The sequence below is a fragment of the Peromyscus californicus genome, unplaced genomic scaffold (assembly GCF_007827085.1).
Source record: "Peromyscus californicus insignis strain IS unplaced genomic scaffold, ASM782708v3 Scaffold_4__1_contigs__length_199733344, whole genome shotgun sequence".
In the NCBI taxonomy this organism is placed as follows: domain Eukaryota; kingdom Metazoa; phylum Chordata; class Mammalia; order Rodentia; family Cricetidae; genus Peromyscus; species Peromyscus californicus.
In genome coordinates this window covers 169,997,096-170,137,253 of record NW_026294562.1, presented here as the reverse complement: position 1 = coordinate 170,137,253, position 140,158 = coordinate 169,997,096, and the positions used below count along the sequence as shown (strand labels likewise).

Here is a 140,158-nt window from a genome sequence, read left to right as displayed (position 1 = left end):
ACAGAGCTTGAGAGTTCGTGAGCAGCAGCACAGCGAAGGGGCTTCTGATGAGGGCATAGTGGTGGCCACGATCCCATCGAGGTTGGAGGTCCAAGCCCGTGCCTCCTCATGGCCACCACCACCAGAGAGTCCATGCTTCTCAGCGTGGGCACACTTCCGTCCTGGTATAATGAGGTGCTTTCCTCATGGGGCTCGGTCGGAAGTGGCAGGGAGGATGTCCTTGAGCTCTGTCCTGGGGTACATAGCCTGATTCTTTTTCCGTGGGTTCTGAGAACACAGGAGTGGTAGATAGGTAGTAGGTTAGAAAGCACAGGGCAAGGACGCCAGAGGTGGAGGCTGGCAGAAGCCAGGAAGGGGCTAGAGGTGGGAAAAGAGAAAGGTGCCTAAGGCCCAGGAGAGGAGGGTAGAGGTGGACATGGGGACAGAGACCACGCAAAGAAAGGGCTAGGGGAGGGCCTGGGGGTGTGGTCTAGTGGTAGAGTCCCTGCTTAGAATCCCCCAGTGAGAGCTGGGGGTGTGGCTCAGTGATAGAATACCTGCCTAGAATCCCCCAGTGAGGGACTGGGAGTGTGGCTCAGTGGTAGAGCCCCTGCCTAGAATCCCCCAGTGAGGGGCTGGGGTGTGGCTCAGTGGTAGAGCCCCTGCCTAGAATCCTCCAGTGAAGGGCTGTGGGTGTGGCTCAGTTGTAGAGCCCCTGCCTAGAATACACAAGATTCTAGGTCCCACCTCTAGTCCCTGAACCACCCCCCACCACACACACACACACACACACACACACACACACACACACACACACACGGGAGTGAGAAATGAGGCTAACAAGCACAGAAGGAATGAGTTCCTTCTTTGCCCGCTCAGCTCCGAGCTCAAAGCCCTAAGAGACGGCACAGCTTAAGAGAAAGGGTGGCCTTATACATGGGCAACAGCCGCCCTGGGCACTGGCCACAGGGGCCTCCTTCTTCCTCAGGAGTTTTCCTGGCCCAGCCCCTGCCCCCTCACCAGCTATGTGGCTGCCTCCTGGCCGGGTTCCGGTAGCTGCTGTTGCTGCAGGGCAGTGCCGAGCAGCTCCGTCAGGGCATCCAGCTTTCCTGCCAGCCCGTCGATTCTCTTCTCCAGGGTCCGGTGGGAGGTGCTGAGACCCAGCTGCAGGTCGCACAGGATCATATGCATCTGAGTAGGAAGGGGACACTGGGGTGAGGGGGTAGGAGAGCCCCTGTCCGCTCTACAGAGTGGGACAGCAGAGTACCGGCAAGCCCTCTCCGGCCCTTGAGGACTGGTCCTAACCATCAACGACCTCATCTTCTGGGGACTACTAGTTGCAGGTGCTATTGTTAGGCTTAAGAATCTCTTAAAAAAACACAGGGGGCAGGGGTTGAAGAGCTGGCTCAGTGGTTAAGGGCACTTGCTGCTCTTGCAGAGGACCTGGGTTCGGTTCCCAGCACCCACATGGTAGGTCACAACTGTCTGTAATTCCAGTTTCAGGGGATCTGATGGCATCCAAAGGCACAAGGTATACACATTCATGTACATGCAGGCACAACAATCACACACATAAAATAAAACAAATAAACCTAAGAAAATAAAACTCTAGGGGCGGGCAGGCTTAGGATGTAGCTCAGTTGGTAGAGTTCTTGTCTAGCATGCAGAAAGCTCTGGGTTTGATCCCCAGCACCACCTAAACCCAGCATGGTGATTCACATCTGTAAGCCCAGCATGCAGTAAGCGGGCAAGTAGTGATGGGAAGGTCAGGAGTTCAAGGTCATCCTTGGCTACATGACTTAGTTACATGACTTAGTTTGAGGCCAGCCTGAGAATCTGAAGGCCTGCTTTCAAAACAAACAAACAGAAAACATGCCCCAGGGGCTAGGAACCCTGTTCCAATGGTAACAGCTGAGGGAACAGCATGGAGGCAGCACCAGAAGGCCTGAAATGAAGTATGTGCTCATTCACATTCGTTATTTGTGGAACTGGTGGTGCCTGTCTTGCAGACCCAGACAGCCTCATTCTGGAGAGGATCCTGGGGGTCCGTGAGCCTTTTTGTTTTTTGGCGGGGAGAGGGCAGAGTCTCATGTAGCCCAAGCTGGAATCAAATTTGCTGTGTTCCTGGAGTTAACAGACAGATGAGAACTGCCACGTGGGAGCTAGGAACCCACCCTGGGCCCTCTGCAAGAACAGTGACCGCTGAGCCATCTCTTCATCCCTAATTACCTTGAATTTCTGATCCTCCTGCCTCTGCCTCCCAAATGCTGGGGTTACAGGCATGTACTACCCTGCCTGGTCTATGGACAGCTGGGGACTAGACCCAGGGCGGCATGCATGCCAGGCAGGCACTCATCCCCAACCTTGTGAGCTTGCTGTGGAAACTCTCGAATTCTGTGCCCAGGCTTCATCACTACAGACCCACCCATTCCGGCCACCCGAGCCACCCTGGCCTCTCTCCGACGTGTCATGTAGTTTGGGGACCTGTGTCTGGGGCTGTGTTTACCATGGCCTTAGCGCCAAGGGCGGCTGTTTGAGCAGTGCTGGGCTAATGGCAAAAGGCAAAGACCACTACATAAAGAAGGAGCGGGGTGAGCCAGGCCAAAGGGGTACTGTGACGTCACCGTCACCGGTGGAAGCGGAGGGACCTGAGCATTAGCAGCGCTGGGACCCACTCTGCCCTCGGGCACTCAGTTCACAACAACATCGGGAACTGGCTGGCTCTAAAACAATGTCATCACTTGTCGTCCTGTCCGCTAATTTTTTTTCCCCTAAGCTGGGTTTGTCGTCAGTGTTTGAGCTGCTTTGTAAATTTGCCTGGTTTTATTTGTGTAAGTATTGCACCTGGAAGGAAATTTATATCCGTCCACATGTAAGCAATAAAGATAGTTTGAAACCAAACATTGGCACTCTTTGTGTGCTTTTTTCCTTAAGTCTGAAAGGGGACAGTGTCTTGCATGTGCGTGGGAAGCCTTTTGTCTTCATTCCATAACAGCCCTGGCTGTCCTAGAACTCACGCTGTACACCAGACTGTCTGTGAACTCAGAGGTCCACCTGCCTCTGCCTCCCAGGGCCTCCCGCAGACTTCCCAAGGCCCTGGTACCTTGGAGATATCCACCATGGAATTCACTTGTTCCCGAAGCTTCCGGTGTTTCAGCCGTACCTGGCGGAACCTGTGGGGAGGTGGGCTCAGCTCTAACCCTGGTCCTGGGTTACGTCAGAGTGTAGGGGTGAGGGGAGCAGAGCACAAAGAACCGAATGTGGGAATCCAGGGCCACGCGACTGTGTCGCGGGCCTGGGCATGCACACAGGAGCCATGCGGAGAGGTGTCAGGGACACAGGGAGACCCTCACGTGTGGATGGCGGCCAGCAACTTGCGCTGATGCCTGCGGGCAGCTCGGGGGTCCTTCCTGCGAGTGTGCTTGTAATACATCCACGCCTCCTGCAGGAGCCGCGCAGCCGACTCCTTCATCTGATGGGGGGACACAGTGTCAGGGGAGAGGGGTCCCTGGGAATCTGGAAGATCTGGCTTAGGAGTGGAGGGGGGGTGGAGTTTTTCCTTTAGGGTCTTGCTGTGTAGACCATGTTGACCTCAATTTCCCTGCCATTTTACTGCCTAATCCTCCTGGGGTTACTGGCATGAACCACCCACCACGCCTAGCTTTAAGGGGAACTGGCTTTAAACAAAACAAAACAAAACCAGGTCTCATGTAGCCCAGTTGGCCTTGAACTCACTATGCAGCTGAGGACGACCTTGAACTCCTGATCCTCTTGTGTCCATCCTCTGAATGCTGGGGTTACAGGCCTACACCACCATGCCATTTATATGGTGCTGGGCGTTGAACCCCGGGTCTTATGCACCCTAGGCAAGTGATCTGACAACTGAACTACAGCCCCGGTCTGGGTGCCCAGTACCCAGCCTCACCTCTTTGGCATAATGGATGTCCATCATGAAGTTGTGCACATGTTTCTCCGCCTTGTTAAACTCCAGCTTCCGGGCCACCACAGCCACTAGCAGGGCTGTGCAACAGACCCCCTGTGAGTACACCAAGCAAGGCATGTGAGGCTGTGGGACTCTGAGGGTCAGCCATACGTATGTCACCAGCTCCCTCCTACAGTCTCAGGGCCACAGAGGGCAGGTTCAACCCATGCCACCAGCATCAGACTGGCCTTGAATTCACCACGTAACCAAGGATGACCGTGAACCTCTGACCCTCCTGCCTCCAACTCCAAAGTGCTGGAATTACAGGCACTTACCACTATGCCCAGTTAACACCATACTGAGGACCTAACCCAGGTCTTCGTGCATGCTGGACAAGCCAGATTCCCAGCTCTGTTTGTTTAGGGGGGTGCAGACAGAGTCATTCTATGTAGCCCAGGCTGCCCCCAAACCTGCATCAATCCTCCGGCCTCTGCCTCTCTGGTTCTGGGGTCACAGCACACCCCACTCATCCCCTCCCCACAGCTTGAATGCCTCTTTCCTTAGAAGACTAATTGGAAGAGGAGGAGGAGGAGGAGGAGGAGGAGGAGGAGGACTACCTCTTGAGGAAAGAGACATGTCCTCCCAAGTGTCTGTGTAAATGCCACCAGTTGCCACGGGCAAAGCGTCAGAGCGGAGACTGGCAGAGGACCAGTCTGCTACTGAGCCAAGAGCTGTGACACACACCTGTAGACCCAGACCCAGGGGTGGGGGTGGAGGGGACAGCGCTGAGGCTGGAGGATCAGCCTCTGTTACACGGCAAGTTTGAAGCCATCCTGGGCTACAGGAACCCTTTGTCTCCCCCCCCCCAAAAAAAAACCACAAAAAAAGGGCCGTCGAGATGGCTCAGGGGGCAAAAGGCACTTGCCACTAGGCCTGACATTCTGAATTCGAACCCCAGGACCCTCATGGTGGAAGGAGAGAGCCCACTCCCCAAAAGTTGTCCTTTGACCTCGACTTGAATGCCCTGACAGGCAAGCCCTCCCAAATAAATCATTAAATACCAGTTTAAAATAGTAGCGTCTAGTTATCTCATCTCACACAGTTTCAGTTTTTCTTTCTGTCGGGAGATGCAGCCCTGAGGGTCCCTGACCCTTGGGAATATTTTTCTGGCTTTCCCTTTGACCCAAAGTCTCACTACTGTGTGGGTGTCTCACTTGTCTGCCGTACCCTTGGTCACCCATGGAGTCAAGGTTTAGGGACTCAACATGTCCTGGGGCAGCATCAGGGCTAGGAGCTGGTGGCACAGGTCCCCTGTGGGAAGGCCTAGACCAAGGCACTGGAGCTGGGCCCTGAGGGAAAGAGCTGGGTGAGAGGAACTGGGTAGGGGAGGGTCTGCGGTTGGAGGGAGGGTAACTGTAAGGAGGAAACAGCCTGGGGCTAAGAGCTTCTGCCCTGCCTGGTGGGCTCCGGAGCTAGGGTCGGGGGAGCTAGATGCTCAGGATCCGTTAGAGCAACTGTTCCCCCAACCACTGCTTCCTGGGGTCAGAACAGATGTGGGGATCAGTTACAGCAACCGTCACTACCCACCCCCTCGCGCCCCGCCCGTCAGTCCCCTCCCCCGACTGCGTTTACTAAGTACTTATTTGACATGATGCTCTTCATCATCAACAATCCCACTGGGGAACCCACTTTACAGACAGGGACACTGAGGCCCAGAAACATCATGCAGTGTGCTTGAGCTCCCCAGTTGGCAAGGGACAAAGTGGGGTTTGAATCTATGAAGCCTGGTCCCCCAAACATACTCTGGATGATGACTCTGTGCCCTCGGGGAGGATGGGAGACTGGATCCCTTGGTCAGGAAGAAAATAGGGCCGGGAAGTTGGGGCTTGGGTCTGAGGAAATGAAACCTAGGTTCTAGGAAGGACTAAAGGGGCAGCAGGTCTCAAGAGAAAAAAATGGGTCCTTTGTAGAATCCAGCATGCCCAAGGCTGAAGCAGGAGGACTGAAGGTTTGAGGACAGCCTGGAGCACACAGGGAGGTTGAGGCTAGCCTGGGATACTTAGCAGAACCCTAACTTAAAGGAGGAGGAGGATGAAGAGGACAAAATGGGGCTGGATATCTGGGTGTTGAGTAAAGACTGAGGCTGTGTGTGGCGGGGTGGGGGCGGGTAGTCCAGACATCCACACCCCTCAGGGATGTCAGGGAGGGCCCATGTTGGCCCACGGTTTCCGAAGCCATGAGAATAAGCAAGCAGTGACTCACCATGACTCCAGTGCACAGGCAGACGATTTTGCCCCACATGGTGCCAGGTACCACGTCCCCATAGCCGATGGTCAGGAATGTGATAGGGATCAACCACAGTGTGTCTGTGAGGTGTCCCGTGGCATTGACAGCCTGCCTATGGGCAAAGGGAACTTAGTTCTGAGACCCCAGCCTGGGGGTGCTGGTGTGGTTTAGCCCCCCAACACTCCTCCTCTTCCCTCTTAATCCCACTCTTTTTTTTTTGGTTTTTTCGAGACAGGGTTTCTCTGTGTAGCTTTGCGCCTTTCCTGGAACTCGCTTTGGAGACCAGGCTGGCCTCAAACTCACAGAGATCCGCCTGCCTCTGCCTCCCGAGTGCTGGGATTAAAGGCGTGCGCCACCACCGCCCGGCTTAATCCCACTCTTAATCCAAAGAGGCACCTGGACAGAACGCCAAAAATGCTAGCCTTTTCTCTGCTGTGTGACCTGGCTCAGACGCTCAACCACCCTGGGTTGCAGAGTAGAAATCCAGGTCTGACTAGCTCTTGAGTTAGCAGTCACGACCCCTCGGGAGGGTTGAACTGCCCTTTCCCAGGGGTCACTTATTGGACATCCTGTACATCAGATGTTTACATGAAGGCACAGAACAGTAGCAAAATTACAGTTATGAAATAGCAATAAAAATAATTTTCTGGGCCGGGCGGTGGTGGCGCACGCCTTTAATCCCAGCACTCAGGAGGCAGAGGCAGGCGGATCTCTGTGAGTTCGAGGCCAGCCTGGGCTACCAAGTGAGTTCCAGGAAAGGCGCAAAGCTACACAGAGAAACCCTGTCTCGAAAAACCAAAAAAAAAAAAAAAATAATAATAATAATTTTCTGGTTGGGGGTCACCACAACATGAGGAACTGTATTAGAGGGTCACAGAGTTAGAAAAGCTGAGGACCGCTGATCTAGAGCCTGTTTGAGTTCAACTAGGCAACCAGGGCTGTTGACTTAGTGTGTGTGGATGAGGGCTAAGCCTGAAGACCCAGCCTGGAGTTCACTAGCCAGGCTCTATCCAGAGGAAGCCATGCCTTTAACATCCACAAAGGAGGCTACATGGTCTTCAAGTGACAGAGCAGGAGCAAACGATTGACCTCTCTATTGTTGTTTGTTTTTTTTGAGACAGGGTTTCTCTGTGTAGCCCTGGCTGTCCTAGGACTTGTTTTGTCGACCAGGCTGGGCTTGAACTCAGAGATCCACTTGCCTCTGCCTCCTGAGTGCCACCACACACAGTTTCTGACTGACTTCTCTTAAAAGAAAAAAAGAAAAGAAAAAGGCTTATCAGGAGCATGGCACAGAGGCACACACCTCTAACTCCAGCATTTAGGAAGCTGAGGTACAACTGGGGCTAGCCTGGGCTCCAAAGGTTTGGCTTTGTTAGGTTGGAAAACCTGCCTTTGCCACAGGCCCTGTTACCAGTTCTCACCCGGTAGGCTGGATTTCTCTGTAAGGGAGACATGGAGGATCTGTGGGGATCCAGTCGCAGCCCCTGTCTGTTTACAGTTGCTAAGCAACAGCTAGGGACTGCAGGGATTCCTCTGCAAAGTGGTTCCAAATGTGTGCTTTCCAGTCACAGCCGGCACTTACTGTACCTGCTAATTTGGAAAAGCTGTTCCCTTTCAACAAGGTGGTTACTTGGGATTGGCCCTGTTACCAGAGTCTTAATCTGGACTCAGTATGGGAGCCAGGGGGTGGGGTCGCCTAGGGGTGTGTGTGTGTGTGTGTGTGTGTGTGTGTGTGTGTGTGTGTGTGTGTGTGTGTGTGTGTGTTGTAGGTGGCCCAGAGGATTGGTTGGGAACAACCTATTACGGGCGTAGGATTTCCCAGCCAAGAAGGATGGAAATTGTGAGTCTGCCCTGCTGATGATGTTGGCTGGCCCGCAGTCTTGCAGCCGGCACCACCATACCCAGCAGGCCCTGATGTCCCCTCCCTGTGTTCCAGGCCTCTCACCTCTCAGCCACAGAGAGCACCCAAGCTGTGGTGAGCCAGAGGCCGAGCGTGAGGCCCAGCAGCAGGCGACCCGGGTGTGTGTTCATGTAGAGCTTGGCCACAAACCAGTGGCGGAAGCGGACTTGGTTGAGCGCCCCGATGCTGCGGTAGGACGCGTTGAGCAGGACACCGCTGCGCAAGAGCACTGCGCGAGGCACCAGGTAGAGACGCAGCAGCATGGCCAGGGACAGCAGCGCCTCGCCCTCGCCCAGGAAGCTCGGCCAGGGCTGCGAGTCGGTGACCTCTCCGGCCAGGGCACAGTGCGGGCTCCGCAGGGGCACCGGGTGCACTCCGCACACCAGCAGCTCCAGCAGGATCTGCGCCACCTGCCGCCGGGTCAGCGCCACCCGCCAGTCCCGGAGCCCGTTGTCGGTCATGAACAACTGCCGGGAAAGGGGCAGACAGGAGGAGAGAGGGTCAGGTGCAGGGCAGGCGGCGGCACACCCGGCCTGCACCCCGAGATAAGATGTGGGGGACGCCCTGGGCCAGGAAAGTATAGAGATAGCTGCACGGGGCGTGGGGCTGGGGCGAGGGGGTGGGGGGTGTGGGGGAAGGGCAGGCGGGAATCCAGCAAGCCACCTCTCTACCTTCTCCATTCTCTCAAACTCTCCTGGCTAGTTCCTGCTGACTTCTGGAAGGTATAGTCCTTCTACACGAACTGAGTGTCTGCTGTGCGCACTGACAAGTTCTATACACTATGAATTTGTAGCGAATGAGACAGGAACCGTCTACCCTCCAGGGCTTGTTTGTACCCTTGGGGGCTCTCCCACTTACGGCCCTGGAGCAATGTCACTGGGAGGAATAATAGGGCTAGTGGGATGGCTCAGTGAGTAAAGGCACTTGCCACCAAGCCTGACCCTATGAGTTCCGTCCCTAGGACCCACTGCTGTAGAAGGAGAGAAGAGACCCCATAGAGTTGTGCTCTAACTTCTGCATGGACACTGTGGCACACACGCATCCACACGTAACACACACACACACACACACACACACACACACACACACACACACACACACAACGTAATTTATAGCCAAGACTGGGTTCAAATTCGTGATCCTCCTGCCTCTGGCTCCCACGTGCTGGGACTACAGGACAGTGCTGCGTAGCATTTTGGATGCCCGAGGACAGCTCTGTCCCCTGTGCATGTGACTCAATAAATGCTCATACAGGGTGAGATTCATGGACTAGCACTCTCAATTTACAAATCTGGAAATTGAGGCCCGGGTCTCACCACGGGGCAATGGAACAGTGGGCCCAGAGAATAGATGACTCTGACTTTATTTTTTTCTCAATGCTGGAGATAAAACTCTTTAGCGTGCTTGACCAGCACTCTACCACGGAGTCACGCCCCCAGCCCCTCACTGGGGGATTCTAGGCAGGGGCTCTACCACTGAGCCACACCCCAGCCTCTCACTGGGGGATTCTAGGCAGGGGCTCTATCACTGAGCCACACCCCCAGCCCCTCACTAGGGGATTCTAGGTAGGGGCTCTACCACTGAGCCACACCCCAGCCCCTCACTGGGGGATTCTAGGCAGGGGCTCTACCACTGAGCCACACCCCCAGCCCCTCACTGGGGGACTCTAGGCAGGGGCTCTACCACTGAGCCATACCCCCGGCCCCTCACTGGGGGACTCTAGGCAGGACCTCTACCACTGAGCCACACCTCCAGATCTCTGCCCCATATTATTGTGTCCTTACCTATTGCAATCCCAAGTCACCTAACACAACATCCCATATAGTACCAGCCCCTCAAGTCTCCACTTCTGTGCGATTTTTTTCCTCTCCAGACTCAGCAACTCTTTCTAGCCATCCTTGAGCTCTGGTCTCACTGAGATGTAATCCCATCCCCATTTCCATTTCCCCAGGTCCTGGTGCCCAACTCCCATATAAAATAGTGCCTCTCAGCCATGTACAATAACACCCTGGGAGGTGCTTGGCACCTAAGAGGCACTCGGCTAAAAGTACACATTCTTTGGGCCTGGGTGATGGCTCAGTGAGCCAAGGCCTTTACCTTGAAACCCTATGACCTGAGTTTGAGTCCCAAAACCCACATGGTAGAAAGAGAAAACTGATTCGCATAAGTTATTGTCTGACTTCCACATGTGTGCCCCCATAAAAAATATAAGTTAAAAATTGTAAGTACACACTAGTATTCTCATTAATAACAGTTGTAGAGAAGTTAGAGATATAACTTAGTGGTAAAGCCCCTGCCTAGAATCCCCCAGTGAGGGGCTGGGAGGTGTGGCTCAGTGGTAGATCCCCTGCCTAGAATCCCCCAGTGAGGGGCTGGGGGTTTGAATTATTTGCCAACATGTGCAAGATCCTGACTTCAACCCCCAGCATTAATAATTATTATTATTATAATATAATTATTATAATTATAAAGCAAGGGACCTGGAGCTGGAAGGGCAGTCACTGTCACCATCCCTAAGTGGGCAAGAAGCCATGGGGGCTACAGATAGGGGCATGGATCAGACACCCCAGCAGAATCTGCCTGTCTGTCTGTCTGTGCTTCATTCCATCCCAGTGGGCAAGGGCATAGACACATGCATCTCAGGACAGGAGAAGGAGGTGGATACATGGGAAATGAAGCTGAGGGGTAGGACCCCACTCACCTGGACCTCCTTGGCATGGAAGACCACAATAAGGCAAAGGAGGAAGACAGTGGACAGGGTGATCAGACTCTTAACCAAGAGCAGGTACAGCGCCCACTGTGGGGAGGACAAGGGACAGTGAGCCCGTGCCTCCAGCCCTTCTATCCCCACTCCCGGCTTCCAGAAAGACCACCTTTCCCTGTTCCTAATGTTCCGGCCCCCAAATCAGTCCCTCCTCACAGGACATCTCAAAACCATTCTTACGTCCAGTGTGATGGTCAGGCTTTATCATCCTAGCCCTCGGGAGGCTGAGACTAGAGGGTCTCTAGTTTCGGATCTACCTGGGCTTATAGAGCAAAACCCTGCCTCAAGGCAAAGAGCTATCGTCCGCTCCCCAACCAGACAGCCATGTCTCAGATCAGCCCCTCTAACCTCCACTCCCCCCGCCCCACGGGATGTTTGAAACTTGCATTCTTTCTCTTTCCCAATGAAAAGCAGTTCCTCATTTGTGCATACATGTGATGTCTAGAATAAGACATCCACCCCCCCCCCCCCAGAGAATGCTCCTTCCCTCCCCAGCAAGCAGGGCTTACTCCCAAACCCCAATTCCAGAAAAGGCTAGGGACCGCCACTCAGCCTCCCAGAGCAGAGTGACACCCTTCCCTGCTCTCATCTGGGGAATGAATCCCAGAGACCCCCCAGCCCCAGCTCCCGGAGGGGCCCCCAATCCTGCTCCTTGAGTCCCCTCTTCCTCTCTACCACACTCCCCTGGCTGTAAGCCCAGGGCAAGCACACGGGCGGGCGGCGGGCGGAAGTTCAGGGCCTACATAAACCAGAAGTTTTTTTCTTCCTCTCTTTGTGTGGCAAATGCCTTGGAGGGATCTAAATCCAGGGAGGAAGGGTTAGAGAGCTGGGGAGGAGAACAGCTGAGGTCCCTAGGATGGGAGATGCCCGCGGGAGAGACCTCCCTAGCGCAGGGCTTGCCTGGTTCCCTCCTTGACCCTGCACCTGTTTCTCCCCAGCCCTCTACCACCTTCCCTGGCTGGGCCTGGGCCAGCACCCCGCCTCTGAGCAGGGGAAGAGGGCCAGTTTCCTGCCCCTGGGGGCCTCCCCCCACCTCTGCCTGAACAATGGTACTGTTGTCCCCAGCCCTCCCCTCCCCCTTCACCCTTCCCAGGCTCCCCGTTCAGTTTTTCAGTCTGTCTGCACCCCTGTCCCATCAGACACCAGCCACGTCCCCACCTGGGTCAAGGTCTCTTACTTCCCCCTCTCTGAGTATTCAACGTTTTGTCTTGTTTTGTGGCAGGGTCTCACGGAGCCCTGCTGGTTGGTGTTGCACTCACTGTCTAGCTTAGGGTGACTTCAAACTCCTGGTCCTTCTGCCTCTACACCTCCCAAGTGCAGAACCCTGCCTCAAGGCAAACATATCATCTACTCCCCAACCAGACACCTGCGTCTCAGATCAATTCCCCTCCCCTCCCCTCTCCCCCCCCCCCCCCCCCCCCGCCTGGGGAGGGGAGTGTCTTGAAACTCATATTCTTTCCCTTTCCCTATGAAAAGTAGTTCCTCCTTTGTGTATACATGTGATGTCTAGAAAAAGATCTGGCCCCCAGGCAACGCATTGTCCCACCCAATTTGCCCAGGGATGGGGATCAAACCCAGGGCTTTGTGCATGCTAAGCAAGTAATCTACCCACTGGGCTACAGCCCAGCCCTGCTGGTGGCGGTGGTGGGGGGTTTCTCTCCGTTTGTAGGGCATTCCTCTCTCTCTCTCTCTCTCTCTCTCTCTCTCTCTCTCTCCCTCTCCCCCTCCCCTCTCTCTCTCCAGACAGGGTCTCACTATGTAGCTCTGACTGTCTTGGAACTCACTGTGGAGACCAGGCTGGCCTCGAACTCATCCAAAGAGCTGTCTCTTCCTCCCCTAAGTCTCGGCACCTGGCCCTCCTCCTGAGGAGCAGGTGTCTTCATTCTGTCAAAATAAGTTTGTTAGCTTGAGATGGAATTGGGAAGGGAGGGGACATGAATGTCACCAAGGCAGCCATTGGAAGGGATCATAGGGTGAGGATGTGGTGCATCTGGTAGAGGGCTTGCCTAGCATGGGCAAAGCCTTGGGTTCAACCCTCATCTGTGTGTGAACCGAGTGTGGTGGCACATGCCTGTGATCCCTGCACTTGGGGAAGTGGAGGCAGGAGGCTCAGCAGTACAGGGCCATCCTCAGCTACGTAGCCGGTTCAAGGCCAGCCTGAGCTACCAGAGGCCTTATCTCAACCAAGCAAAGGTTAGAAGAACTGGGAGGACGCCAACGGCTATGTATTTAAACAGATGGGGAAACTGAGGCTCAGAGAGCTGCACCAATTCCCTCGAAGTATCACGGTTGGTGGAAAGGGCCTGGGCAGGTGGTAAAGTGAAAGAAGAGAGAGAGATGTGAAGGGTGTGGGCAGGTCTCGGGGAAGGAAGGACCCCCAGTTTCTTCCCATCTTGCTGGGACTCCCAGATCCCCACCTTCCCTGCTGGGCGCGGTGCTGGAGCGTGGGAGCGCCGGGCAGGCCCCAGCCATGTTTCCTGTTGGCATGGCTCTCAGTGGCCCCACCCCCTCGAAGTGGCTGCCCTCTCCTTGGCCACTTGGCTGAAGGAAGCTGGCCTGCCCTGACCCTCCATGTGGCTGCCAGTCACTTCACAGCCGCTGCTACCCCCCCCCACGCCCCAATCCTCAAATACAGGCGAGCACCGAGACGGGAGGATCTCTCGATGAACTTCCCATCTGCTTTCCCACCAGCAGACCACATCCACAGCCCCAACTTTCCTATTGAACAAGTGTGTTTCCCCCTCAAGCCACAGACCCGACCCTTGCCCTCCATCTCTCATGCTGCAAGCCTAACCAAAGCCAGAATATCCCAAGGGCTTGCTGAGACCTGTTCCAGCCCCGCCTGTACTCCCTGGTCCTCCAAAGATTGATTGATAGCTCTCTCCAAAGTGTTCTCCTCATCCCCCGTGTTGTTTAAGTTCTCTGGGTGTTTTGGTTTTAATTTTTGACTTTTTTTTTTGAGATAAGGTCTCATGTAGTCCAGGCTGGCCTCCAACTCAGTACGTAGCCCAGGCTAGCTTTAACCTTCTGGTCCTCTTGCCTTCACGTCCCCAGTGCTCGGATCACAGGTGTGCCACCCCCATGCCTGGCGAGACTCTCCCAGCCTCCTGCCTCCTCTTGAGTCTGAACCCCCAGCCTCCTCTTCCCCAGAGACTAGGAGTTCAAGCCGCTGGAAACCACTGTCTGGCAACTGAATGACAGGTGCATTCTGGGGGAAATCGAGCTTCTGTGTAGTGGGGGTGTGGGGGTTCCACTTTCCACCTTCTTTGTCGGCTACTGCCTGGTGGCACTGGGTGTTAAAGGCTAGATAAGGAGCAAGGAGCCACCACCTAATGACGGCTTCTTCTTCTTCCCTCCCTCCCTTCCCCAGAGCTAGGCTATCAGGGGTTAGCCTTGCATGGACCTCAACAAGGCCTGGACCGCCCGCCCCCCTCAAAGATTGACAGTGGGAGCCATCTCCCCTCCTGCAGGGTGGGCTGGGGAAAGCAATAGGATGGATCGCACTAGCTCAGGTCTCAGGGGTCCAGATCCTCTTCCTCCCTCAGACCCAGGACTGCAAGACCCCAGCCCTCCTCCTCCCTCAGACCCAGGACTGCAAGACCCCAGCCCTCCTCCTCCCTCAGACCCAGGACTGCAAGACCCCAGCCCTCCTCCCTCAGACCCGGGACTGCAAGACCCCAGCCCTCCTCCTCCCTCAGACCCAGGACTGCAAGACCCCAGCCCTCCTCCCTCAGACCCAGGACTGCAAGACCCCAGCCCTCCTCCCTCAGACCCACGACTGCAAGACCCCAGCCCTCCTCCCTCAGATCAAGGGGTCCAAACCCTAGCTTCCTCCTCTCTCTGAACCAGGGGGTCCAGACCCCTCCTCTCTCAGACCTTAAGAAGTATAAGACTTGAGACCCACCCACCCCACCTCCTTTAGATCCAGGACTGTAAGACCAGCCCTCTTTTCTCACACCCAGAGGTATAAGACCCTAGCTTTCCTCCCTCACACTCAGGGGTCCCTGCCTGCTTCCCTGCCCTGCGGAAGGGCTTCACTCACCTTGCAACCCAGGAACCACAACATCTCAGCGTGGAGCACCATGAGTCCGATGCCAGTTCCCGCCAGCACCAGTGCCCAGCCGGCCACCCTCTTCTCCTGCTCCAGCAGGCGTTTTCTCCGTCGCAGGGCCCCCAGGCCAGTCACCAGCTCCCCGCCCATGGCCCCTGAGGTCTTGGGGCTCAGCCAGCTTCCTGCCCAGGGTCCCCCACCTCTCAGTACGCAAATGGCAGCCAGCTTGGCTTCCAGGCCGGAGGTCCGCTCGGCTCACTCTGGGACTTTCGCTGGAAGGCACAGCCTAGCCCTGTGCCCTCTGGGGAGTGGTAACTGCAACAGGGCAGGGCGGGGAGGGGCGGGGAGGTCCGTGGGTAAGGGGAGGCTGCCCATCCCATCCCCTTCTGAGACTAAGGAGGAGCTGGGGTGTGTCTTGTGGCCCCAGGCAAGGAAGAAGAGTCCATCCACGTGGGCAAAGACACACTCTGACACACAATAGGTTGTGACTCTGCAACCGTTTGCACTCTGTGGTACACACCTACAAACCACCACACCCAGACACCACAGAGCACCCCATGACAGACCGGAGATGGAGCCCAACACACCAGGACGCACCACACAACCTCCACAGAAGTGACTCACAACTCCCGAAAGTTCAGAAACCCACAGCCACGCCCAGACACCACACACACATGGTGTGACACACGCCGGCACTTAGCGGGGCAGCAGCACCCCCGTGGCACACAGGGCCACCCAAAGGCTGTAGGCACATAGTCACACACACACACCCACTCAAAATGGGGTTGGGGGAGGGGCTGGAAAGACGACGCAGCAGTTAAGGGTGCGCGCAATTCTAAAGAGACTAACTTCTGTTCCCGGTACCTACCTGGCAGCTTGTGACCATTTGTAACTTCAACTCCAGGGGATCTGACACCCCTTTTCTGGCTTCTGTGGGCACCCACACACATGTGGCATTCATTCACATAAATATGCATGCACGCGTATAAATAAAAAAAAAATACCTTAAATTAACATTTTAAAATGGAACCCCGGATGCATGCCGCCAGCAGAGAGCTCACCTAACATGTAGAAGTTCTGAGTTTCAGTCCCCAGCATGGCGCAAAGCGGGTTGGTGCGCGCCTGCACCTTGGCATTAGGGAGCTGGAAGCAAGGGGGATCAGCAGTTCTAGGTTCTCCTCAGCCATAAGTTCAAGATCAGCCTGAGCTACATGAGACCCTGTCTCCAAACCAAATAAAACCCCACAGTATCTTATGATACAAAGCATTGATGGCCACACAAAATATGTACCAAGAGCTACACACCACACAGTGGGTACGGACACAGCAATTCGTAAAAGGCACCAGGCACAACATACAATGTCAACAGATACCTGTGGGATGCAGATGTGACACACACACAGGGTGTGTGCAAACACCAAGGGTGGCAGACGCTGTCACCCAGTGCCTAGAGAACTGGAAACACACAGCGACACACGTCCTTGTGTGTGGGACTCAAACACACACTCCTGACTGTGACTCCCAACACGGATGCTCCTGACACTCAGCATGCCCCAGCACCCCACATGATTCACACCTACAGTCAGAGAACAGTCCAAATGGAAGTGTGCAAGCAGCTTCTACCCAAAGATGGACATTCTAGAACATTCTAGCCACACAAGACATAGCCTAGGATGATAGTCTTTGGAGCAGGTGGGCCCGGATTTGGACCCACATGAATGCCAACATCCAGATTAACATGTCATTGACCCAAAGTCACACATGATACCTGTACACATTATACTCCAACATGTGTGGCAACATACACACACACACTCACACACACACACACACGCACGCACACAACACACACAGGCAAGAGAGAGACCCTTAGCATGGGCATGCATCCTGATATGAGACACAAGGTCATTTCACGGAGTAAGACACAACGTTACAATGCACGTTTACACACACAACACCCATAGACGGGACTGAGGAGATGGCCAGTTGGTAAAGTGTTTGTGCACAGTGTGAGGATCTGAGTTCGAATCCCCAGCACATTTGTGAAAAGTCTGGTGCAGGGGTTGGAGAGATGCCTTAGCGGGTAAGAGCCCAGGCTGCTCCTGCAGAGGACCCTGGTTCAGTTTCCAGCATCTGCATTCATTGGCTCACAATAGCCTGTAACTCCAGTGAATCTAGCGCCCTCTTTTGACCTCCACTGGCACCTGCACACACATGATAGAGATAACACACACACACACACACACACACACACACACACACACACACACACCCACAGTAAACAAACAGAAGGTGCACAACAATTGAGGAAGACACCTGGCATCAACCTCTGATCCCCACACACACCTACACATGACACTCATTCACACACACACACTTATACTCACATACTCATTCACACACAGACACCCTGCACATGCCACTCCACAACACATTCACACACACTCATTCACACACACTCACACTCATTCACACACACAGACACACAGACATGCACACCCAGCATACTCCACTACAACACAGAACACACATACTCACACACTCACACACTCTCACGCACATACAGACGCACACACACACACCCTACACACTCCACTCCAACACAGAATACACACACACATCCTCACACACTCTCACTCACACACAGACATGCACACACTGCACACTCTGTTCCAACACAGAACACACACACACACACACACACACACACACACACACACACACACACCCCTTGTAAGAGACAAAGCAAAGGCACACGGTGAATGTGACACTGGGAATGGGGTGTTGTGTTGGACACAGAGACCCAAATAGGGGCACACAGTGAAGAACACACACACCATGTCCCGGGACCTTAAATGCTCCCACGCATGGCAACACAGAGAACACACAGGGACACCAAGACAGGGCACAAAAGGGTCTTGTGACACGGTGCCTCACCTCACGGTCCCTACTCTGAGATAAATGTTCAGACACAACTCCTTGCCTCCCCGTGTCCTGTGGCATTCAGGACTATGGACCCGCCAGCCACAGGGAAATGAGATACCCACGGATAGACATGTCTGGCACCACACCAGTGCAGCCCACACAGACACACCCAGAGACTCCCAACCACACACACACACACACACACACACACACACACACACACACACACTCAGATACGCCCAGTGACAAAAACACACCCCATGGGGGTGCTCCACCCCACGGCACACATGATGATCCCACTCAGTGACACATGGCTGGAGAAGGATGGAGACGCACCCAGGCACACCCGGATACCACACGTGTGTCTACTCAGAGAAGATGCTGCAGCCGGGCACTCCTCATGCCTCAACCCAGACATCCCTGTCTGCTTGCTGCCTGGAGCCTGGAGCCTGGAGCCATCTCTCCACTTCCTCCTCTCCAGGAACATCTCTGGGCCCTGCATACATCTCCCTTCTCAGTGTCTCCCTCACTCTAAGCCTTCACGTTTTTCTTTTATTTTTTAGTGTTGGGAATGGAATTCAGGATATTATGTGTGCTAGGCAGGTGCTCACCCCTGGGCCATATTGGGGCCCCTCACTGGGGATTCTAGGCAGGGGCTCTACCACTGAGCTACACCCCAGCCCCTCACTGGGAGATTCTAGGCAGGGGCTCTACCACTGAGCCACACCCCCAGCCCCTCACTGGGGGATTCTAGACAGGGGCTCTACCACTGAGCCACACCCCCAGCCCCTCACTGGGGGACTCTAGGCAGGGGCTCTACCACTGAGCCACACCCCAGTCCCTCACTGGGGGATTCTAGGCAGGGGCTCTACCACTGAGCCACACCCCCAGCCCCTCACTGGGGGATTCTAGGCAGGGGCTCCACCGCTGAGACACACCCCCAGCTCCTCACTAGGGGGTTCTAGGCAGGGGCTCTACCACTGAGCCACACCCTCAGTTCCTCACTAGTGGGTTCTAGGCAGGGGCTCCAACACTGAGCCACATCCCCAGCCCCTCACTGGGGGATTCTAGGAAGGGAATCTACCACTGAGCCACACTCCCAGGCCCTCACTAGGGGGTTCTAGGCAGGGGCTCTACCACTGAGCCGTCCCCAGCCCCTCACTGGGGGATTCTAGACAGGGGCTCTACCACTGAGCCACACCCCAGCCCCTCACTGGGGGATTGTAGGCAGGGGCTCCACCACTGAGACACACCCCCAGCTCCTCACTAGGGGGTTCTAGGCAGGGGCTCTACCACTGAGCCACACCCCAGCCCCTCACTGGGGGATTCTAGGCAGGGGCTCTACCACTGAGCCACACCCTCAGTCCCTCACTAGTGGGTTCTAGGCAGGGGCTCCAACACTGAGCCACATCCCCAGCCCCTCACTGGGGAATTCTAGGAAGGGAATCTACCACTGAGCCACACCCCCAGGCCCTCACTAGGGGGTTCTAGGCAGGGGCTCTACCACTGAGTTACACCCCCAGGCCCTCACTAGGGGGTTCTAGGCAGGGGCTCCACCACTGAGCCGTCCCCAGCCTGCCTTTATACCCTCCTCTTTCTAGTCTCTGTGTTCCTGTCCCATGGCTCCCCTGTCAGCCCTGCTTTGCTGCTTCCTTCTCTCCATCCTCTGGCAGTCACCATCTTCGTTGCCTTGGCTCTCTTCAGCCTCATTCTCTGTCTCTGAGCGCCATGCTCCATCTTTCTGTCTCCTTCTCTCCCTGTCTCTGCAGCTCTTTCCTGTCCCCCCACCCCTCTCAGTCCACATCACCAGCATAACTGTGGACAGCAGGTCACTTCCGTTTCCATCTCAGCCCCACGGAGGAGCTGATAGTCATGGACAGGGACTGGGGCCACCAAGGAGTCAAAAGCCAAGAGCAGCTCAAGCTGCCCCAACTGCACAGCTTCTGGGCCCCAGTTCAGGGACTTCTGAGAAATGTACACAGAGAGACAGACATGGAGGGAGGAAGGGAGGAAGACAGACAGAAGGACAGAGGTTGAGGAATCACAGAGGATCCAGGAGTCAGGTGTGCTATCAAACATCTATAATTTCAGAAATCTTGGCACCTGAGGCACGGTGATGAAGAGGTTGAACCTAATCTGGCATGTATGGTGACATCCTGTCTCAAAAAAAAATAAACAACAACAACAAAAAAAGACAAAACGCAAAAAAGAAACTAAACCACAACAAAGGTTTTGGAGGCAAACAGGGCTGGGGGTGTGGCTCAGTGGTAGAGCCCCTGCCTAGAATCCCCCAGTGAGGGGCTGGGGGTGTGGCTCAGTGGTAGAGCCCCTGCCTAGAATCCCCCAGCAAGGGGCTGGGGGTGTGGTTCTGTAGGAGAGCTCCTGTCTAGAATCCCCCAGTGAGGGACTGGGGTGTGGTTCTGTAGGAGAGCACTATCATAAGGCCCTGGATCCTATCTTTAGCACAACAAAAAACAAAACACAAGAAAATTAAAGAGATAGAGAAGACCCACAGAAGTGAAGAAAAAAGCCAAATCTGAAATCCAGACATGGACATTAGACAGAAATTTTGTCTCCAAATATACTGAAAATAAAGAGATACCTGGGAAGGCTGGATGTGGGAGATGCCCCAGTGGGCAGCATTGACTGCCGGTCATAGAGACGGACACCAAACTCTATCCTGAAGCTATGAGCAGTTGAAACAGCCTTCATTTTCTGGCTCTCTCTAGCCCTGGGAGGGGCTGAGCTGAGAGGTGGGAGTGACTCAGGGCCCGAGGCTTCCTGTGACTCAGCCTTGGGCTCAATCTGAGACACCGAAGGGGACGTAGCAGGAGACGGGGGTCTTTGGGGAAAGAATGAGACAGGATTGCGGTATGTAAGAGAAGGGTGCAGCGCACTGGCCCTAGACCCTAAATCCAAGAGAAGAGGCTGGGGTCTGAACCTCTGGGTCTAAGCGGGGGAGGCCTGGGGCCTGGTTCCCTGGGGGGGTGGGCTCTGGGTTCAAGGCGGGAAGGGGGCTGGACCCCACAGTGCTCTCCAGGAAGACTGGAAGAGCTGATTCAAAGTTTCCAGGACATTTCCCTGGCCTTTCCCCAGATGCTCCCCCTTTGTCCCAGCCTCCTCTTGGGGCCTGGAAGAGAACCAGGAGCCTCAGGGCCCAGCCGGAAGGGGCCAAGGACAAAGGGTTGTTTAACTGGCTGGTGCTGGAGGGAAGTAGAGAAGAGGGTGTCTCAGGCGGAAAGGTCACTTGATGCCCGGGGCATGTGCTGGGACTGGCAAGCTGAGCCCCAGAGAAGACATCCTGAAAGTCCGCGGCCAGTGGCAGCGCATCGCACAAAGCCGGCTCTGAGACTCGGCTTACGGAGGCTTCAGGGTTTGGAAGACTCCCACCTGGTGGTGATTTTAGGAACTGCAGGCGCTCTGCCGCTTTGTAGCAAAACTTTCTTGTCAAAGTCTATTGAGCACCTACTGAATGCCTGACATTGTTCTAAGAGCAAGGGGTACTGCATCAAACAAAACAGACAGTCCCGCCCTGGAGGCACTTTCAGGCCGTGCGAGAGAGCGCTCAGGATTCCATCCATCTCGATGTCTGATGTTTTTACCAGTCCCAAGTTTCCCTTTCTCTTTGGACTTCTGTCTCCCTCTTATTCCCGAGAGAGCACGCGTTTGGCATTCCTACATTGCAGCTTTCAACTCGGTCCCTTCCTTTTTTCCCTTTCCTGTCCGCCTTCCCCCACTAGTTTCCTAAAAGTCCGTAGGTTTTCTTTATTTTCAACATATGTTGATTGATTGACTGACTGGGGTGGGTGTGTGCACAGGCATGCACACATTCCACATCACTCGTGTGGAGGTCAGAGGACAGCTCTCCTGAGTGATCAGGAATCGGATCTCTCCTTCTACTGTGTGGGTCAAACTCAGCAAGTGCCTTTACCCTTGGAGCAATCTCACCAACTTTCTGTGTTAGGATTTAAAAACTATCTATCTATCTATCTATTATTTTTTCTTTTGGAGACAAGGTCTCTACATATCCTAGGCTGTCCTCAAACTCACTGTGTAGACCAGGCTGGCCTTGAACTCACAGAGATCCGTCTGCCTCTACCTCCTGAGTGCTGGGATTAAAAGGGTGCACCACCCGGCTCAGTAAATACTCTTAACCAATGATTCATCTCTTCAGTCCCTTCTAATGTTTTGGAAATAAGTTCTCATGTAGCACAGGGTGGCCTTGAACTCATGTAGCCAAGGATAGTCCTGAACTCCTGATCCTCCTGCCTCCAAAGATCACATAGATTACAGGCATGCGTTATCATATCCCACTCTTCTTTCATGCGTGTTTGAGCCACGGCTTTCCTATGCGTTTCTTTTTTTCTTTTTTTTTTCTTTTTTTTTTTTTTGGTTTTTCAAGACAGGGTTTCTCTGTGTAGCTTTGCGCCTTTTCCTGGAACTCACTTGGTAGCCCAGGCTGGCCTTGAACTCACAGAGATCCGCCTGGCTCTGCCTCCCGAGTGCTGGGATTAAAGGCATGCGCCACCACCGCCCGGCTTCCTATGCGTTTCTTAAAGTTATTTTATAATCCTTCTGTCTCTGGCTTACATTTGCTGCAATATCTGGTGTGCACTGCCACATCTGTCTCCTCTACAGACATGTGCCATCACATCTGACTACACACACACACACACACACACACACAGAGAGAGAGAGAGAGAGAGAGAGAGAGAGAGAGAGAGAGAGAGAGAGAGAGACAGAGACAGAGAGACAGAGACAGAGAGAGAGAGAGAGAGACAGAGAGAGAGAGAGAGAGAGAGAGAGAGAGAGAGAGAGAGTCACTATGCAGACCTGACTGTCTCAAACTCACAGAGATATGCTTGCCTCCATCTCCCAAATGCTGGGGTTAAAGGCATGCACCACTGTGCCAAGCCCCTGGCTCTGATCTTGGTGTACCATCAGCTTTACCTCTGCAAGGAATTTTCCACACAAGCAGCATGGTTCGGAGGCAACTCTGAGTACAGCATAGCCGCCATCCCTCACGGAACGCCCCGAGGAGCCCTGTGGAGTGGTCTGGCCCTTATGTCACAGGGTGGCTGGAACAGAAGAAGAAGTCGGATATCTGGAGCCCCCAGCCCAGTATCAGTGTCCACGGTCGGGGCTTCCCTGGTCTCCCTGGCTGTACCAGCGTGCAGCCAAGATATGACATGGTTCTCCTCTTCGTATTTGACTTGCTTTAATGGACAGAATGTGGTGTGAGTAGCCTGGAGCATGCAAAGAGCACAGGGAACTTCTGTTTCTGTCCTCCTAGATCTCAAAGCCATCATGCTGCCAGGAAGTTTAAGCTCACCCCACGGAGAGGGACGTTGGAGGAGAGTCCAGATATTGTAAGCAAAAGATTCAGAATGGCAGAATACAACTGCCTATGTGACCCCAGGGGAGAGCAGCAGAGGGGTCCAGACCACAGCCAGAACCACAGGAGCCGTTTGTTCTCAGAGGCTACATTTTGGAGTGGTTTACTACCCAATAGGGTTGGTGCGTGAAATGTGCAGGCTTCGGTGTTTGAGCACATGGTCCCCAACTGGCAGTGCTATTCTGGGTGGCTGCAGGCAACCTTTGGGACTGTGAACTAGCTGGCTGGAGTGGGTCACTGGTGGGCTTTGAAGGCAATATCTGATATCCACTTCTGGTGTCAGGAGGAGCACTCTGCTTTCTGATCCATCAAGGCACATCAAGCAGCCTTCATGCCCTCCCCACCATGATGGGACTGTTCTCACCAACACTGTAAGCCAAAATAAGTCCCTCCTCCCTAATGTTGCTTCTGCCAGGAAACAGCCCAGAGATAAGACACATAATAATAGCAATAAGCAGTTATGCTTTTCTGTTCATCTACATACATTTGAAGCCTTCTACCACCAAAATAATTTTTATATATGAAACTATAATGGACACTTTACCCTATAAATTGTAGCTAGTTAAAAAAAAACTTTGCACAGATGCCAGGCAGTGGTGGCACAAGCCTTTAATCCCAGTACTTGGGAGGCAGAAGCAGGTGGATCTCTGTGAGTTTGAGGCCAGCCTGGTCTACAGAGTGAGTTCCAGAACAACCAAGGATACTCAGAGAAACCCTGTCTTGAAAAACAAAAACAAACAGAAAATAAATAAAAGATCTTCAAAAACTGAGTGTATATGTGTATGTTTGTGTGGGAGTATGTGCACATGGTGTAGGCACCAGCAGAGGCCAGAAGAGGGCACCAGGTCACCTGGAACTGGAGTTATAGGCAGTTGGAAGTTACTGCATGTAGGTGCAGGGAATCAAACTCTGGTCCTCCGCAAGAACAGTATGAGCTCTTAGCCATTTCTCCAGCCCCAGCCAACACAATTTTGCCTTAGTCTTCCTTGATCAGCTTCTGCTTTCTTTTACACCTTCCTGTCCTCTCCTATCTCTGTCTCTGTGTGTTGACTCCTGTCAAAATTCCTCTCCCCACTGACAGTCCTTGGCTTCTCTTTGCTGGTCTACAAACACCACCAAAGGCCTCACGTTTTTGACATTTGTCTGTCCTCTTGAACTGGACCAGTCTCCCCCAATCTCATCTAGGATGTTGCGCAAGCTAGGCAAAGAGTCTACCACTAAGCTACACACAGTAAGCTACCTAACTTGGTAAGATCTCAACACCTCTTCAAACATAGCCTCAAGGCCAACTTGCAGACACCAGGTCTGTCCTCCCACCTCGTGAGCCCTTGGGATCATACTCAGGTCTTCTTGGAGCATTCGCCTTTACCTTCTGACCGGCCCATGGTGGCCCATTTCCATGGTAACCTTTGGATGCATCTGTGAGGATGTTTCTAGAGAGGACACACTGAAAAGGGTACAGACCCACCCTGAGTGTGGGGCAGTGCTGTCTCCTGCTCTGGGATCCTGAAATGAACAAGTTGAGGGAATGGGGAGCCAGTAGAGTGCCAGCATTTACCCCTCTCTCTCTGCTGTTGACCTGCTAAGAAGGGAACAAGCAGCTTCCATGCCCCTACCATGCTTTCCTCCTCCATGACAGCCTGTGCCATTACAATCTGTGTCTTCCCTCCCCCTAAGGTGCCTTCTGTCAAGGGTTCCATCACAAGGAAACAGGACATGGTACTAATGCAGCACCCACTCTGGTCATCTGCCTCTCAGACTAGTGCCTTATCATTGCCAGGGTGCCAATGCTATATAGTAAAAGGATCTTACCTCCCTTTTTATTATCTATTTTTATTTTATGTGTATGGGTGTTTTGCCTACATGTGTATCTGTATGCCATGAATGTGCCTGGTGTCCATGGAGGTCAGAGGAGGGCAGCAGATCCCCATGGAACTGGAGTTATAGATGGTCGTAAGCTGTTATGTGGGTGATGGAAATTGAACTCAGGTCCTCTGGAAGAACAGCCGGTGCCATTAACCACTGAACCATCTCTCCAGCCTCCATGAACTTCTTTTCTTATTTGTCTAATTGTTTTGAATACAAGTCTTGCTATCCAAATGGTACAAAATAATGTCTGGTACTCTGGAAAAATGCTCAATATATATATATATATACATATATATATATATATATATGTATATATATATATATATTGAAATAGTGTTTCATGTGTCCCAGGCTGGCTTTGAACTCACTATGTAGCCAAGAATGACCTTGAACTTTTGATCCTTTGCCTCCACATTCTGAGTGCTAAGATTGCAGACATGCACCATCACACCCACTGTATGTGCTGCTGGGCATGGGAGTCCATCTTTACCAACTGAGCCAATGCCTCAGCCCTCCACGGATGCTCGGCAAAGGAATGTTCTTTCTCTGTAATACCGACCGGCTCTCCTCATGCTCTAGCTGGCTCCACACCATCCTGCGGGGACGGGGGAGGAGAATGCCATTTTTCCTTTTCCCTGGTGTTTGCCCCGACCCCTCAATCAGATCAGTTGCTGTCTGTGGTCCTGATGTGGTTGGCTCTGTCCTTGGTGCTGACTCTGGGACTTAATTTCTGTGACACCAGGGAGGGTGGGAACATCTTGGGGGAGGGGCAAGATCCTGTGTTAGATACAAATATTGAATCACTTGTGTCTCTGAGCGAAGACAGACATATGAGTGTGAAGGAGAGGGCTTCACAGGCCCCTGTGATCACCAGAGGGTCCACTGTGTATGTTACTTGTCTACGTATACAAGCAATCGTGTGTGTGTGGGGGGGGTGTGGTGTGGGGGGGTGTGGTGTGTGTGTGTGTGTGTGTGTGTGTGTGTGTGTGCGTGTGTGTGTGTGTGTGCCTGTGTGCATGTGTGTGTGTGTGCCTGTGTGCATGTGCATGTGCGTGTGCGTGTGTGTGTGTGTGTGTGTGTGTGTGTGGTGTCTGTGTGTGTGTGGTGTGTGTGTGGTGTGTATGTGTGTGTGTGTGTGTGTGTGTGTGTGTGTGGTGTGTATGTGTGTGTGTATGTGTGTGTGTGTGTGTGTGTGTGTGTGTGGTGTGTGTGTGTATCTACCCTGTTCCTCCTCGGCATCCAGAAGGGCTTTGTGCCACCCTGCCCCAGGACATGGAGACCCATGAGTTCTCATGGTTCTTATATAACATGTCAGTGTTAACATTTAACCTATGAGCACTGTTCCTACTCTTCATCCTTCTCATTCATCGGTCCGTCCAATTTTTTTTTATAGATATGCACATGTGTTAGCCTGCGTGCAGGAATGTGATTGTGTAGAGGCTAAAGATCACACTTGTGTGTCATTCCTTAGGGACCATCTATTTTAGTTTTCTTTAGTGTGTGTGTGTCTTTACATGTACAGGTCAGAGGACACCTTGCAGGAGATGGTTCTTTCTTGTAGGACCTAAGACTTGTTGGCAGTCACCTTTACCCATGAGTCATCTCACCAATGCAACTTTTATTTTTTGAGACTTGTGCTGCTCATGGACGCACCAAGTAGGCTAGTCTGCCTGGCCATTGAGCACCCAGGGACTGCCTGTCTCTACCTCCACGGTGCTGGGATTACAAATGTGTGCCGTCATGCTGACCACCACCTTCTTCTCCTTCTCCTTCTCCTTCTCCTTCTCCTTCTCCTTCTTCTTCTCCTTCTACTTCCATAAGTACTTCAGGTCCTTGTGGAGGCAAAGAAAACACTTTCCCAACTGAGCAATTGCTCTGGCCCTAATTAATTCCTTTTAAAGATATGTAGCCTGGAGTGGGTGAGATGTTTCTGCAGGTAAAGGCACTTGCCACCAAGTCTGGTGAGCTGCGTTCAACCCCTGGGACTCACATACTGGAATGAGGCAGCCAACTAACCACACATTGTCCTCACCTCCACCTTCGACCACGGCATGCATGTGCGCCTCTGCCCTATGGAATAAATAGATGAATGTAAGTAAAATTTAAAAGAAAATAGGTAGGTTGCAGGGTTGTTTTTTTAAAACTCTTTGGGGGCCCACCGCCCAGCTCCCAAATAAATGTACAGAAACTTATTCTTACTTATGAATGCCCAGCCTTAGCTTGGCTTGTTTCTAGTCAGCTTTTCTAACTTAACTTACCCCGTTTCTCTTTAACTGTATTTTGCCTCTCCTCTCGGTTTTTAATCTTTCTTTATTCTATATATCTTTCTTTCCTTCTTATTCTGTGGCTGGCTGGGTGGCAGGGTGGCAGGGTGCCTGGCCTCTGGCATCCTCCTCTCCTTCTCCTTTTCCCATTCCTCCCCGCTTCACTCTCAAGCCTAGATTTCTCCTCTTATTTATTCTCTCTGCCTGCCAGCCCCACCTGTCCTTTCTCCTGCCTTGCTATTGGCCATTCAGTTCTTTATTAGACCAATCAGGTGTTTTAGATGGGCAAAGTAACACAGCTTTATAGAGTTAAACAAACGCAACATAAAAGAATACAACACATCTTTGCATCATTAAACAAATGTTCCACAGCATAAATGAACGCAACACATCTTGAACTAATATTCCATAACAGTAGGTCGCTTAGGCTAGCCTCAAACTCATGATACTCCCTTTCTGAGACATCGTCTTGTCGTGTAGCCTAGGCTTGCTTTAAGCTCATGGGTGACCTTGCCTCAGCCTTTGAGGTTACAGGTGTCCACCACCACAGTAGGCTCTGACATCATTAACGTAGCTATTATTTAAGATTTATTTTTTTAATGTGTCCTTGTGATTGCAGTACCTATAGCAGCCATAAGAGGGCCTCAGATCCCCTGGAGGTGGAGTTACACGCTGTTGCAAGCTGATGTGGGTGCTGGGAACCAAACTTAGGTCCTATGAGACAGCAGCAAGCACTCTCAATTGCCGAGCCATCTCTCCAGGCCCTATTAGTATTTTGACAATATTATTATTATTTAACCCAGGGCCTTGCACTTGCTAGGCAAGTGCTCTACCACTGAGCTAAATCCCCAACCCCGACAATGTCATTTTTAATGACTCGTGTCGCATGTGCAGAAAACACACAACGTGTAGAGATTCACACTCAGGAGCTAGAGGCAAGAGGGTTAGGAGTTCAAGGCCATCCTTAGCTACATATTGAGTTTGAGGTCAGCCTGGGCTGCATGAGACCTCGTCTCAAAAGAGATACAAAGCTCAATGGCGTGGCTATCTAAATAAAACCTGAACACTTTCAACAGCGGATGGAACAGACCTCCTAACATGGGTGGGGGAATCTCCTAAGTTCCCCTGCTACTGGAGACTAACAGCTGCTCAGGAAAGGAGACTTGACTTTCCCAGGGACGGCCCCCCCTGACTGGTTACTCAATACCAAGTGGTCAACCCTGGAAGCATGAACACAGCAACGCTGAAGGGACTTGGAAGGTTGTAGTTATACATTTATTCATGTATATGTATAGGCAACCACGATGTTGAAAGAAGAGGAGGCCCTGTGATTTTGGGAAAGACATGGGAGGGGTAGAAGGGACTAGAGGGAGGGGGGAAATGATGTTAAGTATTTTTTAATTAAATGTACACTATAATAAAAAAATTTTTTTTTCAAGACAGGATTTCTCTGCACAGCCCTGGCTGTCCTGGAACTAACTGTAAACCAGGCTGGCCTCGAACTCACAGAGATCCACCTGCCTCTGCCTCCCGAGTGCTGGGATGAAAGGTGTGTGCCACCACTGGTTTTAAAAAGACACAAAGGGCCACTTTGGAATAAGAATAGCCAGTGGACCCCCAGCCTTCGCCACTCCGAGAGGGTACAGTCTTTCTGCAGGATCCCATGCAGGGTTGTTAGCATCACACCCGCCCTCCCCCCCCTCCACAGGAGAACCCTGTGTTCAAGCAAAGAGCAGTTGGCTCCCACCCCCTAGCTCTCACACCCGCACCTCCTCCCCAGCCTTTCCTTCTCCCCTGGCCTTCAACATTAAGCAGTCCCTGGCCTTGGAGACTTGGAAGAGAGCCGCCCTTACTGGCCTCCGCCCTCTGTCCCTGCCTCTGGCCTGGTTGTATATCTTGGCTTTCACCATGCTCCTCTCTGCCTCTAGAAACATGGCTTCCACCGGCTGTAGGAGGAAACAGAGAAGGCTCGTTGACATACGATATTTCTAGGCCCTTCAGGGCCAACCCACCCTTTCCTTACTCATCTTCCTCATCTTCGTATAATAATGCATCCCAACTCTTTAAATTCATTTTCTAAATTTTATTTATTTTTTTCTGTGTAGGTGGGTGCATGTGTGTAGGTGACACGGCGCGTGTGTGGAGGTCAGAGGACAACTTTGGGGAGTCTGTTCTCTCCTTCCACCTTGTCAGATCCAGCGATCGAACTCAGGTCGTTAGAATTTTGTGGCAAGCATCTTTATTCACTGAGCCATCTTCCTGGCCCTATCCTGGCTCTACGCAAGTGGTCCTAAAACCCCCTCTCTCACTGCTTTGCCTCATAGGCTTCTTCTCCAACATCCATGCCCATCAAAACTGTCCCCTCAGGTTCCTGTCTGGACTTGCCTTACTGGATCATACTCCTTTCGTTTGTTTGTTTTGTTTTGAGACAAGGTCTTACGTAGCTCAGGCTAGACATTGTGGATCAGAGGATGTAGCTCACACTAGACATTGTGGGTCAGAGGATGTAGCTCAGGCTAGACATTATGTATCAGAGGTAGACAGTGAATTCCTGATTCCCTTCCTCCACCTCTAGAGAGCTGGGATAAGGGTTGTGCCCCCTCCCACATCTGACTCACACCCCAGTTTCTCCAACCGTGAGCCTGCAGGTTTGTGACTGTATCTTTCCAGATCAGGAGGGCAGGATGGGCCTGACTAATTGCTGGGGCCAGGAACACACCAGCCCAGAAGAACAGGTTCCAGATGGCTGCCGGATGCCTCTTCCTGCCCCTCAGTTCCTTATTGCCACCCTGCCCTGTGTTCTTGCCATCCAATGAGTGCTTCGTGAGTCTTTAGCATAGGCTGGAATGCTCCTTCCACCGCGCCCTACTGGCGAACTCCTACTCATCCCTCAGGACCTGGTCCCCTCCAAGGCTGTGACTGTCGACCTGACAGGAGCTAGAATCACCTAGGAGACAAACTTCTGGGCACATCTGTGAGGGAGGTTCCATGTTGAGTTAATTGAGAGGAGAAGGGCGGCCTTAACTGTAGGCGACACAGTCCACACAGAGCAGAAGGGGGAGTGAGCCGAGCATCAGCATCCACTGCTCCGGTTCCTGACTATGGACACCAAGTGACCGGCCACCACCCGCTCTTGCCACCGTGACTTCTCCATTCCTGGGGCTGATGAGTGGTGGCCGTAAGATGAAATAAACCCTTTTCTCCCCAGGTCACTCTTTTTTTTTTTTTCCCCGGTTTTCAAGAAAAGGTTTCTCCATATAGCCCTGACTGTCCTGGAACTCCCTCTGTAGACCAGGCTGACCTCAAACCCACAGAGATCCGCCTGTCCCTGCCTCCCCAGTGCTGGGATTAAAGGAGCTCACGCCATCGCCCCCGGCTAATTTTTAGATTTTTAGACAGAATCCCACTAAGTTTTCATGCTGACCTTGAACTCAAGATCCCCTTATGTCGGCTTCCCAGTGGGTGGGGCTATAGGTTCACGCACCTCATCTGGCTCAGTCTTTGCTGTTTAATGTGCTGCCTCAAATTCCAAAGCTGGAGTGAGAAGGCAGAACTCGAACTCTCCCCTCTGCTCAGTTTAAACAGATAATATTAAGAAAGGGGTGGGCTTGGTCGTTCCCCCACATCCCCCTCATCTGCCCCTTTCCCATCAAGGAAGTTTGCATATTTTTAAAACCTTTTATTGCAAATAATATACATGTGGAAAGATGAGAAAGGGCAGGTATGATGGCTTGAATCTGTCATCCCAGCATCTGACAGGTCGAGGTAGGAGGACCAGGAATTCAGGGTCATCCTAGGCTATGCAATGAGTTGGAGGCCAGCCTGGGCTACTTGAGACCTTTTTCCAAAACAACAGGAAGTTTAGTGAAAAGTGCAAAAAATGCGTCAGTGAGTTCTTAGATCCCATAACTCAATGTCTAGACCTCCAAACACCTCATATTCCCTCTTCTGGTCACTTGTCCCCAAAGATAATCACTCTTCTGACTGCTAATGGCACACACTGGTTTTTAAACAACATTTATACTTTATTTTGAATGGAATCATATAACCTGCTCTACGGTGTGTTTTCACTGTTTTGCTCAACACTACTTTTGCGAGATTCTTCCAAGGCCACGGCAGGTAACCATCAGCTGCCATTTTTCATTGCTGTGTAGTACTCCATTGTGTGACTGGATCATAACCTCCTCATGTCATTCGGCTGTTCATATTTATTTGTGTTGTTTTCAGTTTGTGGCTACTGTGAACTGTCCTACTAGTCTACATAGTTTGGGGGAGCATATGAACCAATTTCTGTTGAGGTGGTACACCCAAGAGTGGCACTGCTGGGGTGTAGTATGGATGCCAGTTCTGCTTTAGAGACACTGAAAAGCAGGGGTTTTGCGCTCTCTCTCTCTCTCTCTCTCTCTCTCTCTCTCTCTCTCTCTCTCTCTCTCTCTCTCTCTCTCTCTCTCCTCTTCCTTTCTTTTGAAATAGGGTCTCACTATGTAGTCTTGGCTGTCCCGGAACTCACTATGTAGACCAGGTTGAGCTCAAACTCAAAGATCCACCTGCATCTGCCTCTGGAGTGCTGAGATTAAAGGTGTGCGCCACCACCGCCTGACAGGGTCTCACAGTGTAGCTCAAGGCTGGACCTAGACTTGCAGTGTAGTCCAGCTTGGCCTGGAAGTAGTGATCCTCCTGCCTCAGCCCCTTGGGTGCTGGGATTGCCACCACCGTTGTGAGAAATGAGTTTGTAAGGTGAGTGGCGTGATTTGGCTGTGAGGTATCACAGAAGGCTCGCGTGTTGAAGGCCTGATGGGCAGGGGTGGATTTTAAGGGGCCTCGCTCAATGCGTTGATTAGTTCCCAGATAAATGCGCCTTCAGGAGGTGGGGCCAGTGGGGCCAGGAAGGATGGGTAGAGGGATGAAGGTTGGGGCTGGAGGGACAGGAGTGAGGCTCTTATTTTGACGCCATTTTTAAAAAGGGAGGCCCACACTAGGGGCTGGAGTGATGAGAAGCGAGGCGATGCTGGAGGCGCTGTCTATGCGGTGAGCCCAAGGAACCCCCCCAGAGCGATGGCCAGCAGTGGAGCAACAAGCAGCAGGGTCAGGATTCGGGGAGCCCGGGGAGGGGCCGGGGACGGGACGCCGGGGAGGGTCTGTGTCACCGAGTCCCTGTTGCAGAGGTGGCCCTCGCAGCAGTAGCCCTGAAGGTCGATGGACGTCCAGGGGCTGGTGGTGCCCATGGTGGTGCAGGAGGGCCGGTGGCAGGTCCGGATGTACACGGGCACCGAGAAGTTGCCTGGGTGGACAGGGAGGAGGGGTCAGGCCGCGGGAGGGGCCTCCCTGGAGCTCTGCCTTTGCAGGCAGGGGCAGGCCTGCATCCTCTGACACATCTGGGGTCTCTCAGAGTGCAGACGTGCCTCCTCCCCGAGACCAGAGCCCCACCCCCTCCTTCACGATACAGCAGGCCTCCTCTCTCAGTCTACAACAGGCCTTTCCCCTTAGATCAGAGCCATGCCTCCTTTAAATCACCGCCACGTCTTCTTCCATGAACTACACCCGAGCCTCCTGCCTCAGACCAAGGCCGCAGAGAACATGCCTCTCCGGTGCCTCTGCCCTCAGGCCTTCAGCGCCTCCACATTTCTATCCCGGGCCATCCCACTGCTCCAGCCCCTCACCAATGTTCATCTGGCCATTGCCCTGGAAACAGACGCTCTGGTCCTGGTGGCACTGGACTCGACGGGACCTCTCAGGGGAGCAGTCTTCGGGGCGGGTCCCCAAGCAGGCATAGCACTCGGTGCCACTGAGCGTCGGCGGGTCCGGTGCTTGGAGAAAACAGTAGATAGATTAGACCGTTGCTCCGGGCTAGCAGTGCCGGCTGCGCACTGCCACTGCTCACGCAGAAGAGGAGTCTGGCAACCTTCCGCCTGAGTAGCGCCCGGCGGAGGCCCCGCCCCAGACCTCTCCAGTCCCGCCCTCACCTCTAGCCCCGCCCCTGCCCCTCCAGCCCCGCCCCTGTCCTCTGCAGCCACGCCCCCATCTCGCAAGCCCCGCCCCTGGTCTCTCAAGCCCTGCCCCGTCTTTCCAGTCCCGCCCCCATCCCTCCAGTCCCGCCCCTCACCTCCAGCCCCGCCCCACCCCTCAAGTCCCTCCCCCTGTCCCTCCAGTCCCGCCCCTAACCTCTCCAGCCCTGCCCCCCTCCCTCCCCCGTCTCTCCAGGCCCGCCCCCATCCCTCCAGCCCCGCCCTCTCCCTCAGCCCCGCCCCGCTCTCTCAAGCCCCTCCCCGTCTTTCCAGTTCCCCCTCACCTCCAGCCCCGCCCCACCCCTCAAGTCCCTCCCCCCGTCCCTCCAGTCCCGCCCCTAACCTCTCCAGCCCCTGTCCCCCGCCCTCCCCCGTCTCTCCAGGCCCGCCCCCATCCCTCCAGCCCCGCCCCCATCCCTCCAGCCCCGCCCCGCTCTCTCCAGCCCCGCCCCGTCTCCCCAGCCCCGCCCCCCCGGCCCACCTTGGCTCAGGTTGGGGAGGCTATCGTGGTTCTTGAGTTGGGTGTTGCAGAAGTCTGTTGCGCAGCCGCGGACCACCGCGTAGTCCGGAGGCAGCGCGTCCTGGTTGGACTGCATGGGGCCGGTGGTGGGGCCGGTCCAGCATCCCTTCCGGACAATTGTCACCAGGGAGCGGTACCCTGGGGAGAGCACCAGGCCTGGAATGAACTCACCCTCCCGCCTCCTGCTTGTCTCCTCTCACTCAGTTTCTTACTCACTTTTGCCTCCTCCCTCCTTCCGTTCTGCCTTAATTTCAGTTTGTATGTAGCACACATGCAGTGCTCACAGAGGCCAGAAGAGGGCGTTAGATCGCCTGGAACTGGAGTTACAGCGGGTTGCAAGCCGCGATCTAAGTGCTGGAAACCAAACCTGGGCCCCCTAGAAGAGCGGCCAGTGCTCTTCACCACTGAGTCATCTCACCAGCCCTGTTTTGTTTGTTTTTCTGAGACAGGGTTTCGTACAAGCCCTGGGCTGGCCTAAAGCTTGCTCTGCAGCCAAGGATGACCTTGAACTTGTGATCCTTCTGCCTCCGCCTTCCAAGGATTGGAAATGCTTGGATTAGAGACTTGTGCCATCATGCCTGTTTCTCTCTTTCCCTCCGACCAGGTCTTGCCATGTAGCCCAGGCTGGCTGCAAACATGCAGTGCTCCTGAATCTACCTCCAGAGTGCCAGGATCTCAGGCGTGAACCGCCATGCTCAGCCGTCGCTTCCTCTTCCCCCATCTCCACCCACTCTTCTCTTTTCTCTTCTCCTCTCTCTTCTCCCTCCCTCCACTCTCTGTCTCCTCTTTATTTCAAGGGCTGCCCATGCCTTTGCAGCCCTCAGGTCCTCACCAGTATCCAGCAACAGCATCGCCTCAGAGCACCCCTGAGGACAGGAGACACTGGGAAGTGTCACAGCGCTGAGGTCGAAGGGCCCGAAGTAGGTGTGTTGGAAGCTGTAGCACTGTAGGGCTTGGGAGCCTAGGAGAGGGGTGGGGTGTGTTAGCAGGTCAGGGGGAACCTGGGGCTCCACACAGTATGGGACAGACACACACCAGGCTGCTGTGTCTCATGTCACCATGAGACAGCCGTGTCATCACCCAGTGCCACCGTGGTCCTCAAAGACCTCAGTCCCTCGCATAAGGGGCTGAAGTGATTTCCATGCTCTGCCCGTCCCCCAAACGGTCTATACCCCACAGTCGGAAACCTCCTAGGAAATGCATGCAGAGCAGCCTGGATGCAGCCTCATGTTCCCCAAGACCCCACAAGGACAGACGTGTCAACAAAGCCACTTAGAGGGGGGGGACCACCTCCCTCACAAGCTCTGGTGTCTGGATTTTGCATGGGTCACAACAATGACAGAGGGCCAAGGGACACAGAAGCTGAGGGAGGGCCAGCAAGTTGGCTCAGCCAGCAAAGTGCTTGCCGCCAAAACTGACCATCTGAGTTCGAGCCCCAGGAGCCACATGATGGAAGGAGAGCATCAACTCCTGCAAGTTGTCCTCTGACCTCCACATGGGAGCTGTGGCATGTGCCAGCACACGTAGACACACACACACACACACACACACACACACACACACACAGAGAGAGAGAGAGAGAGAGAGGGGGAGAGAGAGAGAGAGAGAGAGAGAGAGAGAGAGAGAGAGAGAGAGAGAGAGAGAGAGAGAGAGAAGACATAAATTTTTATTTTTATTTTTTTATTTTTTTGGTTTTTCGAGACAGGGTTTCTCTGTGTAGCTTTGCGCCTCTCCTGGAACTCACTTGGTAGTCCAGGCTGGCCTCGAACTCACAGAGATCCGCCTGGCTCTGCCTCCTGAGTGCTGGGATTAAAGGCGTGAGCCACCACCCGCCCGGCCCTTTTTTTTTTTTTAAAGAAGCTGAAAGTTGTGGGAGAGAAAAATCACATGCACCAAAAGAGAACACAATTATGCAGTTAGAAATGACACCATCTGCTGGGTGGTGGTGGCACACGCCTTTAGTTCCAGCCCTCGGGAGGCAGAGGCAGGAGCGTCTCTGTGAGTTTGAGGCCAGCCTGGTCTACAGAGTGAGTTCCAGGACAGCCAGGGCTACACAGGGAAACCCTGTCTTGAAAAACAAAACAAACAAACAAAAAAGAAAGAAATCGGGCTGGAGAGATGGCTCAGTGGTTAAGAACACTGCCTGTTCTTCCAGAGGTTCTGAATTCAATTCCCAGCAACCACATGGTGGCTCACAGCCATCTCTAGTGGGATCTGATGCCCACTTCTGGCATGAAGTTGTACATGCAGATAAAACACTCATATACATAAATAAATAATAAAAATCTTTGAAAAAAAAAAGAAAGAAATGGCATCATAGACTGGGAAGCTGGCTGGGGGTGGTGATAAAGCTTGTCCTCTAGTGTGAGGGCTAGGGTTCGACCCCAGGCGTGGCAGCCCACCTGTCACCCTAGTGTGAGGGAGGCAGAGAGAGTCGATCCCAGAACAATCGAGCCAGCTGGACTAGATCAACAATGGGGACTAGGTTCAAATGAGACTCTTCCTGGACTTGGCGGAGAGTGATGGAGGAAGATGCTGGTGTCAACCTCAGACCGCCACACACATGTGCATACACACTGCACACATACACACAGCAAAACGAATGAGGAAAATAAATGATCCCATCAAAGTAGTTTAAAATCACACAATGGGTACATTATATAGACATGTAATCCACAGAGGTACCACAGCGACAGTGGACATGTGTGTGCAAAATTACACACACATCTTTTTTTCTTTTCAAAGAAAGTGAAGGAGAGAAACTAACCTTCAAAGAAATATTTTTTTGTTGTTGTTGTTCTTTTGTTTTTTTGTTTTTTGAGACAGTCTCATGTAGCTTAGCCTGGCCTAGAACTCACAATTCAGCTGAGGCTGGCCAGGTGTTAGGATTACAGTCCAGCACCACCATACAAAAACTTTAAAAATTTGACATTGTTGTCGGTCACGGTGGCGCACGCCTTTAATCCCAGCACTCAGGAGGCAGAGACAGGTGGATCTCTATGACTTTGAGGCCAGCCTGGTCTACATTGAAAGCTTCAGGCCAGCCAGGGTTACACAGTGAGACCCTGTCTCAAAATTTTTTCTGTTACATTTTATTTATAGTGCTGTGGAGGGGGAGCATGAGTGTGCCCCACCCAATGCACATGCGGAGGTCAGAGGACCAGTTTCAGGAGTCAGTTCTCTTTTCTCATGGCGTAGGTCCCAGGGATCAAACTTGGATTGCCAGGCTTTGGTGGCAAGCACCTTGGAGCCATCTTGCCAGCCCCAAAGTGCAAGTGCCTGTACACACACACACACACACACACACACACACACACACACACACACACATGCACACAGATATTGACATCTGGTACAGAGAAGCACACGAGGTTGCTAACACAGGCACACGTACAGACACCAAACTGTGTCCCGTGGTGAGCAGAGGCTCACAAATTAAGCGTCATGCGGGAAGGGTTTGCTTAATATCTTCCTAACTCTCCCCTCAGGACCCATTCATGCTCAAGTGAGTAAGTCCTGCATGACAGAGGGTCCAAAGATGGAGCTAAGGTCCTTGCCGGCTCCAGGGAGAGCCCCGATTGCTCCCCAGAAATCCCTTCAATGAGGGGCTGGGAGAGAGAGGAAGGAAGACCCAGTGTCAGAGGAGATGACAATTTTGGGGTGCAGAGGGGATGAGAAGGGAAGCACACATGCTCTCCACCATCCCAAGATTCAAGAGGACAAGCCTGTAGCCCTCCTCCCTCTGACCCAGGGATCCAGACCCAGCCCTCCTCCCTCAGACCCAGGGATCCAGACCCCAGCCCTCCTCCCTCTGACCCAGGGATCCAGACCCAGCCCTCCTCCCTCAGACCCAGAGATCCAGACCCAGCCCCCTTCCCTCAGACCCAGGGATCCAGACCCCAGACCTCCTCCCTCAGACCCAGGGGTCCAGACCCAGCCCTCCTCCCTCAGACTCAGGGGTCCAGGCCCATCCCTCCTCCCTCAGACCCAGGGATCCAGATCCCAGCCCTCCTCCCTCAGACCCAGAGGTCCAGGCCCAGCCCTCCTCCCTCAGACCCAGGGGTTCAGGCCCAGCAGCCCTCCTCCCTCAGACACAGGGGTCCAGGCTCAGCCCTCCTCCCTCAGACACAGACAGGGGTCCAGGCCCATCCCTCCTCCCTCAGACCCAGGGATCCAGATCCCAGCCCTCCTCCCTCAGACCCAGGGATCCAGACCCCAGCCCTCCTCCCTCAGACCCAGGGATCCAGACCCCAGCCCTCCTCCCTCAGACCCAGGGATCCAGACCCCAGCCCTCCTCCCTCAGACCCAGGGATCCAGACCCCAGCCCTCCTTCCTCAGACCCAGGGGTTCAGGCCCAGCAGCCCTCCTCCCTCAGACACAGGGGTCCAGACCCAGCCCTCCTCCCTCAGACCGAGGGGTCCAGACCCAGCCCTCCTCCCTCAGACTCAGGGGTCCAGACCCAGCCCTCCTCCCTCAGACCCAGGGGTCCAGACCCAGCCCTCCTCCCTCAGACCCAGGGGTCCAGGCTCAGCCCTCCTCCCTCAGACCCAGGAGTCCAGGTCAGCCCTCCTCCCTCAGACCCAGGGGTCCAGGCCAGCCCTCCTCCCTCAGACCCAGGGGTCCAGGCCAGCCCTCCTCCCTCAGACCCAGGGGTCCAGGCCAGCCCTCCTCCCTCAGACACAGGGGTCCAGGCTCAGCCCTCCTCCTCAGACCCAGGGGTCCAGACCCAGCCCTCCTCCCTCAGACCCAGGGGTCCAGGCTCAGCCCTCCTCCCTCAGACCCAGGGTCCAGGCCCAGCCCTCCTCCCTCAGACCCAGGGGTCCAGGCTCAGCCCTCCTCCCTCAGACCCAGGGTCCAGGCCCAGCCCTCCTCCCTCAGACCCAGGGGTCCAGGCTCAGCCCTCCTCCCTCAGACCCAGGGTCCAGGCCCAGCCCTCCTCCTTCAGACTCAGGGGTCCAGGCCCAGCCCTCCTCCCTCAGACCCAGGGATCCAGACCCCAGCCTTCCTCCCTCAGACCCAGGGGTCCAGGCCCAGCCCTCCTCCCTCAGACCCAGGGATCCAGACCCCAGCCCTCCTCCCTCAGACCCAGGGGTCCAGGCCCAGCTCTCCTCCCTCAGACCCAGGAGTCCAGGCCCAGCCCTCCTCCCTCAGACCCAGGGGTCCAGACCCCAGCCCTCCTCCCTCAGACCCAGGGGTCCAGGCCCAGCCCTCCTCCCTCAGACCCAGGGATCCAGACCCCAGCCCTCCTCCCTCAGACCCAGGGGTCCAGGCCCAGCCCTCCTCCCTCAGACCCAGGGGTCCAGGCCCAGCCCTCCTCCCTCAGACCCAGGGGTCCAGGCCCAGCCCTCCTCCCTCAGACCCAGGGGTCCAGACCAGCCCTCCTCCCTCAGACCCAGGGGTCCAGGCCCAGCCCTCCTCCCTCAGACCCAGGGGTCCAGACCAGCCCTCCTCCCTCAGACCCAGGGGTCCAGACCAGCCCTCCTCCCTCAGACCCAGGGGTCCAGACCCAGCCCTCCTCCCTCAGACCCAGGAGTCCAGACCAGCCCTCCTCCCTCAGACCCAGGGGTCCAGACCCAGCCCTCCTCCCTCAGACCCAGGGATCCAGGCCCAGCCCTCCTCCCTCAGACCCAGGGGTCCAGACCCAGCAGCCCTCCTCCCTCAGACCCGGGGGTCCAGGCCCAGCCCTCCTCCCTCAGACCCAGGGGTCCAGACCAGCCCTCCTCCCTCAGACCCAGGGGTCCAGACCAGCCCTCCTCCCTCAGACCCAGGGGTCCAGGCCCAGCCCTCCTCCCTCAGACCCAGGGGTCCAGACCAGCCCTCCTCCCTCAGACCCAAGGGTCCAGACCAGCCCTCCTCCCTCAGACCCAGGGGTCCAGACCCAGCCCTCCTCCCTCAGACCCAGGGATCCAGACCCAGCCCTCCTCCCTCAGACCAGGGGTCCAGACCCAGCCCTCCTCCCTCAGACCCAGGGATCCAGACCCAGCCCTCCTCCCTCAGACCAGGGGTCCAGACCCAGCCCTCCTCCCTCAGACCCAGGGATCCAGGCCCAGCCCTCCTCCCTCAGACCCAGGAATCCAGGCTCAGTTCCCTCTTCCCACTGGACTCGGCTCAGGTGGGTACCTGTCAGGCAGAGCCCGATGCCAAGGAGGCCGAGCAGGAAGGTCTTGGAGATGCCCATGGCAGCCTGCGGAGCTGAGATGTGACACCGAGGACAACTCCTTCCACTCTGACTTGCCGTCAGGCGGGTTTTCCCTGTTGATCCCCAGGCATCCTGGCCGCCCAGCCCGGCCAGGATTCCAGATTCCTCCACCCCGCCCTTCCGCCCTCCTTCACGTGGGCTGCCTCCTTCTAGGTAATCATGGTGGGGCCACTGGAATAAGGGGGTGGGGGGACTCAGGCTCTCGGCCCCGAGGAAGGCATTAGGGGCCTGGAACCTGTATTTGGGGGTGGGTGATTCGTACTTCGCTGGTCTGTATCCTCCGCTCTACATTCTGTGCTGGTCTGCAGTTGGTACCCCCCCGGTTCCTGATTTCCCCCACTCCTTCACTCCAGCACCCACACAGACACAGGCTTGGAATCCGAGGATCGAATCTCCAGGCTAGAGAGACACCCAGCCATCCTCTTCTCCTGACTCTACCGCCTCTCCTCAGTCTCCAGCATCTTCCTGCTGCGCTCCCTCCTGACTCTTCTGATCACACAGGACAATGGGCTGCTGTTTCTCTCTCACCTTGGACTGGGGACACCTCTGCAGCAGGGATGTTTGTGACAATGAACGGATGACTGGATGGATGGATGACTGGGTGGATGGATGGATGGATGGATGAATGGGTGGATGGATGGATGGATGAATGGGTGGATGGATGGGTGGATGGGTGGATGGATGGGTGGATGAATGGGTGGATGGATGAATGGGTGGATGGATGGATGAATGGATGGGTGGATGGATGGATGGGTGGATGGATGGGTGGATGGATGGATGGATGGATGGGTGGATGGATGGATGGATGGATGAATGGGTGGATGGATGGATGGATGGATGGATGGGTGGATGGATGGATGAATGAGTGGATGGGTGGGTGGATGGATGGATGGATGGATGGATGAGTGGGTTGATGGGTGGATGGATGAGTGGGTGGATGGGTGGATGGGTGGGTGGATGGATGGATGAATTGGTAGATGAGCGGGTGAGTATCAAGAGAGGGAGAGAAATAAAAACGGTCACACATGAGCAGCAGAATGACAGGTCAGGGCTGTGGCTCAGCTGGTAGAGTACTTGCCGGGCATTCAAGAAGTCCCACGTTCGGGCCCCAGCACTGTATAAAACTGGACATGATGTCACCAAGGCCAGGCTGGGATACGGGAGATACTGTCTTAAAGAAATAATAAATAAATAATAAATAGATACAGAAGCCTTGTCAAGATGGCTCAGCGGGTCAAGGTGCTTGCCGCCAAGGCTGATGACCCACATGGTGGAAGGAGAGAGGCGACGCCCACCAGTTGTCCTCTGACAAGGCACACACCCTCCCACACCACACACACACACCGTCGAGATGAATTAGTAATTTTAAGTTAAAAAGAGATACAGGAAGACACAATCTGGTGTGGACAGATGTCAGTGTGGACACACAGATAAGCTCAGAGGTGAAGAGAGACACCCTAGTAGACAGGATGTACCCACAGAAGGTGCTGGTAAATGTTAATTAAGTAAATGGAGTCCCGCCTGCTTCCACAATACCTGTACTTAAACTGACGGAGATCTGATAGAGAGCCCAAGGTTTGTTTGGGAAAGTTCCTGACTTAGTGACCGAGGCAGGGTGGGGGCGGGGCTGACAAATCAGACAGTTCCGACACCTTCATCTCTTCCAGGGATGGTGAAGGCGGAGCTGTCCCAAGGGGAGGGGCGGGGTGGAGTGGCGCAGCCCATCATTCTAAGGCTCAGGTGGAGGCAGGAGAATTTAAGGTCATGCTGGCTACCCAGGGAGTTCAAAGCCAGCCTGTACCACAGAGCACTCTGTCTCAAACAAAAACGAAAAGCATGGGGCTGGGGAGACAGGCTGGTCTATGAAGCGCCCGCCGCCGTGCAGGTATGAACTCGAGCATCTACGCACTTGCTTTAAAAAGACACAGCAGCTTGGTTCTGCGACCCAGCGCCGGACAGCCAGAGGCAGGGGGATCCCTGATGCTCGCAGAGCGGCCAACCTAGCTGACTGAGTGAGGTCCAGGTTCAGTGAGAGACCTGACTCAAGATATAAGATGAAAGGAGGTGCCCCCACCTCTTCCAGATGCCTTTTTCCACAAGCACACACACACACACACACACACACACACACACACACACACATACATACATACATGTGTGCCCACATGCACACATACATATATCACACATGCCATACCCTCTACCCTCCACTCCCTCCATATACATATACATACGAGGCTTTGTGTAGTTTTTTGTTTCATTTGTTCATTCAGTCATTCATTCACTTAATGTAGGTGAGTGTTTACTTGCACTGTGTGCATTCAGTGTCTGGAGACAAGAAGAGGGTGTCAAGTCTCCTGGAACTGGAATTACAGACAGTTGTGAGCTGCCATGGGGATGCTGGGAATCGAACCAGGGTCCTCTGGAAGAGTAGGCAGTGTTCTTAACCACTGAGCCATCTCTCCAGGCCTGACCTTGTGTTTTTTTTAAGATTTATTTTAATTTGTTTGGGTGAGCCTAAGCCACATGTGTGTAGATACCAAAGGAGGTCAAGAGAGGGCGCCAGATCCCCTGGAGCTGGAGTTACAGGCAGTTGTGGGAGCTGGGAACTGAACTTGGGTCCTCTGCAAGAGCAGTATGAGTTCTTTGTTTGTTTGTTTTTTGAGATAAACAAACAGTTTCTCTGTGTAGCCCTGGCTGTCCTGGAACTCACTCTGTAGACCAGGCTGGCCTCGAACTCAGATTCATCTGCCTCTGCCTCCCAAGTGCTGGAATTAAAGGCGTGCGCCGCCACCATCACGCCCAGCCACAGTGTGAGCTCTTAACCATTGAGTCATCTCTCCAGCCCCACGAAAGCTTGTGATTTCAATTTCTGTCCCGGCCCCTTTGAAGGGAAGGTGAATCTTCCATTGGCCTCTGACTAAGAATGTTTCTCTGTCTTTGAAATGCAGTCACCAGGGGAGATAGTGCCCTTATCTGCCAGTGTCTGCACGGGGTGGGATGCTGGCACCGATAAGCCACAGTGAGCAGGCGTAGTCTGGCCTAATCAGAGAGAGGACTTTCTGCAGTCTCAGGACAAACTCCGTGGACTCAGCAGGTCTCCTGGAGCAAGCTCCGGTTGGCATCTTCCAGCAACTTCTGCTGCTAAAAACCTCTCACTTTTCATTTCTCAGGAGCTGAGTTTAATCCTAATTTGGGGCAAGAATACTGAAAAAGATTCCCTTTAAAAAAACAAAAACAAAAACAAAAAAACAGGGACTCACTATGTAGTCCAGGTTGGCCTGGAAACTCCATGTGTATGTAGACCAGGCTGGCCTCGAACTCACAGAGATCCACTGCTTCCAGAGCGCTGGGATTAAAGGTGTGCGCAACCATACTGGATAGACATTTTTATGACGTCTATTTACTCGTGTGTGTGTGTGTGTGTGTGTGTGTGTGTGTGTGTGTGTGTGTGCATTTGTGCGCATGAGCTCAGAGGAAGTGCACATACACACATATGCTCATGTATGTGGAAACCAGGGTGTTGTCCCCCTTATTTCTTCTAGAATCCACCAGTTAATCTAGGCTGGCTGGCCAGGGAGTCTCAGGTATCCACCTGTTTCTTCCTTCCCAGTGCTGGGCTCACAGGCCGGCACACACCACACCCAGCTCCCTTTTTACATGGATTCTGAACTGAACTCACGTCTCCACGCTTGTGTGGCGAGCACTTTACCTACAGGCTATCTCCCCAGCCCCGTGTTAGGGTCGGCTCATGCCGTCCAAAACTCCTCAAACTCCCGTTGGAGCCAAGGATGACTTTGAACTCCCGCCTCCACATCCCATGTGCTGGGGTTATAGGCCCGCGCCCACCAGGCCCACAGCAGGTGCATTTTTCATTTTTTTATGTTTATTTGTTTATTTACGGAGGCAGCGAGCCCTTGTGGGCAGTCACAGACAAGGGCTCCCCTGATCCTCTCTTCATCAGGCCTCACTTCCCAGAACCTGTTTGGCATCCATGTTGTTCATCCTGCTTCTCTGGTTCCCAGAGCACAGGCTCTCTGCTGGGGGAAGGTCCCCACTGGGTAGGGTGGAGCTCGGGCCCTCGAAGGAGTGGAATCTAGCTAGGAAGGGCACTGGGTTTTTGTGGAAGGGGGCGGAATTGAGGGATGGAGGTTTAAAGAGTAGGCTGACAACTGGTGTGAGTGTGTGTGTGCGCGTGCGTGCGTGTGCGTGTGCGTGTGCATGTGTGCATGTGTCTGTGTGCGAATGTGTGTGCGTGTGTACGCGTGCACGTGCGTGCGTGCGTGTGTGTGTGTGTGTGTGTGTGTGTGTGTGATCTCGGCTGATAACCTCCACGTACTTGTGAAGACGTTAAGGTGTCACATGGGGAGTTCCCCACTAAGGCAACAATGACAGAAGGCAGTGATTCTGATTCTAAGGTTCCCAGGGAGTTCACCACCTTCCCTGCAGCCCTCTGAAGATGTGAGAGCCCCACCCACATCCCTGGCATTAAATGAAATGTTTAGGAAGCTGCCAGTCAAACCAAAATAAACCTAATGACCAGGGCTGGTGTCACAAGACAAAAAATTACGACTAGTTCAGTTGACTCTGATCATTGGAGTCCACGTGGCAGAAGGAGAAAATCAACTCCCACAAATAGTCTCTGGCCTCCTGACCCTAACACTGTGGCATGTGCACCCGGCCACGTAAATAAAGGAATGAATAACTGTGAGAAGCGTTAAAGCGATGTAGAGCAGCTTGAGGAAGACACCAGGGTTGACTCTGACCCCAACACGCACCCACAACCGGTCAGTGTGCAGAGAGTGAGACCCTAGGGTGCTCAGACCTGAATAGGCATCTCTGTCACATCTCTTCCCCCAAAGGCTCGGGGGTCAGCAGTAGAGGACGGAAGATGGGCCGAGCCAGAGATAGTGGCTGACACCAGGAAGCAAGCAGGGCACTCACAGAGGTGTGACAGCAAATGCAAGCCAGGGGGTTGGGGATTTAGCTCAGTGGCAGAGCACGTGCCTAGCAAGCGCAAGGCCTTGGGTTCGGTCCTCAGCCCTGAAAAACAAAAACAAAACAAAACAAACAAACAAAAACCAAAAAAAAACCCAGCAAACTCAAGCCAGAAAAACAACTGGAAAGGGAGAGGTGGGCACAAAGTCCCAACCCCTAGCCGAGGAACGACCAGCTTTTGATGGCTTCTGGGAGAGTTTTCTTTTTCTTTTCTTTTTTTTTTAAATTTTATAATTAATTTAATTTTACATATCAGCCACGGATTGCCGTCCTCCCTCCTCCCACCCCCCCCAGCCTTCCTCCCCCACCCCCCCACCCCCCCACCCCCCCACGCCCCCCCACCCCCCGCCTTCCCACCCAATCCACCCCCCATTCCCGCCTCCTCCAAGGCAAGGTCTCCCCTGGGGACTCAGCTCAGCCTGGTAGATTCAGTTGAGGCAGGTCCAGTCCCCTCCTCCCTGCACCAAGGCTGAGCGAAGTGTCTCAGCATAGGCCCTAGATTCCAAAAAGCAGGCTCATGCACCAAGGACAGGTCCTGGTCCCACTGCCTGGGGGCCTCCTAAACAGTTCAAGCTAATCAGCTGTCTCACTTATCCAGAGGACCTGGTCCAGTTCCATGGGGGCTCCTCAGCTATTGGCTCACAATTCATTGTGTTGCCACTAGTTTGGCTATTTGTCCTGTGCTTTTTTCCAATCATGGTCTCAATATCTCTTGCTCATATAATCCCTCCTCTCTCTCGCCGATTGGACTCCTGGAGCTCCACCTGGGGTTCAGAGAAATGGATGAGATCTACATGAGCAAACCGGGGGGGGGGGTGGGTAATGGAGGGCAAGGGTCGGGGCAAAGAGAGCTTAGGGGAGCGGGAGGTCCCAGCTGGATCAGGAACAGAGTGGGAGAACAAGGAAAGAGATACCATAATAAATGAAGACCCCATGGGAATAGGAAGAAGCAGAGTGCTAGAGAGGTCCCCAGAAATCCACAAAGATACCTCCACTATAGACTACTGGATAGGGTCGAGAGAGTGCCTGAGCTGACCTACTCTGGTGATCAGACGGCCAAACACCCTAACTGTCATGATAGAACCCTCATCCAGTGACAGATGGAAGCGGATGCAGAGATCCACGGCAGTTTTCTTTAATGACATCATCCCTGGGAAGTCAATCACACTCCGTGCATATTTTCAAATATCTGTTCTCCAGACTAACCTCTCTCCGATTTAATTTTTTGTAAGCAGTTTACCCAATATCTGTAATTGCTGCCATCTGCTTCCAGCTTTGCCGTTCACTGGCCAGAATCCCCCACGGTGTTGATGCATAGAAATAGGCACATCGTGGAAATCCAGCAATGGTGTTTAAAAAATCTGTGTGTGTGTGTGTGTGTATTGTGTGTGTGTGGTTGTATGTATATGTGTATGTGTGTGTGTGTGGTTGTATGTATATGTGTATGTGTGTGTGTGTGGTTGTATGTATATGTGTATGTGTGTGTATATTGTGTGGGTGTGGTTGTATGTATATGTGTGTGTGTGTGTGTTGTGTGGGTGTGGTTGTGTGTATATGTGTATGTGTGTTTGTGTGTGTGTGTGAGAGTGTGCCACAGGGCACACACACATGGAGGTCAGAGGGCAATCTTGGCTATCCCTCCTTGTCTTCTATTTTTTTTTTTTTTTTGAGACACAGTCTTTCTTCTCTTGCTCAGTGTTGGGCATGCCAGGTGAGGCGGCCTTTAAATTTCCAGGGGTCCTTTGTGCCTCCACCTCCCATCTCACCACAGGAGTGCTCGATTCCAGATGCATGCTCCAGACCTAGCTTTTCACGGGTCTGGGGATTTGGACTCAGGTCTCCAGGCTTCCATGGCAAGCGCTTTACCCATGGAACCTTCTTGCTACACCCAGCAATGATTTTATTTTATTTTTGGAGACAGAGTCTCCTACCTTACCCTCCCCAGTACTGGGGTCAAATGCACCATTGCACCTAATGAACAATGATTTTAGTCTATTTGTTTTGCTTATTAAACATTTAATGTGTGTGTGTGTGTGTGTGTGTGTGTGTGTGTGTGTGTGTGTGTGTGGTGTGTTTGCCAAGTATGTGTGTGGAAACCAGAGGATATAGTGAGGGAGCAGATTCTTCCATTCCAACATATGTGTCCTGGGATCGAACTCAGGTCATCAGATTTGGCTGCAAGCACCTTTACCCACTGAACCATCTCATCAACCCCCAAGCCTTTTTTTTTTTTTTTTTTTTTTTATGAGATAGGGTCTCACTAGGTAGTCCTGGCTGTCCTGGAACTCACTATGTAGATCAGGCTGGCCTCAAACTCAGAGACCCACATGCCTCTGCCTCCTGAGTGCTGGGATTAAAGGCCTGCGCACCACCCCAGCTCCAAGCAAGGACTGGAGACTTGTTAATTGAAAGTCTCTGTGACCCAATAATTGAAAAATATTTAGTATTCCTTATTTCAAATGACTCCATTAATTTAGCGTGTGGAAGTTGTAATGAGTTTTCAAAAGTTAGCCCCTACGTCATGTGTTGTTTCTCTAGCCAGTCTTTGTTCCCACGTTATCTGCAGTGAGACTGTTTTTGAGGACTCAGCTCAACGCCTTGTCAGAAACCGAATCCGGTATATTGTGCGCCAATATTTTCTCTTGTTATTTTCACACACTCAGCTTGGTGCGTCAATATTTCTTCCTCGGAGCAGATTTTTAACTTGTAAAATTAGCGCAGTGGTGTACGTATGTTCACGGTGTTGAGCAACCAATGTCTAGAAGGTTCCATCTTGCAAAGGGGGAATCCCAGGCCCATTAGACAAGTCTCCCTCCTCTCTCCCCACCCTCCCCCCAAGCCCATGGTGCTCTTGTTCATTTTCTGTCACAATAACTAACACACCACAGGCTGGTAGTTTACAAAGCACAGCAGTTGGTTTAGCCAGTGGTTCTGGAGCCTGGGAAATTTAGGAACAAGGCTTGGCGGGATCCTTCGTCTTAACATGGTGAAAGACACCCATGGCAAAACAGGTAAGGTGTCTCTCTCCCTTTATTTAATTTTTTTATAATTTATTTATTTATTTACATTGGCATTTTGCCTGTGTCTATGTCTGTGTGAGGGTGTTGGATCCCCTGGAACAGGAGTTACAGACAGTTGTGAGCCGCCATGTGGGTGCTGGGAATTGAACTCAGATCCTCTGGAAGAGCAGCCAGTGCTCTTAACCGCTGAGCCATCTCTCCAGCCTCCTGCTTTTATTTGTATTTGTAACACTTGTAGGTAATCTATGTATATGGTGCTGTGGAGCCATATACATAGATTACCTACGGGTGTTAGCATGCAAGTATGTATGTGCACCACGCATGTGCATCCGTGGTGCCCCTGAGGCCAGAAGACCACTTTGGGTCCCCTGGAACCGGAGGTACAGAGGGTTGTGAGCCGCCATGTGGGTGCTGGGCACAGAACCTGGGTCCTCTGTAAGAGCGGTGGGTGCTCTAAATCACTGAGCCATCTCTCTGGCTCCTGTTTTTATTTTTCATTTTTTTTTTGAGATAGGGCCTCCTACAGCCCAGCTGGCCTCAAACTTCCCATATAGCTAAGGCTGACCTTGAACTTCTGATATCCCTGTCTCCACCTCAGGAGTGCTGGGATCTCTGGTGTGTGACACCACAGCTGCTGTATGCAGTGATGAGGGTGGAACCCAGGGCTTGACACATGGCAGGCCAGCGCTCTACCAACTAAGTGACATCCGTGGCCCCCATTTTTCGTTCTCCTTTAGAAAATCATTGGCGGCATCATGGGCACCCACCCTGGTGACCCCATCTTGACTGTGTGACTCCCAAAGTCCTCACTGCCAGCATCATCCACAAAGGAACTTGAGGGTGAGCTTCCCACGCTTGAAGTTTAGGAGAAGACAGGGAACCCGTGGTACCTGGCAGTTGGCATCCTACTTAATTTCTGTGGCCCTGACTCCACTGCAAACCCCGCCCTAGGTGGGACTGTGGAGTCCTTGTCCTTTTGTGACTAGCTCGCTTCAGTCAGCCTAGGACGCTCAAGGTTCATCCATGTTTTAACCTCTGTAGAATTTCCTTGTTTTTGTCTCTCAAAGTTTTGTTTTTGAGACAGGATTTCTCTGTGTAGCCCTGGCTGTCCTGGAACTCATACATTTTGGTTTTTGATACAGTATCTCAGAACTGATGGTCCTCTTGCCTCAGCCTCCCAAGGGCTGTGATTCCAGCCACACTTGGCTTTCTTATTTTTTGAGACCGAGTAATATTCCGTTGTATGGATATACCACATTATCTTTGCCCATCCGTCCATCAGTGGACGGCTCTACTGAGTAAAGCTCTTATGAATGAACAAGGGCGCACAGATGTCTACTAGGGACCCGCCTTTGAATTACCTTGGATAGATAGCAAAAGGTCTTCATTTGGGATGTGGCACACTCTTACAGGTACAAACTCCACCTCCTCCTCTTCAAACAACGTGGGGTCAGTGCTGTTTGTCTGCTATAGGCTGGGTGTGGTTGGTTGCCCCCAGGAGGCTCGCTCCAGGGGCCTTGGTGCTGGATGGTGCAAATCTCAAGAGGTGGGGCAGATGCAAATGATTTACATCATGGGTGATCCCACCCTGATGAATGGACTCACCCTGTCACTCAAAGTAGGCCAAGTCCAGTATCACGGCACTAGTTAGCTCTTACGGGAGTATGACAGCATAAGGCAAGGTTACCTCACATGCTCTGCATCACCCTGTGTCACAGGATGGCAGTGAGAGGGAACTTGTCAGGACTCTGGTGCCGTCCTGGGTCTACCAGCATCTGGGGACAAAGAAACCTCTCTTCTACGTAAGATGCTCAACCTCAAGCCCTTCGTTACAGCAGCACATGAAGACTCCATCTATGGTCTGCAAGGCAGATGCTCCTGGGGGTAGACTCTGAGGCAGCAACGACCTGGGACCAACAGCTTCAGGAGGGAAAGAAGAAAACTGGATTGGCTGAGGGTGGTCCAAGTGTGATGTCGTTTCAATACCAGGTTCAGTGTACCCCAGGGGGGTCACCTGAGAAGCATGTAGACTCTCATTGGATAGAGCTACATCCAAGGGCTCCAACAGCAGTAGTTAAGTCTTTCTTTCTGAAAAGTGTGTGTGTGTGTGTGTGTGTGTGTATACATTCATGTGCATGCTGGTGTACATGCCATGTGTATATGTCTGCATAGAAACCAGAGATTAACCACCCGTGTCTTTCCTTCTCAGGCAGCATGCATCCTGTTTTGTTTGATTGTTGAGATAGGTTTCCATTATGGAGACAAGGCTGGCCTAGAACTCATTCCGTAGACCAGATTGGCCTCTGCTGCCACAGTTGGCTCAAGCACCTTGTGTTTCAATCCAGGCTCTCTCAGGCTGCTGAGATGGCTCAGCGGGTAAAACCTGCCACCGAACCCGATGACCCGACTCCCTTCCACAGACATGACGTGATAGAAGGAGAGAATTGGCTCCCTCCCTCACGCAGGTCCACACACAAATAAATGTCAAAAAACAAAAAACAAAGGGCAGGCTCTTTCACTGAATCTGGAGCTCATAAGTAGGCCAGCTGGTTACTGAGCCTTAGGGACTGGCTGGTCTCCATCTCCAAGCTGAAGGGATTACAACATTCCCTTTTGCTGGTGACAGTGTCCACAGTCAGGTCGCCATGCTCACAGGGCTAACGATCCTGACTTGAGCTATCTCCCCAGCCCTGGCTGGCCTGAAGTTTGCCCAAGTTGGCTGCCCCCACTATACTTAGATCACCTGGAAAGATCTCGGTGTCAAATCTCTGTGCCCACCATCCTCTACTCACTTTTTATCTTTCAGGTTTTTTTTTTTTTTTAATTATGGGCTGGAGAGATGGTTCAGAGGCTAACAGTACTGGTTATTGTTCCAGAGGACATGGGTTCAATTCCCAGCACCTACACAGCAGCTCAAAACCATGTGTTATTCCAGTTAAAGGGAATCTGACTCCCTCTTCTGGCCTCTGTGGGGCACTGCACACACATGATGCACAGACAAAATACTCATACACAAAAAATAATAATAACAATAATAATAAAACTCTGGTGTGGTGGCACACGTCTTTAATCCCAGCACTTGGGAGGCAGAGGCAGGCTGATTTCAGTGAGTTCAAGGCTAACCTGCTCTACAGAGTCTTCCAGGCCAGTCAGGGCTACACTAAAAAACAAAATAAATAAAGTAGACCCATTCCAAGTGTAACCTGAGTTCACACCCCTTGGCCAACAGAACACCATGAGGTCCTTTGGAAGCTCTCAGTGTGGACTGCAGGGTTGGAGTATGTCTCAGTCCATATCACTCAGTGTGATGGCTGGATCTTAAGTGTCCCCCAAAGTCACATGCTATTGGGAGGTGGTATTGGCAGCTAGAGCAGCAGATTTGGGGCAGAGAGACGGCTCAGTGGGTAGAGGTGCTTGCTGCCAAGCCTGATGACCTGAGTTCAATCCCTGGACCCATGTGATGGTAAAGAACTGAGTTTTGTTTTATTTTTCAGGACAGAGTTTCTCTGTGTAGCTCTGGCTGTCCTGGAACTCCCTTTGTAGACCAGGCTGGCCTCAAACTTACAGAGATCCTCCAATGTGGGATTAAGCCACCACCATCAGGTTTGAAAAACGACTCTTGAAAGCTGATCACACACACACACACACACACACACACACACACACACACACACACACACATATACTGTGGGAGACCAGCTGGGAGATGGGCTCCCACATTTTCCCCCAGGGTACTCTTGAGGACTGAGGGATAAGAGATTTAGATAGAAGGATAGAGGGGCGAGAAACAGATAGAAACATAGGATAGCCTTGGGAGGGCCTGAATCTTTATCCACCGGCCCCTTCTGTCTCTTCTAAAAAGCTATTTATAGCAATGCCAAGGGGTGGAGCCAAAGACCTTCCGCCAGCACAGCCAAGTGCAGACCCTTTCCAATCACCTGGTAACCACACATGTGGTCAAGCAATTCTCTAATGCAGCTGTGCTGGGTAAAGCACGCTCAGATCTCACTAGGAACCTTTGTGGGCCTCTACAACACACACACATACACACACACACACACACACACACACACACACACACACACACACACACGAGCCTCCCAGACAAATGATTAAACACAACAAAATGAGACAGTGTGGGAGGCTCTTTTCTTTGCCACAATAATTTCCCGTTTTCTCATCTTGATAACTTTCTGGGTTTTTTTTTTTGTGGAGGGAATTGAGGTGGTGGTTTTGGGGACAGGATCTAATGTAAGCCCAGGCTGGCCCCATTCTCCCTATGTAGCTGAGGTTGGTCTTGAACTCTTGACTCCCTACAGTCACTCCCTCTAGAGTATTGAGATCATGAGATCACTAACCTGTGCCATAACTCCTGACCTAGTGACATCTCAACAGATGTTAAGTAGAGTTGATATTCTATCTCAGAATTTTAACAACTTAAATACCCAGGTAACGGGTCACGGGGTTGTAGCAATAATTTATTTTTATGTTGAGGAAATGTCCAAAGCAATAACAACAACTGCCACCACAACACAGCTGACTGGCAGGTACACTATACCCTGCAATTTCCGCCCACTCACATTCTTGGTGATACTTAATGGTAATTGCATGTTCATTAACATACGGTGATTCGAGCCAAGGAAAAAAGACTTGTGGATTTGAATTTGGAATTCAACAAATCCGGTCTGGCACAGTAAACAATTAGCTAAGTGCTGGGTGTGGTGGTGCATGTCTATGATCTCAGCACTATGGAGGTGGAGGCAGGAGGATCAGGAGTTCCCTGGGGTACATGAGACCAAGTCCCATAAGAAACCCTGTGGGGCTAGAAAGCACCCAGCATGTTAGGCATTGGAAACGTGGGTCAGATTGGCTGTGAATGCTGTCTCCATTCTACTGGAGTTTAAAGCCTATTGAACAGGCTTGTGCTTCTAGTTAATTCCAGGTCAAGTTCATCTTTCCTGGGAATCTTGTCTGCATGGATGGATCTGATAAGGGTCAAGGTTCTGGATGAAATGACAAAAGGTCTATTCTGACTAGTTCCTCTCATGTCTGGTCTCCCAAATACTGTGACAGTCCACTGTAGCTCTAGCTAATATACGTTCCCAATTATGAGATAACTTTCCTGTGCCCTTTGACAGCTCAGATCAGAGAGTTCAGCGTCCTCTTGAAATATGAAAATGTAAGCTTGTAGAGCTTATTTCCTGTATGAATCCTCAGATGAAGAAAGGCCCTTACCACATTCATCTTCAGCATGGGCTCGCTGGTGAATCAGGAGACTTGAACTCCAGCTGAACCCTTTCCCACAAACCCCACACTTGAAAGGTTTCTCTCCAGTGTGAACCCTCTGGTGGGCTTGAAGGTATGAGCTCCAACTGAAGACTTTCCCACACTCCTCACACTTGTATGGTTTCTCTCCAGTGTGGACCCTCTGGTGGGCTTGGAGGTAGGACCTCTGCCGGAAGCGTTTTCCACACACGTCACATGGGAATGGTTTTTCTCCTGTGTGGACTCCACGGTGAGCTAGAAAATTGGATGCCCGACAGAAACCTTTTCCACACTCCTCACATTGATAGGGTCTTTCTCCAGTGTGGGACCTCTGGTGGGCTTGAAGCTGTGACCCTACACTGAAGGCCTTCCCACACTCTGCACACTGATACGGTTTCTCTCCTGTGTGGACTCTCTGATGCACTTGGAGACTTGAAAACTGACTGAAGGATTTCCCACACTTCTCACATTTATAGGGTTTCTCTCCTGTATGGATTCTACAATGAACGTTCAGATCTGAACTCCGTCGGAAGCTCTTCCCACATGTGTTACATCTATAGGGTTTCTCGCCAGTGTGGCCTCTCTGATGGGCCAGAAGGTTTGAGGCCTGGCTGAAGCCCTTCCCACACTCCTCACATACGTAGGGTTTCTCTCCCGTGTGGACTCTAATATGAATGTTAAAATCAGAACTCCGACTGAAGCCCTTCCCACAAGCACTGCATTGGTAAGGCTTCTCTCCAGTGTGGCCTCGCTGATGGTCCAGAAGATTAGAGGCCCGACAGAAGCCCTTCCCACACTCCTCACATTTGTATGGTTTCTCTCTGGTGTGGCTTATCTGATGAGCTTGGAGGTGTGAGCCTACACTGAAGCCCTTCCCACGCTCCTCACACCTACAGGGCTTTTCTCCTGAGTGCATTCTACAATGAATGTTAAGGTGTGAGCTGTAACTAAAGCCCTTGCCAGAGGCACCACATCTGTATGGTTTCTCTCCAGTGTGGATTCGATGATGGGCGTGTAGCCGTGAAAACCAGCTGAAGCCCTTCCCACACTCCTCACACTTATAAGCCTTCTTTGCAGCGTGGACTCTCTGATGGACTTGAAGATACGAGCTTTGATTGAAGGTTGCCCCACACTCCTCACATTTATAGGCCTCATCTCCTGCGTGGACTAACAGGGGTGTCTGACCATGTGAGTCTTTCCCAAGAGTCCCACACTCCTCATATTCGTTTGAGTTTTCTTCAGTGGGGACGCTCTGATGAGACTGAAATAGTGGCCTTTGACTGAGATTTTTAAACAGTGCATCAGACTGGGTCGATCTGTGTCTCTTGTGGGCTCTCTGATGGGGCTGAAGACTGGAGACCCGACGGAAGGTGTTGTCACAGTTTCCACACTTGGAGGGCTTCTCTCCTGGAACAGCACGAAGATGACGGCAGCAATCAGCATCTCTCTCACATGCCTCTTCTTCGTGGCGTTCTCCATGGTGAACTTGAAGAAATGAATTCCGACTGGAAAGTTTACTGAACTCCGCTTCTTCGCTCTGTCCAGCATCCTGTTTCCCCAACGCAGAGCCAGTTCCTCCATCGTTCCCCCTGCAGTCCCGACCCTGGGTTAACTCCCTTGTGACTTGTTGCCAGATTCGTGAGCAGAAAAGCTCCTCCTGTGGCAGGTGCCTCCATCCTGCCTCCTGAAGTGACTCCACCTCATTTAGATTCCTGGCTCCTAAAAGCATAAAGGGAATTCAGAGAGAGGTAGGGCTTGTGAATGCTCTGTTCGCTGCTGTCAGGGTTATGTAGTTAAGTCCACAGTCTATAGACTACAGCATTCCAAAGGATAGCTCTGTTAACCCTGCTGCCTCTAGGTAGGCCCCATATCTTAAAAGTTCTTCAGCCTCCCAAGAGTGGCACTAGCTGGACCCAAGCATTCAAAATGTGAACCTACAGAGTATATTTTGGATTTAAACTACAAATGCCATAGACTCCCCATACATACTTGGTCCTATTCAGAGTCAGATTAATTCAGGTTAATTAATAATGTTGGGTAATATTATTTTAAGCTGTGTTACTTTTGTTTACGTTGCATTTGTTTAACTCTGTGAAGCCGTGTTGCTTTGTCTGTCTATAACATTTGATGGTGTAATAAGGAACCGAATGGCCAATAGCCAAGCAAGAGAAAGGATAGGTAGAGGTGCCAGGAAGAGAGAATTGATAGAAAATCTGAGAAGAAAAAGAGGAAGTACCCAGAGAAGGAGGAGGGCCCAGGGGCCAGCCACCCAGCTAACAGCAAGCCACGGAGTAAGAGTAAGATTTACAGAATAAGAGAACAGGAAAAGCCCAGAGGCAAAAGATAGACAGGATAATTTAAGACAAATAAATCTGGCTAGCAACAAGCCAAGCTGAGGCCAGAATTTATAATTAAGAATAAGCCTCTGAGTGTGATTTATTTGGGAGCTGGGTGGCCGGCCCCCAAAAGAGCAAAAGCAACCAACAACATTTTGGCATTCCAACGTGGGCCTGAATTTCCACATTGGGCTTAAGAAAGCTGAGAAGGCCGGGCGGTGGTGGCACACGCCTTTAATCCCAGCACTCGGGAGGCAGAGCCAGGCGGATCTCTGTGAGTTCGAGGCCAGCCTGGGCTACCAAGTGAGTCCCAGGAAAGGCGCAAAGCTACACAGAGAAACCCTGTCTCGAAAAACCAAAAAAAAAAAAAAAAAAAAAAAAAAAGAAAGCTGAGAAGAAAAAAAATTGGCTCTTTTAAGAGTTTTTGCCTGCTAGTGAGACCTTGAGCAGCTAGTATGTTAAGTAGAAACAAAGAACTAAGTAAAAAAAAGTCTGCCACTGCACAAGCGCTGGCATTCTAGAACTCTAGGAAGGTTGAAGGCAATTCTCAGTCACCTACCTCCACCTGGGCTGTGTGTTTAGGCTTGGCTTTCACAACCTGAGAAGTAGCCAGAGCCAGTCGCCAAAGCCAGGGGCAGAGGTCCATGATGCTTCTTAAGTTAAAGTTTGTTCATGTGGTCAAAAAGGCTAAAGGATACACAGTAAAAGAGGTCCAAATGGAAACAACCTCTAAATAGGTTCTAGTGTATTTTACAATATGTGTAGGCTTAAGAAAAGAAAAAAGGTATATTCATAGAAAAAAAAATGAATAGTTTAAATAAATAGTTTTTTTTTTTTTTTTTTTTCGAGACAAGGTTTCTCTGTGTAGTTTTGGTGCCTGTCCTGGATCTCGCTCTGTAGCCCAGGCTGGCCTCAAACTCACAGAGATCCGCCTGCCTCTGCCTCCTGAGTGCTGGGATTAAAGGCGTGTGCCATCGCTGCCCGGCAAAAAATAAAGTCTTTAAAGACAGAAGTAAAGTAATATAAAAAAGAATAAGCCATGTGGAGATGGGAAATATACAGGGAGTCTGAATCCTGTATGTTATTGTGTCGATTTTGAATTTTTTGATTGTTGAGAAGCAAAAGACAGCTGCATGGTGGGCACCAAACAAACTCCTCATGGAGTTTGCTTTCAGCGTGGCAGGGCTAGCCATTTGAGCAAGAAGCTGCTCATGCCTGGACGGCTTGATAGTATGTCGTATAAACTAGACATGCAGGACCCACAGGGAAGTGACTACTGGACTTTGCCAAAACAAGGTGGGATGGTCCTTCAGGGTTCCTACTTCACAGAAGAAACTGTCAGAGATTCTACAGGACAGAGAGGAAAGTGACTGACCAACTTTGCCAATACAGGCAGGACAGTCTTTCAAATCTCTTGCTTCATTGAAAAGTCTGCCAGGTACTGTGGGTCTGACGGCTGAAGATGGATGTCCCAATGTTGCAGAGGAATGTTGGGTGACTGTTCAGGCAGCCAAATGTCTCTATTGTTAGATAATATTACATCCTTCTGGGTCTTGGGTAGAGTTGAAGACTAGATAGTTACAGTTGCAGTTTTCCTTAGATATGAAAGTAAATTAGGTATAAAAATTTGGATTTACTAAGATAGGATAGATTATGGAGTATTTTCTTTAAATTTACCAGACACAAATGAATTAGAATTCAGTACATTGTGAATGTGATCTTTACCTGATAATTGTTTTTATTGTATACAGTTTTACTATGTTAAAGTTAAAACCTTTTATTTTTGTTTAGAAAAAAGGGGAGAAATGTTGGATAATATTATTTAAAGTTTTACTTTTATTTATGTTGCATTTGTTTAACTCCTTGAAGCTGTGTTGCTTTGCCTGTCTAAAACACCTGATGGTCTAATAAAGAGTTGAACAGCCAATAGCAAGGCAGGAGAAAGGATAGGCAGGGCTGCCGGGCAAAAAGAATTGACAGAAAGAGAAATCTGAGAAGAAAAAGAGGAAGCAGCCAGAGAAGGAGGAGGACCCAGAGGCCAGCCATGCCAGCTACACAGCAAGCTATGGAATGAGAGTAAGATTTACAAAATAAGAGAACGAGAAAAGCCAAGAGGCAAAACATAAGTAAATCTGGATAGCAACAAGCCAAGCTAAGACCAGACATTTATAATAAAAAAAAAGAGTGCAGCTCAAGGCTTCACTGAACCAGAGAACGGTCCCCCTTCCCTTGAACATCCTGTGTCCTGTCATCTCACTAACACACCCTAGAAGCCAAGAATCCCATATTTATGAATGAGACCCATACAATGAGTGACATTGCAGTATGTGTGCTCACCACACACATAAATAAACATAATTTTTAAAAATATAAAGGAAATCGACTGAGGAAAACAATATTGATCTGTGGCCTCCTAGCACGTGTGTGTGTATAAATATGATACACATGTGCGCACATCCACAAGGAGCCATCCAGATGGAGAGGAAGAGCATCATGTGACTAAGTCCGAGGGAGTCGGTACAAGTGGAAACTCATGCTGAGAGCAGAATGGATTCACGAGAGCGGCAAAAGCCCTGGCTGATACCAGCCCCAAAGTTGTGCACAGGCTGAGAAGCAGGGTAGCTGAGTCACTCTGTTCTCACCTGTAGACTCACAGTTCCAACTGACCATCGTCAACACCCAAAGCATGTCTTCTCTCTTGAGTTGGAGTGAAACCTCTGGAGTCATGATCTGATGCCCTGTGAGGAATACATTTGAAATCAACACAGCAGAGTCCCAAGTCCTAAAAACAAGCATTCCACTGCATCTGCTTCAGGACATCAAACCCATTCTTCCCCAACCTATAATACAAGTCAGTGGAAGACATACATTGTTTGAAAAGCCCCAAAACATACAGACACAGACTTTAGTATACATTACTTGAAAAATGTCTATTTTCATTATCTCCTCTCCCTAGTCTCTCGAACTGTTCTTGGCCATGTCCTAGATAGACTGCCAGGGTGTTTTATGTTTCATTATATTTTTATTTAATATGTGTGTTTGTGCACATCACTGGTGGTCAGAGAAACAGGTGGGACTTGGTTCTCTCCCTCTACCATGTAGGCCCCAGGGATTGAAATGGGGTCATTACCCTTGGGACCAGGTGCTGTTACCTGATGACCAAGTTATGGCTTCAACTCTACTTTAATTTTTAAAATACTTCTTTGGATTTGTATTGATGTATATGTTAGTGTGTGTGCATGTGTGTATAGTACATGTGCCCATGGAGATCAGTAGAGGCCAGCAGATACTCTGGAGCTGGAGTTACAGTTGTTTGTGAGCCACCTGATGTGGGTACTGGGAACCAAACTCTGGTCTTCTAAAAGAGCAGACAGCATTAACTGATGAGCTCTCTCTCCAGCTGCCTCAACTTACTTCAGTGAAAATAGTGTTTGTAGGCGTGACTCAGAGTGTGCCATAATTGAGATTATGATTTGAGAAAGATGAAAACATACTACCATGATTTCAATTTTTGCTTCATTTGTAAAACTAGGAAGATTCCAACTCTGTATCACATGATGACTAGAAAACTAGAAACTACTTCAAAGGCTCGTGTAGCAGGTAGCCCTTCCAGCTTTGACCTGGAAGTACCACCCCGTGTGAGGCTTCAGTAACTGTCACGCCTACAAGATAGAGCCGAGAGAGGACCCTGAAGACCCGAGATCCAGATGGGCAAGCTCTCTTGGTTCCTGGATCCTGGACTCTGGAGGTAGACCGAGCAGAGTTCTCCAGAGAACACCGCTGGACTGTGCTACAACTTTCCCAGACTCTAAACTATCCCTTCACTTGTAAGTATTTATTACCCCACAAAATAAACCTCCCTTTTAACTACGTGGAGTTGCCTTAATATTTAAACCAATATTCTCGGATCACATCTAGGGCCAAACTGCATGGACGTGTTGTTCAGCACCAGTGTCTGCCCTCACCCAGGGACACCACATTCCTGAAGTTCTCCAGCATCACGTCACAGTACAGATTCTTCTGGGCAGCGTCCAGCAGCTCCAGCTCCTCCTCACTGAAGACCACAGCCACATCCTTGAATGTCACCATCTCCTCTGACACCAAACCCTCAACTTCAACCTTGGTCTTCTGCAAGAAGGACAGCTCTGAGAAGTGTGGAAAGATGAGTGGAGAGCAAGTCCTGAGCTAAGAACCCAGGGGCCACATTTCCATACCACTCACCCGCTTTTTGTTACTGCTCCTTTTTGGTTTTGGAGACAAGGTCTTGTTTTGTAGCCTTGGTTGATCAGAAACTTGCTATGTAGACCAAGCTGGCTACTGATCTTCCCACCTCTGCCCCTGCCTCCCAAATGCTGGAATTTCAGGTGTGAACCACCATGCCAGGCATTCATCTGCTCAATCACATAATTGTTAAAAGTTTTGATACTGGAAGATGAAAGGTCGAATCCAGGGCCTCATGCATGTTAGGCAAGAGCTCTACCACTGAGCTACATCCCCAACCCTGTCTTCCCCACATAGCTGTGCACCAACTGGAACACTCCTGGCATTATGTGCCAGATACTTCTCGGCTGAGGGGGTTCCCTGGTGCACTGTGGGATGCTCACCATCATCTTGAACCTCTATCCACTTGTTGCCTGGGGGTGAAATCAGCTTTAGAACCATCATGGCCAACGAGGCTGCTTTAACTTTCCATCTGGAAACTGGCCCTGAACATTCAGGATCCCCAGATGAACCACAGTCATCCCAGATGAGGATCCACTCCAGAGTGAGCCAGGAAAGGGGATCCTCGTCTGCCGCGTCTTGCACCCACCAGGAGACGGTCCTGCATCCTCAGTCACAGGATCCCTTGGAGTCTGAGGGGTGTTGGTCCCTGTGCAGACATCAGCGTCTGAGCTTCGCCCTCCTGACTGTTGAATGCACTGAAGGCAGCGCTGCCTCACAAGGCTGCTCCGAGGAACTAGACTTTTCCATCTGAGTACATTATTCTGCCAATACAGCACATTCACATAGTGAAGGAAACATGAAAAGCAGTTAGTAAACACACCCAGGGTGTGACTCAGCTATGGGAAAGGAAATCCTATCTTTCTCATGTGAGAAAAACTGAACATCTTCTATGATTAATTAGAACGTGTTGAACAATATACTTTCCATAAAGAGCAGCCAAAGTATTACATATTAAAAGTATGTTTTAGGGGCTGGAAATATAGTGGCTCAGTGGTTAAGACAACTGGCTGCTCTTTCAGAGGATCCAGGTTCAATTCCCAGAACACACATGGCAGCTCACAAGTAATTGTAACTCCAGTTCCAGGAGATCCAACACCCTTTTTGGCCTCTGTGGGTATCAGGCACACACATGGAGCACAGACTTATATGCAGGCAGAACACTCATACAAATAAAATATTTTTAATGTGTTTTAATTTAGTATTTCTAAACAACAGGAACAGTAGTAAAATTTCCTTGCATTTCTTCTGGAGGAAAAGGTTAATTTATACAAATATTACTATAACATTTCTTAAGACATCAAAACTGCTAAACTATTTAAATATCTGTGGATAGACAAAAGACATCTGTCACATATACCTCTTTTATGACTGATCATGTGGATTTCTGGAATCATGATGTCAATAAAACCATGAATAAAAGCGGTTATGACAGTACATGCCTGAAATCTCAGCACTGAAGGTCAAGCAGGAGTATTGAGACTTTGAGACCAGACTTAGCTACACAGTAAGACTCGGGCTGTTAAATTAAAAAAGAAAAAAGGGACTTGGGATGTGGCTCAGTGGTAGAGCCTTTGCCTAGCACAGAGAAGCCTTAGATTTAATTTCCAGCACTGGGAAAAGGAATTAAGGTGTACATCACTTGAAAATGTATAATTTAAAACTTTAATCTAGACTACTATTACAAATAAAACATTGTGCCATGAAAAAAAGAAGAAAGGAAATTGGGTGTTTTACAAACAAAATGACAGAAAAGGTGAATTTATTCAACAATACTCACTTCCCCATACTGTGCTCAATTGTAATTTCAAGGTGAGGGTTAGATTCACTTTTTTTTTAAAGATTTATTTATTTATTATGTATACAGCAAGTGTTCAGCCTGCAGGCCAGAAGAGGGCACCAGATCTCATTGTAGATGGTTGTAAGCCACCATGTGGTTGCTGGGAATTGAACTCAGGACCTCTGGAAGAACAGCCAAGTGCTCTTAAACTCTGAGCCATCTCTCCAGCCCCTAGATTCACTTTTATGTGTGTGTTTTGCTTGCATGTATGGTTCTGCACCACATGCGTACTTGGTGTCCATGGAGGGCAGAAGAGAATGTCAGATCCCCCGGAACTGCAGCTGTGGAGAGTTGTATGTCACCACGTGGCTGCTGGGAACCAAACTGGGTCTTTTACAAGAACAGAAACACTGCTGAGCCATCTCTCCAGTCCCCTGAGGTAATTTTTATAAACAAACAGAAATCAATCTATATTAAAATAAAGGTTAATAAGCATTCAGCCACAGGTCCCTGTTTAACAAACAAGTTAATTTATGTGCGTCAGTGTTTCACCTGCAGTATATCTATGCACCGTGTGCAGTGGCCAGAAGAGGGCAGCAGATCCCAGGACCTGGAGTTAAGCATGGTTGTGGGTCCTGGGAATTGAACCCAGATCCTCTGCAGGAGCAGCCAGTGCGCTCTCTTTCTCTCTCCCTCCCTCCCTCCCCTCCTCCCTCCCTTCCTAGCCTCTCTCCCATGACCACACATGCACTGGCAAAACACTTAGTGATTCTGGGGCCTTATGTCCTATGTAATCCGTGTGCTGTGTGATCACGTAATTTTCGAGAAGCATGATCATGTAATCTATGTGCATTCATGGTTTAGCTACGTAAGCCCATATGCGCAAGTGTGGGGAAATCCATAAAAAACGAATCACATACTTCTCTCCTCTCTCCCTGCACAATCTTCAATAGAACTAAACACATCCCCTCCATTCTCCTTCCCCTAATAAACTCTTTTAGTGGATTTTGTTGTGCGTCGTGTCTTTTCTCACATGGTAAACAGTGCTGCTTAATGAATAACACAGCGCTGCATAATAACTAACCCTTCCTTCCTTCCTTCCTTCCTTCCTTCCTTCCTTTCTTCTTCTTCTTCTTTTTTTTTTTTTTTCTGAGACAGGGTTTCTCTGTGTAGCCCTGGCTGTCCTGGAACTTGCTCTGTAGACCAGGCTGGCCTCAAATTCACACAGATCTGTCTGCCTCGGCTTCCCAGTTTCTGGGATTAAAGGCGTGCACCACCAACACCTAGTTCCAAGCCTTGTCTCCCTGATACTCTGGACGACAAAAACGGACAAATGCAAGCATGGTCTCACACATACAGGATGAACTCAGATCCCGGGATAAGGGAGGGTGGTTTAGAAGGTGAAAGAACTCTGAGGGAGCAGGAAGTGTGCCACTGGGGGAGGGCCTTGAGGTTTCAAAGGCCATCAGCCATTGCCACCTAGCTCTCTGCTTCTGTGGCTCTCTCAGCAGCTGCTCAGCGCCATCCCTGCCTGCCTGCCGGTTCTTGTCCAAGATCAGAACTGTACATCAACTTTTGAATACTCTACTGTTGATGGATTCTACAGCTCACCAAAAGTAAATAAGCCAAGCAAAGGGATTCTGGCCATCTCTAGCAAGGCGAGGACGGCTCTGGCAGGCCTTGCCCTTCTCCCCATTCCCTCTGCCTTGCTAAAAAACACCCAGTAGATTATATTCCTAAAGCTAGCCACCAAGGTCTATTCCCTAATTTTGCCTGAGGCTGACTACCAAAGTCCAGCTATCAAAGCCCCCTTTGATTCACCTAATTAACATGCCCAATTAAAGTTAAACACCTCATCCTAACACGGGGTTTCCCACTTTCGCTTTATAAACCGTCCTTTGCCTGTGCGCTGTGTCTGCCTCCTCTATCCAGAGGCAGTTCTCTGTCTCCCCATTCGGGACAAACACCTCTGCTCATCGTGTGCCCCTCCCCTTTTCCCTCATCAATAATCTCCTCTACCACTGCATCCTAGCCCATTCTAGCACAGACTTCCCCTTTTCCTCCTCTTAAAATTACACCTGCAAAGATTTGCTGCTGTTTTTCTGCCTGAGTCAGAAAGCAGCCACTTTAACTTTTCTTTCCTGCTTAATAAAGGATCTCACTGTGAAAACAGGTGTTTGGTGTGGTTTGTGCCTAATCTGGGGTCTGTGGGCGAGTCCCCTTCACGAAGGAACAATTTTGTCCCTGTTTTGCGGTCTGTTCCCAAACCTTAGCATCACCCTGTTGTCTGCCCTTTGGACAGCCACATGAATCACAGGTACTCACCGGATAACTGCTCCCCCTGCTGGCCACTCTGAGAAGGACACGGTGGGGTCCCTGTACCCACTAGGGGAGAGAACACAAAAACTAAGTAATGCTAAGAAAGAAGAGCCACACGTTAGGGACAGGGGCAATCCCAGAGGAGCAAAGGCAGCCAAGCACTTTCTCCCTTTGCACTTTTTTGTTTGGTTTGAGTCAGGGTCTCACTGCATAGGGTCGCCTGGACTAGAGAGTTTGAGGCCATGTTGGGCCACACAAGACTCAGTTGCACACACAAGGATTGCTAAACTGTCCACTCTGTGGTGCTTTTGAAAGGCAGCCCTAAGAAATGAATAGAAAAGCTCCTCTCTTGGTCTTCGTATATAGACACAATGAATTTGAAGTCCTACTGAGTAAACATTGGGAACAGGAGGCTCCCTGCAGCTCACCGACCAGCTTGTCTTATGGGATGGACAAGTACCAGGTTCAGTGAGCCTGTCTCAGAAGATACAGTAGAGAGTGGCCTCCACACACACCTACCACCCCTACAGACACACACACACACACACACACACACACACACACACACACACACACACACATACACGGCAAAACAAAACGTGTTGGGAGAGGAGGAAATGCAGGAAGACTTTCAAAAACGAGACAGCGTGACAGAGTGACTGTCACCGGAGTTCATTTTACTCTATTTGACTGTTGGGAAATTTCCATAGTGAAAACACAAGCAGAAAAAGAAAACACTGTGAATTCTGTGACGACAATTTCCCGGACTCCACCTGTGAACACCACACTCGTTCTTTTCCAAACAGGTCCGGGGCTGCGGAGTTGGCTTATCAGGGAACAACACTTGCTGTCCTGTCGGGACCCAGGTTGGGTTCCCAGCACCCACATGGATGCTCACACTCATCCCTAACTCCAGTTTCAGGGGATCCTATCTTCCTCTGAGCACTGTGCAAGACACACCTGCAAGTGAAACACTCCCACACATAAAGCTGAAAATGAAAAAACAAAATGGGTTGGGGGAAGGGGGGGATGGTTCAGCACTTAGGAGCACATGTTGTTCTTGCAGAGGGTGTGAGTTTGGTTCCCAGCACACACACTGGGTGGCTCACAACCACCTGTAACTCCAGCTTTGTAGGCTCCAAAACCTGTGGCCTCCATGGACCCCTGGTATACACTGACAGGCGTGTGCGTGTACGTGTGCATGTGCGTGTGCGTGTGCGTGTGCGTGTGCGTGTGTGTGTGTGTGTGTGTGTGTGTGTGTGTGTGTGTGGTCTGTGCAGGGGTGGCTGTGGATATATGCACATACTCATAATTAAAAAATAAAAGTCGGGGTTGGGGATTTGGCTCAGTGGTAGAGCGCTTGCCTAGCAAGGGCAAGGTCCTGGGTTCGATCCTCAGCTCCAGTTTAAATAAATCAAAAAAAAATTAAATAAAATAAAAGTCTTTGACAATTAAAAAGTCCCTAAATAGACGAAATGGTGGGAAAAAGCAAGGTGTGGTGGCACACACCCTAATTCCAGTTCTGAGGTGGCGACTGAAGGAAGAGCCTAGTGGGTTCTAGAGCATCCAGGCTACAGATTGAGAGCCTATCTCTAATAAATAAATACATAAATGAAAACTGCCACAACATTCTCTGACACAAGAAGCTGCACCCACATATTGGGTGACAGACATCCGTGGTCATGTGAACACTGCCCGTACCAAGAACTATACAAACACACAGTATGTGTGGCCCCAGAGATGCCAAAATACCACATACAACACCCATATGTCAACAGTACCCTGAGTACATATATGCGTGTGTGTGCACGCGCGTGCATTTTTTGTACTTATAATTGATCCTAAAACCAAATGTGTATTATAGATCCTTCTAACATTCCCTTTTGCACGAGGGGAAACTAAGGCACAGAAAGATTCTTACTCAGTGACAGGGTGTGAGAAAGGTGAGGGAGGGGAAGCCAGACATCCCCAAGCAGGGGAGTTCCCGCAAAAGCTGCCAAGTCCAGCTCTTCCTTGGGGCTGAACCCCAAGTACTGCTAAACTTTCCCCCAAATCAGAAGTCAGCGGCAGCTCGTGTCCCTCAACATCAGCAACAATGTCTCATTTCGGTGACCCGGAACAGGTCCTCGCCCATCCCATTACCAGGTTGTGGAAGTCAAAAGAGGTAAGAGGGTCCTCAAGTCAAGGCCGACCCACTCACCTTCCTTGTTGGAATGCACTCACAAGATCTCCAACCTCTGCAGGGGAAATGCCCCGGCAACGCCAAGCTCCGGAACTACAACTCCCAGGATTCCTTGGGCAGAAGCCCGGGACAGTGTTTGTGCAGGCGCCCTATGCCTGAGTCCTAGAGTCCTCAGATGAATTGGCTTTGCTTTCTAGCCCTCAAGCAGCCGAAATCTCACCAAACATGCGGATTATACTTTGCTTTCTCCCATAGAACATTGCCAAAGTCAAGCGTTCCCATAGAAGTGCTCTGACCACAGAAAGCGTCTGGACTACATGTCCCAGAATTCTCTGTAAGGCTCTTTCCCCACCAGCTTAAGATTTTCCTTTCGCTAAACAGGTGAACACTGGGCTTTGTGGGCACATCTGTCATTTCAGTACTCCGGAGGATGAGGCAAGAGTTCTGCGTGGGTTACTGCCTTAGTTACTCTTCTAGTTCTGTGAAGAGACACCACGACCATTATAAAATAAAGTATTAAGTAGAGGCTTGCTTACTGTTTTGGAGGAATTAATCTATGATCCTTATGTGGAGAGGTATGGTTCTGGAGCAGTAGCTAAGAGCTTTACACCTGATCCACAGGCAACGGGCAGAGAGAAATACTGGGCCCAACATGGGCTTTTGAAGCTTCAAAACCCACCCTCAGTGACACACTTCCCCCAACAAGGTCACACCTTCCAATCCTTCTGATTCTCAAAGAGTTCCACTCCTTGGTGACCAAGCATTCAAATATATGAGCCTTTAGGGGCCACTGTCATTCAAACCACCAAAAGGAGAGCATGCCCCAAAAACACAAGAAAAAATTTATATGGTTGTGTCTGAATCAATTTTTCTTTTCTAGTTTTTTTTTCTGTTTAACACACTGATTTACACAGTGATGGCTATTCTTGGTTTCCAACTTGGCTACATCTGGAAGTAATGAAAACCCAAGTGACTAGGTACACCTCTGAACGATTTCTTTTCTATTTTTAAAGATTTATTTATTTCTTATGTGCATTGGGGTTTTGCCTGCATGTATGTCTGTGTGAAGATGTCAGATCCCCTGGAAGTGGAATAACAGACGGTTGTGAGCTGACATGTGGGTGCTGGAAATTGAACCTGGGTCCTTTGAAAGAGCAGCCAGTGCTCTTAACTGCTGAGCTATCTTTCCAGCCCGGGGATTTTTTTCTTAATTAAGTCATTTAAAGTGGAAGACCCACTTTTAATCCAGATCTTTTGAGGTGGGAAGATCCACCTTTAATCTGGACCACACCTTCTGTTGGCAGCCTGTATAAAGGACACGGGAGAAGGAAGCTTGCTCTAGCTTTCACTAGCAAGTCCATTCCCTCATGGCCATTAGAACCAACTTCCTTGGGATTCTGGTGTTTACTAAGGACCAGCTGAGACTTCCAGCCTTGTGGACTGAACGTTACTGGATTCTTGGACTTTACATTGGTAGACATCCATCGTTGAACTGGCTGGATCACAGCCTGTAAGACATTCTAATAAATCCCCTTTCTATATACATATAGATTCATTCTATACATTCTGTTCCTCTAGAGAACCCTAATACACAAGGTGTGGCGCTTTAAACACAAATGGGCCCCCATAGGCTCTTAGAGAGTGGCACTATTAGGAGGTGACTTGTTGGAGTAGGTATGACCTTGTTGGAGGAAGTGTGTCACTGTGGTTAGGCTTTGAGGTCTCAGATGTTCAAGCTAGGCCCAATGTGGCTCACCTTGCTCTTCCTGCTGCCTGCAGATCCAGATGTAAAACTCTCAGCTCCTCCTCCAGTACCATGTTTGCCTGCATACCACCATGCTTCCTGCCATGAAGATAATGGAGTAACCTCTGAACTGTAAGCCAGCCCCAAGGAAATATGTTTCTTTATAAGAGTTGCCATGGCCATGGTATCTCTTCACAGCAATAAAACTCTAAGAATCAAGGTATTGGGATAAGAGAAGAAACGATGTATAAAGTATTTTGGAGCCTGAGGGATGGCTCAGCGGATAAAAACTCTTGCACCTTTGGAGTTCAGTTCCCACTACCCAAGGTGGCATCTCACAAATGCCTTCAACTCCAGGGCTAGGAGATCTGCCGCCCTCTTCTGGCCTCAGTGGGCACTGCATAAGCACCGAAACAAACAGGTAAAGAGAAATCCATCTTTTTAAAGAAATGCTTGATGTAAACTAAGAAACAAATTAATGATAACAATAAATGAGATATTTGAGCTGGACTGAGTGAAAAAAATATTATACAAGCCTGCATTTACCCTTGCCCAAGAAGCAGACCGTGACTTGACTGCTCTCTATTTATGGTGCCTGGCTCCTCCAGGCTCTTCATCACATACACTACGCTGCACTAAATGTAAACCTCCTGTCACCTCTGAAAGGTTTTAGAAGTCAGGTATTTCCTTTGTTCTGGAGATTTGGTTTATATAGATTCCTTGTGGGAGGTTAGCTTGTACAGGTACGCTGAAGAGGCTCCTCTGCCCCCCGAAACCGTTCCTTCTATGGTCTAGCTTCTCCCCCTCTTTTATTAGAATGGCTTATAGGCTGTGGTCAGGTTAGTCCAATAATGGCTGTCTACCAATGGAAAGCCCAAGAATCCAGCAGTTGTTCAGGATGTCTCAGCTGGTCAGTCAGGATACACTGGAACCCCAAGGAAGGTGGCTCCAATGTTGGGGAATATGATTTTAAGTTGTATTACTTTTGTTTATGTTGCATTATGTTTACCTCTGTAAAGTTATGTTACTTTGCCTGTCTAAAACACCTGATGTTCTCATAAGGAGTTCAGTGGCCCATAGTGAGTGAGGCTGGAGAAATGATAGGCTGGGATGGCAGGCAGAGAGAATGAATAGAAGGAGAAATCTGGGAGAGGAGAGGTCTAGGAGGGAGAGAAGGAGGAAGATATCAGGGTCCAGTCACCCAGCTACACAACCAGCAACAGAGTAAGAAAGAAAGGTATACAGAAATAGAGGAAGGTAAATGTCCAGAGGCAAAAGACAAATGGGTTAATTTAAATTAAGAAAAGCTGTCGAGAAACAAGCCAAGCTAGGCCAGGAATTCATAATTAGGAATAAGCATCTGTATGTGATTTATTTGGGAGCTGGGTGGCATCCCCCCCAAAAGAGTAAATAGTAAAAAGCAATCAACAACATCTTACTGTACCAATATGGGGCTCGAATTTCCATAGTGCCTGAGGAAGCTTGAAAAGAAAAAAGAAAGAGGATAGGTAGGCTAGGGGCTGTCAGGCAGAGATAATAAGTAGGAGGAGGAATCTAGGCTGGGGAGAAAGAGAAAGAGGGAGAAAGAAATGGACACCCCCGGGGCCAGCCAGCCAGGCAGCCATCAGCCAGACAGACACAGAGGAAGCAGGAAAGTAGGACAAACAGAATGAAAGAAAGGTAAAAGGCTCTGAGCCAAAACGTAGATGAAGAGAAACAGGTTGAATTAAGTTATAAGAGCTACTGTGACAAGCCTAGGCTAAGACCAAGCATTCATAACTAATAATAAGTCTCTGTGTCTTCATTTGGGAACTGGTGATTCAAGACAGCTTGTATTATCTTAACAAGAGAGCAATTACCCCACTTCACTCCGACCCTCACCCTGGTGCACACACGGACACACACACACACACACACACACACACACACACACACACACACACACGCACCTGCACACATACATGATGTAGTTTGGAATGTGATGTCTCTTCCCACAGCTACAGCTCAGATCCCATTTTGACCAGGAGGAAGCAGATTTGCCTTAACGACCTCATCAAAACCCAGGTACCTATACCTTTTTATATTTAAGTCTTAAGGGACCACAGGGATGGCTCTATTTTTAGTGTTACCAGGGAAACGGGGCATCTTCAACATCTTCCTCGCTGGCTAATGTCGATTACTACCAGTTTCCCCAGTGTCCATGTTCTCCTCTGTCTGTGGAAAGCCTTGCCCGAGTCTTCATGTGTACAGAGTTTATTGCTATCAGTTCTCTCGAGTTGATCCAAGTGTGAAGCTCATGCAAAGTTCTTTCCACGTCCCTCACACTGATGAGGTTTCCCAGCACTGGGAACTCTCTGAGGAGCAAGCACTAGCTTGACCGTCACGACCAAAAGCCTCCCCATGGCCTTTGCCTTCAGAGAGCTTCTCACTCGTGTGGGCTCTCTCGTGTATAACAAGGCTTGAACCACACCTCACGGACTTCCCACACTTCTCACATGTGAAGGCTTTCTCACGAGTATGAACCTGTTTTCTGAGATTGAGTAGGATGACCAGTAAGGCTAAAGCCTTTCTCACATTCTTTACACTCCTACCATTTCTCACCAGTGAGTTCTTCCACATTGAGCAAAACATGATCTATAATCAAAGGCCTTCCCACGTTCCTTACATATATAGGGTTTCTCACCAGTATGAAGTAGCTGGTGTCACATAAGGCTAGGGTCACTACCAAAGCCCCCCCATCCCACTCCACCCATAGTCATTTTTTTTTCTAGAGCTGAGGACCGAACCCAGGGCCTTGGGCTTACTAGGCAAGTGCTCTACCGCTGAGCTAAATCCCCAGCCCTGGTCTTTGTATTCATAGAGTTTCTCACTAATGTGGACTTTCTGGTGGTCAACATGTCTTGAACCACAGCTAAGGGCTTTCTCCATTCCTCACATTCATAGTGTTTCTTACCAGTATGGATTTTTTTCATACTGCACAAACTTGACCTGCAATCAAGGCCTCTGAGAATTTCTTATATTCATTCATAGGTTTTCTTGCCAGTGTGAACTGTATGATGTCAGGCGGGTTGATGACTTCATCAATGTAAGGAACACATGTAAGGCCTAGGGTGAACAACCCTGGTCAGGAGTGATAAGCAATAGAATGATGTAAGTAAACCACAAATGGAGTAGTGATAAGCTATAAGCTATGTGTTGAAGTAGGGATAAGACTAGAAACCTAGCCAGGAAAGAATATAAAAGATGAAGCCTCAGACCCGAGCAACAGAGCTCGTCAGGCCCTCACGCGAGATGACTCTCCTCTGCCAGAGATGTGAAATCCTGTCCCCAATGCAGACGTGGCTGACCTGAGGAAGGCTGACCCAAGATCCAGAGGAACAGAGGTGGCGAGTCCTGACCTGTACACCCGGAGAGGTACTCCTGCTTCCATTTGGAAGACAGGATGAATATTGCTTGTAATCTTACTGTTTGAATAAATGAGTGTTATACCAAGTCTGAATCAAGAGTGATTATTCCTCCCTCGTAACCGGGGTATGTGCTTGCTACAATCAAGAAGCCTTTCCACATAGTTTTACATCCATAAGGTTTCTCATCAGTATGGGTTTTTCCAATGCTGGGTTAGTTGACCGCCGTATTGGAAGCCTCTCCACATTCTTTACATTGGTGAGGTCTCTCACCTGTATGGAGTATTTCATGTTTACTTATCAAGGTTTGAGGCCCCCAAAATGCCTTCCCACATTCCTTCCATTCCAAAGGTTTTTTGAATCACTATGAATTTTCTGATAGTAAGCTGACAGATCCGACCAAAGGCCTTTCCACAGTCGACATTCCTAAGGCTTCTCACCAGTATGAAGTCTCACGAACAGTTGTAAGGGCTTCTCACGGTCCTTACATTCAAGGCATGATTTAGCTATGAGTCCCCCAGGATGCACACATTGGTGTCACAGCCTTACAAGCCTTCCTTCACTCCATAGACACAGAGGACTTCTCCCCATTAAGGATTCTTTTCTGTGGGGTAAACGCATTCATCTTCTGAATTTGCCTTTGATCTTCCTGTTATTTCTGAAAGTGGATGTCTCACAGCCAAAGGTTTTTTTTTTTCCCCTTTGAATTTAGTTCAAAATTGTTCCTTTTGGAAACTACACCATTTGTCTCATATCTTGACTCCAAATCTGAAATAAAGGGGACGGGAATAATTTCCTTCCCAAGGAAAAAAATCCGGTGGGAACAGTAAGAACAGGAGACAGAGTGAAAGAAGAGATTGATTATTCCCACGCACTCTCCAATGACTAGGAGACCTACTGAACCCACTCCTGATAGCAAGGCTCCGCCCTGCTCGGCAAAGCCAGAGCTGGGCATGGGGGTTCATGCCTGCGTGAGCTGAGTTTCCCACAAAAAGCCATACCTCAGTTAGGCATTCAAGGGTAATTAAAACTTTAATGATAGCAGGAGTTGGAATGTTGCAAGAGGAATAAGAAAGCCGGGAGCCCAGTTATCATGAGCAATCTTAGCCTCCTAAACAGCCATTTATGGCTTACCTCTGTGTGTGACTTAACATCCTTGTAACTGTTTGGTGAGTGCCTTAGGAATGCACAAACAGACGCTAGCTTCCACCAACCTAAAGGTGGGCAACCTAACGTCCCACGAGAGCCTCTGAGACCTACGGCAGAGATTTTCCAGGTTTGCTGACACCCTCCCCCCTCGTATTTCCACCATTTGAAGTGTCCTGATTTATGATTTTTTTTATTCTGTTACTCTAATAACTCCATGAAACTGTTATTCTGGTCATGGTGTGTGAAGGCCCAAATTACTCAGGGTCCGAGAATCTGAGCTTGCTTTACCCAGCAGGGCTGCATAAGGGGATGATTTGACCACAGGCATGGTTACCTGGTGTTTGGAAGTGTCTACACTTGGCTGTGCGGTGTGCTTTGATCTAGCAAGGGGGAGGTCTTTTGCCCCGCCCCTTGTCAAAGTTATAAAATGTTTGAATAAGCAGAAAAGGCCACTGGGTATTGACCCAGGTCCTCCCAAAGCTATCCTGTGTTTCTGTCTTTCTCCTCTTCGCTATCTTTTTATCTAATATTTTCTTATCCCTTTCTCTTCCTCATAGGAACCCTGGGGAAAGGCGGGAGCTGGCTCCCACAGATGGCGCCAGAGCTTGGGACGTGGATGCAGAGGACATAAGGGAGAGTAGGGAGCACAGTGGAAGCAGCCGGACACGCCTGGTTATGAATTATGAAAAGGTTAGGCTGTAGATGAAATTCTAAATGGTCTTATTAAATAAGAAACACAGAGCCAAATGAAGAGTTAAAAGCCCAGAGATCGAGCAGTAGCCAAGAGCTAAGACCACCTTATCTTACCACTTGCTGCTGCCCTTCCCCTGAGAGAGAGAGACCTTCTTCCTGTGTCCTGTCTTTTCATTGCCTTTCTGTTCTGCCTTCTCATTGGTTCTAACCCAAACCACATGACTTCCTCATCACTGCCTGTCTATACAGACCTCCAGGTCTCTATGGTGGGTACTGAGATTAAAGGTTCAGGTCACAGCTTAGCTGTGTCCTTGAACACACAGAGACGCTGCCTAACATGTGATCCGATTAAGGGCGTGTGCCACCACTACCAGACTTCTGCTTAATGGCTTGCTCTTAGCTCTGATCCCCAGGCAACTTTATTAACATACAAATAAAATCACATTTCGGCACAAATAAAATATCACCATATTAGGCGGTGGCATTTTATTCTTTGGGAGCAACAATTGTACATAGATAAAGCAGAGCGGCTAAAAGTTAAGCTGAAGCAAGTAATAAAAGTTAAGCTGCAGCAAGTATTTCTCTGTCTCTGTCTCTGTTTCTCTGTCTCTCTCTCTCTCTCTAAAGTTGTAAAAAAAAAGTTTGGTGAAGTTTAGTTTGAGAAGTGTAGGCTTAGGTGTATTAGGGTAGAATAAGCTCTAGGTCTAGGAATATGGTGAAGGTTTAATATAAAATAATGTAGGGTAGAGTAGGCCCCCCACCCCACCCCCACAGCCCAGACGGGACCTTGGACACACAAAGCAGCGTCCAGGACCTAGCAGCCCTTGCGAGATTAGCAGTCCCAGCGGCTTCAGAAGCTTCAGAAAGCAGCAGCAGCAGCAGCAGCAGCAGCAGCAGCAGCAGCAGCAGCAGCAGCAGCAGCAGCAGCAGGCGGCAGAGTTTGGGCGGCTGCCCCATCCAGGGATCAGCGGCCGAGACCCATGGGCCGTCATAGCTTCCCAGGCAGCTGACACCAAGAGACAGCGTGAGCAGCGAGGGTCTGCAAGCTTTCTGCCAAGAAGCAGCAGTGGCGAGGAGCCAAGCAGAGATGCCACACCATGAGAGAGGTGAACGGCAGGCAGCAGTGGCAGCGACTTGGAGTGGAGCACCGAGAGCCAGAGCCCCTGGAGAGGCAGAGAGCCGAGTGGGCAGCTGGAGAGTGAGAGTACAAGGTGCTGTGTGAGAGACAAAGCCTCCAGAGAAAGATGCCTGCAGGGCAAACACAAGGAGGGCCAAAGAACAGGTGCCTTTGAGTCTGCCAGTGTGTTGGGGACGCAGAGGTAGGCCCGTAAGCAGCAGTGAGCTGGGGAAGCCCTGCAGAGGCCGGGGAGCATCCTAGGGGCGGAACCATGGCAGAGGCGGTGCAGGAACCAGGGAGGAAACTGTTGGCTGATGAACCAGGGTGGGATGAACGCTGGTGTGGAGAGATCAGTGCAGGTTTTGAAATCTTCCCTGCAATGAAATGTACAGGGTCTGAGTCCCTAGCAGCAGTACGCCACAGCAGTGCTCCAGTCTGAATGGTTGAGATGCGCTGAAACTCAGGCCAGTCTGAGGTCCCAGCAGCAGAGTAAGGTGGAGCTGCCCCGAGGCAGAACAGAGGCTTCCTAGACTCTGAGTGCTTCATGCAAAGACCACCAGCAGAGCAGATAACAGAGCCAGGAGTGCAGCAACGTGACTATAGCTTGAGGTGATTGAGAGCCTCAGGGACTCAGGACACAGGGGTCCTGGCTGGTTACGGGAGGCACAGATAGACCAGGACTGTGAAAGCCAGCAGCTAAAGGTGCAGTTTCTGTTTGCTGGCTGTCAGAAGGTCTCTTTTGAAGAGGATTCTGCACCAGCTAGCTATTGTGGTGCTAATTGTGGAATTAATAGCTTTTGCCCTGGAGCAAAATTGCCTTAAGGGAAGGCTACGGATTGCAAAGCACAGCTGAGAGCTGAGAACAAAAGTTTCAGAGACTAAACTGAATTGTTGCATTCAGGGGAATTGCAAAAAGTTTTTGGTTGTGGGTTTCTTTATATTTTGGACTTTAAGACTGGTATCAGAAAGCTTTCAGTGGACTGTAAGGCTGATATCAGAAAGCTTTCACTGAAATGTTAAGACTGGTACCAGAACGGACTTTTTGAAGCTTTCAGACTTATGAAATGTGATGACCAGGAGTGGTTCAATTGCAATGGGACAATTTTGACTTTACCTATGCATATAGACTCTACCAACTGTGACTTATGAATTGTTTTGTGTATGCATATATGCTTTATTAACTGTGGTGACTCAGGAACTGTTTGTGTAAAAATGGAACTGTTTGGTGTAGGTATAGAGAAATTTGTTTTTTTTCTACCCAGGCCCAAGATGAAGTTTAAAAAATTATAAAGAAAAAGGGGAGTTAATATTCCTCAGTCTCTTTAATTAAAAAAATTATTTTCTTGTCACGAGTGGATTAATGTTAACATGTTAAATGTTAATGTATCCTATGTTTTGTTAGCAAGAAATGCAAAAAGTTCTATTAAGAAATTGCTTCTGGATGTTTGCTAAAGTTTGTAAAGTGTAAATAGTCCTATTGAGAGTTTGCTTTTGGATGTAAGTTTGTAAGAATTGTAAATATGTATAGTAATATTCATGCTAGAATTACATTAATCTGTTGATATTGATGAACCATGGTTTGGTGAAGCTAAGGGGATCTTTAGGTTTGATGCAGTTTCAGGATTTTACTGATTTATTTGACACAGTTGCATCGGGAGTTTATTGATTAAAAAAGGGCATAGTGCACCTGAGGCTGCTATAGACATCTTAGACCCATTTAAAAAGGACATTCCATCTTTATCATCCTCTACTCCTTTTACTAGAAGGCATAGTAGCCAAAGGAAGCAGGAGTAGTGCTGTGGTAATTCCAGCTACTTGCAAGCTCTTAGTGGAAAAGCTGATTCAGAGCTGCATAGAGTTAAGATCTGTACCCCCATTTGAGATTTATATTATTATTAAGAATTTGTGGAAGCCCAAATTACTCAGGGTCAGAGAAGCTGAGTTTGCTTTACCCAGAAGGGCTGCATAATGGATGATTTGACCAAGGCATGGTCATCAGGTATTTGGAAGGGTCTGGGAAAAGGTGAGAGCTGGCCTCCCACAATGGTGTCTAGCATAAAACTGAATCTATGTCCTTGAGCCATGTCCCTCATCTTTGACATCAGAATAAACTCTCTCTCAATTCCCTTTGAGAGGAGAGCTTAGTTTTTTGGGTCAAATTCCAACATTTGAGGGAGGCAGAGGAGAAGGACTGTGAGTTTGAGGCTAGCCTGTTCTACATAGTGAGTTCCAGGCCAGCATGGGCTACATAGTGAGACCTTGTTTCAAAAAAGTTGGGGGTGTAGGGTCCAGGGATACAGAAATATAAAATTGTAAACCCAAATAAATAAAAAAATAAAAGCTGACAGTCATCAGCTCTAAAGGTTAATTTCTAACAATGGCTCTCTGCTTTACAGCCAGCTCCTCTGTCAACAGCCAGGGGTTAACTGTTAAGCCCCCTTATCCCTTACAGCCAACAACTGCCTGGACCAAAGTTAACTTTTAATAGATGTTTCTACGTGACTCCTAGCATGCACTGCATCCCTGATGCTTTCCCCTTCACTATAAAAAGGGGGCCAGAACCCGCCTCCATTGCCACAGCCTCAAAATACAACTCTGGCGGTGGTCTCAGCTAGCTGATAAGCTTTTGTGTCCCACGGTGATATTTTCTTGTCTTTTTTTTCCTGGTATAAAGTTTGCTTCTGGTTTAATAGACTTTGGTGGTCTGTCCCCCATTATTGCGTGACCCCACACCCAACAGGGGGTGGGGAGGGGGCACCACCAATATTGGTGTTTAACTCGTGTCTTTTCTGTTGTTATTTTTCGTTATGTTTTGTTGTTTTTTGTTTGGTTGGATTTTTTTTAAGATTTATTTATTTATTATGCATACAGTATTCTGCCTATATGTATGCCTGCAGGCCAGAAGAGGGCACCAGATCTCATTATGGATGGTTGTGAGCCACCATGTGGGTGCTGGGAATTGAACTCAGAACCTCTGGAAGAGCGTCCAATGCTCTTAACCACTGAGCCATCTCTCCAGCCCTTGTTTTGTTTTGTTTTTTTGTTTTTTTGAGACAGGGTTTCTATGTGTAGCCCTGGCTGTCCTGAAACTCACTCTGTAGACCAGGCTGGCCTCAAACTCACAGGAGACCTGCCTGCCTTTGCCTCCCAAGTGCTGGGATCAAAGGCAATCGCAACCACGCCCCGCTCTTCTTTTGATCATCTTTATTCTCAGAGATAAAAGCCGCCAGGTCCCACATACCCCGTAGCTGCTGCAAGAGGCTGCCAGGCTCAAGGTGCAGAATCTCCCGTGATGGTGGAGGGTGGGGGAGCGGGGTGGGAGCGGCCAGCAGCGGCTGGCAGGTCACTGGCATAAAGCCATGGCTTCTAGGTTCAGGAAGCTGACTTGCATCTTGACCTCGAAGTCGATGCCCTGCCAGGTCTTGACGAAGTCCTCGAAGGTGATGCCCTGGTACTGCTGGCCCTCCTCCAGCGGCTGGTCGGATGCCCTGGCTGCCTCTTTCAAGGCGCGGTGCGCGATGGAGTTGGCGATGGAGCGCACCCACGCGCTCTCCACCTGCGGGTTCGCCGACAGCAGGTCCTCCACCACCCTGCGGTACTCCTGCAGCGTGATGAGCCCGTCGCAGTCCTCGTCGTACAAGTGGAAGAGGAAGCGCATCTTCTCCCGGCGGTACGTCTCCGCCTCGTCCTTGCTCAAGTGCCTTGAGCGCAGCGGTTTGAAGTAGGCGATGATGGTCAGGAAGTCCTCGAAGCTAATCTCCTCGGCCAGACCGCTGGTCCCCTTGCCCAGGTTCCGGTTGTCGAAGAAGGCGCGGACGATCCTGGAGCGGATCGGGTTGAACTCCAGGTCCAGGACGTTGTCGAAGTTCTCGGGCCGGATGGTGGGCTGGTCTCCGCTCAGCAGCCGGAACCTCTGGTGCAGCTGCTTGATCTGGTCCCAGTTGAAGTCGCTCTGGTTCCGGAACCCCTCCTGCATCTGCCCCCACCAGAAGTCAGTCCTGCTCTCACGCTTCCACTCCTCCTCGGAGGACTGCGAGAGTCCCATGGTGCCCCGTGGGCTCCAGACAATCTCAGCTGCCCGGGGGAGGGGGCCTGGGGTCCCTGGAGGCTCTCACCTTACCGCCATTCTGATTTATTAGGTCATCAAGGCAACCTCTGTTAGGGCAGGTCCGTCACAATCCCCGAGGCCTCTTTCCTTCCCAAATCCAGTAAAACGAAGCGGATTATAATCGTCGTATACATTCTACCTTTGGTTTTCCTAGGGCCTCGCTGGGAAAGCACAAAGACGTGTGTGTCTTTCCTTTCAGAACTAAAGACGCTAGAATGGCCGCGATCCCAGAGCTCTGAAGGCAGGGGCAGGAGGACCTCCCTGAGTTTGAGGCCGGCTTGGTCTACACAGTTGAGTTGCAAGTCATTCAAGGGAAGAAGGGGAGAAAGGAAGGGAGGGGAGGAGGGAGGGAGGGAGAGAGAAATAAAGATGGAGAGAAAGTAGAGGAAAGAGAAAGAAAAATGAAGGAAGGAATACATGAAAGACGAGAGAAAATAAAGGAGAGGGTGAAGGGGGAACACACCAGAAATAACTAGACTAGTTAATATGGACAAGAATTAAGTAAGCCCCAAACAATTGTGACAATGTGCATATTTACATAACCCATGACCCCCCCCCCCAAAAAAAAAACCACCACAACCCAACAGAAGTATGGCTTTTCTAGGGTAGTTACATGTAAGTAACGTGTTAATAAACCATACATGTCTCGATAACTATACACTTGACCAGTAGAATTGGGTACTTACCTTCATAGGTAAAAGGCATATGCTGCTTGGAAGTGGAGCTTAGGATTTTGTGCCCGGGCACTGTCTTGGTTACTTTTCTATTGCTGGTAGAAAACATCAAGACCAAAAGCAACTTGGGGAGGGAAGGGTTTATTTCAACTACACTTCCACATCGTGTCCATCAGCTGTTTCTCACACTAGGACCCAAACTAATAATGGCAGCACGTGACTCCCATTTGGAACTCCGCCTTCGGGGTAGGATGTGGCCGACGATGTCTTGGAATCAGAGAAGCTGTGCTGACCCAGAGGAGACCCTCACAAGACACTTCTATTTCTGTATTACTGTTACCTAGTCAGGATAGGAGGCTCATTAGATGCCTGAGATCCCAGCAATCCCAATCCTCCTACCCACCCACACCAGCAGCTAAAGCAGGCAGGAGCTAAGGGGTCGACTGGAGAGAGGACTCCAGGAATACATTGCTTGAGAGTCGTCATCCATGCTCCTGTAAGTGACCGCTCAACCATGTTCCTGTAACTTCAACAAACTCAAGCTGGACTTGAGGGGGATTCTTTGGTCTCTTGTGGGCTCCATCTGGGGCTAATAGAAACAGACTCGCTAGAAAATCACTCTGTGCTCCCTCGGTCCTGGCCTGTCTCTAGAGACTCTGTTCAGTTTAGTTCTCTGCCTAGGAAGTGAGGTGGTAGGGCTTCAGAATGTAGTAGCATTTGTCATCCTTGCCTACACAGCAGGGTTACCAGCCCCGTGTTCAAACAACAACAGAGAAGCTGGGCTGTGATGACGCACACCTTTAATCCCAGCACTTGAGAGGCAGAAGCAGGTGAATCTGTGTGAGTTCGAGGCCAGCCTGGTCTACAGCACGAGTTCCAGGACAACCAAGAATACACAGAGAAACCCTGTGTAGAAAGGCTTCTTGATGAAATCATCAACCCGCCTGACATCATACAGTTCACACTGGCAAGAAAACCTATGAATGAATATAAGAAATTCTCAGAGGTCTTGATTGCAGGTCAAGTTTGTGCAGTATGAAAAAATCCATACTGGTAAGAAACACTATGAATGTGAGGAATGGAGAAAGCCCTTAGCTATGGTTCAAGACATGTTGACCACCAGAAAGTCCACATTAGTGAGAAACTCTATGAATACAAAGACCCGGGTTGGCTCAGTGGTAGAGCACTTGCCTAGTAAGCCCAAGGCCCTGGGTTCGGTCCTCAGCTCTAGGAAAAAAAAAAGACTGTGGGTGGGGTGGGATGGGGGGTGCTTTGGTAGTGACCCTAGCCTTATGTGACACCAGCTACTTCATACTGGTGAGAAACCCTAAAAATGTAAGGAAGGCCTTTGATTATAGACCATGTTTTGCTCAATGTGGAAGAACTCACTGGTGAGAAATGGTAGGCGTGTAAAGAATGTGAGAAAGGCTTTAGCCTTACTGGTCATCCTACTCGACCTCAGAAAACAGGTTCATACTCATGAGAAAGCCCTCACATGTGAGAAGTGTGGGAAGTCCGTGAGGTGTGGTTCAAGCCTTGTTATACACGAGAGAGCCCACACGAGTGAGAAGCTCTCTGAAGGCAAAGACCATGGGGAGGCTTTTGGTCGTGACGGTCAAGCTAGTGCTTTTTCCTCAGAGAGTTCCCAGTGCTGGGAAACCTCATCAGTGTGAGGGACGTGGAAAGAACTTTGCACGAGCTTCACACTTGGATCAACTCGAGAGAACTGATAGCAATAAACTCTGTGCACATGAAGACTCGGGCAAGGCTTTCCACAGACAGAGGAGAACATGGACACTGGGGAAACTGGTAGTAATCGACATTAGCCAGCGAGGAAGATGTTGAAGACGCCCCGTTTCCCTGGTAAATAGAGCCATCCCTCTGGTCCCTTAAGACTTAAATATAAAAAGGTATAGGTATCTGGGTTGTGATGAGGCCATTAAGGCAAATCTGCTTCTTCCTGGTCAAAATGGGATCTGAGCTGTAGCTGTGGGAAGAGACATCACATTCCAAACTACATCATGTGTGTGTGCAGGTGTGTGTGTGCACCTGCCTGTGTGTGCATGTGCCCATGTGTGCACCAGGGTGAGGGTCGGGGTGAAGTGGGGTAATTGCTCTCTTGTTAAGATAATCCAAGCCGTCTTGAATCACCAGTTCCCAAATTAAGACACAGAGACTTATTATTAGTTATGAATGCTTGGTCTTAGCTTAGGCTTGTCACAGTAGCTCTTATAACTTAATTTAACCTGTTTCTCTTCATCTACGTTTTGCCTCAGAGCCTTTTACCTTTCTTTCATGCTGTTTGTCCTACTTTCCTGCTTCCTCTGTGTCCGGCTGGCTGATGGCTGCCTGGCTGGCCGGCCCCGGGGGTGTCCATTTCTTTCTCCCTCTTTCTCTTTCTCCCCAGCCTGGATTCCTCCTCCTACTTATTCTCCTTTCCCACCAGCCCTGTCTAGCTATTGGTCGTTCAGCTTTTTATTAGACCAATCAGGTGCCTTAGGCAGGCAAGGCATAACAAATGCTGTGGGAGCCCACAACTGACTCAGTTTCCCAGTTTGAATCTGAAGTCTATTCTGAGTCAATAGAGTTCAGGCTTGTTTGCTCCAAGGCTGTGAGAAAGTCCTGATTAGCCCATGGAGTCTCCTTGAAGGGCTGTGAGAAAGTCCTGATTAGCCCACAGGAAGGAACACACTATCTAGCTAGACGCAGGCTGCTGATGCCAGCCAGAGGTACATTGAGATAGAAAATGAAACTGCCTGCTCCTTGACGCAAGGCAGGATAGATAGTGGTTGAATGTCCGCACTGTGCATTGTTCTACCTCTGTCCTTCCAGACTGTATACAAGCTGGCTGTGAAATAAACTCGGGGCTCTCCGGCACTGACTGGCAGACCTCTCGACTCTTTTCTGTCTCCTTCATTGTCTCTACAATCCGCACGCCTCTACCCAGCTACCCAGCTGACCGTCGGCAGGCTCCAACAAAATGCAACACATCTGTACATAGTTAAAGAAATGCAGCCTAAACAAATGCAACACATCTTTACACAGTTAAAGTAATATTCCACAACATATTTTTCCTTCCTGGAAGCCTCTCCCTTCAGTATTCCTGCTTGCAACAGTTTTCAAAGAACACTGTGGCCCTGCCTGGTTCTGACTCTAAAAACTGAGACTTGGCAGGTGGATCTCAGTGAGTTCGATCCAGCTTGGTCTACAGAGCGTGTTCCAGGACAGAATGAAGAAGCTTTTGCTCCTTCCTTGCTTGGAGTCCATTCCTTCAGTGGCATTAGAGCCACCCTCCTTGGGGTTCCAGTGTATCCTGACTGACCAGCTGAGACATCCTGAACAACTGCTGGATTCTTGGGCTTTCCATTGGTAGACAGCCATTATTGGACTAACCTGACCACAGCCTATAAGCCATTCTAATAAAAGAGGGGGAGAAGCTAGACCATAGGAGGAACGGTTTCGGGGGCAGAGGAGCCTCTTCAGAGTTCCTGTATAAGCCAACCTCCCCCAAGGAATCTATATAAACCAAATCTCCAGAACAAAGGAAATACCTGACTTCTACAACCTTTCAGAGGTGGCAGGAAGGTTTACGTCATGGGATTTAGTGCAGCACAGTGTATGTGATGAAGAGCCTGGAGGAGCACCATAAATAGAGAGCAGTCAAGTCACGGTCTGCTTCTTGGGCAAGGGTAAATGCAGGCTTGTATAATATTTTTTTTACTCAGTCCAGCTCAAATATCTCATTTATTGTTATCATTAATTTGTTTCTTAGTTTACATCAAGCATTTCTTTAAAAAGATGGATTTCTCTTTACCTGTTTGTTTCGGTGCTTATGCAGTGCCCATAGAGGCCAGAAGAGGGCGGCAGATCTCCTAGCACTGGAATTAAAGGTGAGATGCCATCTTGGGTAGAGGGAACCAAACTCCAAAGGTGCAAGAGTTTTTATCCGCTGAGCCACCCCTCAGGCTCCAAATTACTTTATACATCGTTTCTTCTCTTTTCCCAATACCTTGATTCTTAGAGTTTTATTGCTGTGAAGAGATACCATGACCACCGCAACTCTTATAAAGGAACATATTTCCTTGGGGCTGGCTTACAGTTCAGAGGTTACTCCATTATCTTCATGGCAGGAAGCATGGTGGTACACAGGCAGACATGGTGCTGGAGGAGGAGCTGAGAGTTTTACATCTGGATCTGCAGGCAGCAGGAAGAGCAAGTGAGCCACATTGGGCCTAGCTTGAACATTTGAGACCTCAAAGCCTAACCACAGTGACACACTTCCTGCAACAAGGCCACACCTACTCCAACAAGACACCTCCTAATAGTGCCACTCTCTAAGAGCCTATGGGGGCCATTTGTGTTTAAAGCACCACACCTTGTGTATTAGGGTTCTCTAGAGGAACAGAATGTATAGAGTGAATCTACATGTATATAGAAAGGGGATTTATTAGAATGGCTTACAGGCTGTGATCCAGCCAGTTCAACGATGGCTGTCTACCAATGTAAAGTCCAAGAATCCAGTAGTGTTCAGTCCACAAGGCTGGAAGTCTCAGCTGGTCCTTAGTATGCAGGGAATCCTGAGGAAGTCAGTTCTAATGGCAGTGAGGGAATGGACTTGCTAGTGAAAGCTAGAGCAAGCTTCCTTCTCCCGTGTCCTTTATACAGGCTGCCAACAGAAGTGTGGCCCAGATTAAAGGTGGATCTTCCCACCTCAAAAGATCTGGATTAAAAGTGGGTCTTCCACTTTAAATGACTTAATTAAGAAAAAAATCCCAGGGCTTGAGAGGTGGCCCAGCAGTTAAGAGCACTGGCTGCTCTTTCAAAGGACCCAGGTTCAATTTCCAGCACCCACATGTCAGCTCACAACCGTCTGTTATTCCACTTCCAGGGGATCTGACATCTTCACACAGACATACATGCAAGCAAAACCCCAGTGTACATAAGAAATAAATAAATCTTTAAAAATAAAAAAGTAAAAGAAAAGAAATCGTTCAGAGGTGTACCTAGTCACTTGGGTTTTCATTAATTCCAGATGTAGCCAAGTTGGAAACCAAGAATAGCCATCACTGTGTAAATTAGCGTGTTAAACAGAAAAATGAGAAAAGAAAAATTGAAGCTGAGCGCTATGATTATTGATTCAGACACAACCTGGCAAAATGTTTTGCTTGTGTTTTTGAGGCATGCTCTCTTTATGTAACTATGGTGGTTTGAATGACAATGGCTCCCATAGGCTCATATTTTTGAATACTTGGTCACCAAGGAGTGGAACTCTTTGAGAATCAGAAGGATTGGAAGGTGTGACCTTGTTGGGGCAAGTGTGTCACTGAGGGTGGGTTTTGAAGTTTCAAAAGCCCATGTTGGGCCCAGTATTTCTCTCTGCCTGTTGCCTGTGGATCAGGTGTAAAGCTCTTAGCTACTGCTCCAGAATCATACCTCTCCACATAAGGATCATAGATTAATTCCTCTAAAACAGTAAGCAAGCCTCTGCTTCAGCTCTTTCTTTCATAATGGTTACCTTGGTCGTGGTGTCTCTTCACAGCAACAGAACAGTAACTAAGACAGTAACCCATGCAGGACTCTTGCCTCATCTTCTGTGTTTAGGTGGAAGCCCTGTCAGAGTCCACAGAGTCTGGGATGATTAGGTGGAAGCCCTACCTATCTCTCTCTCCCAGACCTGGCCCCAAAGAAAGCCCACCAATCTGGGTCACTTCCCCTCAGAAAGCCCACCACAGGTCAGCTCCTCTCCAGGGCTGCTCAAGACCCCGGCTACAGGCTACTTAAGACTTGGTCACCGTTGAGAAGCCCAGGCTCTTACCCAGACCTCTGCCTTGGCTATCCTGCAGCCATGAAAGCCTGCACACAAGACCCAGCAGGATGGAGGCCCTTGACTCAGCAAGATGTAGCCCCCAAACTAGCAGGATGTGCTCTTGAGCCCCTGACCATGAGTCCGGCCCTATTTACTAAAAAAACAAACAAACAAAAAACCCACCAGATGTCCCCATATGGTAAAGGACCAATTAAAAGTTAAACTAGCAGCTCTGGACAGGCTTTCATGATAAAGATGGAATGCAGTAACCACAGCAACCACCGCAAGAGATAGCAACTTTCCTGCAGCTGTAACTAACCAATTAGCCAGGGACAGACACCTCCAGCTTGGAGGCACACCAATCCTGAGAGTCTGTTCCTATGCAGTCTGTAGACCCCTAGGCACCCCGCCCCCTGCTTTACCCTCTATAAATACTCCGCCCTTCTGCTACTCAAGGTCTCTTCTGCTCCACCACTGTGTAGAACAGACGAGAGACCCAGGTTTGAACTCCCAATTAAAGGACTCTTCACTATTGCGTCGGTCTGGTTTCTTGGTGGATTTTGGGGGTCTGGACTCTGGGCACAACAGGAATATCTGCCCCATGCTCTCTCCCCTGCTTTCCTAAAAGCCACCAGGAATTGCTCTGCTCTACTCAAATTAAACCTGGATTTATTAATTGGCTTGATTGGCTTATTACATTGGAACTTTTCACTCCTGAGTACTGAAAGACAGTGAGAGGATGCCAGGGTTGCAGTCATCTTAAAGAAGGGTCAGACAGGGGGCAGCAGGCCCTGGGACAAACTGTTCCAGAAAACAAAACAAAACAAAAAAAACCACCAGAGGATGTGCTGCCACTCTGCCCCTAGACCCAGACAATTAGGAGCTGTGCAAAAACAAGTTCCAGACATTTCCTGCCATAACGTAAAGGATATGCTATAACATGACTAGCATACTAAACAAAGCACCAGGTATGTCCTGTGGGATGTTTTCTGCTGTTATAGATTGCATACCATAGCTGTCAGAGGGAACGAGTTTCCTGCAGATAAAAGTGGCATGTCTAACTGTCAGAGGAAATGGGTCTGCTGGTGATACAGATTCGATGACATAAACTGCTGAAGGATATAGGAGCTGCAACTCTCCAATCAGTTCAAACCAAGCGTCTCTAACCTGAAGTAAGCCCCAATCCTGAGCTTGTAACCGTATAGAGTTGGAATTCCCCTAGACCCCCATCCCCCCAACCTAACCACTATAAACATCCTATCCTGTTACTGCCTGGGGTCCCTCTCACTCCACTGCTGCGACAGAGGTGGGGGCTCGCGATTTAAAGGTTCTTTGCTTTGCATTCGGATCGGGATCTTGGTGGTCTTTCGGACATCGGACTTTGGGTAGGTACAACAACAAATGCGTCCACAAAGCCCAGTTTCCACCTGCTTAGTGAAAGAAAATTGTAAGCTGGTGGGGAAAGAGCTTTACAGAGAATTCTGGGACATATAGTCCAGATGCTTTCTGTGGTCAGAGCACTTCTACGGGAACGCTTGACTTTGGCAATGTTCTGTGGGAGAAACTAAAGTATAATCCGCGTGTTTGGTGAGATTTCGGCTGCAATTCATCTGAGGACTCTAGGAAATGCCACTCAGGAATAGGGCGCCTGCGCAAACTCAGTCCCTGGGCTCCGACCCCTAGGAATCCTGGGATTTGTAGTTCGAGGTTGCCGATCCTGTGAGTGCGTTCATGCAAGGAAGCTGAGTGGGTCGGGCTGGACCTTTGAGGACCTCCCGACCTCTTTTGACTTCCACGACCTGGTAACAGGATAAGTGAGGACCTCTTCCGGGTCACCGAAATGAGACATTGTTGCTGATGTTGCGGGACACCAGCTACCGCTGACTTCTGGTTTGGGGGAAAGTTTAGCAGTACTCCGAGTTCGGTTCCAAGGAAGAGCTGGACTTGGCAGCTTTTGGGGGAACTCCTCGGCTCTGGAATGTCGAGCTCACCCTCCCTCACCTTTCTCACACCCTGTCACTGAGTAAGAATCTTTCTGTGCCTTAGTTTCCCCTCGTGCAAAAGGGAATGTTAGGAGGATCTATAATACACATTTGGTTTTAGGATCAATTATAGAGTACAAAAAACGAAGCGCGTGCACACAAACACACACATGTATTTAGGGTGCTGTTGACATATGTGTGTTGTATGTGGTATTTTGGTATCTCTGGGGCCACACACAGTGTGTGTTTGTATAGTTCTTGGTACGTGCAGTGTTCACGTGACCACGGATGTCTGTCACCCAATATGTGGGTGCAGCTTCTTGTGTCAGAGAATGTTGTGGCAGTTTTCATTTATGTATTTATTTATTAGAGATAGGCTCTCAATCTGTAGCCTGGATGCTCTAGAACCCACTAGGCTCTTCCTTCATCGCCACCTCAGAACTGGAATTAGGGTGTGTGCCACCACACCTTGCTTTTTCCCACCATTCCGTCTGTTTAGGGACTTTTTAATTGTCAAAGACTTATTTTTTAATTATGAGTATGTGCATATATCCACAGCCACCCCTGCACAGACCATACACACACACACACACACACACACACACACACACACGCACATGCACATGCACACGTACACGCACACGCCTGTCAGTGTATACCAGGGGTCCATGGAGGCCACAGGTTTTGGAGCCTACAAAGCTGGAGTTACAGGTGGCTGTGAGCCACCCAGTGTGTGTGCTGGGAACCAAACTCACACACCCTCTGCAAGAACAACATGTGCTCCTAAGTGCTGAACCACCCCCCCTCCCCCCAACCCATTTTGTTTTTTCGTTTTCAGCTTTATGTGTGGGAGTATTTCACTTGCAGGTGTGTCTTGCACGGTGCTCAGAGGAAGATAGGATCCCCTGAAACTGGAGTTAGGGATGAGTGTGAGCATCCATGTGGGTGCTGGGAACCCAACCTGGGTCCCGACAGGACAGCAAGTGTTGTTCCCTGATAAGCCAACTCCGCAGCCCCGGACCTGTTTGGAAAAGAACGAGTGTGGTGTTCACAGGTGGAGTCCGGGAAATCGTCGTCACAGAATTCACAGTGTTTTCTTTTTCTGCTTGTGTTTTCACTATGGAAGTTTCCCAACAGTCAAATAGAGTAAAATGAACTCCGGTGACAGTCACTCTGTCATGCTGTCTCGTTTTTGAAAGTCTTCCTGCTTTTCCTCCTCTCCCAACACGTTTTGTTTTGCCCTGTGTGTGTGTGTGCTTGTGTGTGCGTGTGTGTGTGTGTGTGTGTGTGTGTGTGTGTGTGTGTGTGTGTGTGTAGGGGTGGTAGGTGTGTGTGGAGGCCACTCTCTACTGTGTCTTCTGAGACAGGCTCACTGAACCTGGTGCGTGTCCATCCCATAAGACAAGCTGGTCGGTGAGCTGCAGGGAGCCTCCTGTTCCCAATGTTTACTCAGTAGGACTTCAAATTCATTGTGTCTATATACGAAGACCAAGAGAGGAGCTTTTCTATTCATTTCTTAGGGCTGCCTTTCAAAAGCACCACAGAGTGGACAGTTTAGCAATCCTTGTGTGTGCAACTGAGTCTTGTGTGGCCCAACATGGCCTCAAACTCTCTCTAGTCCAGGCGACCCTATGCAGTGAGACCCTGACAAAAACCAAATAAAAGTGCAAAGGGAGAAAGTGCTTGGCTGCCTTTGCTCCTCTGGGATCGCCCCTGTCCCTAACGTGTGGCTCTTCTTTCTTAGCATTACTTAGTTTTGGTGTTCTCTCCCCTAGTGGGTACAGGGACCGCACCGTGTCCTTCTCAGAGTGGCCAGCAGGGGGAGCAGTTATCCGGTGAGTACCTGTGATTCACGTGGCTGTCCAACGGGCAGACAACAGGGTGATGCTAAGGTTTGGGAACAGACCGCAAAACAGGGACAAAATTGTTCCTTCGTGAAGGGGACTCCCCCACAGACCCCAGATTAGGCACAAACCACACCCAAACACCTGTTTTCACAGTGAGATCCTTTATTAAGCAGGAAAGAAAAGTTAAAGTGGCCGCTTTCTGACTCAGGCAGAAAAACAGCAGCAAATCTTTGCAGGCGTAATTTTTGTTTGTTTTTTGTTTCTTCGAGACATGGTTTCTCTGTGTAGTTTTAGTGCCTGGATCTTGCTCTGTAGACCATGCTGGCGTCGAACTCACAGAGATCTGCCGAGCTCTTCCTCCTGAGTGCTGCGATTAAAGGCGTGAGCCTCCTCTGCTGCCGCCACCACCTACCTGGCTGCAGGTGTAATTTTTAAGAGGAGGAAAAGGGGAGGTCTGTGTTAGAATGGGCTAGGATGCAGTGGTAGAGGAGAAAATTGAAGAGGGAAAAGGGGAGGGGCACAAGGTAACGCGGGGGGCCATATTTGTCCCGAATGGGGAGACAGAGAACTGCCTCTGGATAGAGGAGGCAGACACAGCACACAGGCAAAGGACGGTTTATAAAGTGAAAGTAGGAAACCCCGTGTTAGGATGAGGTGTTTAACTTTAATTGGGCATGTTAATTAGGTGAATCAAAGGGTCTTTTGATAGCTGGACTTTGGTAGTCAGCCTCAGGCAAAATTAGGGAATAGAGCTTGGTGGCTAGTTTTAGGAATATAATCTACTGGGTGTTTTTCAGCAAGGCAGAGGGAATGGAGCCGTCCTCACCTTGCTAGAGATGGCCAGAATCCCTTTGCTTGGCTTATTTATTTTTGGTGAGCTGTAGAATCCATCAATAGTAGAGTATTCAAAAGTTGATGTACAGTTCTGATCTTGGACAAGAACCGGCAGGCAGGCAGGGATGGCGCTGAGCAGCTGCTGAGAGAGCCACAGAAGCAGAGAGCTAGGTGGCAATGGCTGATGGCCTTTGAAACCTCAAGGCCCTCCCCCAGTGGCACACTTCCTGCTCCCTCAGAGTTCTTTCACCTTCTAAACCACCCTCCCTTATCCCGGGATCTGAGTTCATCCTGTAAGTGTGAGACCATGCTTGAGTTTGTCTGTTTTTGTCGTCCAGAGTATCAGGGAGACAAGGCTTGGAGTTGGTGGCGCACGCCTTTAATCCCAGCACTTGGAAGGCAGAGGCAGGTGGATCTCAGAGTTCCAGACCAGCGTGGTCTACAGAGCAAGTTCCAGGACAGCCAGGGCTACACAGAGAAACCCTGTCTCAGAAAAAAAAAAAAAGAAGAAAGGAAGGAAGGAAGGAAGGAAGGGTTAGTTATTATGCAGCGCTGTGTTATTCATTAAGCAGCACTGTTTACCATGTGAGAAAAGACATGAGGCACAACAAAATCCACTAAAAGAGTTTATTAGGGGAAGGAGAATGGAGGGGATGTGTTTAGTTCTATTGAAGATCGTGCAGGGAGAGAGGAGAGAAATATGTGATTCGTTTTTTATGGATTTCCCCACACTTGCGCATATGGGCTTACGTAGCTAAACCATGAATGCACATAGATTACATGATCATGTTTCTCGAAAATTACGTGATCACACAGCACACGGATTACATAGGACATAAGGCCCCAGAATCACTAAGTGTTTTGCCAGTGCATGTGTGGTCATGGGAGAGAGGCTAGGAAGGGAGGGAGGAGGGGAGGGAGGGAGGGAGAGAGAAAGAGAGCGCACTGGCTGCTCCTGCACAGGATCTGGGTTCAATTCCCAGGACCCACAACCATGCTTAACTCCAGGTCCCTGGGATCTGCTGCCCTCTTCTGGCCTCTGCACACGGTGCATAGACATACTGCAGGTGAAACACTGACGCACATAAATTAACTTGTTTGTTAAACAGGGACCTGTGGCTGAATGCTTATTAACCTTTATTTTAATATAGATTGATTTCTTTTTGTTTATAAAAATTACCTCAGGGGACTGGAGAGATGGCTCAGCAGTGTTTCTGTTCTTGTAAAAGACCCAGTTTGGTTCCCAGCAGCCACGTGGTGACATACAACTTTCCACAGCTGCAGTTCCGGGGGATCTGACATTCTCTTCTGCCCTCCATGGACACCAAGTACGCATGTGGTGCAGAACCATACATGCAAGCAAATCATACACATAAAAGTGAATCTAACACTCACCTTGAAATTAGAATTGAGCACAGTATGGGAAAGTGAGTATTGTTGAATAAATTCACCTTTTCTGTCATTTTGTTTGTAAAACACCCAATTTCCTTTCTTCTTTTTTTCATGGCACAATGTTTTATTTGTAATAGCAGTCTAGATTAAAGTTTTAAATTATACATTTTCAAGTGATGTACACCTTAATTCATTTTCCCATACTGGAAATTAAATCTAAGGCTTCTCTGTGCTAGGCAAAGGTTCTACCACTGAGCCACATCCCAAGTCCCCTTTTTTTTTTTTTTTTTTTTTTTTTTTTTTTTTTTTTTTTTTTTTTGGTTTTTCGAGACAGGGTTTCTCTGTGTAGCTTTGCGCCTTTCCTGGGACTCAACTCTGTAGACCAGGCTGGCCTCGAACTCACAGAGATCCGCCTGGCTCTGCCTCCCGAGTGCTGGGATTAAAGGCGTGCGCCACCACCGCCCGGCCTTCTTTTTTAATTTAACAGACCGAGTCTTACTGTGTAGCTAAGTCTGGTCTCAAAGTCTCAATACTCCTGCTTGACCTTCAGTGCTGAGATTTCAGGCATGTACTGTCATAACCGCTTTTATCCATGGTTTTATTGACATCATGATTCCAGAAATCTTCATGATCAGTCATAAAAGAGGCACATGTGACAGATGTCTTTTGTCTACCCACAGATATTTAAATAGTTTAGCAGTTTTGATGTCTTAAGAAATGTTATTGTAATATTTGTATAAATTAACCTTTTCCTCCAGAAGAAATGCAAGGAAATTTTACTACCGTTCCTGTTGTTTAGAAATACTTGATTAGGGCTGGAGAGATGGCTCAGAGGTTAAGAGCACCGGCTGCTCTTCCAGAGGTCCTGAGTTCAATTCCCAGCAACCACATGGTGGCTCACAACCATCTGTAATGAGATCTGGTGCCCTCTTCTGGCCTGCAGAGATACATGCAGACAGAACACTGTATACATAATAAATAAATAAATCTTTAAAAAAAAAAAAAAGAAATACTTAATTAAAACACATTAAAATATTTCATTTGTATGAGTGTTCTGCCTGCATATAAGTCTGTGCTCCATATGGAGCCAAAAAGGTGTTGGATCTCCTGGAACTGGAGTTACAATTACTTGTGAGCTGCCATGTGTGTGCTGGGAATTGAACCTGGATCCTCTGGAAGAGCAGCCAGTTGTCTTAACCACTGAGCCACTATATTTCCAGCCCCTAAAACATACTTTTAATATGTAATACTTTGGCTGCTCTTTATGGAAAGTATATTGTTCAATGTGTTCTAATTAATCATAGAAGATGTTCATTTTTTTTCAAATGAGAAAGATAGGATTTCCTTTCTCATAGCTGAGTCACACCCAGGTGTGTTTACTAACTGCTTTTCCTGTTTCCTTCACTATGTGAATGTGCTGTATTGGCAGAATAATGTACTCAGATGGAAAAGTCTAGTTCCTCGGAGCAGCCTTGTGAGGCAGCGCTGCCTTCAGTGCGTTCAACAGTCAGGAGGGCGAAGCTCAGACGCTGACGTCTGCACAGGGACCAACACCCCTCAGACTCCAAGGGATCCTGTGACTGAGGATGCAGGACCTTCTCCTGGTGGGTGCAAGACGCGGCAGACGAGGATCCCCTTTCCTGGCTCACTCTGGAGTGGATCCTCATCTGGGATGACTGTGGTTCATCTGGGGATCCTGAATGTTCAGGGCCAGTTTCCAGATGGAAAGTTAAAGCAGCCTCATTGGCCATGATGGTTCTAAAGCTGATTTCACCCCCAGGCAACAAGTGGATAGAGGCTCAAGATGATGGTGAGCATCCCACAGTGCACCAGGGAGCCCCCTCAGCTGAGAAGTATCTGGCACATAATGCCAGGAGTGTTCCAGTTGGGACACTACTGTGCACAGCTGTGTGGGGAGGACAGCGCTGGGGATGTAGCTCACTGGTAGAGCTCTTGCCTAACATCCATGAGGCCCTGGATTCGACCTTTCATCTTCCAGTATCAAAACTTTTAACAATTATGTGATTGAGCAGATGAATGCCTGGCATGGTGGTTCACACCTGAAATTCCAGCATTTGGGAGGCAGGGGCAGAGGTGGGAAGATCAGTACAAGTTCAGGCCAGCTTGGTCTACACAGCAATTTCTGATCAACCAAGGCTACAAAACAAGACCTTGTCTCCAAAACAAAAAGGAGCAGTAACAAAAAGCGGGTGAGTGGTATGGAAACATGGCCTCTGGGTTCTTAGCTCAGGACTTGCTCTCCACTCATCTTTCCACACTTCTCAGAGCTTTCCTTCTTGCAGAAGACCAAGGTTGAAGTTGAGGGTTTGGTGTCACAGGAGATGGTGACATGCAAGGATGTGGCTGTGGTCTTCAGTGAGGAGGAGCTGGAGCTGCTGGACGCTGCCCAGAAGAAGCTGTACTGTGACGTGATGCTAGAGAACTTCAGGAATGTGGTGTCCCTGGGTGAGGGCAGACACTGGTGCTGAACAACAGGTCCACGCAGTTTGGCCCTAGATGTGATCCGAGCTCTTGAAGTACATTCTAGTTTTCTAGTCATCATGTGATACAGAGTTGGAATCTCCCTAGTTTTACAAATGAAGCAAAAATTGAAAGCATGGTAGTATGTTTTCATCTTTCTCAAATTATAATCTCAATTAGTAGATTGTGGCACACTCTGAGTCACACCTACCAACACTATTTTCACTGAACTAAGTTGAGGCAGCTGGAGAGAGAGCTCATCAGTTAATGCTGTCTGCTCTTTTAGAAGACCAGAGTTTGGCTCCTAGCACCCACATCAGGTGGCTCACAAATACCTGTAACTCCAGCTCCAGAGGATCTGCTGCCCTCTACTGGTTTCCATTGTCACCTGCACTCATACACACACACACACACACACACACACACACACACACACACACACACACACAGAAACATATACACATCAATATAAATCAGGAGAAATATTTTAAAAATTAAATAAAATAGAGTTGGTCATCAGTCAATGGCACCTGGTCCCAAGGGTAATGACCCCATTTCAATCCCCGGGGCCTACGTGACGGAGGGAGAGAACCAAGTCCCACTTGTCTCTGACCACCAGTGGTGTGCACAAACATACATACCAAATAAAATGTAAGAAAACACCCTGGCATGCCGCGGACTGGGTCTCAGTAGGAACACCAGACCGAGGGAGAACAGGTCGAAGGTACTCAGGATAAGTGAGATTCGGCGAATGACAGACAGACACAGACACGAGAGTATGCTGTGAAACTGCTGCAATTTTACTCAGATCAAGCAGTGTTTTTTATACAATCATTTGAAGAAAACAAGGCAATCGGCCAGTGGGGCGATAGACATAGAATTAACAATGTGGTCACACAATTTTCTCAGAATGATTAATAGATCTCATGAGTACAGGTGTTATTTCCTCTTTTGTGGTCCCTCATCCAGACAGAGAACATTACGGCCCTAGCTGAAGTTTTTCCTTCTACGTAATTATTAGACCTTCGTTTTGTATCAAAATTAAACCCTTCCCACCATCGTTCTAACCATGGTTTCATTTGTGTGAAAATATTTAACCTTTGCCTGCAGGTGAGAAGGCACCAGGGGGGTTGGGACCTAGCTATTCTTTCCATGAACTGTAACTTATGCCATTCTGTTTTCATGCTTTTATGATTCACCCATTGGTTCCCATGTTTATCATAAGCTCCCGTAAAGGGCAATGGCTCCAAATAATTATTATATCTAGGATTAAATTTAGGGGGTTGCCACCACCGACCCTTGATGAGAAACTCTATTTGTCCCTTGATAATTCTTGTAGGACTGGCTAGTTCCTGTAACTGCTTCCTTGCAGCTGCTGTTGGCTGCGCGTGTGGATTGCTTATGAGTTCCTGGACTTTTACTTTCATCTCTCCTCACTAGAATCCTTGTCCCTCTGAGTCATAAGTTCTTTTTGCTCTAAATCATTCATAAATTCCCCCAAACTTCTAGGACTCTCTTTAACTGTTTGCCTAAAAGCTTGAATTATAGGTGGGGGTATTGAGGCCACTTTTGAGGAATCATTATTCTCTTTATGGGGCACATCAGGAACATTGAGAGCTAACTCCCTGAAATTGATACACAAGGAAACAGCAATAGTCACAGCTGCAAAGAGAAAAAAGGCAGAATGCCAACCAGCCTCTGCAAGCAGATTTTGCATGGTTCCGTGTAGCCTGGCACCATGATTCAGGCAGATTGATAAGGGGTCGCCGGGGGCATAGACCCGAGGGCCGCGAGCCCCCCTTTCCCACGTAACCACCTCATCCAAGGCATTTGTCACGCGGGCGACACCATCGTGGGCGTGGCACTGGCAGTCTATCTAGCACATGACCAAGGACAGTTTGAGAGACTAGGGAGAGGGGATAATGAAAATAGACATTTGTCAAGTAATGTATACTAAAGTCTGTGTCTGTATGTTTTGGGGCTTTTCAAACAATGTATGTCTTCCACTGACTTGTATTATAGGTTGGGGAAGAACGGGTTTGATGTCCTGAAGCAGATGCAGTGGAATGCTTGTTTTTAGGACTTGGGACTCTGCTGTGTTGATTTCAAATGTATTCCTCACAGGGCATCAGATCATGACTCCAGAGGTTTCACTCCAACTCAAGAGAGAAGACTTGCTTTGGGTGTTGACGATGGTCAGTTGGAACTGTGAGTCTACAGGTGAGAACAGAGTGACTCAGCTACCCTGCTTCTCAGCCTGTGCACAACTTTGGGGCTGGTGTCAGCCAGGGCTTTTGCCGCTCTCGTGAATCCATCCCGCTCTCAGCATCAGTTTCCACTTGTACCGACTCCCTCGGACTTAGTCACATGATGCTCTTCCTCTCAGTCTTCAGCCCCATCAGAGAGTCCACAAGAGACACAGATCGACCCAGTCTGATGCACTGTTTAAAAATCTCAGTCAAAGGCCACTATTTCAGTCTCATCAGAGCGTCCCCACTGAAGAAAACTCAAACGAATATGAGGAGTGTGGGACTCTTGGGAAAGACTCACATGGTCAGACACCCCTGTTAGTCCACGCAGGAGATGAGGCCTATAAATGTGAGGAGTGTGGGGCAAGCTTCAATCAAAGCTCCTATCTTCAAGTCCATCAGAGAGTCCACGCTGCAAAGAAGGCTTATAAGTGTGAGGAGTGTGGGAAGGGCTTCAGCTGGTTTTCACGGCTACACGCCCATCATCGAATCCACACTGGAGAGAAACCATACAGATGTGGTGCCTCTGGCAAGGGCTTTAGTTACAGCTCACACCTTAACATTCATTGTAGAATGCACTCAGGAGAAAAGCCCTGTAGGTGTGAGGAGCGTGGGAAGGGCTTCAGTGTAGGCTCACACCTCCAAGCTCATCAGATAAGCCACACCGGAGAGAAACCATACAAATGTGAGGAGTGTGGGAAGGAATTCTGTCGGGCCTCTAATCTTCTGGACCATCAGCGAGGCCACACTGGAGAGAAGCCTTACCTATGTGATGCTTGTGGGAAGGGCTTCAGTCGGAGTTCTGATTTTAACATTCATATTAGAGTCCACACGGGAGAGAAACCCTACGTATGTGAGGAGTGTGGGAAGGGCTTCAGCCAGGCCTCAAACCTTCTGGCCCATCAGAGAGGCCACACTGGCGAGAAACCCTACAGATGTAACACATGTGGGAAGAGCTTCCGTCGGAATTCAGATCTGAACGTTCATTGTAGAATCCATACAGGAGAGAAACCCTATAAATGTGAGAAGTGTGGGAAATCCTTCAGTCAGTTTTCAAGTCTCCAAGTGCGTCAGAGAGTCCACACGGGAGAGAAACCATATCAGTGTGCAGAGCGTGGGAAAAGGCTTCAGTCAGTTCTCAAGTCTTCAGATGCATTGGAGAGTCCACACTGAAGAAAAACCCTACAATATAGCAAGTGTGGGAAGAGCTTCCGACGGAGTTCAGATTTTAATGTTCATTGTAGAATCCATACAGGAGAGAAACCCTATAAATGTGAGAAAGCCTTCAGTCAGTCCTCAAGTCTTCAGGTGCATCAGAGAGTCCACACGGGAGAAACCGTATCAGTGTGTGGTATGTGGGAAGGGCTTCAGTGCAGGGTCACAACTTCAAGCCCACCAGAGGTCCCACACTGGAGAAAGACCCTATCAATGTGAGGAGTGTGGAAAAGGTTTCTGTCGGGCATCCAATTTTCTCGCTCACCGTGGAGTCCACACAGGAGAAAAACCATTCCCATGTGACCTGTGTGGAAAACGCTTCCGGCAGAGGTCCTACCTCCAAGCCCACCAGAGGGTCCACACTGGAGAGAAACCGTACAAGTGTGACGAGTGTGGGAAAGTCTTTAGCTGGAGCTCATACCTTCAAGCCCACCAGAGGGTTCACACTGGAGAGAAACCTTTCAAGTGTGAGGCTTATGGGAAAGGGTTCAGCTGGAGCTCCGGTCTCCTGGTTCACCAGCGAGCCCATGCTAAGGATGAATGTGGTAAGGGCCTTTCTTCATCTGAGGATTCATACAGGAAATAAGCTCTACAAACTTCATATTTCAAGAGGATGCTGAACTCTCTGATCTGAGCTGTCAAAGGGCACAGAAAAGTTATCTCATAATTGGGAATGTATGTTACCTGGAGCTATAGTAGACTGCCATGGTTTTTGGGAGACCAGACATGAACTAGTCAGAATGGACTTTTGGTCATTTCATCCAGAACCTTGACCCTTATCAGATCCATGCAGACAAGATGCCCTGGAAAGATGAACTTGGCCTGGAATTAACTAGAAGCACAAGCCTGTTCAATAGGATTTAAACTCCAAAGAGGAGAGACATCATACACAGCCAAATCTGACCCACCTTTCCAGTGCCTAACACATTGTGTGCTTTCAGTAATTGTTAAGCATCAAGAAAGCCGGGTTGGGGATTTAGCTCAGTGGTAGAGCGCTTGCCTAGCAAGTGCAAGGCCCTGTGTTCGGTCCTCAGCTCCAGAAAAAAAAAAGACAGAAAAAAATAATAAAGCCACACATAATGGCTCACAGTTGTAATTCCAACTCTCAGGAGGCCAAGGGGAGAGTTTTTCTATAGGATTATCCTGAGCTACAGTTTGAAACTCCATTTCAACACACCAAAATATTAATAATCAGCAAGAGGAGCAATTGTTTGATAGGGGTTTTTTGGTTGTTGTTGTTGTTATCTGTCAAAGGGTTTTTTTTGTTGTTGTTGTTTGTTTTGTTTTTTAAGACAGTGTTTCTCCATATAACAACAGCCTTGGCTGTCCTGGAACTTGCTTTGTAGACCAGGCTGGACTCAAACTCACAGAGATCCGCCTACCTCAGCCTCCTGAATGCTGGGATTAAAGGCATATGCCACCACTACCTGGTACCTTTAAGTCTTTTTTTTTTTTTTGAGATTTATTTATTTATTATATATACATTCTTCTGCCTGCATGTATGCCTGCATGCCAGAAGAGGGCATCATATCTTCATTGTAGATAGTTGTGACCTACCATGTGGTTGCTGGGACTTGAACTCAGGTCCTCTTGAAGAGCAGCCTGAGCCATCTCTCCAGCCCCTCTCATGAAAGCATCCTCAGAAGTGTTCTAGAAGGCTTGCAGGGCCTTCTAGATGCCTATTCTCCTTTACCCAACCTACATGGAATAGCTATCAAATTGAAGTTCCTGTGTGCAGATGCTGTGTTGTGGACAGCACTTGTGTATGCTAACAGTGCTTCAGTGCCAATGTGCACAAATCTCATTTATGCTTTCCTGAGTTCTGAGAAGTGTAGACACATGTAATCCTCTCCAACACCAACGTCTGTAACATTCCTGCTGAACAGGTGCTTTATGCCCATTTCCAGTCAGTCCCATCCTCAGTGCCAACCAGCATGGTTCTCACACTGCACATCACTTAGGTTTGTTCTTGAGCTCGTGTGGATTAAATATGGACTATTGATTCTTATCTCAGTAGATGCAGAAAAAAATGTAACAAAAGTTTCTATCCATTTTTGATAATATAAGTTCTCAGTGAGATAAACTAGGTATGAAGTCCTAGCCAAATATGGTGGCATACACCTGTAATCTCAGTACTTGGGAGGTAGGATCAGGAGTTCAAGACCAATTTTAACTTCATAGTGAATTTGAGGCTAGCCTGGGCTTTGTCTTAAAAAAAAAAAATTAAACAGGAAACCGGGCATGGTGGCTTAATCCCAGCACTCGGGAGGCAGAGGCAGGTGGATCTCTTTGAGTTCAAGGCCAGCCTGGTCTACAGAGTGAGTTCCAGGACAGCTAGAGCTGACAGACAAAGAAACTGTCCCTGTCTTGAAAAACAAACAAACAAAACTCAAACAGGACCAGTGGGGTTGGCTTGGTGGGTAAAGGTACTTGCTGCTAAATGTGATGACCTCAGTTCAACCCCAGAATTCACATGGTGGAGAGAACGGACCCCCTACGTTGTCCTCTGACCTCCACATGTGCAGTCTGGCACACATACACCTCACCCCTAACATAAAAAGGTAATTAAAAACTGGGAGGGAACCTAGATCGCACTGTATTTCTGGCTGGCTTGGAACTCAAGAGAAATTTGTCTGCCTCCCAAATACTGAGATTAAAGGAGTGCACCACTACACCCAGTCACAAACCAAGAGAACTAGCATTTAAAATAACTTTAGGTGGATATTTTTACAGTAAAATCGACTTTTGTATATCATTCTGAGCTTTGAAAAATGTCACGAAACCACCACAGTCAAAATATCTAATGGCTCCAGCATCCCCTGCCCTGAACTTCTCTTCTCTGCAGTCCCCGTTGTTACCTGTAGCAACCAGTGATCTGTTTTCTAATAGTTTACTTCTTCCAAAATGTCGTAAGTGGGATCCTATAGTTTGTAGCCTGTTGAGTCTAAGGTTTCCAGTTGGTGTAACTCTTTAATTCACCCATATTGTTTATGTATCTTTGCGGGTTTAGCTAGTGATTGGACCCAGGTGTCACATATTAAACAAATGTTCTACCACTAGCTTCATCCCTAGGCCTATCATTCCTTTTTCATTGCTGAATAGTATTCTTTTATGTGGATATACCATGTTTGTTTATTCTTTTGCCACTTGAACAATGTTTGGATTTCCAGATTTCGTGGTTATGAAGAAAGCAGCTATAAGCATTTCATACCGTTTTATAAATAATCTAACATTTCTTTTGGATTCATAAGTATCTAAGATTATTGATGGATTACAGAGTAGGACTATGCTTAACTTTCCCAGACTCTTCAAAAAATTTAAGTTATGTATCTATGTATCTGCCTCGGTGGGTGTGTGTGCACACTGTGTGTGTGGGCGCTCGGCGGCCAGAGTCCTTGTCATCAACACCTAGTGCATTTCAGCTAACTTTGCATAAGTGTGAGGTCATGTGGACATCTGGAGTCTGTCACACTTGTGTGGATAATCCATGTGCCTGTCTTTCCCTGGCCTCTCGGTCCCCCATGCCTGTATGATGTTTTCCCAGATATTGTGTAATAAGAGCTGTTACCGAAAAAAAAAAAGAAGAAGAGTAGCTTGTTTTGATTCACTGCAGTCAGTGTGAGTCTTCCAACTCCAATCTTTCTCAAAATTAATTTGACTCCTCCTCCTCTTCTTTTTTGGATAACAAAAAAATATTTTACTAGAACGTGAGTTTGGCAGAAGTCTCCAGACAAGCCGTACAAAGTGGTCACAAGCTTTCTTCTCTGGGGGGGAGCGGAGTCTACACTTGACAGCAGAGTGACAGCGTCATTAGTGAGGGCTGTGATGTTTATTTAACGTTCCCATTTCGGTTCAGACAATCAAGCTTGTCCATCTACAGCATCTAAAGTTAGACTTGGCTAGAGAGTATATTCTAAAAAACTGGCTAGTTGCATTTAACCACTACAATTAGATCCCGTAAGATAGGGGAGGAGAAGGAGATCATAGAACTAAAACCACTCTCCCCACTAAAGTGTAAAATAAAAACACCCATACCCCTGGCAGCTAACCCTGAGAACTACCTTCATCCACAGCGCTTTGTACTTAAACCCTGACGGGGAAACGAAGCCAAGCAGAGAGCCATGGCTTTTAAACATTTCACAACAACTCGGATGATACTAACAGCCTCTGCCCATGCTTTACAACAGTGAATCAGGACAAGACACAGATTTGCTAATGAGCATGTAATCACCTAAGATGAAGGTGTCTGAGCTTTTATTCTGCAATGTTTCTAGGACTGTGTCCAATGCATGCAAACAAAAAAGGGTGGAAGTCTTGGCAGAACAGGAGAAGTGATGGACACCTGATGGTCTAATCGACTTCAACATTATTCCTGGTACATAGCCTAGTCCATGCTCTCACTGCTTCTATGGCTTGGAATTTGTTGGTCTTCCACTGCTCGGCTACATCTATAGCAGGCTTTCTTGGACTTCCAGCCCCCAAATCATGACATGGAGACTTATTATTAATTATGAATACTCAGCCTTAGCTTAGGCTTATTTCTAGATAGCCTTTTTTGTTTTGTTTTGTTTTGTTTTTTGTTTTTTCGAGACAGGGTTTCTCTGTGTAGCTTTGCCCCTTTCCTGGATCTCGCTTTGTAGACCAGGCTGGCCTCGAACTCACAAAGATCTGCCTGGCTCTGCTTCCCGAGTGCTGGGATTAAAGGCATGTGCTACCACTGCCCGGCCAAGATGTATTTTTATTTTACATGCATGGGTGTTTTGTTTTATTTTGTTTTTGCCTGCATGTATGTCTGTGTGAGGGTGCCATATCCCCTGGAACTGTAGTTACAGACAGATGTGAGCTGCCATGTGGGTGCTGGGAATTGAACCTGGGTCCTCTGGAAGAACAGCCAGTGCTCTTAACCTCTGAGCCATGGCTCCAGCCTGCTTTTTTCTTTAATTAACCAATTTCTATTAATCTATGTGTTTCCCTGAGGCTTGTTTACCTCATCTATGTACTGCCATCCTGCTTTCCTGTTTCTTCTATGTCTGTCTGTCTGTTTATCCCCCTTTGTCTCTGCCCACCAGCCCTGCCTATCCCTCCTCTGCCTAGCTACTGGCCATTCAGGTTTTTGTTAGGCCAATCAGGTGCCTTAGGCAGGCAAGATGAAACAGCAACACATCTTTACATAGTTAAAACAAATGCAGCATAAACAAATGCAACACATCTTTACATAGTTAAACAATTATTTTGAAACACAAAGAAATGTGACAAATCTTCACATAGTTAAACATATCTATTCTACAACATTTCCCACTTTTTGTCTAAATAAAAAAGGAAAGGCTTTTACTTTAACATAGTAAAACTATAAACAATAAGAACAATTATCAAGTAAGAATTACATTTACAATATCTAGTCCATTTGTATTTGGCAAATTCAGAGAAAATACCCCATTATTTATCCTATCTTGGTGAATCCAAAGTTTTGTACCAAATTTATTTTCTATCATAATGAAGGAAAACTGTAATATAACTATCTATTCAACTTCATCAAAGACCCCAGAAGGATATAATATTACTTGAGCAAACAGGAAGTGCAATGCAAGCCACTTCCAAAACTATAAAATGACAGTGACATCTGTCTGGCTGCCTGGACAGTCACCCAACGTTCTTTTGCAATGTTGGGGCATCCATCTTCAGCCTACAAGCCTAGAGTACCTGACAGACTTTTCTGTGAAGCAGGAATATTGAAGGACTGTCCCACCTTGTCTTGGTAAAGTTCAGCAGTCACTTCCCTGTGTGTCCTGAAGAATATCTGGCAGACTTTTCCGTGAAGCAGGATTTTTGAAGGACTGTCCTGCCTTGTCTTGGAAAAGTTCAGTGCTCACTTTCTTTTGTGTCCTGCATGTCCAGTTGGGATAGTATACTGTCAGCAGTCAAGGCAAGGGCAGTTTCTTGCCCAAATGGCTAGCTTTGCCACATTGAAAGCAAACTCTATATAGAGATTCTTCAGTGCCTGTCATCCTTTTATGAAGTAGATCAGTGCTGCCAGGAGCAGACATGTCTCACTGCCATGAAAAGCCTTAGGTTATCAAAACATCTTAAATGCCTTATTCTGTAGGTCTCTGAAGTTTCTGAAGATCACCTATCTATCTAAAATTTATCTAACTATAAAAAACATACCTAATATAAGCACAATACCCCAAATGAGTTGAAACAACACAGTATAACAAAAATAACTTTAAATTTGTATCAATATAACAAAATCCATACCAATGTAAAATATTTGAGGTTAATACTTGTCTTTTTATTCTATATTCCTATATCCCTCCTAAACAATGACAGACATCCATAACCCACTGAATGACCAAAAACCACCCACCTCACCTCTTGGAATGTGGGCATTCTGTTCTCCAGACTGCTTCCTGTTGTCTGAGGGTGACAGCATCTCCAGGGGACCCTGAGAAAATTGAGATGATGGTCAAGTCCTGGGAAAACTAGTTGTAACATTTGTTGTCCAGTCTCAGAACTGTTCCCATGCAGAAGGATCAGTATATATGTCACCTGTCTTGTAGTTTTTCTTGGTTTATTTCTGTATGTCTGTAGCCAAGATTTTCAGGAGGTCTCCCCTGGTCAAACCCGATCTCTATTAACCTTGAATGAAACCACAGCCTTTCATTTCCTGTGGAAACAAAAGCATAACCTCTCTCCCAATGGAATATATTTTCTGAATTCCATTTTAAAGTTAAGATATCCCTAAAGTATCTAGGCTGGTTTAATTCAGCAGTCCCTCTTACAGTCCAGTGTCTCTCAGCAGCTGTCGGTTGCTCATCAGCATTTTAAAAAATTCAAAGTCAACACAACACTCTAGAGGATCCATATTACAGACTTAATTATTTTTAAACTATTTCTTTTTTTCCCTATGACTGTTTATACCCATTTTCTTTTCTTTCTTAAGCACCTACACACATTTTTAAACACACTGTAACCTGTTTAGAGTCCCCCCCAGTCCAGTTTGGATCTGCTTTACTGTATCTGTAGCCTTTTCTGACTGTGTGAGGGAAACCTTAAACTGCTAAGTGTGGAAAATGTTGCAGCATGGGTGTGTGGGTTCACGTGGATCCATGGAAGGAAGACTCAGAAGCACCTTAAGGATGAATTTAGGGGCTGGAGAGATGGCTCAGTGGTTAAGAGCACTGTCTGCTCTTCCAGAGGTCCTGAGTTAGATTCCTAGCACCCACATGGTGGCTCACAACCATCTATAACAGGATCTGATGCCCTCTTCTGGAGAGCAAGTATACACATAGAGCACTCAAGACATAAAATATTAAAAAAAAAAAGAATGAATTTAACCTTTTATGACTGCAGGATGTTCCAGTCTCTCCAGACTGAAGCACTTTCCCTTTGGCCAGGGCATTTTTATTTTCTCAATATTTACACTTTAGCAAGTGGATTTCCATATGCTCAAAACATCCTGAAAGGAGCTCCCAAAAATACAAGGTCAAGTGCATATTCCTCAATTTCTCAGGTACCACAGTTTTCCAGTGCTGTGGGATATTCTGTATGCTGTGAATATGTGTTGCTCTGATTGGTTGATAAATAAAAAGTTGATTGGCCAGTAGCCAGGCAGGAAGTATAGGCAGGATAAACAGACAAGGAGAATTCTGGGACGTGGAAGGCTGAGTCAGGAGACACCAGCCCACTGTCCAGGGCTGTAATTGCACACAGGTAAGGCCACAGAACATGTGGCAACATATAGATTAACAGAAATGGGCTGAATTTAAGTGTAAGAGCTAGTCAGTGGTAGGCCTGAGCTAATGACCAAGCAGTTTTAATTAATATAAGCCGCTGTGTATTTTCTTCTGAGTGGCTGCAGACCAGGTGGGACACAGAAAAACTTCAGTTACATTCCAAGTTCCCTGAACCAAGTTTTGCATAGGCCTTTGTATCCTTGGGAGACTCTCAGACAAGATTCACTTAGGGCGATAAGAGAAACAAAAGATATGGGTTGAACAAAGGATGGACTAGGGCTAGGTGCTCCTCTCTGGAGCAGGAATGCAGCCACATAAGCGGCTTAGTGCTGGCAGCTGGCTCTGCCCCACTTGGGTCTGTGAGAGCCAAATGTTACACCTCCTGGGCCTGGCTGAGAGCTGCTTTTAAGCAGGAGCTGCCTTTAATCGCCCTAGTTCTAGGAAGTTGGTGCCCGCAATGTGGCAGGCATTTTAACTTAGCTTGTGGTTTCCATGTAATGTGCCAGCTGTACGGTGCTCGTACATCAAGTGCTCGCTGTAGGGCAGAGGTGCCCCTCCATATGCTACGAGCACCAGGCCACTAGGAAGCCATGTTGGGTTGTTTGTTTGTTTTTTCTTTTTTCCCCAGCTTTCTCAGGCCCTATGTAGAAATACATGCCCCACATTGGGCCCCAAATGTAGCAGGCTGTGTTGGCCTGCCGGCCCCCAAATCATGACATAGAGACTTATTATTAGTTATGAATGCTTGGCTTTAGTTTAGGCTTGTCCCACTAGTTCTTATAACTTGTATTAACCTATTTCTCTTCAATTATGTTTTGCCTGGGACTTTTCAACCTTTCTTTCATTCTGTATGTCCTACTTTCCTGCATCCTCCATGTCTGTCTGGCTGGCCTTGGGTGTCTCCCCTCTCTTTCTCCCTCATTCTCTTGTGAGCCTAGATTCTTCCTCTTATTCATTCTCTCTGCCTGCCAGCCCTGCCTATCCCTCTACCGCCCAGCTATTGTCCATTCAGCTTTTTATTAGACCAATCAGGTGCCTTAGACAGGCAAGGTGAAACAGCAACACGTTTACATAGTTAAACAATTGTTCTTCAACAAAATACATGTAACACATCTTTACCTATTTAAACAAATATTCTATTCCCCAACATACATCATTTGCTAATGGGTCATCTGGATTCAGAGCATTAAACAAAGCCTGGATCAATAGCAGAACTGTACGGATCTGCAGTGCGGGGGACCACTTACCTTTCAAAATATCTTGTGGTGGTTTTGTGTTCCCCAAAATACTGTGCACACTAATAAACTTATCTGGGGTCAGAGAACAGGGCAGCCACAATATTAAACATAGAGGGTAGGTAGTGGTAGCACACGCCTTTAATCCTAGCATTCCAGAGGCAGAAATCCCTCTGGATCTCTGTGAGATTGGCCACATTGGAAACAGCCAGGCATGGTGACTCACACCTTTAATTGTTGTTAGAGTTTTCCTGCCTGGCCCACAGTCAGGACAAATCTCTCTCACCCGCCAGTCCCAAGCCGCTCAAACCCGATCAAGTAAACACAGAGACTTATATTGGTTACAAACTGTATGGCCGTGGCAGGCTTCTTGCTAACTGTTTTTACAGCTTAAATTAATCCATTTCTATTAATCTATACCTTGCCACGTGGCTTGTGGCTTACCGGTACTTTACATCTTCCTTATCCTGATGGCGGCTGGCAGAGTCTCCCTTTTTCAGCTTCCTGTTCTCTCTCAATTTTCCTCTGTTAGTCCCGCCTATACTTCCTGCCTGGCCACTGCCAATCAGTGATTTATTCATTGACCAATCAGCAACACATTTGACATACAGACCATCCCACAGCACTTCCCCTTTTCTTTTCTTAAAAAGGAAGGTTTTAACCTTTACACATCTCCAAAGTCAGCTTGGTATATTTGGGAATTTGGGCGTAGCTTCTCTTACTACTTCCTGCTGGAGGGGGGCGCTGTATCTTCTGGGGAAACAAAGAAAATTTTAGGATCATGGAGTAGTCCGTGAGGCTGTATCATCTGAGCCAGTTGTCTTGAAACGGTTCTGGATGTTGGATTATCTGGGCCATGGTGTCATCGGAGACCTTTCAGGGGGTCTTGGCTGGTCAAACCTGATGTATCTTACTCTGGAACAAATCCATAGCCTCTTGATTTCTGTGGAAACAAAAGAGACTCTTTTCCAAAGCAACATATACTTACATCTAAATTTTGAAGTCAAAGTATCTTTAAAATATACGTACTGGTTTAACTCAGCTTCCTTTACAATCAAACATCTCTCTGTAGTTAAGAATCCCAAAGACAACACAATCCAGACTCTCTGTGTAATAGTCATCTCTACGTGGCTTATTTTTTATATTAATTTTACTGTCTCTTTAAAGATTTTATATTTTAAAACCATGTATTTGTTTCTATACTGTATATATCACCTTTTTTTGTCTCTTTCAAGCCTACGTATATTTTACACACATTTTAAACTATTACATCTGAATCTGTCTTATTGTGAATCTATTGCTTTAAGCTGCAGCAGCTGTGGCTGCTGGCTCCGCCCACCGCAGCTTCCCAACACGGCATGGTACTTTACCACCAGCTCTGGGAGCTATCGTGGGTCTATGCTTTTAGCCAAGCAGCGTGTAGCCCAGAAACCTCTTTTTTTGTTTTGTACTAGCAAAGGCTAAATCCATAATGTAGCTTAATGTGCCATTTGCAGAGGCCTCATTCCCGCCATACTGCAGGTCGAGCGCGCACGCCAGCAACCCGCCAGTAGCTCAAACCGGCAGCTGCCGCTCATTTGAGAGAGACAATTAGGAAGCTGTTTTTAGCTCTGTTTTAGAATCTTTTTTCTCAGGTTTTAGGTGGAAACTCTTGCCCCACGTTGGGCGCCATTTGTTGTTAGAGTTTTCCTGCCTGGCCCACAGTCAGGACAAATCTCTCTCACCCGCCAGTCCCAAGCCGCTCAAACCCGATCAATGAAACACAGAGACTTATATTGGTTACAAACTGTATGGCCGTGGCAGGCTTCTTGCTAACTGTTTTTACAGCTTAAATTAATCCATTTCTATTAATCTATACCTTGCCACGTGGCTTGTGGCTTACCGGTACTTTACGTCTTCCTTATCCTGATGGCGGCTGGCAGAGTCTCCCTTTTTCAGCTTCCTGTTCTCTCTCAATTTTCCTCTGTTAGTCCCGCCTATACTTCCTGCCTGGCCACTGCCAATCAGTGATTTATTCATTGACCAATCAGCAACACATTTGACATACAGACCATCCCACAGCATTTAATCCCAGAAAGTGAGCCTTTAATCCCAGGGAGTGATGGCAGAAAGCAGAAAGGTATATAAGGCATGAAGACCAGAAACTAGAAGCATTTGGCTGGTTAAGCTTTCAGGCTTTCGAGCAGCACAGTTTAGCTGAGATTCATTCTGGATGAGGACTCAGAGGCATCCAGTCTGAGGAAACAGGATCAGCTGAGGAACTTGTGAGATGAGGTAGCTGTGGCTTGTTCTGCTTTTCTGATCTTCCAGCATTCACCCCAATACCTGGCTCCAGGTTTGATTTTATTAATAAGACCTTCTAAGATTCATGCTATAATATCTAAACATATTCTTCCTAATTCGGCTATCTTAGGATGACAAATATTGGTCATGAAACATTCTTTAGGTGCTGACAGTTCAAGTTTAAACATCCCTCCCCCAGAGGGGAATCCTGGGTCCAGTAATGACAACATGAAAAGAATGGACTTGCTTTCATCTGGTTCTGCTTTAATGCCTGGTACTGGTTCTGCCAACACATACTGGGTTTCCTTCATGATGCATGGGGGCAACCCAGCCATCTTCTCAGATCTGCAGTTTGGCCTCTGCTTTTGTCTCTGGCTCCGCTGTTTTCTTTCATTAGTTTGATTTTCAGGAACTTTTAGAATCAGCTTTGTGGTTTTTTTTTTTTTTTTTAACCAGTAAACTCTGGTTTTGTTTGGGACCAGAACATTGCCATCTTAGCAACATGGACTGTTGCAGCAATCGATATGGCTGCCCAGGACTCTGGGTTTCCTGCAACAGAGATGTGCAGTTCTCAGCATAGAGATTTGGCACATATTTTATTCAGTTTTTGGACAAGTATCCCACATTATTTTTGTGCTAAATTAAGTATTATTTTTCTAACATCAGATTCCAGTTGTTCACTGCTCATATGTCAAACTCCAGTGGCCTGTTTTATATTAGGCTTGTATGCTGCAGTCTTGGCTGCCTTGATGGTTGAAGCAGCTCTTTATGGGTTTCTTGGGCTTTTCCCTGTGGACAATCCTATCGTGTGAAAACGATTCTTTTTCTGGCTGCTTTGTGTGCCTGTTACAGCATCCCCACTGTGCCACACATATACTCCGAGATTTGGTTTGGATGAAAAAACTTTTGACGGTGGTCCTTTGGGATAATTTAAAAAAAAAAAAGTTTCATCCTGTGAATTGAAATTACAAGATTCAGGAGACAGTGGGGAGAGAAAGGGGAGTGTAGCTAGAGTTTTCCTGCCTGGCCCACAGTCAGGACAAATCTCTCTCACCTGCCAGTCCCACAGCCACTCAGACCCGACCAAGTAAACACAGAGACTTACATTGGTTACAACTGTATGGCCGTGGCAGGCTTCTTGCTAACTGTTCTTACAGCTTAAATTAATCCATTTCCATTAATCTATACCTTGCCACATGGCTCGTGGCTTACCGGCATCTTCGCATGCTGTTTCTCATCATGGCGGCTGGCAGTGTCTCTCTGACTCAGCCTTCCACTTCCCAGCTCTATTCTCCTCCTTGTCCCGCCTATACTTCCTGCCTGGCCACGGGCCAATCAGTGATTTATTTATTGACCAATCAGCAACACATTTGACATACAGACCATCCCACAGCAGGGGAGGGGGAGGGAGACTGAGAATATGAATCATCAGTGTGCTTGTGTTTTGGAAAGGGCAGCCCATCAGGAGGGTTAAGAGGAGGCTGGGCCACATGCTGCTGTGATGTGGTGGGCAGATCTGTCTGGATGTGAAGGAGGTACAGTGCAGGTTTTGGTCAAATACTTTCACGTCACCTCTGGTTCTGGCTTAACACAATTTCAGGTTTCCTATAAATAAGAACATTTCTGATATTTGAGGAAGACCATGCTTACAAAATTGGCTGGATAGAACAAGTGACTTTAAAATAAGGTTGTCTTTTCTTTTAGAGACAGGGTCTCACTATGTAGCCTGGGCTGGCCTGGAACTCAATATATAGCCCAGGCTGGCCTCAAATTCAAGAGATATGCCTGGCATCTTTTTTTTTTTCAATCTAAAAGAATTTTTGCCACCAAAAGCCACATGAGACAAGTAAGTGTTGGACTTTCACTGCCTGACTGGTCACAGAACATGTGTCCCACTCCCCCTTTAGAGACAGGGCCTCACTCTACAGAAAAGACTAGCTTCTAGCTTCTAATTCCAGTGACCAGCCTGGAATTTCTAACTAGAATTAAAGGCCTATGCTACCATGCTTGGCCTGGTGTGTGTGTGTGTGTGTGTGTGTGTGTGTGTGTGTGTGTGTGTGTGTGTGTGTGTGGTGTCTAAGAAGGTTTTTAAAAAAATAACATTTCACGCCTTTAATCCCAGCACTCGGGAGGCAGAGCCAGGAGGATCTCTGTGAGTTCGAGGCCAACCTGGGCTACCAAGTGAGTTCCAGGAAAGGCGCAAAGCTCCATAGAGAAACCCTGTCTCGAAAAACCAAAACCAAACCAAACCGAACCAAAACAAAAACATTTCAACATTTTTTTCATTGTAAAAAATTAAAAAGAAAACAGAACATAATTTTAGGGATATATAATACACAAATGTTGAGGGGGAAAGACGGAGATTCCAGTAAATGTAGGTAAAAGATCCGGACAATTAGAAAAATATAAAAGCCCTTCAAAATAAAATATACCGTTTTGTACCTGCTGAAGTGTACATCAGGCCTATGTTTACATACATTCTGCCTTGCTTATTCTTTATCCGTTTTAGTATCATAGTATCACATTGCACAAACCATTATCCTATTCCCCGGTAATTCCTTGAAGATTCTATCTCCTCACCGGTTAGCTCTCCCGCACCAAACTGCCCGATGTGCTGTCTGGGACTATTTTCGTTTAGGACTCAGGTATATGAGAACAACGTTAGGGCCAAATTACCGCCCATGAGGTGAAGACTATAACTTTTCCTCCGGGATCCTGTGGGTCGTGTCAACTTCAAAGGCAGCCTGGCACACGCCAGTTAGCCCAGCACTTGAGAATGGGGAAGGCTGAGACAGGAGGACCACCGTGAGTTCAGTCTGGGTTACATAGTGCGGACCAGTGTCTCGCAGATCAAATAGGAATTTCCGCGGAAGGCTATAGAAATACCTGCGTGGCAGGCACACACTCCACAGAGTTGCCACACTCCATAGAGCGAGTCCACGACCGGGTTTCCTCACCCATTACCGGAAGTGTAGCTCAGCTATTCCACAGTGTCCCGCCCGCTTCTACGTGGGCGCGCTGATGCGGAGGCTTCTGGGAAGTGTAGTCCGGAATCTCTGTCCCTGGGCGCTCCTCTGCCGAGGCCTGGCGGTCGTGGAGCATTCTGGGAAGTGTAGTTCAACTTCTCTGATTGTTGCACGTGGTTTGGCAGAGCGGGCTGATGCGAAGTGGTCTGGGAAGTGGTGGTTTCAGTTAGCATCCGCTCCCGGTGTTCTCGGGTGAGTCTCCTCTCTCCCGCAGCTTCCTCGACTGACCCCCCTGGATCTGGAGGTTTGCAGGGGGCGGCGGCCGGGGAGTCGGCTGCAGGCTGGCGGGGCGGGAGCGCAGGGCGGCCAGTGAGCCTCCCTCCCTCCATCCCGCAGAGCGGCGGCCACGCCCACGAAAGAGAGCGCAGGATGTTGTGGTGTCGGAAGAATGACGAGCCCTGGTTACCTTTCTAGAGCTTTATTAGGAGAGAGAGAAAGAGAGGCAGAGAGACCGGGGGAGGGAAGAGAGCCGCCGAACTGGACTTCACTGAACAGGGCTCCAGACACTGAGCAGTGTCTGCTGCATGTGGGCCCCTTGGTGAGGGAGTTACATGTGTTGCCAGCGTGATTTGGTTCGTTAGCTTTTAGGCAATATCTTTTTTTGAAACAGGGTTTCTCTGTGTAGCCCTGGCTGTCCTGGGACCCCCCCCCCCCCCCCCCCCCCATGTAGGCCAGGCTGGCCTCTGAACTCAGAGAGTTACCCAACTCTCCTTCCTGAGTGATGGGATTGAAGATGCATGTCACCACGCCGTGCTTATTTTTCTTATTTTAGTGATGAAGGGCTTGAGATAGGGTGGATAAATTAGGGCTTCAAGGTTGGCCCGGGACTTCCACAGCCCAGGTCCATGGTCTAGGTTCATAGCTTTCTGGATATATTCTCATCAAGACATAGGATTGCCTGGAATAATAACCAGAGATTTAGGGCCAAAGTCCTTAGGAAACCCCAATAGTCTAGGCTCAGTCGCCTGCCCAGTCCAACCAAAGACAGAAGTAGTGGTGAAGAGTAGAGAAGAGACTGAACCATAGTGGCTGCATTGGGGTCCAGTGAGCCCCTGGTCTGACTTCATGGTACTGACCTGAACTTTAGGTGAAATAGGGGAACAGGGGCCTGCAAGATGGCGCGGCAGGTAAAAGTGCTTGCTGCCAAGCCTGACGACCCATGTTCAACCCCCAGAACGTACATGGTGGAAGGAGAGAGCCGACTCGTGCAGCAGATGCTCTGGTGGCCACACCTGTGCCCTGCACACATACCCTAGGTCAGCGGTTCTCAGTTTCCTGTTGCTGGGACCCTTTAATACGGTCCCTCGTGTTGTGGTGACCCCCAACCATAAAATTATTTCGTCTCTACTTTGTAACTGTAATTTGCTACTATTATGAATCATAATGTAAATATCTGATACACCGGATTCTTGATGGAGGCTTTTCTGTCCCACCCTGGTCCTGCAGCCACTTCCCAAATAATTGACTCAGAGGCTTAATATTAATTACAGACTGTTTGACCTGTGGCTCAGGCTTATTACTAGCTAGCTCTTACATCTTAAATTAACCCATTTCTGTTAATCGATGTATTGCTACGTGGCCATGGTATTACTGCTCTGCTGGCGTGTTGCTCCTTGGGTGGCTGGATGGCTCGACTCCGCCCTCTTTCTCCCTGTCTCTCTGCTTGGATTTCCCACCTTACTCTATCCTGCCTTGCTATAGGCCAAAGCAGTCTGTTTATTAACCAATGGTAATAAACCATATTCACAGCGTACAGAAAGACATCCCACAGCACACAGGGTCATGACCCACAGGTTGAGAACAGTTGCTCTAGATTACTGTAATTAAATAAATAATAAGGAAGAGTCAGGGCAAATGTGTACATAATTAAGCAGCCGTGCTGGGTCTCCCTATCCTGGTTTTGACTCAGATCACTAAAAGTGGCTTGATACATAGTTAATGGCTAGCATTGCCCCAGGGGACCCCTGATTTGTTACGGGGTGTCCCTTCTCCGTCATAGCTAACTCTTCCTATCTTGTGGGTGGTCTGTCCATCCGTAGTCAAGGTGATGGCTGCTTGGGACCGCGACTCATCCTGGTGCCTTCAGATGAGAGCGCTGACACCAGTTTAGGTTGCCTGGGAGCAGCTCCTGCCCCTCTGACCCGTCTCCGCCCTGTCAGTCAGCGATCCCTCCCTCCCCCCCCCCCCTCCCTCTTCCTGTCCATCTATTGTCGTCATCAGAAACAACAGTGAGACGAGGCTTGGCATGCTGGATGCGAGATGAAGCTGGGCTCAGGGACCCCACCTGCCTCTGACCTCACGTGTTCATGGGTGCAACAGTAGACATCTTTGTTGGTGAGAAGGCCCTAACACACCAGGTACCTCGTCACGGTGCTGCCTGTGTGTGTTCATTTCCTCCCCGTCATAATCGTAGGACCGACTCTCTGTCTCTGTCCCTTTTGTAGCTGAGGATGTGCACAGCGGTTTAGGTGTTGGGACCGAGGTCACACAGCAGCTTCTCTGCAGGTATGTGTGAGGAACCTTCGTGGAGCAGTGTGCCAGCGTGCTTGGGCTACTCGGGGCCCCTGGTGTGCCAAACAATAGCACGTTTCTAGCTCTTTATGGTGACTTTTGAGATAGGGTCTCCCTGTGTAATCCAGGCCAACTTGAACTGATAGCAGTCCTCCTGCCTCAGTCTCTCCTGAGTGCCAGAACTGCAGATGTGTAACATCAAGCCAAGTTGTTGTTTCTGCCTGGCAAAGATGATTTTCCTGTAGTTTGTTAAGTTTAATTATGTTGATTATCAAAATGCGGCTGCATACGTTTCCCAGAGGCGGGGACTTTATTCAGTTGTCTCTGTTTCCATGGCAAAGTCTTCCATGGCTCTCCCTTCAGTTTAGTGAGTTTGCAAAACCTCGTGTCTTTGAGGAGCTGGCCCAGGGCACAGCCTGATTCCTAGAGCACCGGCTGGACAGCCCTTCTCCACCGTGCCGGTATGAAAGGCCGAGAGGAGACTGTCGGTTCTGTACTGGGCGGGTCGCTCCTGGCCAGGGGCTCCCGGCTGCAGGGTGAGCGCTGTCTACATCAGCCTCCCCAGGAAGCAGCACAACTGCCATGCATAGCACGCTGCCGTGGGAGCTAGTCAGAACCTGGCCAGACGCTCATGGCTTTTTTTCTCTCCCATCGTTACCCCTTCCTAAGATGCAGCCGTTCCCCGGGAGGACAGGATGACCAAGTTCAAGGTGAGTTGTACTGACTGTTCTATGTTTTTGGGTTTTTTTTTAATTCTCTCTCTTACATTTATTGGTTTATTTGTTGTGTGGGCGTGGCTGTAGACAGGTGCACTGTGCCACAGTGTGGTGTGCATGTGGAGGTCAGAGGACATTTGAGAAGCCCTCGGATGCCAGATGTTAGTCACCATGTGTTTTAGTGTCACTTTAACTTTTATCACTTTATAATGGGATGAATAAAATAATAAAGAAGGGCTCAGCGGTCAAAAGCACTGGCTGCTCTTCCAGGGCACCCAAGTTGGGATCCCAGCACCTGTATCGTGTGACTCACAACAGCCTGTAACTCGCTCCCTGGACTCTGCTGCCCTCTTTTGGCCTCTGAGGACACTTGCACTCACATGCACATGCCCGGCCCACATACACATAATCAGAAATAATAAAGGTGTTTTTAAAAAATAATAAAAATACAATATGATTGGATCAACAGTCACAGACTAGAAAAGCCCATGACAGCATCGTTCAGGTTGGGACACTGCTATACACAGAGCTAGACAAGAGTAAGAAGGAGAATGTCCACCACATGGATGCTAAGGAATGGCAATACGGGCTGGAAATGAGCTTGGGCAGAGCACTTGCCTCGAATGTTCAGCGACCTGGCTTTGATCCAGGGCAGTGCAGAACCAACACCCACTGAGCTTAACGTTGTCGATAGAATTTCACATAGCCGTAAGCTATCACACTGGTTAACTAGAAGGACAGGCAAAGTGCCGAAGAGAGCCTACTGAACATGGGGCTAGGGACCTAGCCCGATGGAGAGAGTGCTTGCCTTGCATGCGTAAGGCCCCGGGTTCAATCCCCAGCACCACACACACCAGTCATGGTGTCACACACAACTGTGATCCCAACACTCGGGAAGTAGAGGCAGGAGGCTTAGAGTAGTGCAGGGTCATCCTTGGCTACATCAAATTTGAGGCCAGCCTAAGCTACAAGATCCTGTCTCAAAAGAAAATTATAAAATACAGAGAGGAGCAGAGCCAGGTGGCACACACCTTGAGTCCCCAGCACTCAGGAGGCGGAGCCAGACGGATCTCTGTGGTTCAAGGCCAGTATGGTCTACAGAGTGAGTTCCAGGACAGCCAGGGCCATTACACAGAGAAATCCTGTCTCGAAAAATCAACAACAACAAAACCACAGAGAGGAAATAAACATAGTTAGTAAACATATGAAAATATATTATTTTACAGCTAAGCATGGTGGCACATGCCTTCAATCCTTGTACTCGGGAGGCAGAGGCAGGCAGATCTCTGTGAGTTTGAGGGCAGCCTCCTGGTCTGTAGAGCGAGATCCAGGACAGGCTCCAAAGCAACACAGAGAAACCCTGTCTCAAAAAACCAAAAAAAAGAAAAAAGAAAAAACCTAATCACGAAGTAAATACAAATATCACGTTGTTTTTTCACTTATTTATATTAGGATTTTTTTAACATCTGTTTTGAGTATATGTGTGTACTCACGTGCATACCACAGCACACATGTGGAGGTCAGAGAACAACTGTAGGAGTCAGTTCTCTCCTTCTACGATGTGGCTCCCAGGAAGTGAACTTAGGATGCCTGGCTTGATGGCAAATGCCTTCACCCACCGAGCTGCCTCTTGCTAGCCCAGGTTTTTGTTATGGGTTCACTGTTGCCTATGGCATAAAGAACCACGGGTCTTTATATGGATTTGAGGGAAAGAATACAATAGAAAAATGTAGGTGGAGTTTTTCTGGCCCAATCACCTGCTCCCAAATAACTGACACAGAGGCTTAGTATTACTTACAAATGCTCGGCCGATAGCTCAGGCTTGTTACTTGCTAACTCTTACATTTAACTCATATTTCTTATCTGTGCCTCACCACATGGCTCATGGGTTGTTACCTCATTTTCTATGTGTCCTGCTTGCTCAGCAGCCGACTGGTGTCTCTCCTCTGTGTCTGGCTGTCCTGCCTATACTTCCTATCTGGCTACTGGCCTGTCACCTTCTTATTAACCAATGAGAGTAATACATATTCACAGTGTACAGAAGGACTGTTCCGGAGCAGGAAAAAAAAATGAGAAGTCTGCCTCATACATTATAATTTTAAAATTGCGTATTTGTTGATGTTGCAGTTTTAACGTATAAGAAAATGGACAATTGAACGCTATGTAAAAAGTGGTCTTTTTGTTAGTTTTATGTTTCTGAGACAGGGTTCCATCCTGTCCTGGAACTCAGTATGGCTTCCAACTGACAAGTCACCCTCCTGTCTCAGCCTCCCATGTGCTGGCATGGGGCATTGTACCCACCCCCATGTCTGTGGTGCTGCGGGTGGGGGACACAGGAAGGACGTGGTGGATGCCAGGCAGGTACTCCATGACCCTGCGATGTAGCGGGAATCTTAGAAGGTCTTATTAATAAAATCAAACCTGAAGCCAGGTATTGGGGTGAACGCTGGAAGATCAGAGAAACAGAACAAGCCACAGCCACCTCACCTCGCCAGTTCCTCAGCTGATCCCGTTTCCTCAGACTGGATGCCTCTGAGTCCTCATCCAAATGGGTCTCAGCTGAACTGTGCTGCTCCAAAGCCTAAAAGCTTAACCAGCTAAAAGCTTCTAGTTTCTGGTCTTCACGCCTTATATATCTTTCTGTTTTTGCCATCACTCCCTGGGATTAAAGGCTCACTTCTTGGGATTAAAGGTGTGAGTCACCATGCCTGGCTGTTTCCAATGTGGCCTTGAACTCACAGAGATCCAGAGGGATTTCTGCCTCTGGAATACTAGGATTAGAGGTGTGAGTGCCACCATTTTCTAGCCTCTGTATCTAGTGACTGTCTGTTCTCTGACCCCAGATAAGTTTATTAGTGTGCACAATATTTTGGGGAACACAATACCAGCACACTGCCCCATCCCAGCCTCAGCTGCCCTTTGTTGCAAGATTTAGGGGGCATGTGTTTGGTATTATAGGAGGCAGTAACATTCAAGGATGTGGCCGTGGTCTTCAGTGAGGAGGAGCTGGGGCTGCTGGACGCTGCCCAGAGGAAGCTGTACCGAGACGTGATGCTGGAGAACTTCTGGATGCTGCTCTCAGTGGGTGAGGATGGTTGTGTAGCAGAGGGTAGCTCCCACGATGTCTCTGTGGCCCTGGCTCTGCATGCAGCTCTTGAAGGGGTCTCAAGATTTTGAATCATTGTGGGATACAGAGCTGGGTTTTTCTAGTGTTTCTCCCCCGGCTAATGTGTGTGTTGTACATGGACCGCAGGTGGGCAGCGTGATGCTGCGTTTCTGTGCCTTCTCTAATGGTGATCGCCTCCACACATGTAGTGAATATAGGAACAATTTTTTTTACATTAAAAAATTACTTTGTGGGGCTAGAGAGATGGCTCAGGGTTAAGAACACTGGCCACTCCTGCAGAGAACCTGGGTTTGGTTCCCAGCACCCACATGGCAGCTCACAGTCACCTGTAATTCCAGTCCCATGGAGACCTGACTCCTTCATCTCACCCACACAGGCACTAGACATGCACATGGTACACAGATATACATGCAGGCAAAACACTCATACACGTAAAATAATACACCTTAAATTAAAAAAGATGTGCTGTGTGTGTGTGTGTGTGTGTTTGTATGTGGGTGCTCATGTGCCGTAGCATGCATAGGAAAGCCAGAGGACCACTTGTGGGAGTTGATTCTCTTTTTACACCATGTGAGTCCTGGGGACTGAGGTCTTCAGGTTGGCAGCAGGTGCCTTTCCCCTCAAAGCTGTCCTGCTGGCCCTTTATGAACAAATTTTTAATGAGATAAATAATAGGATAGAAAAGGCAAGTGTTGTGTCACAAACCTTTGATCCCAGCACTCTAGAGGCAGAGAAGATATAAACGGAAGGTTTCTCTGGTCCTGCCCAGCCCTGCAGCGGGGACAAATTTCTCCCTCTGGCATCCTGCAGCCACTTAGTCCCAAGTAAACACACTGAGGCTTATATTACTTACAGACTGTATGGCCTGTGGGTCAGGCTTCTTGGTAGCTAGTTCTTCCACCTTAATTCAACCCATTTCTGTTCATCTATTTGTTGCCACATGGCCGTGGCGTTCCTGGTCTGCTGGCATGTTCCTTCGGCAGTGGGCTGGCGTCTCCCCCGACTCCACCCTTCATCTCATCCCCAGTTCGAATGTACCACCTAACCTTACCCTGCCCTGCCACAGGCCAATGCAGCTTTATTTATCAACCAGCCAGAGCAACACATATTCACAGCGTACAGAAAGATATCCCACAGCAAGAAGACAGATCTCTGTGAGTTTGAGGCTAGCCTGGTCTACAGAGCGAGTTCCAAGATAGCCAGGATTACACATTGAGACCCTGTCCTAAAAAGGGTGGGCAGTAATCAGAGCCCTTGGTGGTAACTTCTCTTTGCAACTAAAACAATAGCCTGTTGTCAAAAATAGTGTGAGAGATTGTAAGAGGAAAGCACGCACGTGTGTGCGTGTGCGTGTGTGTGTGCGTGTGTGTGTGTGTGTATGTGTTAGTAGAATTGATTCTAGGGTCTTTACACATGCAAGAAAGCACTCTGGCATGAGGATATATCCCTAATACTGTTGTCACTTTTTATCTGGGCAAGGTCTCCCTAACACAGCCAGGCTGGCCTTGCACGCACAGTTTCCCAGGCAGGCTTTGAACCTGTAACCCTCCTGCCTTAGCCTCCCAAATGCTGGGATTACAGGCTTGAATCACCAGTGCTGCTGAAAACGGAACCGTTCTAATAACTTATGCTAATGTCTGCCTCTTTGGTGTTTTTTTGCACTAAACATATTTCTTTTGTTATGACACAACTAGAGTATTAGAAAGCAGGGCAGAGGCAGGAGGATCACTATGAGTTTGAGGCTAGTGGGGCACAGTGTGAAACTGTCGTCTCAAAAACTAAAATAGAGCAAAACAAGAAGTTTGGAAAACACACTGGTGTGTGTGTGTGTGTGTGTGTGTGTGTGTGTGTGTGTGTGTGTGTGTGTTGTGTGTGTGTTGTGTGTGGTGTTTGTGTGTGGTGTCTGAATATGAGTATGTATGTAGTGTGTGTGTGGGTGCCACTTCTCTTCTGCCACCATGTGGGTCCCAGGACTGGAACGCAGGCCATCAGCCTTGGCTGCGAGAGATTTTACCTTCTAAACCATCCTGCTGACCTGCCCATGAATTTACTTTCTCTTAGTAAGGTATATTATTTGTGTGTGTATCTGTGGGTACCCACGGAGCTCGGAGAGGGTATGGTATCCCCTGGAGCTGGAGTTACTGGCTGTAGCGAGCCACCCAGTGTGGGTACCTGGGTCCTCCGCAAGAACAGTAAGTGCTCTTAGCTGCTGAGCCATCTCTCCAGCCCCCAAGAGTTAATTTGAGATAAAACTTTCCATAGAGCTTCAGACTATCACCTCCACCCAGTTCTAGAGAGAATGTGAGCTTTGACTTGTGAAGATGGCCACCTGTGGTGGGGACTCTGAGGTGGGGACCCGAGTCTGTCCTGCCTGTCATCTTGGGCACAGTGTTGGCGCCACTGTCGGTCTGTGCCCAGGCCACAGGGGAACTTGTCGGGGTTTGTACTCTAGTGCTGCCATCCTGCCCTCTCGTCTCACTCCTCCGCTCCCACGGACGCCTTTGGACTTGAGCCACATTGTGGCTTCCTGCACCTACATGCCTTATTACTTGGGGACATCAAGTCTGGATATTTCCGATGGCTTACAGTGTCCCGTGTGTCTGTTCATACCCATATCAGGTAGTTCACATTTGTCACTCCAGCAACTGCATGACGTAATGGCCTCCCTGATGCCATTTCCCTGGGGCCAGGGTTTCAGCCACCTTAAAGCGAATGTCTTTCCCGTGTGGGGAGGTTCTTTCTTTCTCTTTCTCTCTCTCTCTCTCTCTCTCTCTCTCTCTCTCTCTCTCTCTCTCTCTCTCTCTCTCTCTCTCTCTCTTTCTTTCTTTTTGGTTTTTTGAGACAGGGTTTCTCTGTGTAGCCCTGGCTGTCCTGGAGCTTGCTCTGCAGACCAGGCTGGCCTCGAACTCACAGAGATCCTCCTGACTCTGCCTCCCGAGTGCTGGGATTAAAGGCGTGCGCCACCACCGCCCGGTGGGGAGGTGCTTTCTATTTCATTGTGGCAGTACCGAGGATGGAGCCAAGGCCTGGTATGTGTTGGGCAAGGCTGCTACCACTGAGCTGCATCCCAGGCTTTTCAAAGGCCACTTAGCCAGGACCCTAGAAGTGACCTGCCCCTTACAGTGAGGACGGAAGTCCTCAGAAAACAAGCAGCGTTCAAGGCCGTCTTTGCTTCACAGCCACCCGCCCCTTCTGGAAAGGCCCAGGGAAGAATATCGCCTGTTGTTTAGTCTTATTTAAAAGTACCGTATGACGGTCATGGCTTGGTTGTCTACAGAAACAACAGATGCTGTAGAAGAAATCTACTAGCCATAGCGAGACCTTGTGGGGCGGAGGGAGAAAGGAAAACAGTTTCACTTCCCGATACATTAGGGAAGATAGAGTTCAGTTTAAATAAGGGGCCAGTTGATGCCTTATAGAGAAACACAGCTTGATCGGAAGGGATTAATTATTCTCCCCAAATCTGATACACGTCCTAGAAGACACAAGAATACCACATTCAGAAATGGTACTTTCTGCAGAAATGACAAACTACATACTTGAAAAACTCAGTGGACGCACCTTATCTTTTCCAGGGTGTGCCAATACTAAGAATTTTTCACTTAAACAATTCAGCTGTTTGACTGAAGAATCATTACACCCCATACATGCTTTTATTTTTATTTTTGATGTATATAGTAAGTAATAAATCCTTTTTTTCCTCCTTGAGATAGGATCTCACTCTGTAGCCTTGGCTGACCTAGAACTTGTTATATACTAGGCTGAGTGAAGAATACATCTTAAGGGCAGGGGTGTTAGCAGGACAGCTGTGCTTAGCACATACAAGGCCTTGCCTGTATTTATTGCTCAGATGCACATGCACACAATTAACACACACACATATTTTGCTCAAGCGCCGGCCACTGAATGTACTTTAAAGTCCTGGGACCCCAGGCTTCAGTGTGAAGCAGTGCAGCCCAGGCAGGACGTTTTCCCGGCCTCCATCGTGTTCCCTGTTGGTTTCCTGACGTGACGTTTTTCCTGAGTCTGCTGGCTTTGTAAACATGGAAATGTTTTTAAACACATAGGGAGAGGGGACAGGAGTCCCAAGGGCCGTTTCTGCGGCGCCATTTGTCGTCTTTCCTTTCTGGGCTCCTCTGGAGGTGCCTTGGTGGTCATCCTGATGGTCCCATAGCAGCTTCTAACACTGGAGTGACCCTCTGGTGACACCTCCGAGGTAGCCTTGCCTGGGTGTGGTGATGCACACTATGGCTCTCTGTGAGTCGGAGGCTAGCCTGATCTACCAGGTTCCAGGACAACAAGGAATACCTACTGAGACCCTGTGTTTTCGTACTGACAGAGGTCATGTGCTAAATCCCTGTCTGTATAACAGAGCACAGTTGGTCATGGTAGAATTGTGTGGAGGATGTATTGTTTTGGTTAAAAAATTCTCAGGAGCATAGTCTTTTTTTTTTTTAAGTTTCCTTTGAAGGTCAGTTTTAAAGTTTATTTTTTATTTGAAAGTATGTTTATGTGTGAGGGTATGTGCACCTGAGGTCAGTGCCCTCGTTGCTGGAGTTACAGTCGGCTGTAAGCTGCCAATGTGGTGCTGGGTATTGATCTTACATCCTCTGCAAAGGCAAAACACACTCTTAGCTGTCAAGTCATCTCTCCAGCTCCTTGAAGGTCCTTTTAAGAAATGTTTTATTATTTAATGTGCTTGGTTGTTTGGCTTGCATGTATGTCTGTGCGCCAGGTGCATGCAGTGCCCTCTGAGGCCAGAAGGGGGCATCAGCTTACCCTGGAACTGGAGTTACAGATGGCTGTGAGCAGCCATGTAGGTGGAGGGAATCAAACCCAGGTCTTCCGAAAAAGCAGCCAGTGCTCTTAACCTCTGAACCACCACTCCAAGCCCCTGAAGGTCATTTAAAAAACAAAAAGACAAAACTTTAAGGACAAATGTAAGAGGAAATGCTTATTAAATAAATACGGTGATTAAATCAAAGAAAGGAAATGATGCCATGCTCCATCACTCTACATATATATTGTTTGTTCTCATGTTTCTGCATCAAGAAAAGGGGTGAAATAGTTGAAAAGGTATACTAGTCATGTAAACCTTAATTTTTGCCCGCCTGTGTGTATGTCTGTGCACCACATGCATGTCTAGTAGCAGCAGAAGTCAGAAGAGGACATCAGATCCCCTGGGACTGGAGTTAGATGGTTGTGGGCTGCCATGCGGGTGCTGGGAATTGAACTCTGGTCCTCCAGAAGAGCAGCCAGTGCTCTTAACCATTGAGCCATCTCTCCAGTCCATGTAAATCTTTAGTGGCAGCTAAATTTTTCTTTTTCCCAATAACATAATTTCCCTTTTTCTGTTGTTTGCTTTTGTTTTTTGAGACATGGTCTTAGTAGTCCAGACTGGCCTCAGACACACTATGCAGCTGAGGCTGGCCTTGAACTTGTGATTCTCCCGCCTCCTAAGTGCTGGAATTACAGGCCCCGGCCATCACGCTCAGCTTGTTGGTTATTGTCTTCACTGTGTAACCCTTCACAGGTCCAGACTGGCTTGCCTTTGCATCCCAGATGCTGCTCAATTCCCATCTTAAGACTGTGTTTTGAATTAAAAAAAAAAAAGATGCTAGAGATGTAGCCAGACCTGTTGGTAATTCCCAACCCTGTAATCTCAGCTACTCAGAAGGCATTTTCAAAGCAAAGCAGAGAAAATTTGATAGCCTGTCTGAAACCGTGAAAAAGGGCCAAGGATGTAGCTCAGTGGTAGAAGGCTTGCCTAGCACGTGCAGAGTCCTCGGTTCACTCCCCAGTCCTGAACAAACAAAAGGTGTGGAGTCCTGGTATAAACCAGCACTCACTGGGCGGTGGTGGTGCACACCTCTAATACCAGCACTCAGGAGGCAGAGGCAGGCAGATCTCTGTGAGTTCAAGGCCAGCCTGGTCTACAGAGCCAGATCCAGGACAGGCACCCAAACTACACAGAGAAACCCTGTCTCGAAAAAACAAAACAACAACAAAACAGCACTCATGAGGTGGAGGCAGGAAGATTGGGAGTTCAAGACCAGCCTGGGATACATAAAACCCTGTCTCAAAAAAAAAAAAAAAAAAATCAACAGGATTTTGTGGTCTTCCCCTTGCAAGGCAAGACCATCTCTGTAGTAAGATGGGCATGATGCATGATCCAGTGATATGGGGATCGTCAGTGACTGCCATTTACCTTCTGTTTTTTTTCTGACTTCCTGTCTCCTTTTCTTTCTTTCTTTTTTCTTCTCTTTTCTCCTTTATATATATATATATATATATATATATATATATATATATATATATATAAAAATATATATTTTTTTTTTTTCCTGAGACAGAGTTTCTCAGACAACGCTGGTCTTGAACTCATAGGGATCTGCCTGCCTCTGCCTCCCAAATGCTGGGATTAAAGGTGTGCGCCACCACACCTGGCAAAAAAAAAAAAAAAAAAAGCTGTTTTTTGTTTTTGTTTTTTTTTTTTCCTGATGGAAATACTTGTCTTGCTCTAGAGATAAGAAAAATTTGAACTTATCATTCACCTGTGATGCTTTCCGGGGTTCTTGATGGTTTTCATTATTACATGGTGAATGGGAGCCTGTTGCACTGCCCCGGGTTCCAGGGTGTGTAGGTGAGAAGACAGGACACAGGATGTTCAAGGGAAGGGGGTACCATTCTCTGGTTCAGTGAAGCCTTAGGCTGTGGGCTTAACTACATAACCCCGACAGCAGCCACCAGAGCAGCCACACGCCCTACCTCTCTCTGAATTCCCTTTATGCTTTTAGGAGCCAAGAATCTAAATGAGATGGAGTCACTTCAGGAGGCAGGATGGAGGCACCTGCCACAGGAGGAGCTTTTCTGCTCACGAATCTGGCAACAAGTTACAAGGGAGTTAACCCAGGGTCGGGACTGCAGGGGGAATGATGGAGGAACTGGCTCTGCGTTGGGGAAACAGGATGCTGGCCAGAGCGAAGAAGCGGAGTTCAGTCAACTTTCCAGTCGGAATTCAGAGCTGCACCTCCGCTGTGGAATGAACGGTGGTGAAGAACCTTGCACAGAGGAGAAAGACTCTAGCTGGGGCTCTCACCTTGAGGTGAACGGGAAAGCCCACGCCGGAGAGAGGAAGTACAGATGTGAAAAATGTGACACCTCCTTCTGCCGGCTGTCAAGCCTTCAAGCCCATCAGGTAAGGCACACTGGAGAGAAGCCGTATAAATGTGAGGAGTGTGGGAAGGGCTTCACTCGGGTCTCAACGCTTCTGGACCACCAGAGAGGCCACACTGGAAACAAGCCCTATCAGTGCAATGCTTGTTGGAAGAGTTTCTGTCACAGCTCAGAATTTAACAATCACTTAAGAGTCCACACGGGAGAAAAACCCTACATCTGTGAGGCGTGTGGGAAGGGCTTCAGCCAGGCCTCTCTTCTTCTGGCCCATCAGAGAACCCACACTGGGGAGAAACCCTACAAATGTAACACGTGCGGGAAGGGATTCAGCCGGAGTTCAGATCTGAACGTTCATTGTAGAATCCACACAGGAGAGAAACCCTATAAATGTGAGAAGTGTGGGAAAGCCTTCAGTCGAGTCTCGATTCTCCAGGTGCATCAGAGAGTCCACAGTGAGGAGAAACCGTATCAGTGTGCAGAGTGTGGGAAGGCCTTCAGTGTAGAGTCACACCTGCAAGCCCACCAGAGGTCCCACACTGGAGAAAGACCCTATCAATGTGAGGAGTGTGGAAAAGGTTTCTGTCGGGCATCCAATTTTCTAGCTCACCGTGGAGTCCACACAGGAGAAAAACCATTCCCATGTGACGTGTGTGGAAAACGCTTCCGGCAGAGGTCCTACCTCCAAGACCACCAGAGGGTCCACACTGGAGAGAAACCGTACAAGTGTGACGAGTGTGGGAAAGTCTTCAGCTGGAGCTCATACCTCAAAGCACACCAGAGGGTTCACACTGGAGAGAAACCATACAAGTGTGAGGCTTGTGGGAAGGGGTTCACCTGGAGCTCCGGTCTCCTGGTTCACCAGCGAGCCCATGCTGAGGATGAGGGTCACAGGGATTTCCCTGCACCAGAGGACTCGCCCGGGAAACAAATTCTGTAAGGTTTTATGCTCTGATATTTCAGAAGGAAGCCGAAATGTTCCAGTTCTTCGAAGTGTCATGGGAGACAAAGGAGTTGGATCACAAAAGGGTCAATGTTTTAACAATGATAGGGAGACCACAGAACAAAGAAGCCTGTACGTTGGAGCCATGCAGACTTCATTCAGAACTTTGATCTTAACAAGCTGAGACAGTAACCGCAGGAAAGTCGAGTGTGATCTGGAGGTATCTAAACATCTTAGGGCCGAAAGGACAAGATCTTTTTGACAGGAGCAGAGTTTCTTAAGCTGCTAGTCACAACCTCATGTGGGGCTGCATAACCGAATGTGGTGGTCACAAGGTATTTACATACACTACAAGCTTTCTACATATCCAGTGACCTGAAACCCCAAATTCCACAGGCAGTAAATCTGAGGGCTTTCTGGCAGCTCCAACCCAAGCTGCGACTGTGTGACTTTACTGTTGCCTTTCTCCGAACACACAGCATGAGCCCTGACCTCTCCCTGTCACCACACACTGCCCACAGGTGCTGTGTGAAGTCTCTCTGCTCAGGGTCGACGTTGTCTGTTAGGAATTGCAGTGCTTTCTACTGTACGCACAGTTTCTGCTCTTACAGAAGCATAATAGTTTACTTACAGTATCTTCCTGTTCATCCTTCATACTTAAGTATCAAACCAGTTAGCTGCAGATTGTGTTGTGTCCTGGCCAGTGTGATTTTAAACATCCAAATAGCTCCTCTTATATAAAAGTGTTCCACAGCATTACTATGCAAATTTGCTTTCGTCGTTAATAAAGTATCACTTATTGAAATTGTTTTGAAATACATTTCTTCCTGATTAACAGTAAACGCTTGAGGTGTATACCTACATTGTGTACCTATATTCCCGAGCAGTGCCTGAGACATCATATGCCTTCAGTAACTCTTAAGTCAGCTTTGAGAAAAGCAGTCATTTGAAATTTTTTATTCAATCTATCTCTGACTAAAGTTTCTGTAAAATTATTCCTAGGAGGCTTGAAGAACATTTAAGTTATACACACAGGCCAATTTTCCCAACCCTGTGGAGCCTGTGGACAAATGTCTATCAAATTGAAGGTCTTCATGCATTCGTGGCTTGGGAAATCAGTGGGTTGTGGCCAGCTTTTTGGCATGCTTGTCCATCGTTGAAATATATTTATATGTAGTCACACATGCACAGATCTCAATTTTATTGCTTCCTGAATTTTGACAAATGTTTACGCTTCTGTGGTCATCAACATAGCTGTAAATGATGTTTCTAGTCAACAGAAATGTGCCTCACGGCCATTTCCAGTCAGTTCCACCTTCAGTGCCAACAAACACTATGGTTTCTGAACTGCAGCTACGTTACGTCCATTCTCAGGGCTTGTTTAGGTGCAGGATGCTTTTTTTTTTTTTTTTTTTTTTTTTTGGTTTTTCGAGACAGGGTTTCTCTGTGTAGCTTTGCGCCTTTCCTGGAACTCACTTGGTAGTCCAGGCTGGCCTCGAACTCACAGAGATCCGCCTGGCTCTGCCTCCCGAGTGCTGGGATTAAAGGCGTGCGCCACCACCGCCCGGCATGCAGGATGCTTTTGTACGTGGAGTGTGACCTCTCCGTTTATTCAGGAAACAATATTCAGTGAGGTAAGAGGTCACTGTGGCATCTCAGTGAAAGGGCTTTAATGGAATTGGACACGGTAGACAGACTTTGCTGTATCGTTGTCGATTTGGCAGCTGGTTCCTGTGGGGCGGCTCCCACTACGGCAGGTAAGTGTCAGCATCCTCGCTGCATTCTTCCCCCACCTCTGCCCTTGACAACCACTGATCCTGGGCTGTCTGTATTCTTCGCTTTTTCCAAAATGTCATAAATGGAACCCTATCCTGTGTGGCCTGTTGCATCGAGCTTCTTTCACTTGTATGACTCTTCAATCCATCCATTTTGTGTGTGTCCTGGGTGGGGGTTGCTAGAGACTGCACCCATGGCTCCAGACAGAAGCGAGTGTTTTACCTCCCCCCAATCCCCAGGCCTCAGTCATTCCTTTTCATTGCTAAATAGTATTCTTTTGTATGAGTATATCACACTTGTTTGGGTTTCCAGGTTTGGTAATGGGGTGGGGGAAAGCAGCTGTAAACAATTGAAAACCATGTCCTGTATCATGGTTTCCTTTGCCTTCATTCAGATTCACAATTATTACTATGTTGATTAATGGTAAAAAGAATATTTAAGCCGGGTGGTGGTGGCGCACGCCTTTAATCCCAGCACTCGGCACTCGGGAGGCAGAGCCAGGCGGATCTCTGTGAATTCGAGGCCAGCCTGGTCTACAGCGCGAGATCCAGGAAAGGCGCAAAGCTACAGAGAAACCCTGTCTCGAAAAACCAAAAAAAAAAAATTTAATTGTTACTAAAACCAGAGCTTTTAAACACAGCTGTCCATTTTGCATCCTCTCCATCACTGTGTGATAGTTCAGTTCTCCTCACCAGCACTTGGGATATTAGCGTTTTCTTTTGGTTTTGCCCCCCCCCCTTTTTTTTTTTTTGCCTCTCACAAGTTTATGGTGCTGGCTCATTTTGATTATATCCATTTCTTTTCTTTAAAAATTATCTCTACATGTTGTAGCATGAATCTTAAAAGGTCTTATTAATGAAAATAAACCTGGAGCAAGGTATTGGGGTGAATGCTGGAAGATCAGAGAAGCAGAACAAGCCACAGCTTCCTCACCTTGTCAATTCCTCAGCTGATCCTGTTTCCTCAGACTGGAAGCTTCTGAGTCCTCATCCAAATGGATCTCAGCTGAACTGCTTCTCGAAAGCCTGAAAGCTTAACCAGGCTTATCCAGGCTAGTTCCTGGTCCTCACGCCTTATATACCTTTTTGCTCTCTGCCATCACTTCCTGGGATTAAAGGCGTGAGTCACCATGCCTGACTGTTTCCAGTGTGGCTTTAAAAGAGATACAGTCGGATCTCTGCCTCCCAAGTGATAGGATTAAAGGTGTGTGTGCCACCATTTTCTGGCCTCTATATCTAGTGGCTGTTCTGTTCTCTGACCCCCAGATAAGTTTATTAGGGTACACAATATTTTGGGGAACACAATACCACCATAACATGCCCTTGTTTGCTAAACATATTCCTATTTAAATGCTGAACCATGTTTGAATCTTGGCCCATTTTTGAAAGTTGGTTATTTTCATGTGCGTGGCCTTTGCTGTCAAGGGCTGGCAAGATGGCTCAGCAGGGAAAGGCCCCTGCTCCCTAGCCTTACAAGGGAGCAAGGAGAGAATTTCCTCCTGGAAGTTGTCCCATGAATTCCTCGCTGGTGCAGTAGAATGTTCACACACATGCATGAACACACCAATAAATAAATAGGGTCTGTTTTGTTTTGTATATTTTTAGTTTTTTTTAAAAAAAATTATTTGAGCCGGGGCAGCGGTGGTAGCACACACCTTTAATCCCAGCACTTGGAAGGCAGAGCCAGGCGGATCTCTTGTGAGTTCGAGGCCAGCCTGGTCTACAGAGCGAGATCCAGGACAGGCTCCAAAACTACACAGAGAAACCCTGTCTCGAAAAACAAGAACAAAACAACAACAACGAAAAGGTTTTATTTGTATGGATGTTTTGCCGTTTTGCATTGTGTCTGGGCATCACCTACAGGCAGAGGCCGGGAGAAGGCGGCTGGTCCTCTGGAACTGGAGTTAGCAGTTTTGAGCTCCCTTGTGAGTGCTGGGACCCGCGGCCTCTAATAACAGTGCCCTCCCCACTAAGTCACCTCTCCAGCCCCAGACCCTATGTGCTTTCAAGGTACACACACTACCACTACCGTGTAAAGACCTCTGACCCGGGACTTTCTTAGGGAGCCTGAGAAATGAAAACGGAGAAGGAAATTCGATGGAGGAGGGCGGTCCTCGTCCTCTAGCATTCTGGGACGCCGTCCGTGCCCCTGCATCCTCACTTCCGTTACCACCCAGCCAGAACCAGTTTCTCCACGCGGAATTCTGGGAACTCACTCGCTTCGGGTTGGCTCGTTAGCTGTCTGTCCCCCTGGGTTTGAGTTATTTTAGCCAGGAACCCCTAGAACGTCCCCTAGGTGCGCTTGAGATCGTCAGTTCCTGCATTTGGGGAGATAAGGAAGGAGCGAGGCTTGAAAGGTAAGGAGCTGGTGGCATCCCAGGGGAGGGGCCGTCCCCCAGTCTGCGGGCCCCTGGTGCTAGCCGCCTTCCACAGTTCCCCCTCCCCCGCCTGCAGTCCCCCCCCTCCCCGCCTGCAGTCCCCCCTCCCCCGCCTGCAGTCCCCCTCCTGCTGCCACCTGCAGTCCCCCCTCCCCGCCTGCAGTCCCCCCCTCCCCGCCTGCAGTCCCCCCTCCCCGCCTGCAGCCCCCTCCCCGCCTTGCAGTCCCCCCTCTGCCCACCTGCAGCCCTCTCTTCCTTCCTGCAGCCCCCCTCTTCCCGCCTGCAGCCCCCCCCTCCCCGCCTGCCGTCTCCCCTCCCCCGCCTGCAGCCCCCCTCCCCGCCTGCAGCCCCCTCCCCGCCTGCAGCCCTCTCTCCCTTCCTGCAGCCCCCTCTCTCCCTTCCTACAGCCCCCTCCCCGCCTGCAGCCCCCTCTCCCCGCCTGCAGTCCCCCCTCCCCGCCTGCAGCCCCCCTCCCCGCCTGCAGCCCCCCTCCCCGCCTGCAGCCCTCTCTCCCTCCCTGCAGCCCCCTCCCCGCCTGCAGCCCCCTCTCCCCGCCTGCAGTCCCCCCTCCCCGCCTGCAGCCCTCTCTCCCTTCCTGCAGTCCCCCCTCTCCACTGCAGCCCCCCTCCCCAGCCCCTCCCCGCCTTGCAGCCCCCTCTCCACTGCAGCCCCCCTCCCGAGGCCCCTCCCTGCCCGCAGCCCCCCCTCCCTCCTGCATCTCCCTCTCCTGCCCCACAGCCTGCTCTGCTCCTGCGGCTTTAGCGGGTCCCTCTGCGTTTACTGGCTGTTCTACAAAAGAGAAGTTAGACTTCCTAATAGAATGTTTAGAGGTGGAAAAAAAAATGGATCGTAAAATGCTTAAAACTGCCTGGCACGTGGGTCTCGTGGAGACCACTGTAATATTCCAGTTCACAGCCTCTGTGAGCTAGCAAGCTCAGGGCTGTCCCCACCTATGACCCTTACAGGAAGGAGCTGGCTGCAGGTACTGGGGCACGAGCCACCAGTTGGAGATGGAATTTTGTAATTTTGCTATTTTCTGTTTCTCCGCAGCCCTGACTTCCCCAAAAGCACCCCGCGGAGCCCCACCCACGTGAGTAAGATGACGCTGGAGGATGTGTAGGGTTGTACACTTGGGAGTGACTGTAATACAAGGAAGCCACCGAGTCAGGAGGCTGGCTTCAGAAGCTAGCATGTGCAAACCCACACTGATTGCATAGTCTTTTTAATCCAAGCTTGCCGAGGAAACTGGACAGTATCATGTAAAAATAGGTTAGAACTGTGATGTGAAAATAGGGATCTTGAGAGCAGGGTTTGTATATTTGTGTGTGTGTGTGTGTGTGTGTGTGTGTGTAGGCTGCCTTTCCCCAAGCAGTCCCCCTTTTCTCATTTAACATTTACTTGCGGGGTGGGGCACGAGAGTTTCAGTGTGCAGGTGGGGATTAGGGAACCACTTGGGGTAGATGCTGCACACCTGCCCCACGTGGGTCCTGGGGCTCAAACTCAGTCTGGTTTGGTGGCAAGAGCCTTTACCACCGAATCACCTTGTAGGCCTTGAGCTTGCCCAGTTAGGTGAGGCTGGCTAGCTAGCCAACAAGCAAGAGATAATGCCATTAGCTGCCCTTCCCAGCACTGGCACAAACCTGGGCCACTGGCATTCAGCCCCCTGTACACCCACTCCCTTTTAAAATAAAATGCATTCTTGAGATGGAACTCGGTCCCCCATGCTTGCCCAGATCTACCAATTAAGCCATCTCCCCAGTCCCTTGTGTTAGGTTTCTCAAAAAGTGTTTTTTTATCTATTCCAGTTTTCCCAAATAATGTTTACCTTACAGACATGGAAATGTCGGAAAATACAGAATTATGTAAAGCGAAAAATTGTACTACCTTAGCGTGTCAATGGAACAATGGCCCTGGTTCTATCAGGTTTTCTCGGGTAAGTTTCTGTTTCGTGGCTGCTCTGTTCCTGGGGACTGGTTGTCCCCTGCAGCAGTTCAGAAACTCACCATGAACTGGCATGGCAGCCCTGGCCTCACCTGGGTAGCCCCGCCCATGCTCAAGCCCTGCCCACCTAACTGAATTCCTGCAGATACAGGAATTTTACCTTTTACATTACATTTGACCTGTGTGGTTCCCTCACAGGTCAAATGTAAACAGTCCAGGGAAGGGTCTCATCTGAAAATTCAGGCCTAGAAAGTTCACTGTGCCTCGTAGCACAGATAAAATGGAGCCGGAAACACTGTAATCCTATCCAGTCCTGAGACCTTTTTTTTCCCCTTGATCAATAATTTTTTTTTTTCCAGACAGGGTTTCTCTGTGTAGCCCTGACTGTTCTGGAACTCTCTCTGTAGACCAGGCTGGCCTTGAACTCACAGAGATCCGCCTGCTTCCCCCCCTCCCCCGCCCAGTGCTGGGATTAAACAATAAATACTATCAGCAGTCATGCCTTACTACAGAATCCCAGGGGTAGGTAGATGTGTAGGGTCAAATTAGAATTCTGGATGCATTCCCTGTATGCTCTAGGGAGTGGATTCCTTGCCTTCTCTTGTACTGAGTACTTCCTCCAGGACTGAGAAGACTGACTACTGGTTACTGTGGATTAGCATTCCCGGGCACCGTCATCACCATTGTTACCAGTGGTCACTATGACAATTTCTGATTATTAAAATTTTTCTTATACTTTAAAGCTTACAGAAAATTGCAAAAACTAGTATAAGAAAATCTACTGTTGTGATTGGGTGAACTGTTCTGTGATGTGCTCCTGAAAGGCATACGTCCCGTCCCGTCCTACGCGGCGTCTCTGCCTTCCTCTGACCACGAGCCACGAGGAACATGACCTGACCGTCTGACACGGGTCAGCCGTGTGGTCAGTGACACGCTGGCTCAATGTCCTCTGATCTCTTTTCCTATTTCTGCCTTCTTAGGCTCTGTACCTCCCGGAAGGAGCGAGAAAAAGATGAGCACACACAAGGTAAATAGAATTTGCCATTTTCCGCCATCAGAATACCTAGGTGATCTCGTGCTGGAGGGGTTTTCTCTTGTAAAGAGACTCAAAGCCCTTGAAGGTAGACCAGATGGCGCAGGGGTCAAGGTGCGTGCCTCCAAGCCCAGTGACCTAAGTTTGATCCCCAGGACCCACATGGTGGAAGCAGAGAACCAACTTCCACAAGTCACTCTCTTTCACACGAGCACAGTGTCACATGTACTCCTGTGTGACACACACACACACACACACACACACACACACACTGAATAAACGAGATTTTAAAAACAGGATGTACAAAAGCACTGGAGGTCCGTAGGATGTGTCAGACGCCTCTTTGCCCCTCCCTGTAAGTTTAACCCCTCCTGGCCTTTTCAGGGCCGTTGTATGTCTAGTGGACATTGGTGTTGACCCTTTCCCTGGGGAGACACAAACAAACGTCTACTCACTCCACGTAGGGAATCCACAACAGACTCTAGTAACAATACCGCCCAAGTCCAAGTTGGTGAATCAGTGAATTTATTGGGGTTACTCCAGGAGCATGATGTGTCATAGAAAGGTGTCACCCTGAAACTTTATGTATGACCTGCAGACACCTCAATAGGTAGAGGAGTCCCTTCCGGGAAACTGCGGATCTGAGTCCCCTCAGCAGTCCTTACTGCTCATATAACCCTGTGCCCAGAGGGACTTTGTGCATCTGGTCAGTTTCAAGGACTTCCTGAGACTTACGAGTTGTTTACTTCTGGAATCTCAAGGAGCCTCATCTTAGAACTTCCTGAGTCTTTCTGAACTTCCCTCAGGATAGACTGTTTCAACGTTGCTAACAGAGATTGAGGTCGCTTTTGCTTGTTGTAGGAGACGGTGACATTCAAAGATGTGGCTGTGGCCTTCAGTGAGGAGGAGCTGAGGCTCCTGGACCCCGCCCAGAGGAAACTGTACCAAGAGGTGATGGTGGAGAATTTTCAGAACCTGCTCTCAGTGGGTGAGGATGGATGCTCTCTGGCACATACCTTTGTGACTTTGGAGTTGGGAAGCTTTGGGGCTCTCAAATGGTTTCCTGACTTTGTTCATTCCTGTGAGCAGAGAGGAGATGTTTCCTGTCTTGAAAACATCCTTTGGATGTGGAGTCACAGATGGTTGTAAGCTCCCATGTGGGTGCTGAGAACTCAACCTGGGTCCTCTGGAAGACCAGCCAGTGCATTTAACAACCAAGTTGCCTCTCTAGCCCCACATTTTATTATTTATGTATGTATGTATGTATGTATGTATTTATTTATTTATTTATTTTTGAGGCAGGGTTTCTCTGTATAGCTTTGCGCCTTTCTTGGAACTCACTTTGTAGCCCAGACTGGCCTTGAACTCACAGAGATCCACCTGCCTCTGCCTCCCGAGTGCTGGGATTAAAGGCGTGCGCCACTACTGCCTGGCCATTTTATTATTCTTAAAAATTATTACATCTTATTTGTTCTGTGTGTGTGTACATGAGTGTGGGTACCTTCCGAGGCTAGAAGAGGGTATCAGTAGTTATGGGTAGTTGTGAGCCACAGGATGTGGGTGCTGGGAACTGAATTTGGGGTCCTCTGGAAGGCAGCAAGCACTCTTAACTGCTGGCCCATCTCTCCAGCCCTTATACTGATGATTTTTTAAAAGATATTTATTTTTATTATTTGTGTGTGTGTGTGTGTGTGTGTGTGTGTGTGTGTGTGTGTGTGTGTGTGTGTGTGAGAGAGAGAGAGAGAGAGAGAGAGAGAGAGAGAGAGAGAAAGAGAGACACTTTGGTGTGGGGGGGAGAGAGAGAGAGAGAGAGAGAGAGAGAGACTTTGGTGTGGGAGTCCTCAGAGGTCAGAAAAGGGGGCATTGGATCCCCTGGGGCTGGAGTTAGGCAGTTGTGGGTGCTGGAAACTGAATTCTGGTCCTTTGGAAGAGCAGCAAGTGGCCTTAACCACTGGGCCATCTGTCCAGCCCCTGTACTGGTAATTAATGAAGAAGTAGAAAACAGCAGCCTTCCTTAGTGAAAATAATACACGTTGTAGGGAAAGCCGGCTAGGTGCCCGAGTAGGTGTAAGAGGGACTTGATAACTGCAGACGGCAGCTGAAAGTAGGTCCAACTTGGTTTTTGCAGTATATGTTTATGGTGGGAGGGTCACAAAATAAATGGTATCTCTTCACTGGACTGTTGTAAGTTTGAAACACACTATTTTCATGGTATTGATGACGATTTGGTTGCAACTGAAGTTTCCAGTGCATTTTCGCTCTAGCATGCCCCTTTTACATCTGTGATTTTGCGTGTTCACAGAGCATCAACTTCTCAAATGAGATAAATCACACGTGGAAAGGGAAGTGAAGCCTCTAATGAATAGGGCAACCCAGCGGGGGAGACATTTAGGCGCAGTCTTACGTGGCTCAGCCGTAGGACCTGCTGCTCACTGTCCTGTTAATCCTATCATGCTGCCCAAACGTCCAGCCTTGTTCCTAGGTTACTGCGACAGGCTTGTGGATCTGTCTTCACATTAATCCCTAGCCTCGTTTTGACTTCTCCGGAGTGTGGCTTTGTACAGGTTGACTCACGCAGTCTTAAAGAACTTGTGGTTCTATGGAGATGACGAGCCTGAGTAAGATTTCTCTGTGACGTGGTGTGAGGAGGTATAGGAAATCACGTTTAAATATGGTTTTCACCACTCCCACCCTCACTCGGCACTGGGATCGAACCTCGGGCCTCGTGCATGCCAGACAGGTGCTCCACCACCAAGGTGTCATCCGGGAAATGTTTCCCATGAGAATTCTTATGATTAGTTCTTCAGATATATCTGTAGGAAGAGTAAGTCTGTCTTCCTATTCCTTATATCAGAGAAGGGAGTCTAAGAAAGTAGCCAGAGTGACCCTCACCTTTAAAAGATTTGCCCAGCTGCATTCCATTAGTTTTTTCCAAAGTTCACATCAACAGTAAGAAATTAATATTCCATTGTTAGCCCAACAAACGTATGGGGGAAATTATATACATTATTATGTATATAATAATAGATGTAATATATTACGTATATATTATATATCATGCATTTTATATGTATGTAAAATATGTTTCATATATTCTATGTATAATATATATGCATATATTATATATGTTCAGTAGACATTTAGTGATGCCATTACTGCTTGTGGTGGTTCTCTGGTAATCTGTCACCTATTTCCTCTAAATGTTTATCACAAGCTTTTTTTTTTTTTTTTTGGTTTTTCGAGACAGGGTTTCTCTGTGTAGCTTTGCTCCTGTCCTGGATCTCGCTCTGTAGACCAGGCTGGGCTTGAACTCACAAAGATCTGCCTGCCTCTGCCTCCCGAGTGCTGGGATTAAAGGCGTGCGCCACCACTATTTTAGTTTCTAATTCACTGATATACTGCATTTATCAAGTTGGAAGACTTTGGTTTGAGAACAGGGACTCACTTTATAGCCCTGGTTGGCTGGAACTCACTCTGTAGACCAGGCTGACCTCAGACTTGCAGGGGTCTGCCTGCCTTTGCCTCCCGTGTGCCGGGGATCAGAAGTGTGTACCACCACGCCTGGCTAACTCCAAAATACTGGCTTCCTTGTTTTCACAATGACAACAGCCTTCATTGCCTCTGAATTTTGACTCTTAACTCAGGTGAAAGCAGATGCCTCAGAGCGCTGGGGGATATCTTCGCGCCTCCTTTTGTTTCAGGCGTTTCCTTTGGCCTTTGATTCTGTCCTCAGCACTGACCTACTTCCACCCTATGCCCCTGCCTCAGACATGGCTTTGCAGTTTCTCAGCAGCACTTCGGTCCAGATCTCTTTCATGCATTTACTTTAAAACACTCTTGCTTCTGTGACTTGGATTTGGAGTCAGCGTGAACTGGGAAGCCACCTTGATGTACTTTGCTGGAACACATGCCAGGCAGGGTTCTGGGTAGTGGCTAGAAAACCAAGCACCATAAAATGTTCCTTCCTGTTGACACTGTCAAGTGGTAGGAAAGATACATAATTTTAAAAAGAAAAAAAAATTCAGAGAGTATGTCAGTAATTGATTTTAAATGGCTTTTATTAGTTCTCTTTTTTTTATTTAAATTATTTTTTCTGTATGGGTGTTTTGTCTGCATATATTTATGTACACCACATGTATGCCTGGTGCCCATGGAGGCTAGAAGAGGGTGTCAGATCCCCTGCAACTGGAGTTACAGACAGTTGTGAGCTGCTGTGAATGAACCTGGGTCCTTTAGAAGAGCGGCCAGTGCTCTTAACTGGTGAGCCATCTCTCCAGCCTTGGTTTTTAATAGTTGGGAGCTCAGTAGATGATATCTTGGTTTCTGTCAGTATTTAAACCAGAAAACTTCATTAATGATAAAAAAAGATACGCTGAAGAATCATCTTGAGTTGCATTGAAGTCTAGTGTTGTGACCTAAGTGTGAAATCCTGAAGTGTGAACAGTTTTCACTTGTCTTATTCCCTGTCTTTATAGGAATTAACAATCAGAGTGAGTTAAGGGCTGTCCAAGATGGAGGGTCACATGAAGCCCTTTCCTGCTGGCAAATCTGGCAGCGGGTCATAGACAACTTAACCAGGTGTCAAGACTCCATGGTAAATACTACTCAGTTACAGGGTGATTCTCCCTGCCAGGTCGTTTCTGAAGATGAGAACCATGTACAGAGTCATAAATTAAAGGTGCCCATTGGTACCGGAAGACTCCCACTTCCAATGTTGAGAACCCAGGGTTCTTGGCAGAAAATTTTCCTGAGTGAGCCACAGAGTCCTAAGAATGGATATCAACAGATTTCCACCAGAAGTGATCGGGGTCGGAGTAAACAGGATGTTGACTCTGCAAGTAGAATTTCACATTCCCACAATGATCACAGAGTACACAAAAGTAAAGATTCTTACAGCCCCAGTGGTTATGGGAGAGAGCACGAAAAGATGGCGCCATTTGACCAGAATAGAGCGATTCACACTGCACAGAAAAATGACCGGTCTAAAGAGGCTGTGCCTGATGTCTCCAGCTGTGGCCCTCACCAGCCGTCACACCCAGGAGAGAGGTCTTGCACATGGGTTGAATGTGAGAAAGGCATCCATGATAGCACAGATGGTTGTGTTTGTCAAGGAGATCGCATGGGAGAAAGACATCAGGGGGCCAGTCACAATCCACATCCACCCAGCCACCAGAAGGTCCACACAACAGCGAAACCATACGAATGTGAGCGATGCGGAAAATTTTTCCGTTGTAGATCAGCACTTAATGTTCATTTCAAAGTCCACACCAGGGAGAGACCGTATGCTTGTGAGGCGTGTGGGAGCGCCTTCAGTCAGGCCTCTCATCTTCAGGACCATCAGAGACTCCACACTGGGGAGAAACCATTCAAATGTGACGAATGCGGCAAGAGTTTCAGTCGGAATTCACATCTTCGGTCCCATCAGAGAGTACATACAGGAGAGAAACCATACAAATGTGAGGAGTGTGGGAAGAGCTTCATTTGTAGCTCCAATCTTTACATTCATCAGAGAGTCCACACGGGAGAAAAACCCTATAAGTGTGTTGACTGTGGGAAAGAATTTAGTCGACCTTCAAGTCTTCAGGCCCATCAGGGCATACACACCGGAGAGAAATCATACGTATGTACTGTGTGTGGTAAAGGCTATACCCTGAATTCCAATCTTCAAGTCCATCTTCGAGTCCACACTGGAGAGAAGCCGTACAAATGTGATGTGTGTGGGAAAGTCTTCAGCCGCTCTTCACAACTACAGTCTCATCAGAGAGTTCACACAGGGGAGAAACCTTACAAGTGTGAGGTTTGTGGTAAGAACTTTGGTTGGCGGTCAAATCTTCTAATTCATCACAGAATCCACAGCAGTGATAGGTCTTCCAAGAGCACCAGAGATGGCAAAAACATCAGGGAATCCGTTCAGGAAAAACGGTCTATAAAATAATGTTTTAAAGGACTTGCATCCTGTGCATTCTTTTTGGCTTTGCATTCCATTTTAAAATAGTTTAGTGTGGGTTTGGAGGTGGCTCAGTAGTGAAGAGCACTTGTTGCTCTTGCAAAGGATCCAACATGTATGTAGGCAAAGAGTTCATACACACAAAGTAAAACTTAATCTCAAAAACAGTGTAGTGTGTTTGGGGACACACACATACTAGTGGAGGCATGCCATAGCATTATGTGTGGAGAGCAGAGCATGTCTTTCGGGAGCCAATTCCCTCTTTCCACAGTCTGGGGAACCAGGGATCAAACTCAGGATGTCAGGCTTGGTGGCAAGCATCTTGGCCCACTGGACCATCTCACTGGCCTGTTGTGTGAATTCTTTTAATCATTTTTCAAAAGAAAGTATAACTATTGTGTGAATTCTTTTAATCATTTTTCAAAAGAAAGTGTAACTGTTTCATTCAGGTTAGTGTTCCTGCTCCTCACATCCCGGTGTTTCTGGGCACTCCGTTAATTATCCTAAGAAGGCTTTGGTTGCAACCATGACCTTTTTGAAGTGTCACAAGAACTTTGGGAAGGGTGAAGTACCAGGGCCTTTTGGAAGTGTTCATTATAAAGGAAAAGTGCTGCTGAATTGGCATAAACCTAGTGCCGAGTACTTAAAAGATACTGGATATATTTTAGTAAACGGGGGAATGTACTTTTGAAACTGAGATGGAAGTTTCTGTTTGGGACAGGAACCCTAACAGCCTTTAAAACTAGGGAACAGCCAAAATATAAAAACCCGCTTTGTGGTTAGCTCTGTGTTAGAATACTTTCCTGTCCTGCACAGGTCCTGGGTCCAATCCCTGGTGCAGACAAAACAGAAAGCCACTCAGTACTGCCATCTGCAGTACAGACTTGATATTGTCTTATGGTTAGTATCTGTCCTCCCCAGATGGGTCCTGTCTTCTGGGACTTTGTCTTACGTTTTGTTTGCACTATGCTTTCTAGAGTCAATTATTCTTTCTGACAGTACAGGCTGACGGTGACTTTTGTTCGCCTGGCAGTAACAAGATGCTCCATACTGTACCATGGATTCTTGTTTGGCACAGTATGGACTAGACGGGAAATGACCCCAGAATCATGTATTAAACATTTGACCCCAAGTTACTGAAACGTTGGAAGTAGGGTCTCGAGGGCAGACCTTCGCTTCTGTTCTGGCTTTTCTCTGCTTCGTGGACCAGCCACCAGATGTGAAACTGTATTTACATACGCCCCAAACAGCTGTTCCCAGCACGCTTTTCAAGCGGTGATACCCCAAAAAAACTTTCCTAAAGTTATTTCTGTCGGGTATTTTGTCACAGCCCTCTCCTCCCACCCCCAAAACAATGCAAACTACCTAGTATTTGAGGGAATGATCAACACTCATCCCAAGGGTCTACAATCTTCCCTTGTGAGGCGCATAAAGTGACCGGA

The 140,158-nt window shown here is 48.9% G+C and overlaps 9 protein-coding genes across 22 annotated transcripts; 5 read left to right on the top strand and 4 right to left on the bottom strand.

The window, feature by feature from the left end:
- Positions 1-127: 127 nt before the first annotated feature.
- On the bottom strand, positions 128-15,721 carry Kcnn4 (potassium calcium-activated channel subfamily N member 4). The gene is made up of 9 exons (XM_052713540.1): positions 14,894-15,721; positions 10,789-10,884; positions 8,133-8,554; positions 6,164-6,299; positions 3,905-4,015; positions 3,333-3,451; positions 3,083-3,152; positions 1,000-1,170; positions 128-267 (listed from the first exon to the last, which is right to left on the bottom strand). The coding sequence occupies exons 1-8, from the start codon at positions 15,050-15,052 to the stop codon at positions 1,003-1,005; spliced, it is 1,281 nt and encodes a 426-aa protein (XP_052569500.1). The 5' UTR covers positions 15,053-15,721; the 3' UTR covers positions 128-267; positions 1,000-1,002.
- Positions 15,722-31,019: 15,298 nt separating this feature from the next.
- Lypd5 (LY6/PLAUR domain containing 5) lies at positions 31,020-40,058 on the bottom strand. The gene is made up of 5 exons (XM_052762078.1): positions 40,001-40,058; positions 34,713-34,841; positions 33,842-34,018; positions 33,016-33,162; positions 31,020-32,636 (listed from the first exon to the last, which is right to left on the bottom strand). The coding sequence occupies exons 1-5, from the start codon at positions 40,056-40,058 to the stop codon at positions 32,377-32,379; spliced, it is 771 nt and encodes a 256-aa protein (XP_052618038.1). The 3' UTR covers positions 31,020-32,376.
- A 12,193-nt stretch (positions 40,059-52,251) lies between these two features.
- On the bottom strand, positions 52,252-66,451 carry LOC128094296 (zinc finger protein 45-like). Of its 6 annotated transcripts, none has more exons than XM_052712562.1 (7): positions 66,219-66,450; positions 64,025-64,084; positions 60,303-60,683; positions 59,920-60,089; positions 59,664-59,843; positions 58,341-58,436; positions 52,252-55,081 (listed from the first exon to the last, which is right to left on the bottom strand). In XM_052712562.1, exons 5-7 carry the CDS (start codon positions 59,785-59,787, stop codon positions 53,292-53,294), a joined length of 2,010 nt encoding a protein of 669 aa, XP_052568522.1. In that variant the 5' UTR covers positions 59,788-59,843; positions 59,920-60,089; positions 60,303-60,683; positions 64,025-64,084; positions 66,219-66,450; the 3' UTR covers positions 52,252-53,291. The 6 variants fall into 6 exon arrangements, with proteins under 6 accessions (XP_052568522.1, XP_052568524.1, XP_052568519.1 ...); XM_052712564.1 differs by having other exon boundaries at positions 59,664-59,826; XM_052712559.1 differs by lacking the exon at positions 59,920-60,089 and having other exon boundaries at positions 66,219-66,451.
- An 11,199-nt stretch (positions 66,452-77,650) lies between these two features.
- Positions 77,651-78,352, bottom strand: LOC128095567 (calcineurin B homologous protein 3-like). Its single transcript, XM_052714653.1, has one exon. It carries the CDS (start codon positions 78,350-78,352, stop codon positions 77,651-77,653), a length of 702 nt encoding a protein of 233 aa, XP_052570613.1.
- Positions 78,353-88,650: 10,298 nt separating this feature from the next.
- LOC128095569 (zinc finger protein 45-like) lies at positions 88,651-95,909 on the top strand. Of its 2 annotated transcripts, XM_052714656.1 has the most exons (4): positions 88,651-88,712; positions 92,380-92,760; positions 93,254-93,416; positions 95,556-95,909. In XM_052714656.1, the coding sequence occupies exons 2-4, from the start codon at positions 92,755-92,757 to the stop codon at positions 95,738-95,740; spliced, it is 354 nt and encodes a 117-aa protein (XP_052570616.1). In that variant the 5' UTR covers positions 88,651-88,712; positions 92,380-92,754; the 3' UTR covers positions 95,741-95,909. The 2 variants fall into 2 exon arrangements, with proteins under 2 accessions (XP_052570616.1, XP_052570617.1); XM_052714657.1 differs by lacking the exon at positions 88,651-88,712 and having other exon boundaries at positions 92,155-92,760.
- Positions 95,910-96,130: 221 nt separating this feature from the next.
- Positions 96,131-97,021, top strand: LOC128095568 (zinc finger protein 45-like). The gene has a single exon (XM_052714654.1). It carries the CDS (start codon positions 96,254-96,256, stop codon positions 96,851-96,853), a length of 600 nt encoding a protein of 199 aa, XP_052570614.1. The 5' UTR covers positions 96,131-96,253; the 3' UTR covers positions 96,854-97,021.
- On the top strand, positions 96,878-97,526 carry LOC128124066 (zinc finger protein 45-like; the record flags this gene model as incomplete). The annotated part of the gene is given in 2 exon segments (XM_052760300.1): positions 96,878-97,008; positions 97,010-97,526. Coding segments are annotated over 2 exon segments (603 nt in total), but the record flags the coding sequence as incomplete, so codon positions are not given.
- A 13,736-nt stretch (positions 97,527-111,262) lies between these two features.
- Positions 111,263-126,450, top strand: LOC128095565 (zinc finger protein 45-like). Of its 6 annotated transcripts, none has more exons than XM_052714643.1 (5): positions 111,263-111,364; positions 113,617-113,677; positions 114,353-114,393; positions 117,358-117,484; positions 124,324-126,450. In XM_052714643.1, exons 3-5 carry the CDS (start codon positions 114,379-114,381, stop codon positions 125,637-125,639), a joined length of 1,458 nt encoding a protein of 485 aa, XP_052570603.1. In that variant the 5' UTR covers positions 111,263-111,364; positions 113,617-113,677; positions 114,353-114,378; the 3' UTR covers positions 125,640-126,450. The 6 variants fall into 6 exon arrangements, with proteins under 6 accessions (XP_052570603.1, XP_052570608.1, XP_052570606.1 ...); XM_052714646.1 differs by lacking the exon at positions 117,358-117,484 and adding an exon at positions 113,393-113,506 and having other exon boundaries at positions 111,282-111,364; XM_052714644.1 differs by lacking the exon at positions 111,263-111,364 and adding an exon at positions 113,393-113,529.
- On the top strand, positions 117,458-138,716 carry LOC128095563 (zinc finger protein 226-like). Of its 3 annotated transcripts, none has more exons than XM_052714641.1 (5): positions 117,458-117,484; positions 130,846-130,885; positions 132,717-132,763; positions 133,631-133,757; positions 137,245-138,716. In XM_052714641.1, the coding sequence occupies exons 3-5, from the start codon at positions 132,749-132,751 to the stop codon at positions 138,702-138,704; spliced, it is 1,602 nt and encodes a 533-aa protein (XP_052570601.1). In that variant the 5' UTR covers positions 117,458-117,484; positions 130,846-130,885; positions 132,717-132,748; the 3' UTR covers positions 138,705-138,716. The 3 variants fall into 3 exon arrangements, with proteins under 3 accessions (XP_052570601.1, XP_052570600.1, XP_052570602.1); XM_052714640.1 differs by lacking the exon at positions 117,458-117,484 and adding an exon at positions 129,075-129,774; XM_052714642.1 differs by lacking the exons at positions 117,458-117,484; positions 130,846-130,885; positions 132,717-132,763 and adding an exon at positions 136,931-137,029 and having other exon boundaries at positions 133,644-133,757.
- The last annotated feature ends 1,442 nt before the right edge of the window (positions 138,717-140,158 follow it).

Bases quoted from the DNA above. Each gene is read 5' to 3' on its own strand.
- Kcnn4 (XM_052713540.1), bottom strand. From the start codon at position 15,052: ATGGGCGGGGAGCTGGTGACTGGCCTGGGGGCCCTGCGACGGAGAAAA. The intron at 4,016-6,163 runs GTGAGTCACTGC...GTGTACTCACAG, and splicing joins GCCTGTGCACTGGAGTCATG to GGGGTCTGTTGCACAGCCCT. The intron at 3,153-3,332 runs GTGAGGGTCTCC...ACCTCCCCACAG, and splicing joins TTGCTGGCCGCCATCCACAC to GTTCCGCCAGGTACGGCTGA.
- Lypd5 (XM_052762078.1), bottom strand. From the start codon at position 40,058: ATGGGCATCTCCAAGACCTTCCTGCTCGGCCTCCTTGGCATCGGGCTC. The intron at 34,019-34,712 runs GTGAGGACCTGA...TGCTCTCCCCAG, and splicing joins GATGCTGTTGCTGGATACTG to GGTACCGCTCCCTGGTGACA. The intron at 33,163-33,841 runs GTGGGCCGGGGG...GTTTTCTCCAAG, and splicing joins CCTCCCCAACCTGAGCCAAG to CACCGGACCCGCCGACGCTC.
- LOC128094296 (XM_052712559.1), bottom strand. From the start codon at position 60,363: ATGATGGTTCTAAAGCTGATTTCACCCCCAGGCAACAAGTGGATAGAG. The intron at 58,437-59,663 runs GTGAGGGCAGAC...TATTCCTCACAG, and splicing joins CAGGAATGTGGTGTCCCTGG to GGCATCAGATCATGACTCCA. The intron at 55,082-58,340 runs GTGAGAACAGAG...TTATGCTTTTAG, and splicing joins TTGGAACTGTGAGTCTACAG to GAGCCAGGAATCTAAATGAG.
- LOC128095567 (XM_052714653.1), bottom strand. From the start codon at position 78,352: ATGGGACTCTCGCAGTCCTCCGAGGAGGAGTGGAAGCGTGAGAGCAGG.
- LOC128095569 (XM_052714656.1), top strand. The intron at 93,417-95,555 runs GTGAGGGCAGAC...TATTCCTCACAG, and splicing joins CAGGAATGTGGTGTCCCTGG to GGCATCAGATCATGACTCCA.
- LOC128095568 (XM_052714654.1), top strand. From the start codon at position 96,254: ATGCACTCAGGAGAAAAGCCCTGTAGGTGTGAGGAGCGTGGGAAGGGC.
- LOC128095565 (XM_052714643.1), top strand. The intron at 117,485-124,323 runs GTGAGGATGGTT...TTATGCTTTTAG, and splicing joins CTGGATGCTGCTCTCAGTGG to GAGCCAAGAATCTAAATGAG.
- LOC128095563 (XM_052714641.1), top strand. The intron at 133,758-137,244 runs GTGAGGATGGAT...CTGTCTTTATAG, and splicing joins TCAGAACCTGCTCTCAGTGG to GAATTAACAATCAGAGTGAG.